The sequence below is a fragment of the Trachypithecus francoisi genome, unplaced genomic scaffold (genome assembly GCF_009764315.1).
Source record: "Trachypithecus francoisi isolate TF-2019V2 unplaced genomic scaffold, Tfra_2.0 Lachesis_group10, whole genome shotgun sequence".
Lineage (NCBI taxonomy): Eukaryota > Metazoa > Chordata > Mammalia > Primates > Cercopithecidae > Trachypithecus > Trachypithecus francoisi.
The window spans coordinates 52,966,020-53,102,196 of record NW_022681455.1 but is presented as its reverse complement, the minus strand read 5'-3'; the positions used below and the strand labels follow the sequence as shown (position 1 = coordinate 53,102,196).

The 136,177-nt window shown below is 41.0% G+C and overlaps 5 protein-coding genes across 17 annotated transcripts in view; 4 read left to right on the top strand and 1 right to left on the bottom strand.

The window, feature by feature from the left end:
• Positions 1–22,489: 22,489 nt before the first annotated feature.
• Positions 22,490–59,617, bottom strand: FBXO9 (F-box protein 9). 4 transcript variants are annotated; one of them, XM_033217454.1, is made up of 14 exons: positions 55,797–55,935; positions 55,400–55,600; positions 50,394–50,480; positions 47,885–48,043; positions 45,597–45,654; positions 43,254–43,353; positions 41,077–41,207; positions 39,558–39,672; positions 28,274–28,392; positions 27,998–28,088; positions 27,261–27,356; positions 26,846–26,939; positions 25,172–25,323; positions 22,910–23,088 (listed from the first exon to the last, which is right to left on the bottom strand). In XM_033217454.1, exons 4-14 carry the CDS (start codon positions 48,029–48,031, stop codon positions 22,980–22,982), a joined length of 1,212 nt encoding a protein of 403 aa, XP_033073345.1. In that variant the 5' UTR covers positions 48,032–48,043; positions 50,394–50,480; positions 55,400–55,600; positions 55,797–55,935; the 3' UTR covers positions 22,910–22,979. The 4 variants fall into 4 exon arrangements, with proteins under 4 accessions (XP_033073344.1, XP_033073345.1, XP_033073346.1 ...); XM_033217455.1 differs by having other exon boundaries at positions 55,439–55,600; XM_033217453.1 differs by lacking the exon at positions 55,400–55,600 and having other exon boundaries at positions 22,490–23,088; positions 55,797–55,936.
• On the top strand, positions 55,774–56,271 carry LOC117087363. Its single transcript, XM_033217457.1, has one exon. It carries the CDS (start codon positions 55,798–55,800, stop codon positions 56,254–56,256), a length of 459 nt encoding a protein of 152 aa, XP_033073348.1. The 5' UTR covers positions 55,774–55,797; the 3' UTR covers positions 56,257–56,271.
• Positions 59,618–59,722: 105 nt separating the features above from the next.
• CILK1 (ciliogenesis associated kinase 1) lies at positions 59,723–121,499 on the top strand. 9 transcript variants are annotated; one of them, XM_033217445.1, is made up of 16 exons: positions 59,723–59,974; positions 64,805–64,889; positions 68,090–68,228; positions 81,072–81,344; positions 84,502–84,556; positions 89,632–89,753; positions 91,032–91,111; positions 102,409–102,541; positions 103,267–103,438; positions 105,971–106,138; positions 108,717–109,058; positions 110,491–110,681; positions 110,801–110,949; positions 113,256–113,384; positions 116,340–116,462; positions 117,473–121,499. In XM_033217445.1, the coding sequence occupies exons 4-16, from the start codon at positions 81,244–81,246 to the stop codon at positions 117,625–117,627; spliced, it is 1,920 nt and encodes a 639-aa protein (XP_033073336.1). In that variant the 5' UTR covers positions 59,723–59,974; positions 64,805–64,889; positions 68,090–68,228; positions 81,072–81,243; the 3' UTR covers positions 117,628–121,499. The 9 variants fall into 9 exon arrangements, with proteins under 9 accessions (XP_033073336.1, XP_033073338.1, XP_033073341.1 ...); XM_033217447.1 differs by lacking the exon at positions 64,805–64,889 and adding an exon at positions 62,400–62,476; XM_033217450.1 differs by lacking the exon at positions 68,090–68,228 and adding an exon at positions 62,400–62,476.
• On the top strand, positions 106,298–106,771 carry LOC117087365 (40S ribosomal protein S26-like). Its single transcript, XM_033217458.1, has one exon. The coding sequence runs from the start codon at positions 106,338–106,340 to the stop codon at positions 106,683–106,685; it is 348 nt and encodes a 115-aa protein (XP_033073349.1). The 5' UTR covers positions 106,298–106,337; the 3' UTR covers positions 106,686–106,771.
• Positions 121,500–125,911: 4,412 nt separating the features above from the next.
• The window catches only part of LOC117087359 (glutathione S-transferase A4), a 16,254-nt gene continuing 5,988 nt past the window's right edge, over positions 125,912–136,177 (top strand). For both annotated transcript variants that reach the window (XM_033217442.1, XM_033217443.1), the window contains exons 1-5: positions 125,912–126,046; positions 127,015–127,119; positions 132,749–132,800; positions 134,584–134,716; positions 135,574–135,715. In XM_033217442.1, the coding sequence (XP_033073333.1) occupies positions 127,033–127,119; positions 132,749–132,800; positions 134,584–134,716; positions 135,574–135,715 (414 nt within the window). In that variant the 5' untranslated portion in view covers positions 125,912–126,046; positions 127,015–127,032. The remainder of the gene's footprint in view (positions 126,047–127,014; positions 127,120–132,748; positions 132,801–134,583; positions 134,717–135,573; positions 135,716–136,177) is intronic.

Genomic DNA, 136,177 nt, shown 5'->3' with positions numbered 1-136,177 from the left:
TGATCCCAAGGGCACTAATGGCCCTCCATTTAGGGGAGTGCTTTGCTGTTCACTTGTGGGTACTATTTAATTAGGAGATGGGTAAGTGGAGAGGACTAAGCTCAGCGAGGCAAGGGAGAAGATATTCCTGGCCTTGTCAATGGGGTAGGATGGGGGTGAAGGCAATTGGCTGAGGTGCTGCCAGACTGTATGTGGCCTTGACCCCAGATGACACCTTAACAGTCATTGCTTTTGTCCACCTGCCTCTGCCATGGAGTCTACCAGGAGGGATCAAAGCTAAGCTGGACTTGGACATCTGGGCTGAGTTGGTAGGTGGAAATGCTATCTTGGTGGCCAAATGGGTCCTTCCAAGCTCCTGGGATGAGTGAGAGAGAGAGACCTTCAAAAGTAGGGAGAGGGGAGGACTGGGGAAGACAGAGTGGAAGCTAAACAATTGTATGTTGCGATGAAGGGGGAAAAAATGGGACAAATTTTAAAACTAGAACCAACTCCTAAAGTTTGATTCTGATGTTCACAACAGAAAGAATAAAGTTCAAATTCTGGCTAGAATCCCTCCCTTAAATTTAGAGCATTGTCCTGGGAAGAGAGAACGTGTCAGGCCCTGGGTGATTTCAGCGGTTTATTTGCTCATTCTGCAAATATTTACATAGAGGCCACTTCCACAACAGTTTTTTTTCTGGCCAGGAGTGAAGACACATCCCCATAGCATTCTTTTCCTAGCTATTTTTTGCCTTGCCAGGAAAAAGTGATTTTGGAATCTAAACATTCCCTTTTAAGCCTTGGGATTTTTGATTTGTCACAGAGCACCTGTGTTCCTTTTGGTTTCAAATAAAATGATAATTGGATTGTAACCTAGAGACATAAGGTTTTGTGGGCTGATGGATGGTAAGATTTAAAAGCCTGGGTGTTCTTGTTTCTTCACCTTCCCTTTGTGAGACTTCATGCCAGCATTTTTCTCTTTGTGCGTACAACAAAAACAGAATTGCTATCCTCTTCTCTGAGGATAGTAAATAGCTTGTATCTAGTTCCCTGTCAGTCCAGGGTCTTCACATGTCCACATGTCCACAGGATTGTTTTTCTCCAGGCTGTTTGGACCCATTGGTATTTGCTCTGAACATAAGAGAGATGGAGAACAATAATTTGGGGAACTCAAGTCCCCGAGCTGTTGAAACTCTGTTTTGAGATGCTGAAAGCTTTCTGTGGAGGTTGGGACAGGAGGTTAAATATTCTAATACTTTTTTATTGAGAGTGTGGAGTGTGGCAGACATTGTGCCAAATGCTTTATATAATTATTTAATGCTCATCATCATGACGAAGAACACGTTGTTTTCCTCACTTAACAAACAAGGAAACTGAGCTGTGAGATACAAGGAGGTAACTTACAAGGATGCCTGAGAGATAGTATGAGTAATGGTTAGTGAAGAGTATAAGCCTTCAAACCAGGCAATACTGCCTCGTGTGTGTATGTGTTTGAGTGGGTAGATGGGGTACCCAGACACCTTTCTTTTCAATTTTGGGAAGAATGTTCAAGGCAGTCTTTGCCTGAAGAGGAAATGGCAGGGGTATTTGCTGCTGCAAGTAACTGTGCTCAAGGCTAGCCTGGAGGCCAGGCACAGTGGCTCACACCTGTAATTTCAGCACTTTGGGAGGTCAGGCAGGAGAATTGCCTGAGGACAGCAGTTAGAGACCAGCCCGGGCAACATAGGAGGACCCCTTCTCTACAAAAAATCAAAAAGTAGCCTGGTGTGGCGGCACACTAGGTGAAGGATGGCTTGAGCTCGAGAGTCCGAGGCTGCAGTGAGCTATGATTGTGTCACTGCACTTTAGCCTGGGCAATAGACCAGTACCTGGGCAATAGAGCATATATATATACATATAAAATACAGCATATAATATATATAAAGAATATATGAAAAATATATATTCTTTATATATATAAAGAATATATATAAAATAATCTTATATATAGATATACAATCTTATATAGATATAAAAGAATCTTAATGTAGTTTTCCTTTGCATTTCTGTGATTATAAGGTTGAATATCCTGAAAAGAGTTCAAAAGGGATACTGAAGTAGGATATCAAAAATAAACTTGTGTGATTCACACAAATCTATTCCAGGCTAGCCTTTTATATAGAGATATATATATTTAATATATATAATAAATATATATTTAATATACATATAAAGGGCTATATATTTTTTTATCTATCTATCTATCTATCTATCTATCTATAAAGGGCTAGCCTGGAATAGATTTGTGATTCACACAAGTTTATTTTTTGATATCCTACTTCAGTATCCTTTTTGAACTCTTTTCAGGATATTCAAGCTTATAATCACAGAAATGCAAAGGAAAGCTGCATTAAGATTCTTTTTTTTTTTTTTTTTTTTTTTTTTGAGACGGAGTCTTGCTCTGTCGGCCAGGCTGGAGTGCAGTGGCCGGATCTCAGCTCACTGCAAGCTCCGCCTCCCGGGTTTACACCATTCTCCTGCCTCAGCCTCCCGAGTAGCTGGGACTACAGGCACCCGCCACCTCGCCCGGCTAGTTTTTTGTATTTTTAGTAGAGACGGAGTTTCACCATGTTAGCCAGGATGGTCTCGAGCTCCTGACCTCGTGATCCGCCCGTCTCGGCCTCCCAAAGTGCTGGGATTACAGGCTTGAGCCACCGCGCCCGGCCTTAAGATTCTTTTTTCACCTCCCAGATTAGCAACAATCCAAGATTTTGACCATACAGCCTGGTGGCCAGGTACTCTGATATACCTTGATGGTGAGGGGATTCATTGGTACAACCACCGGTCTCCTATCTTCTTTCAAAATTTTTTTCACGGCCGGTCACGGTGGCTCACACCTGTAATCCCACCACTTTGGGAGGCTGAGGAAGGAAGATCACTCGAGGCCAGGAACTCGAAACCAGCCTGGCCAACATGGCAAAACCTCACCTCTACTAAAAAAAAAAAAAAAAAAAAAAAAAAGTAGCCAGGCATGGTGGCATGCGCCTGCAGTCCCAGCTACGGGGGAGGCTGAGGCAGAAGAATCACTTAAGGCCAGGGGGCAGAGGTTTCAGTGAGCCAAGGTCACGCCACTGCACCCCACCCTGGGTGACAGAGCAAGACTCCGTCTCAAAAAATAAATAAAAAATTCTTTTCACAAGCACAGTCCCCATCTGTGCTTCCTTGGAGCCAGTCTGGGTGTGTCCTTTCCTTAGGACCCAGGAACCTTCCCCACAGGGTTGTGTGAGAACTACCCTCCACTTCTGTGAAAACTATCCTCTTTGTTCAGTTTTCTGCCAAAGGTCATAACGAGTTACCCTTGCAAGATTTAATGACTGCATGCTAGTAGGGGCCCTTGTGGGTCAACAGTTTGGGCCTGGAGGGACTTGGATGAAAAGTCTACCTTAGCAGGATGCTGAGACATGCTAGCACCGGGGGGTGCTTTATAGATACTCCTCAAAACGCACTCCATCACGTTGGCCCTGCTTATCTTCTAACTAGTGGTTCACATTTACTAAGCATCTACCACATGCCAGGTTCTGTTTTAAGGACCGTCTATTCATTTACCCAGTTAAGATTTACAGGAACACTGTGAGGCTAGTGCAAGTATCATCACTCCCATTGTATAAGTGATAAACTGTGGCTCAGAAAGAACTAATATTCCCAGGAGCATTTAGTTCACAGTTTGACAAAGCCAGGATTTGGACCCAGGTAGTTGTGTTCAAAGCTGACGTTCCCTCAAAGCTCAGTGATGTCCAAAACCTTTGGAACAAGGAGGAATTGCTCACGGGTAAAGGAGAAGTGCATACATCCAACAATTGCTCTGACACCATTAGGGTATAAAGCATCAGCACTTGGCTACCTCACCACCTGCTCCTAGTCACCAGTACTCAGCAATCTCTCCTAGAATAGGGGCAGACCCTCTCCTTTACACACACAACTTTTCCCAGGGAAGTCCCACTGCAGAGATGCTTGGGCTGGAAGGCCCAAGTCAGTGGCGGCAGTGGTGTCTGGGGTGTGCTGCCTTCAGAGTTTCTTTGAGGATCTGGGTCTCGGTGCTGAAACTGGCCTTTCTGCCACACTCCTTAGCAGTCATGGAGTTTTCCTAGGATCCCCACTCTTCCTCCTTATAGCCTCACTTCCTGCAAGCCTCCCCCACCCTTCTCAAGTCCCTCATTCATATTTGTACACACCTTTATCCTAGCCATGGAAGGATTTTATTCCACTCTGACCACCTGCAGGGCTCCCTGGCTCAAGAAGCAGAAGAAAGATGGACTGCTACATAGCAGGTGGCGTAGACTTCAGGGTAACTACCAAGTGACCAACTGTAACTGACATTCAAGCAGGTAAGCCTGAGGCATACCTGGGTTACACCTGTCACACAGTGCTTAGGGACTCAGACACTGTGGCCAGGTGGGTGCTCACAACATCCAGTGACACTTACCTAGGTCCCACCATTAGGGCCCAGCAAAGCCCCCTCTGTAATACTTGGAAATAAGAATTCTTTACATTCCGTGGTGTCCCCAAGGTTCCAATAAATACATACATTTGCATATCAGTTGTCACTCCATCTCCCTCAGCCTGTTTAATCTACTAGTGTTGTGGTATCCCTGGCTGGATTTTATTGCTTCTGTAGTAGCAGAAGGCGCCAGGGCTTAGGATGGAGACATGGCACACTGGGCTGAGGTAAAGAATTCTGGGCCTAGATGTGGAAACATGCTTTGCATGAGCAGAGGTCAAAAGCTGACTTTAAATGATAGCTTTCATAGAAATGCTTGCCATTTCTTAGAAACCATCAAAGCTTGGCATTGTTTGTGTCATGAAGAAGTTGTAAACAAAACACAATTTGAACCTGTCTCTCTCTCTGGCTTCTGGTTTCCCTTGGCTGGGCCACACCATCACAATATTGATGAGATATGGGCTGCAGCTTGCTTTGGGCTACTGACGCTGAAAGATGCTGCCAAGAAACCTACAAAATGCTGGCCATGAAAACTGAGATCTCAAGCCTCACCTCACAAAATAAAGCCCATTTAGGAAGGCAGACAGAGTGGTGAGAAGGTCAGGTTTGGGTAAAAGGAGCACATGAGGATTAAGAATGGAACAATCTGGTAAATGTCATTCACTGCTGACTCAGGAGTGTGGTATCAACATCATGAAGTAGAAAGGGCAAAAGTGTAAGTGCCAGGAGATTTTGTAGGGGAGGGGATAAAGCTTTTTTCTCTATCCTTTTCAATTCTGCAGGTGTGGCCCTGGAAATTCAATTGACAAAAGCCATAATTACGGGAGAAAAAAAGCGTATTTCACGTGCACATAAGGTACCTCAGAGAAACGAAATGAAAATCCCAAAGACATGATCAGACTTGGAGGTATATACACCATTTTAACAAAGGGCGATCATTTTCTGGAGAACTAACAAGACAAATGAAGAGGCAGTTGAGCTTCTAGAGGCAGGAAGCTGTGAGAGGGTAAATATATGGGGAAGCTAATGGAAGGTAATTGTTATTTTAGTAGGGTTTGTGTTGTAGATTCCTTTTGGTGTCATGTTTGGGATGAAAAGAATCTAGAGTTATCTCTGGTAACGAAGACTTATTCTGCCTTTCCTGGTATGAGAGAGGGAAGGGGGACACCTTCACAAAGAAAAATACATGCCCTGCTTTTAAGCAAATAGGGGAAAGTAGAGAGCCTTTCTGCAGTCTGCTCTTCCCCAGTTGCCTTCAGCTCAAAACAATCCTTCTACAAAGGTGATACACTCTGATCCCTCTCAATTTTGTGTAATTTATTGACAGTCTCTTTCCTGCTAGGCTGGAGGCACTTTGAAGGCAGGAACTTTGTCTACTTCACTCACCTTTGTATCTGCAGAGCCTAGCACAGTGCCTGGCCCATTTATTTGACTAAAAATTAACAGATGAATGATTTTGAACATCGCTTTGAGTACAACTACCTGGGTCCAAATCCTGGCTTTGTCAAACTATGAACTAAATGCTCCTGGGAATGTTAGTTCTTTCTGAGCCGTAGTTTATCACTTGTACAATGGGAGTGATGATACCAGCACTAGCCTCATGGTGTTACTGTAAGTCTTAACTGGGTAAATAAATATACAGTCCTTAAAACAGAACCTGGCACATAGTACGTGCTTAGTTTGAGTTGCCCTGAGTCTCAGTTTCCTTATCTGTAAAATGAAGGTAATGATCTTGTCTTAGTACTTCAACAGCTGCCTTCCTCCATTGACTTACTCTTCAGCAGAGATTCCCATGATGGCACGAGAACAAACAATAATCTCTTATTTTGAAAAAGTAGTGTAAGTGTAAACTATCTTTTCTTTTTTTCTCTCTCCCTTTTTTCTTAAACCAGGCAGCCCCTGACCCAGAATAGGTTTAGAGAGGCTCCCAAAACATCTTTTCTTGACTTTCATGGCAGCTATTCCTCATTTGAATGTTCCCAGGGAAATATGGCAACTGTGGGAGACCAGAATATACCTCCTCAAATTATGGGGATTGTTGACCCGAAGATAATTAAGATGCTGGGGAGCTCTGTGTCTTCCCTTTGCTTGCCTAAAAGCAGCACAAAGATTTACAGAGACAAAAGGTCTTCTTATCCTCCCTGTCTCTTTTCTTACCTAAAGATAAGATGTACATTCTTCGTTACTGGAGACAACCTTGATCAGCTCAGAGATGGTGCCAGAGGGACCTGTGAGCAGACTTTACTCCACTAGTGTTTGCCCATATATTTACCTTCCCATAGCTTCCCATCTTTGGAAGCCCAGGACTACTTTCCTTTGCCTTGTCACTTTTCTGCAATTTACTGTTCTTTATTAGACATGCTATATACGCCAGACTTGTAAACACTGCCTTGAGTTAACTCTTCACTGAGGTTTCCCCCACGTGATGTGCCCTGTACGTGTTGATAAGCTGGACTGTTCTCTTGTTAATCTGTCCTTTGTTGCAGAAGTCTGTCCCAACTACAAACTTAGGAAGGTTGAGAAAGAGAGCAGACCAAGAGACATTGCAGCAAACTACCAGTGATTATTTTCTCATTTTGTCTACTTCTGTGACACGTTCTCCGGGGAGTTTGAAAAGTAGAGACAAGCACACAGACACATACCACGCATCTTCCTAAGCTAAGGAAATTACACTGAGATCAGAAGTGGCTGGAGCAGCAAATGTCACGCTCCAAATGCCACATTCACAGAAGCAGAAAGGGCAAAAAAGATCGGCAGCCCATTTTTGCACAGCTGTGAGATGGAGTGTCTGAAAAATGTAGTCTTGAGATATCTCACTTGTGTTTTTATCAGAACACTTCAAATGATAGCAGCAAAACTTCGGCTTAGTGGAAAAAAGTCTCCAGAGTTGGAGTTAGATGTCCTGGATCCTATCTAGAGTTCACCCTTATCTTGACCTCGGGCAAATCATGCTTCTCTGGGTTTCAGTTTCCTCCTTCAGTCTAAATGGCTATATGGCCTCTCATGGCCCTAACTCTGTGAGACGAATAGTGGTATTAATTTGGATTAGTCAAACAAGGGATAGCTCCCTCAGGGCATAACTTTCTGCTTCCAGGTGATGCTGGCATCCCTCTACCAGCACCTGGATCCACTTTCCCAGGAGGAGGAGGGTGTGATTTGTGCATCCAGCTCTCCTAGCCTGAGACCTCGAGTGACCCAGGATGCAGCTAAGAGATGCTGGCCATGCCCACGAAGAGAGCAGAGGGGCTGAGAAGGGGCTGCGGAGAGATGGGAGAGTTTTGCTCTGCTTGCAGCAAGCCCAATAACTTAATTTAAACCTAGTGAGTTAATCAGCTGCAGTCTTCCAGTTTAATCCCTTAGAGCCAAAGCTTTCAAGAAGCCTTGACAGTCTTCTGGGACCTATGAGACACTGTCCTGGATCTTGGTGGTAGTGGGAGGAGCTGGAGCGAGGAGCTGGCAGTGGGGGGGTGCTCTTCAGACAAGTTGCTTATGATTTAGTAGGAGAGAAGTGACACAAGCCAATTAGTCACAATTTTTCTCTGAAGCCTTCTGAGGTGTGGCACAGGCCAGGATGTGGTAGAAAGTAAACACAGGTGAAACAGAGCTCTTTGAGAGTGCCCTGGCGGCCCAGGGGGAGTAGATTGTGTGTAATTATTTAATCATTCATTGGCTGGAGTTAAACTGTGAAAAGCCTCCAGGAAGAATAGTAGTACTTCCAGGAGGAGCTGGAGGGTGGGGAAGGTGAGAGAAAGAGCATTCCAGATGCCAGCAGAGCAAAGGGGCAGGGGTAGGGAGGGGCCGTGGGTGTCCTGGGAACCAGAACCACTCTTGGCTAGCAGCAGACCTGAAGGAGGAGCAGGAGGTGAGCTGGAAAGGTAAGTCAGTGTCAAACCCGTACAGACCTAGAATGCAAAGTTTATGATTTGGGCTTTAACCTGCATACAAAGGGTCAAACATTGGCCGATTCCACTCATCCTGCAGATGGCTTTTGTTTGATCTGTATGGTGTTTTGTTTTGTTTTGTTTTTTAATTTGAGTTTGCTTAAACATACAACGTTTCTCATACAACACAGATTTCCAGCTTCTCTTTAAAAATGGGAAGGCCAGGCCTTATAGAGAATCTTTGAACGAAAGCTGAGTAGCTGCTTCCCTTTCAGATGAGAGACACAGGGTCTGGCTTGCCACTGTCTGCATATCTGGTCCACCTCACTCACTTGTGGTGCCCTCTGGACCTTCACAGCTGTTTCAGTTCATCACCCTTGCCAGAGAGAGCAGGTTGTAGAAAGAGTGGAAGGTCACAACTTGCGGATAACAGAGGAAGGTTGTGCCTCAGTTAGACTAACCTGAGGTCAGCGTTTTGACTGGGCAATGGCGAGAGTAGAGGCAGAATATCTGATAGGAAACTGTTTTATAGGTTCAAGCCAGAGGTGGTGAGGTCCTGACCGAGGCAGTGGCAGTGAATGAAAATACAGAGGTGGCCTTATATGCAGAAGGAACAGGGGCTGCCCAGTGCTGTGCTTTCAGGGCCAACAAGTTCTGTCTCAGATTCATGCTCAACAAGCTTGAAGCCCATGCTCTAATAAGAATACTACCTCAGCTAGATCAAGGCTACAGTGAGATATGATCGCACCACTGCACTCCAGACTAGGTGACAGAGTGAGACCCTGTCTCAACAAAAAGAAAACAAATGACCTTAGCTCTAGGTAGTGAATAACACTTTAACACTTTTATCTAATGAGATCAGGAATGTCATTCCCCACCAGAACCTTGTGAGCGTGGTATTGTGACTGTCATCTTCGTCCTGCAGATAAAGAAATTGAGACTCAGAGATGATCTATTATTTGTCTACGACCATTCAGCCAGCAAAATGGCAGAACCAGAACAAACCTTCACTCCCAGTCTGAATCCATCTCCCTTGGGCAGGGTGTACTCCTCTGCATGACACAAAGCATCACTCTTTGTGCTCTTTAAAACTGCAAATACATCTAGGAAGGTAGGAGAAAGCACTTCACCTCCCAGCGATGGTCTGAATATTATCACTGGATCTGTATTTGTCTAGAGGCACGCTAGCATTGGGGACAGAGTGTAGGCTCTGGAGCCAGCACATCTAGATGTGAATCCCATCATAACCACTCATTGGGAAAGTTACTAAATATCTCTGTGCCTTAGTTTCCTCACTTTTAAGAAAAGGTGATAACACCCACTTTACAGGGATGCTGCAAGGATTCAATGAGTTAACGTGAATAATGCATTTAGCACATAGAGAATGCTATGTGAGTGTTTGCACATTATTTATTTTATTTTTGAGACAGAATCTTGCTCTGTCACTCAAAGGCTGGAGTGTAATGGTGTGATCATTACTCACTGCCGCCTCAACCTCCTGGGCTCAAGTGATCCTCTCACCTTGACCTCCTGAGTAGCTGGGACTACAGGTGGGCATCACCGCGGCCAGCTAATTTTTGCATTTTTTGTACAGTGTTTCACTATGTTGCCCAGGCTGGTTTCGAACTCCTAGGCTCCAGTGATCCGCCCACCTCGACCTCCCAGAGTGCTGGGATTATAGGCATAAGCCACCACCCATCTGTTTGCACATTATTATCCACATTTTTCATAAGCCAGTCTGCAGTCCCAGGTGTCTTGTGATGAGGAGAGAATTGGAGGGAGTTGCAGAGGAGTTAGGAGAGACATAGCATGGATGTGGCAAGAGAATTGGCACAACTCACTCCCCATGGTGTTTGCCAACAGCAAGACACACCACTGCATCCACCTGGGTTGTTATCTGTGGTGGAAAGTGAGGGGAAGGGATAAAATGGGGGTGGACCTTTCTTTAGCCCTCCCTACCAGAGGGTCAAGCACAGTGCTATGTAGTTCTGAGCCAGCCAGAGGAAAGGGATTGGGAGCTGATGGAAGTGCCAAAATGCAAATGTCTACAGGTGCCTGAAGGAAAACTAGATATCAGCCAAACTGCTGGTATTGTGCTAAGGCTAATATTAATACCTATTCTAGTGACACCATCTTCTAAAAACTCTGAGCTCATGACCTGTGTCCAGATCCCTAGAAGTGGAGGCATAGAGTGTGAGCAGTGTTGCTATATATAGCCCAGGAAGTCATGGCTATGGTAGGCAGAATGAAGGTCCCTCAAAGATGTCCACATCCCAACCCCTGGAACCTGTGACAAAACCTTACGTGGCAGAAAGGACTTTATAGATGTGATTACGTTGAGGACCTTCAGATGGGAAGGCTAGCCCAGATGATCCAGGTGGGCCCAATCTCATCACATAGGTCCTACTGTTCCTGGTGAGTCCTGAGGAAGACACCCTGCTCCTCTGACTCCTCATTGAGAGGCAGCGACCCCTCAATTCAGTCCTCTGAGTCCTGAAAGTCTTGTGGTCAGTTTTTCTGCACACAGGTAGATGCAACCACAACTCAGGCATTTGTGAATGGCAGTTACCTGGGTAACTGAAAGGAGATAGTTTTAATTTTGAATAGTCACTAATTGCAAAGGGGCCATCTTTCTAGAAAACACCTCCTTATCTTTTTGGTGAGTGTATCTACTGTTTCTCCCACAGTGTTTGCACCATTCTGGCAATTATCCCCTTGACGACATCTTCCTAGGACTGAGCAGAGAATTCCAAAGACTGTTCCAATGATCAGGAACTAGAGCTAATCTTAGAACAGCATCTAATGAGTCTTTCTCCCTCTGTATTCCCCCATCACCTCTACCAATCCAGGTAAATCGGGCAGTTACTGCCTAACTAGAGAAACGTGGCCTGGTAGAGGGGTGGGACCCAAGGTTGAGATTTAAAGGCACTATCGGCAAAATCTCATTGCGTCTTCTGTGTCCCATAAACGGATTTGAAATAATTACTTCATTTCCAGGTTGCAGGGAACTTTGCACAATTGATCTGGTGTAAACAAAGGTCTTGAGGAGTGAAGAAATTAGGCCTTGAAAGATGTTTCTCAAACTGTGAAATACTTCTTCACCTGCCAGAACACATCAGAGAAGACTAATTGTCACCAAATTATTCCTCCGTTCAACCATTTGTGTTGCCACATCTATAAGCATAATGCGTTAAATTTACACCATGCTCACAAATACTTTCCATTCCGCCCCCCAACTTTTCAGCATTGTAGTGATCACTGTTTTTGTCCGCTGCTTCTGCCTCCCCCATCCTGAACCCTGCCAGTACTGCTCCTGGTGAGAAAATGGCCAGGAGACACTAAGAACCCCTTCCTAACATACCAACATCCCACAGCACGTAAGGAGAAGGATGACCCGGGTACCCATTAGTCAATGATATATACTAAGCCAGTGAAAGTAAACAGTGGTTATCTCTGATGGTAAGTTTATGGGCAATTCCTAATTTCTTTTAATGCCTCTCTGCATTTGCCAGAATTGATATATTAATGTTTGCCAAAAAGTTTGAAAATGTCACAGATACTTCCCAGTCTGCTGTGTCACTGGAAAATGTAGGAAGAAAAGACAAAAGAATATTGGCTGTCTCAGAACTACTTCAGTAGGAATGGTACCAAAATTAAAAAGATTTACAAAAAAAAAAAAAAAAAAGAAAGATTGGGGGAGAGATGTACCACGCCCCTCCATGCAGCTCACCCTCAGGGTACAAGCAACAAAGTGGCCACATGAGCAGCTGTCCTCACGTCAAGAGAAACCTGCTTAATGACAGTCTTGGTAGGAGAAGAAGAGCCTGTTCCAAAACTTGTTCTTTCTTAAAGTTAAGGCTCTTGATCTTTACTTTTCTCCTGACTCTTCAAGTTCTTCAGGATTATTTTTCCTAACTCAGAAGGTCTGCTTCAAATGCTGCTATTTCTTGTTGAGTTGGGGCAGGGGGCACCCAGGGCTAGGAATAGGAATTTGCTATTTATAATCTCCATGACCTCTATAAAGGTCATCTTTTCTACTCTGTCATTAAGAAAGAAACAGGCTGTACTTTTTCTTACTCAATTCTGCTCAAGATTAGAGCTCTCAAAACAGATGTATTGAGACGTCATTAAGCAATTACAGGAAGGCCATTAGATTTTTGGAAGGAGCATTACTTTGTGGGGCATTTAAGGCTTTCTTGCGACCATTTTGGTTGTTTCCAAGCTAGTGCTTTTTTTTTTTTTTTTGAAATGGAGTTTCGTTCTTGTTGCCCAGGTATGATCTCGGCTCACTGCAACCTCTGCCTTCCAGGTTCAAGCCATTCTCCTGCCTTAGCCTCCCACGTTGTTGGGATTACAAGCATGTGCCACCACACCAGCTAATTTTTTTATTTTTTAGTAGAGACGGGGTTTCACCAGGTTGGCCAGGCCGGTTTCGAACTCTTGGCCTCAGGTGATCCACCAGTCTCGGCCTAACATGCTGGGATTATAGGCGTGAGCCACTGCTCCCAGCCCCAGCTACTGCTTCTTAATTGAATGTTTCCAAAGACAAGGTTGGGCATTTGCTTTAATTTTACCTTATACTCTGTTGCTCTTCCCATCTCCTCCTGCACTTTAACTCACGCTCTGTGGACTGACTTAGGGTTTCCCAATATTCAGAATTTTCTCTTGGCTCTCAGAGGCAATTGCTCAGGCCCTTTTGACTACCCTTGTGGGGCTGCCCCTGGGTAGAGTTAGGAAATCACTGAACTTTGCCTACATACTATCAAGATTTCCCATGATCTTCCAAACCTTCCTATTTGCATCAGTCTTTGGTGCATCACTACCTTTCATTTATTTCCCCTAAGCTACCCAAAGCTTGAGTGCTGTTCTAGACTTGCAAATTCTTCCCTGTATTAAGAGCAGTCTCATCTGCTGGTGGGTGAGGAACACAGGGTAACTATGTGGTATGCTTACTTCTGCTTCCCAATCCTGTGCCCAGAGCAGGCATTGCTGATCAGTCAGCCACGGCACGCGTCCCCACTGAGCTGACTCAGCAGCAGAATATTTCTTAACCAGCACTTCAGACAACCACTACCAATGAATCAAGCCCAGCCATTGATTTAAGTTGAAGCTTAACTTGCTGTAGTGTAAAGGGATTTCTCCTATAAACTACATAGTTGAAATGGCTCACAAGTACAGTCTTAGGGTTGTTGTTTTGAGATTTATGATTTTAGAGTCTTCTTTCTGGCATCTCCCAGTCATTGGTTCCTTTTTAGTACAGAGCTATTTTCTCAAGTGACCCTAAGTGTTACTGTCCTTTCAAATAATAATAGATTCCGTATGGAGAGTCTATTATGTGCTGGAACCTAACATCTGTAGTATTTTGTTGCCATAGCAACCCTGCAGGTAGTTTTCATTATCCCCAGTTTACAAATGAGGCTCCAGGTGTTAAGTGACTTTGATTAAGTAGATGCTGGTAAGGGTAGGTGTTCAAACTCAGGGCTGGCCGGGCATAGTGGCTCATGCCTGTAATCCCAGCACTTTGGGAGGCTGAGACAGGCAGATTACCTGAGGTCAGGAGTTCAAGACCAGCCTGGCCAATATGGTGAAACTGCGTCTCTACTAAAAACACACAAAAAAATTAGCTGGGCATGGTGTCCCTGTAGTCCCAGCTACTCAGGAGGCTGAGGCAGGAGAGTCCCTTCAATTCAGGAGGTCACACCACTGCATTACAGCCTGGGCGACAGGGCAAGACTACATCTCCAAAAAAAACAAACAAAAACAACAACTAAAAACTCAGGGCTATCTAACCCCAAAGTCCTGATTCTGTCCACTGTTTTATGATACTTCCTTACTTCTCCTGTCAAATTCTGAGTTAGAGGAAGGCCTAACTTTTTCATGTCTGGGTAGAATATGATCCTTTCTTATTCAGGTCCCCAGGGACCTAAAGGACTCATGTTTAAGATTTAAAGGATCCATAGCTGAAAGATCCTTGATCTGTAGAGGCCTCAGTGTTGGTAGTTCTCACTTGCTCTGGATGGTCCTAGCATCTACTAGGTTTGAACTGGGGGGCACCCAGGCAAAGAACTCTTCTGACACAGTGTTGGTAGAGGCCACAGAAGTCTCCCCTCCACTGCAATGGTTAACTATAATGATCTGATTGGGAATCAGCTCACATTTACTGAGTATCTACTAGGAACAGGATCTGTACTAGGTTCACTGATCTCATGTCTTCTGATCCAGTTTGTGGTCTTCGCACCACACCATGCAGCTGGCTCCTTATATTGCAGTGCTCAAAATAAATCCACTCCTCTAGGAGATCATGCAGAGGTACACACCCCTGTTGGGGATGAAGGAACAAGCAAGGAGAGGAGACTTTGCTTTTAGCCATATGCTTCAAGGACATACAAACTATAAGGCAAAGAAGATATCTCTCTGCAACTGTCCACATTAATTTGGGATTATAGGTCTAGGCCTGGAGGAAATTAGCTAGTCTTTAAAGAAATCAGAAGGAAATAAAGAACAGATCATGAGAAAAGTAGAAACTGATATCTGATATGGATTCACTTTTTTAAGCTGTTGGGAATTCCTGGTACCAAAACCTCTGTTAGCCAAATGCAGAAGTCACTGAGCATTCCGAGGGCTGTCAGAATCCACTACAGGGCAACAGATACGTTGGACCCTTCTGCAAAGTGGTTTTCCTGGTAAAATTATGGAAATTAGTGAGGTCTAATTGCAGTCACTCTGCTCATCATACACTAGGAAACACCGCTGGTATTTCCTTCTGTTGAGGAGGAAAAATAGCCAGAACAGAATGGATAACCTTCATTCTGAGTTATATCTGATAACAAGTTGAATGTAGGGCACTTGCCACGCCTGTATATAGAGTGACCATCCATCCCAGTTTACTCAGGAGCCTCCCAATTTTTGCTTGCTGTTCCAGTGCAATTACAAAAAAACACTACTCTTTCCTCTGAAAAGTGTCCTGATTTTGACAGTAAATTGACTATTTGACCATCCTACTTATATAGCAGGTTTCAACTTACTGCTCCTTTGGCCTGAATACAATAAATTGGGCTGGATATATTTCCAGGACTCGAAGAATAGTCTGCACAGAAAAGCCATTTCAGCAGAAAGAAGCCTGTGTTGCTTATGCAATCTCCACACTATCCTTCAGTCTACCATACACACACATGCACACCATGTCCAGAATTGGCCAGCATTCTTAGGATAGTCTTGCACAGTTTTCTGAATCTCAATTCTGTTGCTAGATATTTACTGGATTCATAAGACGAAGGTGCAAATATGGAAGCCTTGAGTGGATTTAACAGTGGTCCCCCCAAAACTCTGCACTGAGCATTAGACCCCAGCAAGAGGGGCTGTGGGCCTCCCAAGAGAGGCACAAATCAGGCCACTTCCTTGTCAGATGGGGACAGGTTGGCCCCTCTTCTGGCTCTCAACAACCCCAACCCCAGATATTAATCCCAGGATCCCTTTCCTATTTGTTCCAAATCAGGATATTCAATTTCCTCACGCAGCCAGGACAAACCGGCCAGATTTAAAAATACAAAACAAAACAAAAACAAGAAAACAGATTTCTGGACTGCTTGCTGAAGAGCTGGCATGACAGGAGTTAGGGCACTGTCACCAATATGGCATTTCCCTTTGAATATACACCTTAAATCTTAGATCCTGTCACTTGGAGCTTTGAAGTTCAGCCAGAAAGATCTGGGATGCTTCTGTTTTCTTGTGAATGTGAAAATCAGCTCCCCCTAACACTATGAAGAATAAGAGCAAAAACAAAAAGCCTAGGACAAGAGTGTCACCTAGTGACAAAGGCATGCTTTTGTTCGTTTCTTCCAATAGAGCATCAAGAGCCCATGAAATGTATCCAGTGCTTTATAGGGATTCTTTTATCTCATGTTCACAACAGAGAGGTGCTTTGGAATCAGAGATTTAAAAGAAATGGGCCCTGTCCTCAACCCACAGTTTGATGGAGGCCATTAGCATGTAAAAACAGAATTAGCATGGAGTGTGATAACTGCTGCGATAGAGGCAATGTGGAATATTTTGGAGACAGACAAGGGACACCTTCTGGTGGAATCAGGAAAAGTATACGTAGGCACTGAGCCTAACAATTAATTGGGAATTAGCTCCCTGCTCAGCTTACCTATCCCTAGGCCAATTACACGAGGAGAGAAACTGAGGTTGAACTTGGCACAAACCATCCTCTGACTCTTTCTTATGATGCACCCCTTGGTTGATGGCTGCGCTGTCCATTACAGTAGTCATTGGTCACATGTGGCTAGGAGCACTTGAAACATGGCTAAGCCAATTGAAGTGTGCTGGAAGTGTAAATTATACTCCAGATTCCAAAGATTGAGAATTTTTTAAAGTGTAAAAAAATCCCATTAGTAATTTTTATATTGAGTACGTGTCAAAATGATACTGTTTTGGATAGTACTGGATTAAAATAAATTATTAAAATTAACTTCACTTTTCCAATAAAAAATGGCTCTAGAAACTTAAAAATTACATATGTGGTTCAAATTATATTTCTACTGGGCAGCACTGGTCCAAGCTTCCGTGGGAATTGTAACATATTGGAGTTTTGATATTATTTCTTTAGAACTGGACTCTATTCCTGGCTTTGGCTATGAGAAAGCATTCTGGAGTTAGCCTTGCTTCACTATTCAGTAATCAGGATGAGCTTGACAGGTTTATTTAAACTATCTTAATCTGAAATTTCTTATTTATAAAATAGGAACAATAATACCTGTGTGTTGTGAGCACAAATGAGATAATCCATATAAAAGAAGGCCTTCTGTCCCATACTTAACACATAATCTCTCAACGTTTTTAAATGACTTTATTATTACTTGCATACAAGTTCTTTCTTTATTTTGAAAATGGCGTTTACTCTGTCGCCCAGGCTAGAGTGCAGTGGCATGATCTTGGCTCGCTGCAGCCTCTACTTCTCGGGCTCCCGAACAGCTGGGACTCAATTTTGTTTTTCTTTTTTCTAGAGATGAGGTCTGTGTTGCCCAGGTTGAACATGTAAGTTCTTGATTCTCTGCATTGTTAAATTAGCAAATAATGGTACATATTCGTGGGGTACAATGTGATGTTTTGATACATGTACACATTGCAAAATGAGCGAATCAGATTAACATATCTATCACCTCATATACTCATCCTTTCTTTGTGGTGAGAACACTTAAAATATACTCTTCTGGCCATTTAAACATATGCATTGTTAATAACTACAGTGACCATGTTGTGCCATAGATCACTAGAATGTATTCCTCCTAGCTGAAACTTTACATACCCTTGGACTAAAATCTCTGCTTTCCCCATCCACCCTTCCCTCCAGCCCCTGGTAACCACCACTCTACTGTCTTCTATCAGCTTGACTTTTTTAGATTTTACAAATAAGTAAGATCATGCAGTAACATCTAAGTTCTTAATAAACATTATTAAGACTAGAATTTACTGAGTGCTTACAACTGCCAGGCCCTCTGCATGAACACATGCCTTTAATTTGTGAGGGTCCTGGTTTTACCACCTGAGGCAAACAACTTCACCCTTCGTGAGCCCCCATTTCCTCACCTCCACATGGGGATAGTTGGTCAGTAAATGACCTCTAGGGAAACTTCCAGCTTTGACATTCTATGTGTCATCTGACACTTAAAAATATTTGGCTATCGCATATATATTATTCAAAGGATCTGACTTCCAATGTTTTCTAATAGCCTTTTGTTCTTATTTCTTCTTCCATGTCTCTGAAGAAATAGAATTTTGTCTTTCAGATTTCTTCTACTACCTGTATTTTTTGATTTCCATCAAATCCCCTTTCTCTGCTGACTTAAAAAGTCTGATTCTTTGTCACTCATTTAGACTTTCTCTTCAAATGCCTGGTGTTCCCTGCTTGTCCATTGATAGCCAAGAAGCAGCCACTATGATGTTGACTAGAAACTACGTGGGTAGGTGGTACTTGCTGACTGAGAGGCATAGGAGAAGATCTATTTTGTTGATTACTAAATGTCAGTATCTGCAGGTTTTTTTGGGGGGGGAGGGATCTTTTCCTAGAGGGGAAGGCTCCACTTTCCTGCCTGATGGTGTGAGCCTGACAACTTGAGTTCTGGGAATTGGCTGGGGATCCTTCCCGCAGGGTCTTGCTGTTTCCATGTGGTGCTTTACCTTCCGTGGGAGGCTACTTGAGTTGAGTTGCCCTTTTTAGCTTCCCCTGCTCCTGGCTGACGTCTCAGATCTCTCTGGAACAGCAACAGTTATAATACATATAATGGCTATTTATTGAGCACCAACTCAATCAGGCATTGTCCTAAGCAATTAACATGGAGTGTTATCCGTTACTGCTTTCACCTCTGTGGGTAGATACTATGACAATATTTCCTGTAATTTATTGTGACATGGAGAGTTAACCAACTTGCTCAAACTCAGTCGTGGATCTAGCACTTCAACACAGAGCCCATTCTTAATACCAGTTTACCACTTGTCCACCTGCTTTCTATTTTCCACATCCTAACCTGTCTTGTCTGCTTTCAGCACCTCTCTTCTCCCTGTCTTGAAGGACTTAAGCCTTTTCTTTTTTTTTTTTTGAAAGACGGGGGTCTCCCTATGTTACCCTCAAACTCGCTATGTTGCCCTCACTCAAGTGATGCCCTGGCCTCAGCCTCCCAAAGTGCTGGGATTATAGGCATGAGCCACCACACCCAGCCCTTTCTATTTCTTTACTACCATTTTAGCGGAATTTCAGGAGACAGTGGAGATAAAGGTGCAGGTGTTGTTCACTACACATAACCAAAGACTGAAATCACTTTTTGGATGTGGAGGCTATCATGACTGGTCATAGTGACTGATGGATGGTCACTGTGAAACTGGGATCCCACTGCCTCACCTTGGCTTCTGTTTCTGCTCTGACTGCAGTTAGATTCTCTGTAGAGAGAGAAGCCTTGCGAGCCTTAGCCCATATATGTCATGGTTGCCAACTTACCTAGAGCTGTTGCTGACACTCAGCATACATTACTGGGGAAATGATTGGCTGGGTTTTAAGATCCAGAGCATGAAAGCATCAGATAAAGGAGACAGAACTGGAAGTGTTTCAATGTATGACTGAAAAATCACACATACATGTGAAAGGCCAGGATGATTAAAATCAAAAAGTGACTACAGGTGATTTATATTTTCTTCTGTCTGCTCATCTATTTTCCAGTTTTTCTAGAGTGTATATATTATTTACCAAAAATGTATATTTTAAGGTATTTTAAAATGTTCACTCTTTGATTCAGTCATTCTACTTCTTGGAAACATCTTAAGGTAATAATTCAAGAAGTATGCAAAGATTTAGCCACAGGAATGTTTATTCCAAAAACATTTACACTAGCATTAAATTAGAAAATCAAAATGCATAAAGAGGAGTATAAAGTTGGACTCTAAAGTCATTAAAAATATTTAACAAAATGCTTACGTGGCATTCTTATGTGGGGAGAGAAAGCTTACAAAGCATTATTTACAATATAGTCCCATTTTTAATAGATGCACAGAATAATCCAAAGATAAACACCATAGGTTGAGGGCCTGGGATTGAGGATTCAAAGTTAACACTTTTCCCTGGGGGTTGGGGGTGTAATTGAAGTCTACACCCACAGCTCCTATGGGCTCCAAGCACTCTTACCTGGCCCTCTGCTAAGGGGTAGGAAGGGGGCTAGGAAGAAAATGCAAGACAGGAGGAGGCGATTAGACATGATGGTGCTCAGGCCAGATTCCCTCTGAGAGTATCTCCTGAACACAGACAGTTCCAGCACTATCTGAAATGAAATTTCTGTAAAATGCTTTCGTTGTTTTTAAAAAGTTAATCCAGATACTGCTGCCAGCTTTCCATAGTATTGGTTTCTGTAACGTCCTAATAGAGCAAAGGAAGGACACTCCTGAAGTTAAAAAAAAAAAAAAAAAAAAAAAAACTTCTATGGCAGGATTTGCAGAGACCAGAAGAAAAAGGTTACATAGCAAAAATTTTCTTCTGGTTATCTTTGGGTGTTAATTTTATTTTTAAATTATCTGTGTATTCTAATTTTCTCGCAACAAATATATATTGCTTTTGTATTTTAAAAAAAGACATTTAAAAAATATGCAGAAAATGTAATCTGGAAAAAAGCTCCTTTTTCCAGTTCCAAGTTAAATAAGTGAAAGTCACTTTACTGCTTACAAAGAAATCTTTAAATTTGAACTTGGTATGCATCATCTGCAACAGATCATTGAGTCTAGGGATGCTGCAGAACAAAGGGACTCCTCAAATTTCACTTTCCTTAGGAATGTATTTTTCTAGCTATATTTATGTCCTAATCATGTTCTATTTATTTGTACATCAAAAATAAGTCATATCATGAAGAGCTACCTTATCTTAGGCAAGTTGCTTTTCTCCCTCTTTTCCAACTTGAAAAACATACTTCTCAGATTGCTACAAAAGGTCAAACTAAGAACTCTTTTTTTTTTGAGACAGGGTCTTGCTCCTTCACCCAAGCTGGTGCACAGTGGTGTAATCTTGGCTCACTGTAGCCTCAACCTCCTGGCTAAGAACTAGCTGGGACCACAGGTGTACACCACCATGCTTTTTTGTTTGTTTGTTTGTTTGTTTTTTTTTTGAGACGGAGTCTCACTCCTTCGCCCAGACTGGAGTGCAGTGGCCGGATCTCTGCTCACTGCAAGCTCCGCCTCCCGGGTCCATGCCATTCTCCTGCCTCAGCCTCCCGAGTAGCTGGGATTACAGGCGCCCGCCACCACGCCCGGCTAATTTTTTGTATTTTTTTAGTAGAGACGGGGTGTCACCGTGTTAGCCAGGATGGTCTCGATCTCCTGACCTCGTGATCTGCCCGTCTCAGCCTCCCAAAGTGCTGGGATTACAGGCTTGAGCCACCGCGCCCGGCTTTTTTTTTTTTTTTTTTAAGTTTTTAGAAGAGATGAGGTCTTGCTATGTTGTCCAGGCTGGTCTCAAACTCCTGACCTCAAGCAATCCTCCTGCCTTGGCCTCCCAAAGTGTTGGGATTATAGGTGTGAGTCACCACACCTGGCCAATTCTCTTCCTTCTGTATGCACACTTGATGTATGGTTTTCACCTTTAACATAACATGTACTATCATTTTTTTGAGATAAGGTCTCACTGTGTTGCCCAAGCTAGTGGAATGGCATGATCTTGGCTCACTGCAACTTCTACTTCCCAGGCTCAGGCAATTCTCCTGCCTCAGCCTCCCAAGTAGCTGCGACTACAGGTATGCACCACTGTACTTGGCTATTTTTTTTTTTTTTTGTAGAGACGGTGTTTTGCCATGTTGCCCAGGCTGGTCTTGAACTCCTGAGCTCAGGTGATCTGCCTGTCTCCACCTCCCAAAGTGCTGGGATTACAGGCATGAGCCACCACGCCTGGTCTGTATTTGCTTTTTAAAAAGCCTAACCCATACTGAATTGTGGGAACCTACGAAGCGTCTTTTAATGTCAATTAAAAGTAACAGTGGCTGCAGATATTGATTTCTGAAAGTACATGAGAAATTATCTCTAACTATGGTTGAAACATCAAAACCAAATCTGAATCAGGTAGAGGTCTACCAGACACAAACTCTGAAATTAAACACTAATAGGACTGTTACGGGGAAGGCGGACTCCTTTGAGTAAAAAGGTAAGATACAATTTTCCTAGGTGGGCTGGTGCTCTCCCCCAAGTTTCATACTGGAACAAGAGTCAGGCTCAGGTTTACATGATCCTCTACTATTCTTTTGTGAAGAATGACAACTGAGTCAGTTGGTTGAGCTTGAAGTGTTCCAGTCCTAAGGGATTCCACTCTCACTTAATGTCATATATTGGTAAGGTGCCTATATGAGGTCAGTGTTTGTGGCTACATATAAAGACCAATGATGAAATGAGAAAATTATTTTTTTTCTTTTAATAAGAGACAGGGTCTTGCTATGTTGCCCATGCTGGACTCAAACTCCCAGACTCAAACTCCTGGGCTTAAGTTATCCTCCTGCATCAGCCTCCCAAATAGCTGGGACCACAGGTGTAAGTCACCACACCTGGCTAGGGGCAATGATTCTTTAAGTCTCTGCTGGCTATCTAGGACTCTTATTAAATATCCTGTTATTTTTAAAAGGCCATCCAAATATATTTTCTTGAAAGAAACATTTATTTATGATCTTTATTGGTGAAACAATTCAAACAAATCCAGAACAGGTTCTCACACTTTGAGCCTTTAGTGCAAAAACATTATGCCATGCGGGAAATAAAATGCTTATCCAGTGGAGCTCTCCCCTGATGTATTTAAATATTAGGATGCTCAAGTAGAAGATGACTTATGTGACAGAAATCTGCTCATAAATCTGCTTGAAAAAGGGCATGATAAACTTCATATTAAGGTTTCTCACAACATAAATATGCTTAAGCAAATTAATTCCAACTTAATTTCAAAACACCCCAAGAATCAACTATCCCTTTAAATAAAAAAAATAATCAATTTATACTCTTCTTAAAAGAACTCCAACAATTTAAAATAAGTTCCAATTCCATATATATATATACACATTTATAACTTAGGTGCTCTTTTGCGCTATATACTTTAATTCATGCAAAAGTGATAGTGGACTGGACTTGAGGCTCTACAGAGGCCTTTCTGAGAAAGCTGTGTAGCTCCTTACTCTGGCGAAGAACAAGGGGGTGTACATTTTGTCAATCTCAAAAGCACTCACTGCAGTCTCACCAGTTGATCTGTAAAAAAAAAAAAAAAAAGCACAAAATTACTAATATGAGGAAATCTCAAGTCATTTAAAATCCTGTGTTTGGGGAAGGTTATTCTATGCTTTAGCCTTTTTTATTTTAATTCATCTTAGGAAATTCTATATAATATAGGCATACTGTAGAAAACTCAAAAAATTTAGAAATGTATACAGAAACATCACTCATAATTCCAACACCCAGATAGAGCCATATGAGGGATATTTTCTAGTGTTTCTTGAGATCAAAGTTAGTAATTCTGCTTTTTATTTCATTTAATTATTTGCATTTTCCCATACCATTATTTTTCAGAAAACATTTTTAGTGAGGATGATATTTCACTGTTGGCTTGTACCACAGTTTACTTAACTGGATATTTAGATTGTGTCTACTATTTCTCAATTTAAAATTAGGTGATTTTGATGTCCTTCAGAGATTCCTAAGAGTAGAATTTTTAAGTCAGAAGCTATAGACATTAGGTTCTTGTTAAAATATTTCAGAAAGAATTATATTCCTAGAATATAATTTGATTATTTAATAATTGCATGATCAACAGCATAATTATAGGCACGGGGGAGGGAAAGTAGGTGGTAAGTTATGCTACCACTGCCTTTTATTCTTCTCCTTCTGAAAGAAAGAGAAACAAAAGCAGAGAATTCAAGTGATTTTATAAATATTACAGGAAGTCAATGTGATAATTAGCAGCTACAAATAATGCCTGTTGTGATGTCCTTTTTTCTCCTAAATAAAAAATGTTTTTCTAATGGGTCAATATAAATTATAACCATCCATTGTTCATTGCTTGGTTCTACTTCAGGGTTTGGTTTCTTTTTTTCTTTTTTGAGACAGGGTCTTGCTCTATCACCCAGGCTGGAGTACAGTGGTATGATCATAGCTCATTGCAGCCTTGAACTCCTGGGCTCAAATGATCTTCCCACTTCAACCTCCAAATTAGCCGGGACTTCAAGGTGCATACCACCATGCCTGGCAAATATTTTTATTTTTTGTAGAGATGGGGTCACCCAGTTTTGCCCAGGCTGGTCTCAAACTCCTGGCCTCAAGTGATCCTCTTGCCTTGGCCTCCAAAAGTCCTGGAATTACAGGCATAAACCTTCACACCTGCCCAGGTTTCTTTCTTTGAAAAGTAGAAAAAAATTCCACAGCATTATAGAGAGAAGCAAAAAGGAGATATAGTAGAATTGGTAGGCAAAAGTGAGAAAGAAAAATGTTCTGTTGTCAGGACCTTCCAAATGAGCGGGGAAAAGTTATTTGTAAAGTGGAAATGTGACACAGTTTTCAACAATGTGGTTAAGGTTGCAAAGAGGCTAATGAAAGCTGACCTCAAAACTTCTCTCTCAAAATTTTGGAATCAAGCAGAACGAAGAGCCTTCAGTCACGTACCAATATTCTTTCAAATCGAACAAGAGTTAATTAACCTTAATAGCCACAGGACTTGATATTTCACTTTCTTTTTAAGTTTTATGTACTTCTGTATGGCTCCTTTCTCACACCTCCCCTCTTCAGTTCACTGATTATGATGTACAGGTAAATGCTACTGCATAGAACAAAGAGTTTTAAATAGGAATCACCTAACAGATTTGGCTTTGGAATACCTGCAATCTTATTTTTTTAGTAGACTTACTTTCCTAACTACAATTTTATTAAATCAGTGTATAAGCCCTGAGGATAAAACAAAGGAAATAAAGCAAAAAATGGTAACTGAACTGTGGGAAAAGAAAAATGATGTGGTATTTTAAAACGGCTTTAAGTCATGCATGGACAGCTCACAGCTGACTAAGTACCATCCTCCCCATGGAATGCTACTTTTATTTCCAAAGTGGTGGTACCAATTCACATTCCAATAGGCACTATATGAGTGTTCCAGATGCTCTGCTTCCTCAAGCATGCTTAGTCTTTTTCATTTGGGCCATTTTCTTGGTTTGTAGTAGTTTGTAGTAGTATTGGTTTTAGTTTGTAATGTAACTCAGAGAAATTAGAAACACATCTGAAATTCTTAAGCTGGATATGAAGTATACATTTATAGTGTAACCTTGTTATTTTTATTGCATTCACCTACTTGTAAGTAATGTGACAAGAATGATGTATCCAGATGAGTTTGTTGAACCTCTGGTGGCCACTGGAACATAGCTGTAGCCCCACATGAAAACTCTGATCTGCTTCTTGTACAGGGACACGACGAAAATATCTGTATTTATAGTCGAGTGGTTTCTGCAAAAAAAAAAGATGCACAACCTATAATGAAACCTTACCTCACTGCTATGTTTATAGAAATATTACGCAACAGTGACACTAAAAGTAACATAATACTTGCATGCAGTAAAGAGTTGTTTTGAATATTACCAGAACATATGAGTGCTTTAAAAATTGCTAAATACTCTAAAAATATCAGGTTTTCCCCCATCATCATCATCATCTCAGTTAATCATCACAATAACCTCATGTGTTAAATATGATTGCATTATTTCTATTTACTAGCTAAAAAAATAAAGATCCAGGGAGGTAAAACTACTATGTAACCAACGTTACATAGATGGGATGTAAAATTATTACCTCCTACCTTTAAGCCTAGTATTTCCTTCTACTGGAAAACACTTGGACATTTTTTAAGAGGGAAAGTGATAAATTGGTGAAGGATGTAGAAAAAGCACAGAGTATAACTTATCTTTTGCAATAACAGTAAAATAAGTGAGCAAACAGCCGTGATGTTTCATTAGAATTACACTTCTGCAAATACTGCTGCTAAACAAAACAAAACAAAACAAACAAAAACAAAACACTATGAATGTTTCATCATATTCTGAAGAGAAAATTGACATTCTACATGGGAGTTCCTAAACTCTTTTATTAGGTAAAACCTAAGCAACTAAGGCCTTCCAAATTCCCAATTTTGACCTCAGGAAACCTGCAGTCACAGTCAAAGCCACTCTGTCTCTCAGGCTGCTGCTGCCCAGGCTCCAGGAACCCATCAGAGGGAACTGGAGATGCCAGCAACACGCAGCCACAAGGTTATAGGACTCGCAGATGAAATTCTGTCCTGTCTTGACATATGATGTTAGAGAAGGGGGGATTTCATACAAAAGAAATATCCTTCAAAAGCTGTATTAATTATAAAGACAACAAGTAAATATTAATATTTATTTCAAATACCATACAACTGGCTTCTTGGGTACATATAACAATTTTTAACCAGGATTGAAAACATGCATATGGAGAAAGGTTGTGAAAAAATTAGGCTACCAATCTGTTAAGAGAATTTAAAGCACTCTAGAATGTCAGTAATCATATTTGCTTGGCATTTTTTTCCTTTTATAAGAGCAGGAAGAAAATTATCTGAAGTTATGTTATTTCCAGTAGAAACTGAAGTTCTAACAGTATCCTTATGGAAAGAATTAACTGTATGAGCTAATTTAGGAAGAAAAAACCCCTGTGATTCGAAATGAGCAGAGCCAAAAACATATTCAGGTATAATTTTACTAGTTATTTCACAAGAGATTTCAGCTTTACATTTTCATATATAAAAAACAAACTATCTGGTAAAAAAAACAAACAAGCTGATCCAATAAAAAATAACCACATTTTAGAAAACTCTCCAGCTTTCTTCAGTGATTGCTAGAAGTTAATATATATTTTATAATAATCAGAGAGGGTTTCTTTGTCATTCTAATCGAGAATGCTTGGATGAATAGGCTATTAAGGTAAGAAAACTATTAATTCCACCTAGTATACTCACTTCTTCTTTTTTCTTAGTTATTACAGCAAATACTTTGGTCTGATTGTCTGTGTCTTGTGACAAGCGATAGTGACCCAGTAGAATTGCATCAGTCCTTAAAAAAACCACAAATTGAATCTAAATCAGTTATTAAGCGGATTTAAGTAATCTAAGAAGTAACAAATTACAACAGTGTTTATTCTTGTTTGAAAAGAATCAGCTAAGATTGAGTAAACCTCAATTCCAAGGCTCCAAAGACCTACTGAAGTAGATTTTCTAAGGAAAAGCTCAGAAACTGGTATTTTTCCTAAGCCCCCGAATGACTGCTTTTAAAATCATCCAGTATTAAGTGAAGGAAGCACTGGGTTACTTTAACCTGCAAGCAACCATATAAAACGTAGACTGGATGGAGAGCCATTAAAAAAAAAAATACTACCTGGTATTCCTAGTTCTTAAACGGGGAACAATAGACTGAGGCTCTTCAGGGGTTGTCAACATCATCACATGGCCGTCAGGAAAGAATCTTATGTACCTATGTAATAAGAAAAAGAAGACCAAAACACAACCCACACACGAAGTATAAAATATGTCCTTACCTATCAGTACCTACACCTATTCATAGCTATGAAACCAACACTGAAATACCATGGGCTAAAGAACTGCTAAAACATTAAAACAAATATGACTGACTACCTGTTAGTCCAGTAACAAAGAACCAAAGATACTTTATCACCTTCCTCAGGGAAAACTGTTGAACTTTTAAGTTTTACTCATTGAATAAAAGTCAAATATTGTCTTATCAAAGTTCTGTGCTTTTTCCAAAGCACAATTTCAAACAAAGTGAGATCCACACACAACGGTTAACATGTCTATTTTTTTTCTAAATGCCGGTAATATTTGGCAAGCAATAAAATGGAATAAAAGCACAAGCTATTTGAAAAGGCAAATATACCCAGGGCAAAAGACAAGGAGAAATCTAAAAGAGGCCAGAAGAAATTCTGTAATTTATATTAGCCTATTGGTTTTTTGAGTGCAATTCTTATATTGTATTACTAGATAAAAATACTGAGGGCCATTTTGTGGGTAAATTAAAAGCAACAAAGAACAGATGTCCATTTAACTAATACATGGAGAGAGAGAATTTTCCACTCACTCAGTGTACTACAGTGGTACCTGTAATATTCCACTTGGTGCCAGGCTCTATAGAAACCATCAAGAGACTGTTCCCCTTGACGAATATATGTGGTTTTACTGATATACACTCCTATGAAAATAATTTTAAAAAGTTAAAAATTATCATATTAAGACATTTCCAGCATTATTTTACTGTGGTTTCCTTTAAACATGCTTACAGTACTCACATTCATCACGGAAAACTGAAATGGCATATTTATCAAAATCAGCATTACAGATCACTATTTCTGCTGAGTTCTACAGAATCCAACCTACCATCAAACCGAACACGAGGCCGTTCTAAAAACATCTCTCTCCAGGATGTGTATGGAACAAGTTTAATACAGCTTCTGCCCCAAACTTTCAAGCAGGCCAGACGCCATATTTCAGGGTCTCTAGGGAATAAAAGCACAATGTCAATAAAGACCAAGTCCCTACACATAGACATAAATCTTTTTGCTGTCAGCCATCTTCTATTTAGCAAGCATTTGTTGAACACCTGGGAGGCACTGTTCTGAGGAGAAACTAATGGACAAGACAAAGGCCCTGCTCTTTTACTGTGGAAAAGCAAATTGAGAGAAAAGCTTCTGGTAGTATGCTTAGTGCAAAAATCAACCAACAGACAAAGTAGAGTCAGCAGACAGAAATGATGCTGATGAGGAAATAGAGGCTATCTCAAGATAGGGAAGCCAGGAAATGCCTCTCTTGGAAGGTGATCATAGTGATGGGGATAAGTATCTCAGGCAGCAGTCAGAGCATGTGCAAGGCCCTCAGGCAGAAGTGTGACTGGTGGGCTCGCCCAAGGGTCAGCAGGAGCACACAGCTGTGGCAAAGTGGGCATTGTGCAGAGGGAACTATACGATGAGGCAGTTGGGGCAAGTGAGGTGGCATCATGTAGGCAGGAGTGGTTATTTACATGAGATGGATGCCATTGGAGGGTTCTGAACATAATTTATGCTTTTATTTTAAAAGATCACTCTGGTGGTTTATGGAGAATATGCTCTAGGGGTATAAGAGTGGAAACAGGAAGACCAAGTAGGATGCCACTATGTAACCCAAACCAAACAGAAGAGTGGCTGAGTCGGAAGGGTTGTTGCAGCAGTGGTAGAATGGTCAGACTGGAGATAAATTTTGAAGGGAGCACCAACAGGACTTTGTTTAAAAAATTAATGCAGGGACTGGTCACGGTGGCTCATGCCTGTAATCCCAGCACTTTAGGAGGCCGAGGCAGATGGATCACGAGGTCAGGAGGTCGAGACCAGCCTGGCCAGCATAGTGAAACCCCTTCTCTACTAAAAATACAAAAATTAGCCAGGCATGGTGGCAGGTGCCTATAGTCCCAGCTACTCAGGAGGCCGAGGCAGGAGAATTGCTCAAACCTGGGAGACGGAGGTTGCAGTGAGCCACGACTGCACCACTGCACTCCAGCCTAGGTGACAGGGTGAGACCCCATCTCAAAACAAACAACCCCCCCCCCAAATTGACATAATTCTGCTTAACTAAAAATATTTTTAACTCCATCTCTAACTTAAAATATTCAGGGTCTGTTCGCTTTGTTTTTTTAAAGTGATGAGGTCTCACTATGTTGTCCATGCTGGAGTGCAGAGACTATTCACAGGTATGATCCCACTACTGATCAGCGTGGGAGTTCTGACCTGCTCCATTTCTAACCTGGGCTAGTTCACCCCTCCTTAGGTAACCTCGGGGTTCCCCGCTCCTGGGATTTTACTACACTGATGCTGAACTTAATGTGGACACCCAGTCAGCATAGTGCACTAGAGCCCAGAACTCCTAGGCTCAAATAATCCTCCTGCCTTAACCTTTTGAACAGCTAGGACTATAGGCACGTGCACCACCATACCCAGCTAAGTATTCAGTTTTAAAGATGCAAAAACTAGCCCGGGCAATGTAGCAAGACCCTGCCTCTTAAAAAAATTGTTTTTAAATGAACCAGGGAAAAATACAAAATGAAAAAAAAAAATTAAACAGGTATGGTGACACATGGCTGTAATTCCAGTTACTCAGGAGGCTGAGGCAGGAGGGTGGCTTGAGGCCAGGAGTTTGAGGCTGCGGTGAGCCATGACGGCACCACTGCACTCCAGCCTGGGCGACAGAACAAGACTTTGTCCTGTTCATTCATTCATAAATAAGTAAATGAAGCAAAAACTACTTATCAGTGTCAGATTGAAAACAATAAGTCCTCTCAAATTTGTTAAAATGTATATTTAAAATGTTTTGCTTTTAAACAATTACTTTTATGATGACACATGAAGTTTTACTTCTGAATATTTGCTTAACCAATTCTTTTTTTGTTTTTGTTTTTAGGCTAGGCAAATTAAGCAGTGGGGAAGGAACAAACAAATCTGTAACTGGTTGTGATCAATCAGATGTAAACGACCACTGCACTCAGACCAACCCAATTCCTTCTTTATAGTATTTTCTCACATACAATTACAAGTTAATGGAATAACTATGAAAGTTGTCAAAATCAAAATGAAATCACTAATGTGAAGAAAATCCTGATAAGAGCTGGGAAAGGCCATGAAAATAAGGTTCTCATGCTTGTATGCCTGATAACAAAAAAAGACTACAAAAAATACAACCCTGCACAAAGGCCATTAAACCTTATACAAAAAATACTTCTACAAGGACATCTGCCCAGCCAACTGCCTGTGCAAACTTGAACTGGCATTACCCTTGTTAATGATCTTTGTAGCCAAGGATAATTATTTCCAAAACAATTATGTAATCCTTCTCATTTTTTCCTTTAAAAACCTGCCTGCCTTTACCTCCCTGAATAAGCACATGGTTTACCATGGCATGTGTATTCCCATTGTGATGCTCTAATCCCAAATAATTTTTGGGAATTTGTTATTTAGGTTGACATACGAAAGTGTCAGAAGTGGGATCTGAAAAGAGTATTACCTGAAGGAATCAGAGATTCTTAGAACCAGTGTGCAGTACTGACTTGAGTGCTCTGAGCACTCTACTTCCATGGCTTGCCTTTTCTGCCCTGGTGAATTTTCTTTCAGGCTGAGCCTCCTTCCTTTTGGTAGAGGCTTCTTGATATAATCTGGGATCTGGTTTGGATAAGGTCACCTTAATAAAGGACCATACACCCCTTTTTGAGATGATAAACTTTATGTATTTCCTGGTAAGTCCTTTCTGGTGTAAAGAAAAATGTCTTTTTAGATTGGGTATTCTTGGTTTCTACAGAATTTACATTCTGTTCACGTCTTCTGGTGAATTTACTTTTGATTTTGTCTGTGCACTCAGTTTAATATTTTGTTTGATCTGCAATGCCTGGGCTAAAATATTTGTAAACATTCTTATTTTGGCTTTTGATTTGGTTTGACTCTTTTCCCTTGCTTCTTCTGAAAATCTTCCACGAGCAAAAATAAAGATTCTGAATGGTGGGCACAAGATGGCTAATTAAAAACCACTAGGGCCAGGCACAGTGGCTCACACCTGTAATTCCTGCACTTTGGGAGACTGAGGTGGGCGGATCACCTGGGGTTGGGAGTTAGAGATGAGCCTGGCCAAAATGGTGAAATCCTGTCTCTACTAGAAATACATAAATTAGCCAGGCGTGGTGGTGCATGCCTGTAATCTCAGCTTCTTGGGAGACTGAGGCAGGAGAATCGCCTGAACCCGGGAGGTAGAAGTTGCAATTAGCCAAGATCGTGCCACTGTACTGCAGCCTGGGTGACAGAGTAGACTGCCTCAAAAGAAAAAAGAAAAAAAAAAAAAAAAAAAGACAAACCACTCGGGCAGTCACCACCATCTAAAACACAGGTCTAAACTCCTGACTTTCCCTGACAGGATTTGCAGAATTTTCTTTCCTCTCAAGAGAGTAATAAGAACAGAATGGGATTCTCAAATGTTAAAACATGCCAGGTTTTCTGGGATTCCAGCAGACTACATCTTATAGCCTATTCTTGTGCACATTTTTAAACTGATGAGCAAAATTACATCAAGAAAAATTTACGGCTCAAATTATCATCATTCAAAAACCTGCAACTATAGAATATAGATAGTCTAAGTTCTTTTTTTCTTTATACTTTGAAATCTGCTGACTTTTCCATTCATGTTGAGATAAAACTCACTGCCTATGACATGTTAGCCAAGATTAAATAAAGAAGAATTTTGTGTAATTTAAAGGTTATTTAAAGCCTATTTCAAAATATGGAATAAGAAACAAATCAGTAAGTAGGAGAGAGAGATGTGAAGAAAGTTACAAAGATATATTTTTGATTAAAAAAAAAGTGAAAGAGAATAATTTTGTACAAAAAAGAATCTTGTATGGTTGATTTTTGTCCTAAAGTAAAATGACTAAAACGTCCTAAAGTAAAATGGTTAAAAAAGAGGAAGGTATACAACAGAGCAGAAAGTCCAAGCATATCATCAATGTAAGCTGTGATAATGTTCATAAAAGATTTTGTGTGTGGTGAAGTTGGCTATAATTGAAGAGAATTGTTTATAAGTCTTTCTAAAGATTGAGCTTTGCTATTATAAATACACTAATACAAAACTAAAAAACTTGGTCCTCTGTTAGAACAATGAGGTTTTCTTAAAGTATTAATTTGCTCTTAGTATTAATAAAACTGAAAGAGGTTTTGCTTTTAAATTCTAAAATCTGTTGAACAGCCATCTGCAAAACTACAGTTTCTATTTCTTCCTGGAATCTAATTAATTTCCCTAGTTCCAGGTTGGAAATGCTGTCTTTTTCACTCAGAATGGTAATTTCACTTCTCAAGGTAAAATTGTTCTTTCTGAAACTTCTCAGATTTATATCAGAAGTTCAACTTTTGCTGTACCCCTCCTGCACATGATTTGCAGGTCATACACCATTGCCTTCTGTTCTTTCTACCCTTGAAAAAGTGTATCTTTTTGCTTGGCTAGGGTGATAACTCTCTCCTTCAACCTTTTTGTCAACTCCTCTTAATTTTTTCCCTCCAGTTCTCACTCTGCTGTTAATAGCCTGACACTGAAATGTTTATTTATTTATTTATTTATTTTTTGAAATACGATCTCACACTCTGTCACCTTGGCTGGAGTGCAGTGGCATGATCATGGTTTATTGTGGTCTTGAACTCCTAGGCTTGGGTGATCCTCCAGCTTCAGCCTCCTGAGCAGCTGGGACCGCAGGTACACAAACCACGTCCAGCTAATTTTTCTATTTTATTGTAGAGATGGGGTTTCACCTCGCTGCTAAGGCTGGTCTTGAACTCCTGGGACCAACCCATCAATCCACATCAGCCTCCCAAATTACTAGGATTATAAGTGTGAGCCACTGCACCTATTTTTTTTTTTTTTTGAGACAGGGTCTCACTCCATCACTCAGGCTGTTGTGGCGTGATTATAGCTCACTGCAGCCAGGCTCCAGCCATCTTCCTGCCTCAGCCTCCCAAGTAGCTAGGTGTGCACCATCACACCCGGGTAATTTTTTTGCTTTTTTAGTAGAGATATTGTCTAGGTTGGTCTTGAACTCCTGAGCTGAAGCAATCCTCCTACCTTGGCCTCCCAAAGTGCTGGGATTACAGGCATGTGTGACCATGTCCGGCCTGAAATGTTTAGTTTAAAGGTCTAGAAGAGCAATGTTTTCCTCCAATATAACTTGATTCTGTACTTTCGGCTTTACATGGTATATGAATTATTCCATGTAACCAGGAAACTTCCTATGCTATTTAAGAGCCACGCATTCTCCTGCTCAAGTTACTAGTTTTCTTGTTTATATTCCTTTCTAATGTAGACACGTAACCCTGGACACTTCCTGTTCCTAATTAAATTCAAGTACCCTTTTTATCAGGTTTAACTTCCAAGTTACCTAAATAGGTTTCCCACAAGGAGAAGCAAATACCCTACAAAAGGTATTTCTTTATCTTTTTGGCAACTGGCCTAAAAAAAAATTTAATGTTTTATCAATATAATGCCTGTGTTTTCTTTATTAGGTTTTTGGTTACTTAGGAAAACTGAGCTTTAAAAGGATTAAGGCTTTTACATCCATGTAACTTTCTGCACTGCTTTTAAGATCTTTTGATTATCAGTATGGTTAAATGAGTAACTTTGCAGTAGCCAGCAATTTCGTTTTGATCAAATGTTTTGAACCTTTGACATCTCTGACAGGTTTCCCCAGAATCAAGATCCTAAATTAAGGCCTTCCAATTTAAAAATAACTTTGAGATTTTCTTTTTTTTTTTTTAGATGGATTTTCGCTCTTGTTGCTCAGGCTGGAGTGCAATGGGGCGGTCTCAGCTCACCACATCCTCCGCCAGGTTCAAGCAATTCTCCTGCCTCAGCCTCCCGAGTAGCTGGGATTACAGGCATGCACCACCACGCCCAGCTAATTTTGTATTTTTAGTAGAGAAGGGGTTTCTCCATGTTCGTCAGGCTCATCTCGAACTCCCGACCTCAGGTAATCCACCTGCCTTGTCCTCCCAAAGTGCTGGGATGACAGGTGTGAGCCACCACACCCAGCCAACTTTGGGATTTTCTAGTTGGGCTCCTGGAAAGCCTCAAAGAACGTATCTCTCATCCTGTAGATATATCAAATGATTAACCTCACTTGGTAAATTGTATAGGAGGCACTGCTAAATAATAAGTATTAGATCTTCTTTCAGTTACATTTATGGGTATGTTATTGATATAAATGTTTCAAAAACTATGTAAACTCATAAAAATCTAGTATGCTATTAGTTATAAATTTCTATTATATTAAATATTTTCTAAAGCTGTATTTGTATAGATGTTATTAATGTATTCTAAAGATTTGATGAAATTTATATAAAAGTCTGATAGTCCTGATGTGACACTGTCGGTCATGATTCTGGTTGTTATCTTAAAATGCTACATGTACTAAAAATAACTAAATTTCCTTGTCAACTGAGAACTTTCACCAGATTTTACATGGCTATTCTAAGTTTTTGTCATCACAATTATTATTCTGAATTCTCTAAAAACATTTGCAATCAGCTATAGTCCAAAGCTGCTGTTCATGGAAAAGACTCTAGCAGTACTCTTGAACAAAGATTTCTGGTAACTTTAAGATCAATGGACTAAATAAAAATTTCCAGAACTCTAATAAATTCATGAGTTCATAGAACTACTAATAAAGATCAAGCAGCAAAACAAAAAATTACAAAAAATTGATGTAAATTATGAAGAGAATGTCTTTATGATGTTAGTAGACTTTTGTGAACAAAGGTGGAACCATTTGCTTTTTCTCCCTACTTGATTTCTCCAAAATTCAGAAACTATTCATATTATTTTTATTTATATAAGTTCAATAAAAATCTACTCTCTTTATATGAGGATACAATTAGAAACATTAGTTATATTACCAAGGCTTTGACTGAAAATGTCATATTTAAGAATGTGCATAAAACATCTGGCTTCAAGAGTTCTCAGCCTTATCCTGAGTAAAACCTGTCACTTCCCAGCAGGCCCAAGAACCTTAAGACCCTAAGTGAAGTCTAAAGTCTACCTGTCTTTGACTTCCTAACCTCAAGAGATTTTTAAATCTGAAATTCCTATATGATCAATGTAGGAAAAAAAATTTCTTAAAAAAAAACAATACACCTGTTGTTATCCACACGTACACTGGACTGTTTCATGAATTCTCCTAGTTTCCTTCAGGATTGGACCACAACACTCCAACTAAAAACAAAAACTTCTGTTCCTAAAGCCCTATAAGCTGAAACTATTCAAAGTTTAAGAAATAAGTCTCATGCCTGATCTATGAGTCACACAACAATATCATGACCAGAGACATTCAAACATAAATTAGGAGAAGCTGATGTTTTTGTGAAAGCTGTAGACAGCTTTTCCCATGACACCAGAACCATTTCATAATGAGACTTTTACCCCCATTTAATGCTACTTTTTTCACTTGACAGGATAATCGTGTAACTGAAATTTCATAATCAATAGCTTCTGCTGGTAACTTAACAGAACCTAACCCAAGAAATCCTTTAGTATTCATTGGTTAAAGAAGAAAATATCTGTGCTATCACTAGTACTACATGCTGTACCTAGATAAATCCCTCTGATAAAGCTGAGACCCATGTACACAAAATAAGAAAACAGATCACATGATTACATGGTCTCAGCTAATCCCCTGTGGTCACTGATCTACTCAATTAGTCATTTTTAAGCCTAGGTTCATGGCTCAAAACCATTATGCAAATTGGAATTATCATATTACTATTAACTTTGTATCTGTTACTTGTTAAATTTCTGCAGAAGTACCACACCTAACAATAATGCTGGCCCAGCATTTTGAGTAAAAAAGACTATGGAACAGACAAAAATCAAACTTAATAATGGAATCCAGGTAGACACAGCCTGAGAGTCATTCCCTTCAAACGTCCCTTCTTGCCCAAATGCGACTTAAAAGGGTTTTGACACGGACTCCTAGTCGTTAATCTTTCTCCCCAACATGGGATGAGACTAGCAACCAGGATCCATCTATCCTGGTACTATGGGATGTCAAAACCTAACTACAGGATGACTGATCAGAGAAAGATACTGATCAAAAGGGGAAAATGTGAAAGTTGTTAAAATAAAAATGGAGTCACTAATGTTAAGAAAACCCTTACAAAGAGAGCTGCAGAAGGCCATGAAGAGAAGGTTCTCAGGCTTCTATAATAAGTACGGTTAACAAAAAAGACTATAAAAAACACAACTTTGCACAAAGACCATCACAACCTTACACAAAAAAATATTTTTGCTGCAAGGACATCTGCCCAAGAAACTGCCTGTCCAATCTCAGACTGGCGTCACCCTTGTTACTGATCTGTGTAGTCAAGGATTATTTCAAAACAATTATGTAATCCTCATTTTTTCCTTTAAAAACCTTTGTTTCCCTGAATAGTCTAATATGGCATGTGTATTCCCATTGCAATGTATTATTCTCAAATAAATTTCTTTTAGAGAGTCTCTCTGCTTGTTATTTAGGTTGACACAACAGTGCTACAGACCCTAGTGGCAATCCACTAGGTGTTTAATAGGTACTTGTTAAATAGCACACAGAATTGTGAAAAAGAGTCTTCAAGAAATTCAAACATTTTATGAAAACTACAAGATTCCAAATGGAATTAATTTAAAAATAAGCAACTGAATTTTAACAAAAGTTATTTTTAAAAATTCTATATAAAGACTAAGTATATATTTTTATATAAGATGCCCATGACAGACTAGTCTCAAATGACCTTATATTAAACTAGAATTATTCTTTGCATAGCAAAAAAAAATTTTTTTAACTTTTTAGTTTCAGGAGTACATGTGCAGGTTGGTTCTATGGATCAATTGTGTGTCATGGGGGTTTAGTGTATATGTTATTTTGTCATCCAGGCAATAAGCATAGTACCCAATAGGTATTTCTGATCCTCACACTCCTCTCACCCTCCACCCTCAAGTAGGCCCTGGCATCTATTGTTCCCTTCTTTGTGTCAATGTGTGCCTAGACATTTAGCTCCCACTTACAAGTGAGAACATGCGGTGTTTGGTTTTCTATCCCTATGTTAATTCACTTAGGATAATGGCCTCTAGCTTCATCCATGTTGCTGCAAAGAATATTATCTCTTTTTTTGAGACAAAGTCTCACTTTGACAGGTTGGAATGCAGTGGCATGAACATGGCTCAACTCACTGCAGCCTCGACCTCCTGGCTCAAGCAATCCTCCCACCTCAGTCCCCCAAGTAACTGGGACTATAGGCGCACACCCCCATGCCCAGCTAACTTTCATATTTTTTGTACAGACGGGGTTTTACCATGTTGCCCAGGCTGGTCTCAAACTCCTGAGCTCAACTGATCCTCCCACCTTGGCTTCCCAAAGCGCTGGGATTACACGTGAGCCACCACATCTGGCCTGCAAAAGTTATTATCTCATTCTTTTTTATGGGTTTGTATTATTCCCTGGCATGTATGTACCACATTTTCTTTATCCTGTCTACTGTTGATGGGCGTTTAGGCTGAGTCCAGGTCAGCCTATTGTGAATAGTGCTGCAACGAACATATGTGTGCATGTGTCTTTATGGCAGAATGATTTATATTTCTTTGGGTATATACCCAATAATGGGATCGCTGGGGTCAAATGGTAGTTTCTCTCCTTTTTTTTTTTTTTTTTTTTTTTTTTGAGACGGAGTCTCGCTCTGTCGCCCAGGCTGGAGTGCAGTGGCGCGATCTCGGCTCAATGCAAGCTCCGCCTCCCGGGTTCATGCCTCAGCTTCATCAGCCGCTGGGACTACAGGCGTATGCTGCCATGCCTGGCTATTTTTTTGTATTTTTAGTAGAGACGGCGTTTCACCGTGTTAGCCAGGATGGTCTTGATCTCCTGACCTCATGATCCGCCTACCTTGGCCTCCCAAAGTGCTGGGATTACAGGTTTTAGCTACCGTGGCTGGCCGGTAGTTTCTCTTTTAAGTTCTTTGAGGAATCGCCAAACTTGCTTTTACAGTGACTGAACTAGTTTACATTCCCACCAACAGCACAGAAGCGTTCCCTTCTCTCAGGAGCCTCACCAGCATCCTTTTTATTTTTAATAATAGCCATTCTGACTGATGCGAGATGATATCTAATTGTGATTTTGATTTGCATTTCTCTAATGATTAGTGATGCTGAGAATTCCTTCATATGCTTGTCACATATATATCTTTTGAAAAGTGTTCACGTCCTTTGCCCACTTTTTAATGGGGTTGTTTTTTGCTTGTGAATTTAGGTTCCTTATAAATTCTATTTATTCTTTTTTTTTTTGAGACAGAGTCTTGCTCTGTCCCCCAGGCTGGACACACCCACTTGCTGGCACAACTGCAACCTCCGCCTCCTGGGTTCAAGCAACTCTCCTACCTTAGCCTCCCAAGTAGCAGGAACTACAGCCCCTTGCCACTATGCCCGGCTAATTTTTGTATTTTTAGTAGAGATGGGGTTTCACCATGTTGGCCAGGCTGATCTCAAACTCCTGACCTCAGCTGATCTGTCCGCCTTGGCCTAAGGGTTTTTATAGTTTTAGGTTTTACATTTAAGTCTTTAATCCAACTTGATTTGATTTCTGTGTATTGTGTAAGGAAAGGATCCAGTTTCCATCTTCTGCACATGGCTAGCCAGTTATCTCAGCACCATTTATTGAATAGAGTCCTTTCCCACACATAGAAAAATTTTCAAAATATAGAATAACTTTTAATGAGCCACAAGAAAATTCGAGTGCTGTTTTATTCTAAACCATTACCACAATGGATTTACAGTTACTATAAAGATGACTTGAATATATTTTTCTAATATAATTCTTTTTCCCATATCAGTTAAGCTGGCATGCAAACCCTATGGAAGCAGTATGGGTTACTACATCTGTCCTATATATTATTCTATACCCTATAAACCCAGCATATTCTAGCCTTTAAATTCTAAGTTATTTGAGAAAATTAAGTACAGCTTAGCAAAACTTGTTTATTCTAAGCTTTAACTCAGAATACTAATCAAGTAATTTTATCAAAATTGGCAAAGGAGCATCTTTCTTTTCACCGTTGTCTGAGTTGTTTAAAAAACAAAAACAAAAACTTAGTACCTGGCACAGATGTAGAATCCTCTGCATACCAGCGACAACTGCTCCAATGATCTGAGGTCCAAGTCACTAGACACCACCCATCGGAAGATGTACATCAAGACCTCCATTGGCAGCACTGCAAAAGAAAATCAGCCTTCAGTGACTCTTCTGTATGTCATTCTGTTGTCACAACCACATTCCCAGTACATTTATATCTTCCTAGAAATTTATAAATGACACCCTCTGTATTGCTCAGAGCTGAAGCCTGAATGTATTTAGCTACTCAATAATAATGAATGGTTCTTAACATCAAGACATAAATATTTTTGTTTTTTCAGTATAGATCTGAAGCTACTTTTTATAAAACACTATTTTCCCTCATATCAGATATATTAAATGTTTTAGAAAAATAATCTACTATGTATGTGTGTGATCCATATTGCATCTATTAACACTAAAGTTACTTTTATCTCCTTGAAAACTTTCAATTGTCCTCCTCTGAAAAAGCCCTGAGCCAAACAATATTTAACATATTAAAAATACATTAATTTCTTTCTTTTTGCTTTGAGACAGGGTCTTGCTCTCTTGCCCAGGCTGGACTGCAGTGGTGCAATCTCAGGTCACTGCAGCCTCTGCCTCCCGGGTTTAAGTAATTCTCGGCCTCAGCCCCCCAAGTAGCTGGGACTACCAGTATGTGCCACCACGCCCAGCTAATTTTTGTATTTTTAGTAGAGGTGGGGTTTCACTATGTTGGCCAGGCTTGTCTTGAACTCTTGGCCTCAAGTGATCCTCCCACGTCAGCCTACCAAAGTGCTGAGATTACAGGCGAGGAATGAGTCACCATGCCCAGCCAAAAATACATTAATTTCTAAACATTCAGCCTGTCTCAGGACAATTGTCCAGCATGGTTGAAATGCTTCATGATACCAGTATTCCTCCAGTTTTCTTAGGGCTATCTCAACAACTCAGACTTACCCTGTTAGATCTTTATTACTGAAAAAGGTATGGCATCCTTAAACAACAGCACTACAAACTGTTCTGCTTTAGATTTTAAAACAGCTTACTACTGGGTTGGGTGCAGTGCCTCATGCCTGTAATCCCAGCACTTTCAGAGGCCGAGGCAGGTGGATCATGAAGTCAGGAGTTCGAGACCAGCCTGGCCAACATAGTGAAACCCTGTCTTTATAAAGATACAAAAAATTAGCAGGGCGTGGTGGCACACACCTGTAATCCCAGCTACTTGGGAGGCTGAGGCAGGAGAATCACTTGAACCCGGAAGGCAGAGGTTGCAGTGAGCCAAGATTGCACCACCGCACTCCAGCGTGGGTGACAGGGTGAGACTATCTCAAAAAAACAAAACAAAACAAAACCACAAAACAGCTTAATAGTATATGCAAATGATAATTATAACTAGATCTTCCATCATATTCTGAACTAAAGCAGCAGTTATCTGGCAAATTATCTGACCTTATAAATTTGGAAATCTTTAATCTAAGGTTAAGATATTTCTCACTGGGTTATAAAAAACAAGTATTCACACCTGATATATGAGTCTGACTGCTCTCAAGCTCAGGCTGACACAGTTTGAGCACAGACTCCTGAAATGTGAGTTGCTGCTGGAAGTAGGACAAGAGATCTGCCATTTTGCTATCATCATCATTATCTTCAATGCTGAAAAAAAGAAGGTGAATAAATTAAGTGCCTCAGTCTATAAGCGTACAGTTTAGAACTGATTTTTCATAGCATTTTCAAATTTGCTTTACAAAAAGTCATCTAAAGCTTATTCAATATATGATACATTTTAAAATGTGATGAATTTCTCCTGCCTTACAAAGGAATACCATACCAGTTTTTCAAAGAAAAAAGCTTCAGTAATTATCATCCAGAAAGAATTAGAATTTTTGGATACAGGTGTTGAGATTTAACTAATTTTATTGTAAAGTAGAGATTTTATGAGTTAGTGAAAACTTTCAAATGATTTCAAAAATCTTAACGTAGTATGTTCTTTAACCTTAATTTATTCTAACTGGATAAAAACCAAATCTACAGATGTCATCTGAGGTACTTACTTGCCAAGCGTTTTCTATCAGATTTGCCTTATCAACCTACCTTCAGAGAGGAAAATACCTACTTTCAAAACATCTTAGGGTTCACAAATCATCTATCAATATATGCAAATGTGTAGTGAAGGGTGCTAGAAAAATGTCTGAGCTTTCTATTTTTACTGAGGGTAAACCTTAAAGATGATCAGACTTACAAAGAGGATTGGATGAAGGCAAAGTTAGAAAACCAGGAAGTTTCAAGTGATGCAGACTTAAAAAAAAAAACAAAAAACAGGAAGGGCATTTTATAATACAACAAAATATAAGTGTGGTTGAGGCTAGATGGACTCAATGGCTATTCTACAAACATGTTACAGGAAAGAAAAAAAAGGCAAACTTTTAGGGCTTATCAGATTTTATTTAAAAAAAAAAAAAAGATGAATCCTTAAGGAACTTTCATAGCATCTGGGTTTGTATAAAAAATGGGAAAGAAAAGAAATGCCTCTTTAATATTTTAATACAATCTTTCTTAACAGCATCTGGCACATATTTATAAAACTGGCGAAGAGCTGAGTCTAAACAACTCTACTCAAATATAAAGAAGGTTTAGAAAAAACCCAAGTGATTCATTTTAAGTATGAACTACCTCACACTGTTAACTCTAATTTGGTGAACAATATTATTAGCTGAAAATTTAAACACTTCTATTAATATTGACCTCGTTGAGATGTTTTTAATATGACTTATTCAAAGCTTAAGTGTTAATACCATATGCAGTTAAAAAAGCATTGGCAATAAGCATATGTTATCAATAAAGGTGACAATTATTTCATGACAGAGGAAATATATTAATATAATAGCTAATTACCAAAACTTTTTTCTCTGTACTGCCTATGTTTAACCTGACATTCTCTCATGGGTACAGACCCCCTTCCCTTCTAATATCAGCAAATTGAGTTTTGGGAGACAGTGGAATTATACCAAAACAATGTTATAATTGTCTCGCAAATAGTTTCAAAAGTATTGCCTTAAAAATAAGTTTTCTTGATCTTTATCCACATAAAACCAACGCTACTTCATGGCTTTGATGCAAGTGGCAACTATATAATTCAAATACGATTTCTTTTAGGAATATATTAGCACCTGTGTTTTTAATGTTAGAGTTTTAATGTTCTACTAAAAAAAAATTAAGAGAATAATAACGTCTTTTATAGTTCAGCATTTTCCTAATTAGAAGCCTTTTTTAAAATGTAAAATTTCAAACATATACAAAAGGAAACTAGTGTAATAAAATTCCATGTACCCATCACTCAATTTTAACCATTATTAACATTTTGCCAAATTTAGCCTAATTACATTTTAAAACTTTCTACTTAAAATAGGTTTCAGAAAGTTGAAATGTGTCCTTTAATTTACTCTTTTCAGTAACTACTGCTTTTATTTTTTTAAACCGTTTTCATTTTATTATTTTTGTATCTGTTTAAAAGGTGCATTTCCATGTCTTAATCTTTCAATTTCCCTAAGTAAAAAATTTCTACAACTTTATAAACAAAGATATACTAAAGAGTATAGAGCTTAACAGAATTAGCACCATCTTACGTTAAGAGTCAACAGGACAAAGATGCTTAACTTTAACAAACTCTATGCATTACTGTCTATCAAATTATATACGCACTAGCTGTTTCCAACGCCATCACCATCTGGAGACCGGGTATAAGTAATCTTGAACTCTATATCAGGTACAAGTTGCATAGCCCTACGATAAAACTTGATGGCTAAAAGAAGAAATAAAGCTAAATTAGCTATCACCACACATTTTTGTCATTTCCTTTGATTACCCTTAACTGTGGTTTAATATGGTAACTTTCTCTACAATCAGCCAAATTCTGTTTTTCTACATGCAACAGTAGTTCAGTGACACAAAACTATTTCCAAACCTTACTGCTCAGAAAGAAACTTTTCCCTAAACTTTAGATGTTGTATTTTACTCTTATGTATTAGCCCTTCCCATCTTTTTCCTCATCCTCTTATGTATCATGATTTTTAAATAGTTGTCTTTCTTTGGGCTCTGAAGATGCAATTGCTATAGCCAACAAAAATACGTCTTTTTTTTTTTTTAAGACAGGGTCTCACTCTGTTGTCCAGGCTGGAGTGCAGTTGGCACAATCTCGGATCACTGCAGACTCCACCTCCCAGGCTCAAGTGATTCTCCCACCTCAGTCTCCTGAGTAGCTAGGGCTACAGGCATGCATCAGTCAGCACACTCAGCTAATTTTTTTTTTTTTTTTTTTTTTTTTCTTGAGACGGAGTCTCGCTCTGTCGCCCAGGCTGGAGTGCAGTGGCCGGATCTCAGCTCACTGCAAGCTCCGCCTCCCGGGTTTATGCCATTCTCCTGCCTCAGCCTCCCGAGTAGCTGGGACTACAGGCGCCCGCCACCTCGCCCGGCTAGTTTTTTGTACTTTTTAGTAGAGACGGGGTTTCACCGTGTTGGCCAGGATGGTCTCGATCTCCTGACCTTGTGATCCGCCCGTCTCGGCCTCCCAAAGTGCTGGGATTACAGGCTTGAGCCACCGCGCCCGGCCCACTCAGCTAATTTTTAAATTTTTTGTAGAGACAACGTCTTGCCATGTTGCCCAGGCTGGTCTTGAACTCCTGGATTCAAGCGATCCTCCTGCCTCAGCCTGCCAAAGTGCTGAGATTAGAGGCGTCAGCTACCATGCTTGGCCAAAAACACTTCTAAGCAAACTTTTCTAAGACACAAAGTTGAGGAAAATTAAACGCTTCCTACTGGGTGGAATAAATAATAGTTTTTTTGTTTGTTTAATTATCCTTTAAATTTAACTTCCTTTAGCCCAGCTGCCTCTTATTTACATAAGCAATCTTCAAAACTTATTTTTTACAAATCTAGACAAGCAGTTTAGAGCTGTAATATTCACTAACTCTCCCCCCAGAGATACACCAGTAGAACTTGGAGCTGTAGAGGCTGACTAGTTCTTTTTCCCTACAAAGAAGTTTATAATTTAATATATTCTGCCATGTTCTATTATTCTGGATGAATTACCATACACTAAGTGGAGATGCGAATTTCACAAACCAATGAAGGCTGCACAGGGACTTGACCAACTGGGCCTTTCTAAAAATCTAAAGAAAATTATCACTAGAAGAAATTTGCACATAAATGCAGTAACTCTGAATGATGTTACTTCTGGGGCATTTTCAAATGATTCAAGCACAAGGATTTTTCCTATGCCTCAATTATCTTTACTATCACAAAATGAAAGCATAGTTACAAACTTAATATGGTAAATAGTCCTATCACTTTATTTACACATTTCTATTGGGTTAATAAAAGACACAAAGCTGACACGTATATTACCACATATTTCTGTTAGTAATATGTAAATTGGAACTTAGAAAGAAAAACATGTATTTTTTCCTCAATTTATCCTTTATATTCCCATCCTCTGAAGTAATTTTCACCCATAAAAAGAGCATATTGTAAAATGAACAATTTTAAATACTGTATTAATGAAGAATAACTAAAGCTAAATGTAAAAAAAAAGTTATTTTGCTTATCCTACCAATATGATGATGTTTCTCAGCAATATTTTTTTGCAAAAAGACAGGTTATATAGAAAAACAATTTCTATTTTTCATTTTTTAAAAAACAATTTCAAATACAGTTGGCTCTCTGTATTCATGGGTTTCACATTCTCTGATTCAACCAACTGCAGATCAAAAATATTTAAAATAAAACAAATTAAAAAATACAGTATAACAACTATTTACATAATAAGTAAGTTATATGTAAATATTAGACTATTCATATAAGGGACTTGAGCATTTTGGTAGCTACAAAGGCTCCTGGAACCAATTTCCAATTGAGTACTGAAGGAAGAATGTATTAAGAAAACTGATGTTCTATACCAAATATGTTATAGTAAAAAAAATATGGTTAATAACAGAGTCATTATTCAGAAATGTTATGATGATATGAACCTGGGCTCTGAATTTTTACCTTCATAGAGAGCTCCATTTTGTTCTTCTTCTACTGCTTTTAGGAAGAGTTCTCGAGCCTATAAAAATATAAAGTAAAAATTTTTGAAAACCTGCATTAAAAATTAGTACAGATGGCAGAAGGAAGGCCTTTTTAATAAATTGTGTCAAATAACTGGACATTCATAGGCAAAATAAAGAACCTTGGCCTAAACCTCATACTTTACATAAAAATTAACTTGAATGGATCATGAACTTAAATGTAAAACCCATAAAACTTTTAGAAGAAAAGAAAACAAAGAAAATCTTGGAGACCTAGGACTCAGCAAAGAGTTCTTATATTTGACACCAAAAGCACCTTCATAAAAGGAAAAATTGATAAACTGGACCTCATCAAAATTAAAAATTTTTGCTCTGTGAAATGCCGTTAAGAGGATGAAAATATTTACAAGCCACATATTCTACAAAAGACTTGTATCTAGAATACAAAAAGAACTTCCAAAACATAACATTGAAAATATTAGCAATCTGGCTGGCCATGGTGGCTTACGCCTGTAATCCTAGCACTTTTGGAGGCTGAAGCAGGTGGATTGCTTGAGGTCAGGCGTTCGAGACAAGCCTGATCAACATGGTGAAACCCCGTCTCTACTAAAAATACAAAAATTAGGCCAGCATTACTGGCGGGGCCTGTAATCCCAGCTACTCAGGAGGCTAAGGCACGAGAATCATTTGAACCCGGGAGGCAAAGGTTGCAGTGAGCTGAGATCACGCCACTGTACTCCAGCCTTGATGACAAAGCGAGACACTGCCTTAAAATAAATAAATAAATAATAAAAACAAAATTAAAAAGTAGCAACACTAAATGCTGATGAGGAGGAACTGGATCACTCACACATTGCTGGTGGGAACTTAATATAAGATACTCTAGAAAACACTTTGGCAGTTTCTTTTAAAATCAAACATGCACTTACTATAGAACTTAGCAACCGCACTATTGGGGTTTCATCCCAGAGAAATGAAAATTATGTTCATGCAAAAACCTACACATATATTTCCATAGCTCCATTCATAATAGCCAAATATTAGAAACAACTCGAATGTCCTTCAACCAATAAATGTTAAACTGGGGGTACATCCATACCATGCAATACTATTCTGCAATAAAAAGGAACAAACTACTGATATATAATAACTTGGACTGATCTTGAGGGAATTATACTTAGTGAAAAAAGCCAATCTCAAAAGGTTACATACCGGATGATTCCACTTATACAACATTCTTGGAATATCAAAACTACAAAATGGAGAACAGACCAGTGGTTGTCAGTTGTTACGAATGACTAGGGAAAGGGAGTATATAACTATAAAACAGTTCTGTATCTTGATTGTGGTGGCGGTTACATGAGGCTACCTTCTGCAAACAACTATTTATACACATACACACAGACAAGTGTTTATAAACCCAGGAAATCTAAGTAAACTGTGGATTGTTCCAATGTCTATTTCCTCATTTTTGATATTGTACTATAGTTATGCAAGTTGTTACTATCAGAGAAGGCTGAAGGGTACACCGGACTTCCCTATACCTGTGGACTTGTAATTATTTCAAAATAAAAATTAAGAGGAGATAGAAGGTAAGTCATTATGATAATGCCAATTATTTAATGACTAATTGTAAACATAAACTTGGATCTGATGGTAAAAAGATGGCAGCCTCTATGGAAGAAGAATAATAAGAAATGAAATGGTATGCTGTGCCTGCTCTGTGTAAGTACCAGAAGAGATATGAATATTAGACAGCATTCAAAATATTATCAATGTGAAAGTATTCCAAAATTTTCCAGAATAAGAAAAAGATTAATGCATTATTGTAAGCTGATCAACTCAAAATACAACAAAATACTGCATGAAATCAAGACCTCTGGAAAGACATTAACATGTGAGCAATCTTTTCAGTTCTATTAATAAATTCAGAAAATTCTGTTTTTTGTTTTTGGTTCTGTTAATAAATTCAAAGACATCAATCTTTTAGAAACCACATGAATCCCAGAGGTCTATAAATTAGCAAAAGACAGCTCAATGAAGATAGTGTACCTACAGAGAAAAAAGCCATGCAGGAGTAGTGGTACCATCCAAAGTACCTAGAAGAAATTGTGAGAAATAGTATACTAGTCAAAATTTTTATTTTACAAGATACGTGTTTATGTCCCAAAAGTCTGGTTTTAATGACTATTTTGTCAGTGAAAATGTCCATGTGCCAAAATAAAATTTTAAAAAAAGGTAATTTGTTACAACATCTATAATACTTAACTTTTCTTCTTTTGCCTGTTCTTGTTTTCCTTTGGTATCTGCTGCTGTTTTCTGGAGAGAGCCTCTTGCTGCTCTGCAAGGTCGATTTTCTAAATTGCTAGAGCTTACACCTGGAGCAAGTTCAAACATCCACTGAGCTCGGAACATCTGGAGTTGTGCCTACCGGGAGAACAGCATTTTAGGACCCATCAAGGAAGGGTAGGTCAACTCTGCAACAATGTATCAGTATGTCCAATATGTCCAATACCTACTTCCATGTATATACTTATTACTCTAAGTCCACTGCCTTCTAAATTATTAAATATCCATTAAACACATGTTATCCTTTAAAATAATTTTCTGCTCAAAACTTAAAGAATCAAGAAATTAGCATAAAATACATGTCAATACAGCAAAAGTCGAATTACATTAAAGAACCGAATTTTAATTAAGATGAAAATATAAGCCTTCACTTACAGGCTGAAGTTATAAGCTTCTAATAATTTTTTAATGACTATATCATCTAGTAGATATTAAGAATGCTGCCAAAAATTCTATAGGTAAGCCTGAAGTCTTTCTCTTAATTAACATTCTGTATTTCAAAAAGAAAATATTTTTTCAAATATTTATTATTTAAAAAATTTAAAGGCCAGGCACAGTGGCTCATACCTATAATCCCAGCACTTTGGGAGGCCAAGGCAGGTGGGCCACCTGAGGTCAGGAGTTCAAGAACAGCCTGGCCAACATGGCAAAATCCTATCTCTACTAAAAACGCAAAAAAAATTAGCCAGGTGTGGTGGCAGGCACCTGTAATCCCAGCTACTCAGGAGGCTGAGGCATGAGAATTGCTTGAACTTGGGTAGCAGAGGTTGGCAGTGAGCTGAGATCGCACCACTGAACTCCAGCCTGGGTGACGGAGCGAGACTCCATTTCAAAAAAAAAAAAAAAATTTAAAGCACATAAAAAGTAAACCCTATAAGGTAGACTCTGGTGTGTTGCCCAAATTCCCTTTTAGAAATAAAGAACTTGTTACCCAAACTGCTGAGAGTTTTATCTGAAAACACTTGACTAGTCAGCCCTTTTGGGTACTGCCTCAGCAAAATCACACTGTCCTCTCAATCCCCACCCAATGACTGATCAATGGCTAATAAAGGCTTGGCTCTCTGCACCTCAGGTCAGCCCTGAAAGGGTATTTCATCTTCAGAACTCCCTCGAGGATGGCTAAGCAGTCCATTAAGACTGCATTGCAGCTAGTCTTCTCCCTACCCATTTGTTTCCCTCTTTCCCTTCCATAGGTGTTGATTCCAAGAGTACTCCTTAATGAACTTCCTGCACAGTAGTCTTCATCTAGTCTGCTTCCTGGGGAACCCAAACTGGGTTACACACTCTGCCCAAAGGCAGCCATTGCTAACAGGGTTGCATATGTTATTCCTGGCTTCCTTTTTTTTTTTTTTTTTTTTTTAAGAAGACATATCTAGAAGGTTTTAAATTAATTTTTCTCTATATTCTGTACACTGCTTTGTTGCTACGCTTTTAACATGTTACAGATTTCTGACCTGCAGAATCTTTAGTAGCATTCAATGTCTACTAGACGATCCATTCCAATTATTAACCTTACAAGTGCAGTGAGACACACTTAACTAGTTATAGCAACTTTTTTTCTCTTTTAATGCATATTTATTTCATCCTTTTAAACGGCTGTAGTGTTTTCACTGTATGGATGCACCATTACTTAATAACAGGTAATGAATATTTAAGTTGTATGATGTTTTTCCAGATAAACAATGTTATACTAAACATCTTTATACTTGCATATTTACTTACTTTCCCCACTATTTCCTTAAAATTAATTTCCTGGAGTAGAATTGCTGTATCAAGGGAATGCATGTTTTTCATTTTGATACATATTACCGGTCTGCCCTCCAGAAAGCTGTAGCAATTTACATTTTCATGTACACTGCATGAGTGTTCTCACAGCCTGGACAGCAACACACATTATTCACCAATCTGATTAAATTATTAATGAGGCTAATTATCGCTTCAACTATTTAATGGCCATTTGTATTATTTTGCCATTAACAGTCCATTCATATCCTTTTATCCTCTGTTCCTCCAAATATATGAGTGCTGTATGTAATGAGAAGATGAACCCTCTGCCCATATATGGTAAACAGTTTTTCCAGTTGGCTATTTCTCTTAACTTTATTTATGATGCCTTGCCTTTTCTTATACACAGGTTTTAAACTTTTAGGTGGTCAAACCCATCAATCTTTTTAAGATTATGGGTTCTGAGTCATGTGTAAGCCTTAGTTTGAATACTTTAAACCCATATGTTAAACTACAAGCATCCATTATTGATACTTCTTTTCACAAAGCCATAACATAGTTTGAGTATTCTACAAACCAGTAAGAAAACAGTTAAATTCAATGCAAACAGTAATAACCTACAACTACCCATGATTATGATCAATTTCTGCATAGGTATGGGAACAATGGAATAAAAATCAAAGACACAATTGAAGAAACATGCCTGCAGATCTGTTTCAGCAGGACTTTCATTTTCTTCATCATCATCTGCTCTGACAGTATCAGAATGACAATCTTCCTCAGCTTCTGCCTGAGGGGGAAAAAACCCAAATAACATCAGAAATATACACACACCAGTTGCCCTCTGTAACCTACATTTCCCATTCAGCTACTTGCTATTTAGTACCATACTGTCAACACTTTGTGGAATCCACTTAGAGTAGCAAGGCTGTAGGGTGCACTTGAGACCTGACTATTAATTTCCAAAGGAAAATGAGTCTGAAAAGCATATTCTCTAATCCAAACCACAGCACTCACATTATCGTGAATCCTAACATTCCCCTCCTCGCCGCCCCTGCCAAATTTAACATCAGTTGCATCCATCCAAAAATCAATTTAATTACAGTTGTCCCTCAGTATCTACAGGGGATTAGTTCTAGGAGCCCCCAGGACACCAAAATCCCTGGGTGTTCCAGTCCCTCATATGGCATATTTGCATATGACCTATGCACATCTTCTCATATACTTTAAGTCATCTCTAGGTTACTAATAATACCTAACACAATGTAAATGCCATGTAAATAGTTCTTGTAGTACATTGTTTCCTAATTTATATTATTTTTTATTGTTGTATTGCTTTTTTTCCCCCCAAATATTTTTGATCCACAGTTGAATCCCAGGATGCAGAACGTGCAGGTACAGAGGGCCAACTGTGTTATAAAAAGTAACAATTCAAGTTTATTACCATTCATAAATGATTTATGATTAATCTAATTAGGTAAATGAAGCCAAATCCTTCATTAATATACATAACTACTGATAATCTATAATAAAAATTATTTTCTCTTCTTCTGGCCAGGTGTGGTGGCTCACACCTGTAATCCCAGCACTTTGGGAGGCTGAGGCAGGAGCATCACTTGAGGTCAGTTCAAGATCAGCCTGGTCAACATAGTGAAAACTCATCTCTACTAAAAATACAAAAAATCAGCCGGGCGTGGTGGTGCATGCCTGTGGTCCCAGCTAATTGGAAGGCTGAGGAGGGAGGGGTGCTTCAGCCTGGGAGATGGAGGTTGCAGTGAGCAGAGATAGAGCCACTGTGCTCCAGCCTGGATGACAGAGACCCCATCTCAAAAAAAAAGAAAGAAAAAAAAAGAAAAAGAAAAAAAGAAAAGAAAAATTATTTTCACTTTTTCTTCTTAGAAAAAAATGAAATAAAACAGGAACATCTTTGGTATTCTTTTAGTTCTACAAGATTTTTAAAGTTTTTATGAGAAAAATATTTAAAGAGAATTAATCCCTAAGTACTCATGACCCAACTTCAATAATTATCAATGTCATTCCTTATATCAAATACCAAGTCACAGTATTCATATTTCTCAAGATGTCATATGTAAATTACATATATTTCAGTTTGTGAAATCAAGATTCAAATCAAGTCCACATTGTAATTGACTGATATGTCTCAAGTCTTTTATAATCCTCACTCTTTTTTCTTGTAATTTATTTGGGATGAAACTGGGTCGTTTTTCTGTAGAAGCTAGATTTTGCTGAAGTTTCAATAAACATGTTCCTTTGACCTCTTACTCTTATTTTCTGTAAATTGTGGCTGGATCTTGAGAGGCTAGATTAGATTTTGCCAAGATTTTTTTTTTTCTTTTGCAAGACTACCTCATAGGTCATGTTGTATTTTCCATCAGGAGGAGAAATGTTCTGGAATGCAGTTGACAAGGTGCTGTGACAGATGTTCTAAACATAATTGAGTCTAAGGCAAAAAGCCCAAATAATTTTAGTGTCCATAAACTTCTACAAGTACTAAAACAGAAAATACTATAATGTTTCATGCTAATGAAATACAACATTGCTTCTTTGTAGATATCTTCTTCACAGGTAAGTTTAACAATGCCAATCAGATGTAACTTGATACTTGAATTTTTTTTGATACTGTAGAATAAATAAATTCACTGGGCTCTAGTTTAAAATGTATTGTTAGGTGGCTAAAAATAACAACTTTGTTTCAGAAAACAGTAACATTTAGCTGTCCTATGGAGTTCAGCAAATAGTTTGTTTTCTTGTGACAGAGTCTCCTAAGGATGGCCCAGGCCCTCCTGGGCTCCAAAGATCCTTCTGCTCTACCTCTTGAGTAGCTGAGACTACAGGCTTGTGCAGTCATGCCTGGCTGTAGCAGATAGTTTTTGTTTCATGGATCACTTAAGAAAATATAGTTCATCACTTAAGAAAATATAGTTCAGGCAGGGTATGGTGGCTCATGCCTATAATCCCAACACTTTGGAAGGCTGCAGTGGGAGGATTGGTTGAGCCCAGGAGTTTGAGACAAGCCTGGGCAACACGGCAAGACCCTGTCTCTACAAAAATTACCAGGGCATGGTGGTGCACGCCAGTAGTCTCAGCTAATTGGGAGGCTGAGGTGAGAGGATCACTTGAGCCTGGGAGATGGAGGTTGCAGTGAGCCGAGATTGCATCACTGCTCTCCAACCCGGGAAACAGAGTGAGACCTGTCTCAAAAAAAAAAAAAAAAAAAGAATATAGTCCATAAGATGATGTCACTTTTTTTATACAGCTAGCATGTTATTAAATGTGTTCTATGCAAATAAGACTTCTGTGTATTTTATATGTACTAGGAAAGCTTCTTAGTCAGACTTTTAATAGTAAATGCTTTTGTAAAGAAACCCCTTCTATTTTATCTGTCTATAAATCAAATTTTTATATATTGGATTGGCTTCAGTGGAATAAAGCTAGACTGGAATTACTGTGTGTGACTCGGGACTTAATAGAGGTTTCAGTCAGATGACTTTCATTTTATCCTTTTGTTCTCCATAAATGTTTGCTAAATTAAACTAAACCCTACCTTCCAGTGAAAATGGCATGTTGCCTCAGCTCAGTCTGTTAGCTAATAGACTTATTAGCAAATGAAACTTGCTCCACACTTACTGTAAAGAAACGTGGCAATCAGGGAAATGACCTTAAAGCTTAGCTAGACAATAATAAAACCCATTTAATTTTACTAGTTCCAAAGATGGTAAGCTTTACAATTGCAAATTTTAGTCATACGTTATTTTGGGGCAGGACGGGGTGGGGGGGCGGTATTTATATTAACACACGTCTTTAACACAGCTACCAGATATACTTGCACTATATTACAGAACATAAATTAGCCTTGCCTCCTATCTTATCTCTGGCAAGCAGACTCAAAGCAGAGGTGCCTTTCATACTTGAACCAGTCAGTATATGGTAAAATGCTAGGCACACTGTAAAGCATATATCTGTGAAGAAATAAATGAGATCGAGAACTCAGATGAATTTCTAGAAAAATGGAAAATTTAAGGATTAATGTATTATCAAATACATTGCTTTTTAGTCTCTTCAAGTCGGGAGATTTTCCTACTAAGACCACCACCAGCAGGAAAGTATGTAATGAAAGACTGAATGTATAAATCCCACTGAGAAGTGTATTTTTCTCTCTTCTCAAGTAAGAGTCTGCTTTATTATTGTAAACTCTAAGTAGAGGTAATGGGAGGGGACCTGAGTTCTGTGGGGTATCTTTTGTAATTTAGTTTCCTAACTCTTGCCTAGTAGTCATTCTAAACTGACTTCAAGAGCTTCCCCTGCTCTGTCCAGTTGGCTTGCATAAGCTGCTTGCTCTATCTGGAATGCTTTCTTCCTCACTTAGCTATTTCTACTCATGCTTCAAGATTCAGCTCAGGGTTCATCTTAGAAGCATTTTTCAGCCTTTCTAATCGCCTCTTTTGTGTTCCCGTAACAATTGTGCTTATTTTTCTGACAACAATTGTACTGAGGTTGGTTGTTTCATTTACTAGAGTTAAGGCATCGAGGACAGGAACACATCTCAGTTACCTCTGTAACCATAAGGCCAAACACATTGTTTGATTTGTAGTAAAGGCCTGTCTAGGCCTCAGCTGTCATGTCTGTGGGACATCAATAAAGAGATATGGTGATCTACTGAGGTCCCTTTTCATATGTGACATTCTCTGATGAAAAGTTTATCATAAATCACCTTGCACGTTTGGTTCTACTGAAGATCTAGTATTCTACCAGAGTCTCACACTATGCCAGGCTGATAATAGGTACTCAAAAATATTGGTTGAATTGACAAAATGTCATGTGGATAATGTGTAGCTGAAGGATGAGGAAAGGAAATGGGAGAAGTGTAATATAGACAGTACCCTTCTCCTGTGTTATAGTGGAACTCTAAACCACTCTTACTTTGATTTTGACAGTATGATCACAAAAACAAACTATTATATCTGGGATCTGGCTGAGTTGACATTTGGTCAATTCAACTACTACTTGAAATAAGTAGGGCCTCAGTTACCACTTGGAAGTTTTTCTTTTATTTTTCATAATCGAGTTTGACCTAAATATCACCTTCAATTTAGTTCATGTGTATGAGTAGCCCATGTCTTCATCATGTTACTCCCGTTTCACAGGTGGGATTAATAAACTCATAAAGGCTAAGTGCTTAATCCTGGTCAAAGAACTACTTCTGAGAGTTTAGGAGCAGGGGCAATTGACGCCTTTTCTATCCTCCAGATTAATTTAATAAAAATAAATTCAGCCATTCATTTATGCAATAAATATGTGAGTCTACTATAAATTAATTCGTTTGGAATTATTTCATCCCTGATTCTTTAAGCCCAGGTCAGAGATTAGTTTCTCAGATGAACAATGTATTCTAAACCAAAGGAAGGTATAGGGCAGAGAAGACGTATTCCAGTAGGGAACAGTCCCATGGAATCTGCGCTGTCAAACTCTGCAACTTATCTCTGTCTCTCCATTTGGACCGCACCGACGCCGGAGAGACGAACCCTCCAATCCCACTCCGCCAGGACCACCTGCCAACATACTACCCAGGGAACTGACGCCTCGCGGGGTAAATGCGTCCTCCACCCAGGGCTCTTCAAGGAGCCGGCAGGGCCTGTCGGTGGGCCTGGCTTTTCGGCAGAAGGACAATCAACAAGTGTCTCCGCTTACCAGAGCTCCCTTCCGAATTCAGGCGCTGTGACAGCTCACCTCAATCTATGCTCAATGCTTCTGATAAAATCCCTCCAGAGGACCGAGACTGGTTCAACATACTCAGCGAGCCGAGAAGGGGCATTTTCCCCGGTTGTCCTGCAAACCCTCCTCCTCACATAGAGCCCGGCGGGGGTTGGGGAGGCTCAGCAGGAAGGAACCCTGGGGAGAAGCCAGGGTTAGCAACCCCCGCCCCCCGACGCACTCCCTGTCAGGCCAGGGCCCTCTAACGGGTGGTGACCGTGAAGCTCCCACTCCTCCCAGAGGCCCCGCCGACCCCCAGCCCTAGGCCCGGCCCCTCCTGCACACCGCGCTCCCGCCCCGCGGCGTCCACCCTCGAGCCCCCTGGCCAGGTTACCATGCTGGCGGGGCGGCCTGCTGCGCTCGAGGGGCTCTCCGTGCCCCCACTGCACCGCCCCCCGGAGGAGGGGTGCTGGGTGTCTGGGTGTCTACTCCTGCCTGTCTCTGCAGCAGAGCTTAGCAGAGTTCTCGGTCGGAGAAGCGCACCAGGCAGCGGCAATAACTGCGGGCCCGGCGTACGGCAGCCATCTTCGCGGGGCAGGGGGCCAGATCGGGGCGCGCTGGGGTGGCGGCGGCGGCCGGGGACTCGGGGAGTGGAGGGACGCCCGTTGCCAGCCGAAGCAGGGTATTATGCGAACACCGGAGCTTCAGCCCTACTGGAGACCCCGGACGCCGCTGCGGTGCTGCCCCCTCAGCTGCGCAAACCTGCGCCGACGCGCCGAGCATGCGCAGTGTCGGTGCTGCCCGTGTGCGCTGCCCGGCCACCCAGCCCCGCGGGCTGCCTCGTGGTAGGCTAGGGGTCGCGGACCTACTGTATGCGCGCGCCTGACGCTGGGTGAGGCTGCCCGGGTGCCGAACCTCAAGCTCAACCCGCGTGTTGGGCTAAGTGAACACTTAAGCGAACTTGAACAAGCACTACCTCAAAAATGTTTACAACCCAAATTTAGGGGTGGGCCCCTAAGGCAAGCCGCCCTGAGAAGCATCGAACTGGACGCTTGGGACTGTCGCAACAAAGTCCTCGGAGCCTCTGGCTAGAGTCCCGCGCCAGGAATGCGGGAATACAAACTTCTCAACAGTCACAGTCGTTACAACGACTGAAGTTTTTGAGAGCACAGACAGACTGGAGGTTAAGGAAAAGACGCGCTTTGGTGCCCAGCAGGAGGAAAGAGCCAACGCAAGGCACGTCTCACTACAGATCCCATAATGCAGTGAGAGAAGGTCTTGCGACTCCATGGCCCTGAAACCCAAGTGCCGTGGAGACGGCGCCCGCGAGGCACTCTGGGATTTGTAGTCGGCCTCTCAGGTTTGAGCACCGGAACTTACACTTGGTCCTCCGCCCCACCTCTTAAAGCCCAAACTACCTTATTTCTTCTCAAGTGAATGTACTTGTTTATCAGGTGATATTTTGTTTTTACACAATTTAAATCTTTTTAACTACGAGTTTGCCTGTGAAAACTGACAGGCTTCATATTACCTTCATTTAGCAACATATACTGAGTTTTTAAAGTTTTTACTGGTGCCAGGAACTAATAGAGTTCCAAACATTCAACGAGTTTACAGAGTTTAAATTTCTAACCCATTCTATTCTGGAGAGATTAAAAATGCGGTACATCGGCTGGGCGCGGCGGCTCACGCCTGTAATCCCAGTACTTTGGGAGGCCGAGGCGGGTGGATCACGAGATCAAGAGTTCGAGATCAGCCTCACCAACATGGTGACACCCCCGTCTCTACTAAAAATAGAAAACTTAGCCGGGCGTGGTGGCACGCGCCTGTAATCCCAGTTACTCAGGAGGCTGAGGCAGGAGAATCGCTTGAACCCAGGAGGCGGAGGTGGCAGTGTTCGCGCCACTGCACTACAGCATGGGCGACAGAGTGAGACTCCGTCTAAAAAAAAATTGTAGTACATCCTTGGCACAGAAATGGACGTGAAAGTGCTGGGGGAGAGGGGAGAGAGAGAGAGTGAAGGGGAGGGAGAACGAGCTACAATAAGGTAGTCCAAATGCTATGTTTTGTTTTGTTTGGAACGGAGTGTCGCTGTCGCCTAGGCTGGATTGCAGTGGCGCCATCTGGGCTCACTGTAACCTCCGCCTCCCGGGTTCAAGGGATTCTCTTGCTTCAGCCTCCTAAGTAACTGGGATTACAGCGCACGGCACCAAGCCCAGCTAATTTTTGTATTTTTAGTAGAGACGGGGTTTCACCATGTTGGGAGGCTGGTCTCGAACTCCTGATCCACCAGCCTCGGCCTCCCAAAGTGCTGGGATTACAGGCGTGAGCCACCGCGCCCGACCTGCCATGTTAATATTGGGATCCACCCTTCGGATGCGTGTGTTTTTATTTGCACGGTAAGTCAGGTACCTATAAAAGATGCCTTAGTGTTTAAAAGAAGCCAAAAATGTAAGTTTTTAGTTTTAAAGGAGACTCTAGGGCTTAAATCTTTTTAGGGATAAATTTCCTCCCAAAGAACTCCTTAAATTTGGACTTTGAAATTAAATTGGGGGGAAAGGTTAAATCTAAAGATTTACAATAGAATAAAATGATAAATATGATTCTTTTACAAACTGAGAATGAAGTATTGAAATAGTTTCAGAACAAATCTGTTTCATTTAAAATGTTGAGTGCTAGTTTAAAATAGCCTGGTCAATTACACAGATGGTTTCTTTTATTCTAGCAAGTAGTTAAAGCTTAATAAAATAATATTTGTAAAGATAAATTGAGCATTAAAACACTATTATGCTTCATAGCTACTAATTTTCTATTTTCAGTCAATTCCACAGTATACACTAGACCTCATTACAAGATTATATTCTCATATTATATTTACAGGATTATAATTTCCTGAGGCCAAAACTACTGATCTAAGCTACTTAGTAGCCTAGCAGACTCTTGCTAAAAGGTAGACCTCTGTTTGCCAGGTAGACCTGCTTGGACAATTTGACTAAAACTGATCATTTTACTTTAGAAATTGCTTTTCATGGCAGTAGTATATGACTTGTTAGATTCCTTGTCATGTCTCTTTATCTTTTCGCTGATAATGATGTTCAGTTTTCATTTGCCATATGGGCTGGCTGTTAAATAGGTAAGCACAAAGGTAGATATCAATGTTATACATATGTTAAGTGACCAGAATACCTTTTTCCATTTGGGAGAGGAAATCTAAAGGTTGACTATCTTATGCCTTGCATGCTTCTTCCACAAGATCAAGAGGAGAGAGGGATTCAGGCCTTGGTATAGATTTCTTCAGTAAAAAACAATCTTCAGTCTGTAGAATTAAAAAATAAAAATAGTGAGAAAAAAACTGATATGATGATCAGCTGGGAATTGTAAACTCAGCGAACAGTCCACGAAGTGTTAAAGAGTTACTGCTTTATTAATTAAATTTGTGTTGCTTATGACCATGTGACCCAGCAACATTAGCACCAGAATTTGAGAGTGCAGCCCAGATATTTGTTTTAACAAGTCCTCCAGGTGGTTCTGATGCTTCCCGCTAATGTTTAACAACTGTTGGCTTAGAACAATTATGCAAATTTAAAAAGCAGGGACCTGGAAGCAACTTCTTTATTCAAAGCCCTGTAGCCTCATAAAGATGATTTTAGGTAATGTCTACAATATCACTTATGACATAAATGAATTTGTTATAAAATTACATGTTAGTGTTAGATTAGTTAACTAGTTAGATTGTTAACTAGTTATAGGGAATCTAACATGTTGTGTAGAGGATATCTGACTAGAGTCAGTTTCCCATCTGGAGAAGAGTCTAGTCTTTACAACTACTTGCTAACAACATAAAAACTGTTAAGAGTTCAAAGGAATGCTAACAATCAGTTGGGTTTTCATTTTATTTTTCTATAAAGGTAACATGAAATTTGCTGTTTAACCACTTTGAATACAATTCAGTGACATTGATTACTTAATTAGGTGGCATTAATGACGTGCCACCTCAGCTACGTTTTTTCAAATAAAAATGTTTTCACAACGATTACCTTTCATTAAATGTGCTCAGAACGTCCATCGACAGCCTCCATATTTCTAAGTCTTGATGGTTGATCGAGCCGATCTGCAATGAGGCGTTCGTTTGGAGTCGGAGATAGCCTTGTGGTCAGCAGGCGTTAGGGGTCCCTGGGCGCTGTGCCGCCCTTGGCCCAGAGCTGCGCCGCGCGGCTCGGCCGGGCGAGCCGAGGCGAACGGGACGCGGTGCAGGGACGCGCAGGGCCAGCGAGGGGAGCTGCAGGGTAACTTTTCCCAGGGAAAGCAGCCGGTCGTCCCCAGTAGAAGCCACCCAGCCTTTTGTTTGTTTTCCTGCCGGAGGCTGGAAAACGGCCGGGTTCCTGCTGCACTACCATGCGCCGTGCGGCCCGTGCGACTCGGCGGACCTCGCGGGCGTCCCTGCACGGAGCCCTCGGCCGGTCTTAGCAGGGATTGTCCCCATTTCCAGCTCCGGAGCTGGCGGCTGTGCCCCGCTCGTCGAGGAGCTGCGCTCACCGCAGGGGCGGGCCCCCGCCTGAGTTCGCGGCGCCAGTAAGTGGGGCTCCGGGATTTGGGGGCTTATGCCGGGCGACCTGTCACTTTAGTAGCTGCTGGGCTGGGGCGGCGGGGAGACCCCTGGCCGGTGGCCCCTTGATGGATCGGAGGCGCAGGAAGAGGCTAATGGGTTATAGTTTCTTCCCGCGATCATATGGTTCTCTCCTTCCTGGTATGAAAACTCGGAGCCTAGAGGATTTTGATGGGTGTTTATCTTTTAGTCTTAAAGAGAGGGAAGACCCTAGCCCATTTGAAGCCTCGTTGCAGGGCACGTTGAGGACTTGCTCTTGGAATTTCCCTGACTAGGCCCTTGGCTGTCCCACAAGGGGTCTGAGCAAAAATCCTCGCGTACTTATTTTGCAACCATTTTTTTTACTGGATTTCTTTCTGCTCTGATTTCTTTCTTATTAATCTGAGTAGCTGTTATGAGAAGGATATTGAAGGATTTTTCAGAACAACTGATTCTTTTGTAATGTTAACCTTTTAAAGTTTGACTTTGACACTAACATTAAGGACTTATATGTAAGGTAGCTAATGCATCATTCTGCAGAGAAGAGTATTCATTTCCACTTATAACTAAATAAGACCTGCTTTTGCTGGAGCTGGGCTAGGCTGAGGGATTTCCATACTGAATTTTGCAAAGCGGGACTGGATTTCTCTAAGGTATTGGCGCTTGTGGTTTTTTTTTTTTTTAAACCGGGAGAACTCTTTGTAGTAACAGAAGTTTGATAGTTACAGTTTTCATTTCTCACATTTCCCAGCGAGTGGGGTTTCAGGGTGTGCTTCAATAGTGAATGGCACCATTGCCGAATATAAAGTTTAAATGAGCTTTAAATTTCTGTAGTCAACATATAAATTATTAAGAAGAATTTGTGTCTCAATCATATGCTGAACTGTGCTGGGAGTTAATATATGCATAAATATGCACATTTAAAATAGTTTCTGAACAATGCGCTACAATTTGGTAAAGACTCTTTAAGGCTTTCCTATCTACTTGAGATCAGGACTTGTAAAACACTAGGAAGTAAGCATAGAAAGGAAAGCAGTCCTGGGATCCTTTATTTAAAATGACATCCCGTACCATTCCCCATTCTCTAAATGACCCTGCCGCTTTTTATTTCTCCGTTTCCACTTTGCCTTGTCCCCTTCTCCAAAGTCAAAACTGGCGGCCAGGCAGCGGCGAGGCCGCCACATTTCCTAATGAAACCAGTCTAGGTTCAGATGGTGGAGGGGGTTGCTGGAGGGTTGATGGAGTCTGTCTGATTAGGCAGACCCCTGCTGTCCTTGCCAAGGGAACTCAGCATTTGATCACAAAAAAAAGGTCTTTTCACTGAAGTTTCTTCTCCACAGACTAAGTGTAAATGAGCTACTAGGATGTCAAGCCATTTAGGAGTTTTATTTATTGACTGTTCAATATCATCAGAGCCCTTTTTATACTTTATTGTTTGTTATTCTCATTGCTTTTTGAAGTTCCTAGTACAGTGGAAATTACATTAATCTTGAAACGTTGGAATTATCTTTAACCATCTTTTCCTTCATTTCCTTCATCCTCTGTATCAATGAGTCATCAAGACCTTTGAAATATGTTTTATATAGATCCCTCCTTCTATATTCTAATCTAGTCCTCACTCTTCCTCTCCTGCAGTACTGCAACAGCCTCCCAAGCCTGACTCTTAGTAAGCTCTCATTAAATGTTTGCTGAATGAATGAATGAGAAGCTTCCCTCTGGTCTTTTCAGTGTTCTGTTGCCTGTCTAATCTTTAAAATGACCACTTCATCTTGTCTATTCTGGACGTGCAACCTTCAGTTTCTCTCCATTATGTACTATCTCAAGTCTAAAATATTATGCCTGACTTCTCAAGGCCTATCAGCCTTGCCCTTCCCGTCTAAAATCCTCTTTTCATTTCAGCATGCATCTTTGCACTCTAAACAGTCTGGTTTTCTCGCTGTCCTGCTAATGTCCCGCAGTGCCACTGCTCATAGTGCTTTCCCTAGAGACCCCCTCCCTTCTCTTCACTCTCCTGTGTGACTCCTACCTGTCCTCAGAGGAGCCTAAGTCTACTTCTCTTACAATATTTTCTCTTTCTGTTTCTCAGGATACTTGTTTGTTAGCCCTTCATTATACTGGCTGTATTGATCTCCAATTGGTTTAGGTTAATTTAAGCCTCTTTAGGGCTGGAACCGTATTTTATGCATGGTAATGTGGTATCATGGGCTTTGAAGTACGGCAGAATTGGGGCAAGGGCCTGACTCCACTTATTAGTTGTGTGGCCTTCTGTAAATCTCCTAGTATTAATCTCACATGCAAAATAGGGAAAATGCTTCCCCCCAGTTTCACCCCCGGGTTGTAGTGTGAAGATGGTCTATAGTGCCTACCCATAACTAGCATATACCTGATAAAGGTCTGCTTGTCCCTTGACAGTAACTTAACAGAGTCCAATTCCTGAACACTCAGCCTGGAGGCCTAGAGAACCAGGGTAACCATGCAGTGAATCCTTAGTAAGTATTATCCTGCCCTTACTTAAAATGGCTTGAGCTTAGGTTATTCCTGGCTGCAGCTCTGCTTCTGGGATCTGTTGCTGTTTTTCCATCTGAACCTTGCCAGGAGCACTACTGCTTAATTTTTATTTTTATTTTTATTTTTTTTTTGTACTGCTGCTCTTGCAGCAGTCTCCTCGGTTTCATTTTGTAGGATCTTGCAGAGCTAGAGTGGTCCCTAACCCTTCTATTGATGTTTGCCCTGATAAAATGCATTTTTCTGCTTGTGGGATCTGTGTGAGTGTGTGTATTTGCCTGGCGGTTCCTTGGGAGAATTCTGGGTCTAATGACTCCTCTGTATGTTGATCTGAAAGCCTGTGAATAGTATCTCACTTAACTGTTGAGTCTTTTACCTGTGGTCTTTGATAACTGTCGCTTTCTGAGAAGGGCCTATGTTTAGAGTATTAGAAATCTCCTATCTATGGACCTCAGTGTTTATGGCTGACGTGGTTGACAGAGAGAATGTGCAAACAGAGGTATGTGCCAGATGACTTATACACGTGTTTTGGGATTATAGTATAATTGTATCTTAGTTTGTGGTTGTGCTTACCTTTGAAATACAGTTTTAACTTCCTCATAAAAACACATATGTTCTAGAAAATTACCTAGTAAAAAGAATTTAGTGAAACAGATCATTTTCTGGGGTGAATTGCATTAAAATGCTAAGGAAATGTTGTGGCAGAAAGAGAAATGTTGTGGCAGAAAGAAAATCAGAGATGCCTTTGATTGCAACCAAAGAAGTAAAAGCAGCAGCTCATCAGGTCTATGTCAAGATGGTAACCAAGGTTGATGTGGGCATCCTCATTCAATCTGTCTGCACCTAGTGAACTGCTGTCCAATATTAGGAAAAACTACTACTCAACAGGTTTTAGGGAAACGCTCAACCCAAACAGTGGGCTTCTATTCCTGATTTTCTTCCAAGGAAACCGAACTATCCTTGCACATTAATTACCTGACTCACTGTGCTTTGAAAGTCTTCCTGGGTAGGAAGAGTGTCTTGTCGTGGCACTCATCTGAGCAGGCTGAAATCAAATCCAGCATATGTTGACATGTGAAGTCATGTTTGAGTTTGAGGATAGCACATCTTCAAAGATCTGCTCCCCTTTTTTTTTTAAAACTATATGGGCTCAAGATTAGCAAAATATTCATATGCTTTTTACTAAAGGGAATGTGGGGAACATTTGATACATCTTTAGTTGGCTAGAAAACGTGTATTATACAAAAAAAAAAAACTAGCCGGGCGAGGTGGCGGGCGCCTGTAGTCCCAGCTACTCAGGAGGCTGAGGCAGGAGAATGGCGTAAACCTGGGAGGTGGAGCTTGCAGTGAGCTGAGATCTGGCCACTGCACTCCAGCCTGGGCCACAGAGCGAAACTCCGTCTCAAAAAAAAAAAAAAAAAAAAAAGAAAACGTGTATTATATTCACACATTTAAAAAATATGCTACTCGGGGCGGGGCGAGGCGGCTCATGCCTGTAATCCCAGCATGTTGGGAGACCGAGGCGGGCAGATCACAAGGTCAGGAGATCAAGACCATCCTGGCTAACACAGTGAAACTCTGTCTCTACTAAAAATACAAAAAATTAGCCAGGTGTGGTGGCGGGCGCCTGTAGTCCCAGCTACTCAGGAGGCTGAGGCAGGAGAATGGCGTGAACCTGGGAGGCGAGCTTGCAGTGAGCCGAGATTGCGTCACTGCACTCCAGTCTGGGCGACAGAGCGAGACTCCGTCTCAAAAAAAAAAAAAAAAAGTTAGAAGATAACAAGGATTCTGTTCTTCTTAGTTGGGTCTCTGGATCTCATCTGTAAAGTGAGGATGTTGAATAAGCATTAAGGTCCTTTACAGAAAAAAAAAATTATAACTCTATTGTTTGAAGTTTCTTCAACATTAGGCTTTGAACATAGGTCCTAATGAATTTAGCATTCAAATCTATATTAATTAGCATTCAGTTATATTTTATCTTTAAATAAGCTAATCATGGCTGTATAAAAAATAATGCCTCAGAACCAAACAATAAAGTATTGTAGTGTAATGTCCAACTGTATTTGACAATATCATGAAAGTAACTATCTGCTTGAACTTGTAGTTCCTAGCAAATGATTATCATCCTCACTCACTTTTTTTGAAATGAAAGGGTCAAAATGGTGCCTGACTTTTCATTTGATGCTTTTCCCACCATGTCAAGAACGCTTAGTAGCCACTTGATAAATGTACAACGATGGCCCAGAGCTTATGAGAACCACACGTTTTTTTTAGGAGAGATCAGTGTGAGTTATTTTTTTACCTTTCTATAGGTGAAGCATGACCTGTGATAAAGTATTGATAACATGTAACTGCCCTTGTGACTACCATAAAAGATGATGCCTGAGAACCGGAAAGGTAAAGTACTATTGTATAATGCCCAGCTACATGTTTGGCAATATCATGAAAGTTACTAGCTGCATGAACTTGTGGTTCCCCGAAGATAGTTATTAATGGTTTTGCCCTCTTGGACATTGCCTTTGCTTTAAAGGAGAATTTACTAGAGAATGATTTAACTAAGACAAAGGTGAGTGAGAAAAATGTAAGATATACATGCCTTCATGTTATCTTAGCTGTTGAAAAGCAAATTTTTTCCTAAATAAGTGTAAAAGTTTTTAGAAGGAGTCATAATTTTGGTACCGTAGTCTCAATACAGTTGTCCAGTTTGCAAAGAAGTGGGGCGTGACAGGATGGCAGTGAGGGTGGACATGGTAGTATAGGAAAATCACCTATGGTCAGGATTGCCTTTTGAAGCTCCATAAGTTGTTCATTCATTAGTTAATTCATTCAACATGTCTTTATTGTGAGTCCGTACTTGTGCCAACTATGCCAGTTCTCTGGGAACTGAGTACTGGGAATACAGTTGTGAACACAGCAATGTTTCTGCCCTCACAGAGCTTATATTCTAAGGTTAAACACAGCTTGTATGTAACCCTGTAACCTACGGGTAAATGAGGGTTCTGTGGAGAGTACTAAAGTGCTTCTGCTTATTTGGGAGGTTTCCTCATTTTCAAGGCTTGACAAACTATGGCTTGTGTGCCAATCCTTCCTGCTGCCTGTTTTTGTAAATAAATTTGTACTGGAACACAGCCATGCCCATGTATTTACATATTGTCTTTGACTCCTTTCATGCTACAATGGCAGAGTGAAGTTGTGATGGAGATGGAGAGCCTGCAAAGCCTTACCTGTTTACTGACCCTTCACAGAAAAAGTGTGCTGATCCCTGCCCTATTTTATTTTTACATTTAGCCTTTACTTCCTTTACATTAATTCATTTTGATTTTTTGTACACATGCCAGGAAAGCATCTTACCCTGAGATCAGCTCCTCTGTCAAATGTGTTGTAATAGGTATATAGATACTGATAATATGTGGCTGACTTCGTAACTACCATAAAAGATAATGCTTTAGAACCAGAAAGATAAAGTATTATTGTGTAATGTCCAGCTACTTATTTGCCAATATCATGAAAGTTATTATCTACATGAACTTGTATGTGATATGCTCTTAGTCACTCCCCTATCTTCACTATCCCTTATCTTGCCCACCCCTGAAACACAGGCAAGGAGGACTGTTGCCACCCTCAGCAGTTTTCATTAAGCTGGGGACTCTCATTCTAGCTCATCTACAGTTTCACACATGGCAGGGTAAAGGTTTGTTTTTCTGGCTGTTTTATTTTTTATTTTTTTAACATTTCACCTTTACATCAGTTCTTTACAGTCCACCAAAGCCAACTGTGTGTCCTAGTTTAAAAATCATCTGCAAGCGATTGAAGAATTTTTTTAAGGTTCAAGGCATGAGCACCTTTGATATTGTAAGAGAAGCGACAGGGAGTTGTGGAAGCTTCTCGTAGGATTAAGGACCTAGTGCAGGATGAGTTCTTTTTTCAGAAGTTGGGATTGAAAGAGGAGAGGGATGGTAAAGGTATGAAGCAGTTTCTGGGGCACAGAAGAGGGCACATCACGTAACGGATTATCTTCTCTTGTTAGCATCCAGTTGATGCAATAGCTGAATGCATCTTTAATTCACTCCTCTGTCAAGGTAAAGACAAAGCAAGATCCATGTAAAGAAGGTCCTTTTGGCTTTGTAGCTACTATCCTTATGCAGAAAAAAAGCAGTAGTCCAAGAGGCAAAATGCTTTAAATATTCGCTTGCTAAAATGTACAGAGGCAGAAGAATTAGGTCCAGATGTACTATTTCTAGTACCTTTTTAAAAGAAATTAACAATGTTCACTGACTTTTGTAAAGTTAGGACACATTCAAACCTAGAATACAAAGTGTAATTATAAATCGATAAAGGTAAAAATGGAACTCGGAAGTACCATGAGAAGGATAATCTAATGATTTTGCATATAATCCACTTTTCCCAGGAGGATAAATGAAAGTAACAGAATCTTTTCCATGTAAGATAATTAATGCAAAGGGAGACAAGCTTCTTCTAAGGAACTGAATGGTGTCAATGGGCCTGGTAAACCACAACTCCCAGAGAACGCCAAGTTTGTTGTAATTTTTTGTCTTCTGTCTTAGAAAATGTGTAATGATGGCATTAATTCATTGATTAAGGTTTCAAAATAAAGAATGAACTACAATTTTCCCTGCCCCTCGCCTCCATTTTTTAGGCTGTGAATGAGCAAGGCACCTGATGCGAGCTGCTGGCCTTGAGCAGATGTTCTTTGCCTGCACTGAGGATTGAAGCTGAGGGGAGGGAATTGGGGCAAATCACAGGAAGGTTTTCCCCAATGTCACCTAGCCAGGAACATCCTAACATTGACTTCAGAGGTTTGCTGGAACTCTTTGAAAGAGAGATAAAGCTGTCTTTCTTTGTTAGTTGGGTACAGCCTTACCCAAAGGCCAGAGGCCTGATCTGACCGCATGGAGGGGCCTTTCTGTGACTCTCTGAGACTCAGTCGTCCTGGCATTGTTGTGGGAGGGCCCAGGCTGCCTCCCTGCCCCAGCTATTCTATGGTATTCACTGTTCTTCCACTTCAGAACTTCCAAACTTTTAGTTGGGCCCAACAGTTTATCTTTATTTTGCGTATGACAAAATAGAAGCACTGAGAATTTTGAGGTACTTAGCCAAGGTGGTACAGAAAATAAATAGCAAAGACTAAAACTCAAATTTGGGCCCTTCAAACAATCATTGAGGACTTGCTACTGCAAGTGGAGTGAGAACACGAAGATAAAGGAATCTTGGAGAGTGTCGAGGATGAAGCAGAGGGTGCACCTGCGGGTCACTGCCACAGGGAAGGGGCCAGCAGTGAGGTGAGGACAAGGCACTATGGCATCAAGGGAGAGGGGCCATTCTCTGGATCTATATGTGTGGGTTGGGGCAGGAGGCTTGGAAGATGTGATGTGTGAGCTCGGAAGAGAAGGAATTGATGTTTAATGTTCACTGGGGCCTGACTGAGGCACTGGGGCCTGACTGAGGCACTGGGGCACTTGTGCGTCTCTTGAAAGAAAGGTGTGTAGCATACGGGGTCCTTCGGTGGCACTGTCTTCTCCGCTAACCTTTGTTCATGTGATGCAAAAAGCAGAAACATTGATCCGTTTTTTTCTTAGACAAATGCTAGCTCAATTCCTGATACAGAGTCACAGAATCACGCAGCTTTAGAGGAAGAAACCACCTTAGAGCAAGTCCAATGCCCTGATTCCACCGAAAGTAAACCCAAGGACCAAGAGATGCCCCGAGGCACAGCAGGTCAGTGCTGAGTGAAAACTGGGACCGGCCGGGCGCGGTGGCTCAAGCCTGTAATCCCAGCACTTTGGGAGGCCGAGACGGGCGGATCACGAGGTCAGGAGATCGAGACCATCCTGGCTAACATGGTGAAACCCCGTCTCTACTAAAAATACAAAAAACTAGCCGGCGAGGTGGCGGGCGCCTGTAGTCCCAGCTACTTGGGAGGCTGAGGCAGGAGAATGGCGTGAACCCGGAGGCGGAGCTTGCAGTGAGCCGAGATTGCGCCACTGCACTCCAGCCTGGGCGACAGAGCGAGACTCCGCCTCAAAAAAAAAAAAAAAAAAAAAAAAAGAAAACTGGGACCAGTCCTCACTTTGCCTCCACCGTGGGCATGTTGGTGCTGCTGATGGCTCCAGTGGATTCGCTGATGTTTAATTGTAGAATGAAGCCAACAAGAGCATAGCCATATCACTGGTTTCCATATTTGGGCTTTGAGATACAAAATACTACTTCTGTTCCTCTCATTTTCAGATCCTCCAAAGATTTCATGATCTTTTGAAACCTTTTCCTTAAGTTTGGTACAGTCAGCCTGGGCTCCTATCTCATTTCTGCCATATTAGTCGTATAACCTAGACATGTAACTTGTGTCTCAGTTTCCTTCTCTGTAAAATAGGGATAATAGTAGTAGTACCTACCTGGTAGAGTTATGAGGGTTAAATATACTAATAATATATGCATAAGCACTTATAATAGTACTATGTACATACTACTAAAATTACTATGTTTTGGGCGTATTTGATATATTAGGGTGCTAAGTGTAGATTTGTTATAGTGAATGATTTATCCAAGTGAATTTCTTAGAGTCAAAGTAGAATTTAGAAATACTGCGAGTTAGAAATACATGCTAATTCTCAAGGTAATGGACAGGCTGCTACATTCCATTCATTTCTCAAGCAGTGTTAACTGTCTGTACCAGAAGCTGAATTTAAATGCTGTCAGGGCAGAGGAGGAAAATAAAAGACTCAAGGAAGCTGGGTGTGTGCTTGTCAAACAGTAAGAAATTGCTCTTCTCTTCTAAAAAAGAACAATTTTTATTCCCTTCCAATTTTTCTTTAAGCATAAGGTGTTTTGTTTTGTTTTTTTCAGGCTTTTACTTTGTCACTTTTGATATAGGCTTAGGAACAGAAAAATATTTTTCATCCAGTAAAACAAGTGGCTATGAAGGCACACACAAAAAAGGACAGCTTTAAAAAAAAAAAATGGCAAGTGACAACAAGGAAAAAATGGGGACTGTGGGGAGCTGCAGAGCACACACCCAGCCTGAAGAGGTGGGGACATTTCTTCCATTTCTTATTACCATGAAGGGCTAAGGACCCCAGGTGGCTCCAAATCGGGATTTATATAGGACATTCCGGTTTTTCTTTTGAGATGGAGTCTCACTCTGTCCCAGGCTGGAGCGCAGTGGCGTGATCTCGGCTCACTGCAACCTCTGCCTCCCTGGTTCAAGCAATTCTCCTGCCTCAGCCTTGCGAGTAGCTGGGTTTACAGGTGCACACCACCATGTCCGGCTAATTTTTGTGTTTTTAGTAGAGACAGGGTTTCACCATTTTGGCCAGGCTGGTCTCGAACTCCTGACCTAGTGATCTGCCACCCTTGGCCTCCCAGAGTGTTGGGATTACAGGTGTGAGCCACTGCACCAGGCTGAAATTCCTTATTTTTAAATCTGGGATTCAGCCCCCAGAGTGCCAGGGTGCCATCTCTGGTCCACACAGCATGGAATCTCCATATGCTAATGTCGTATACTCAGAGATTTCAGGCTAGAATTGTCAAGTCTTGTTCACTGTGCAAAGTTAAAGAGAAGTACGCTTCAATAAAGAAAATGTGGTACGTACACACCATGGAATACTTCGCCGCCATAAAAAGATATGAGATCATGTCCTCTGCAGGGACATAGATGAAGCTGGAAGCCATCATCCTCAGCAAACTAACACAGGAACAGAAAACCAAACACCACATGTTCTCACTCGTAAGCAGGAGTTGAACAATGAGAATACATGGACACAGGTAGGGGAACAGCACACACCAGGGCCTGTTGTGGAGTAGGGGGTCAAGGGGAGGGAACTTAGAGGACGGGTCAATAGGTGCAGCAAACCTCCATGGCACACGTATAGCTATGTAACAAACCTGCACATTCTGCACATGAATTCTGGAACTTAAAGTGAAATCAAAAAGATGAGTACATTCTATATTTTAAAATGGAATGTCCTTGTTCACTGGGTAAGTAAGCACAGATTTCTGATTTCATTTCTAAAACACCCAACTTTGAATGAATGAAAATCACTGCTGTGCAATTTAGATGACTGTGTAAAAGTCTTTGGGATGTTTTGCTGGGGAGCAATAGGCAAAATAATAACCTGCAAAGATACCAAGTTCTAATCCTTGGAACCTGTGAGTGTTACTTTATATGACACAATGGGCTTTGCAGATGTGATTGAATCAAAGAATCGGAAATGGAGAGATTATCCTCCAGTATCTTGGTGGCCTTAAATGAAAACACAAGTCCTTATAAGCGAGAGACAGAGGAAGATTTAAAAACAGAAGACAAGAAAATGTGATCATAGGGCAGAGATTGGAGTGATGTGGTCATAAGCCAAGGAGTGCTTGCAACCACCAGAAGCTGGAAGAGACAAAGAATGGATTCCCTCTAGAGCCTCTGAAGGAAGTGCCAGTACCTTTACTTCAATGCAGGAATGTTAGTTTCGGACTTCGGACCTCCAGAAACCTGGAAGAATAAATTTCTGCTCTTTTCAGCCACCAACTTTGTGAACGTTTGTTGGAGCAGCTGTGGGAAATTAATATAACTGACAAGGAAAACTGTATAGTTTAAAAAAATTAATTTTTGTTATCTATACCTGTATCAGAATATGGATAAGTGACATGTCCTTAACAAGAAAAATTAGCTGTAGTTTAGAAATTGGTGGCCCAGAGCCTTCCTTGAGATTCCTAGCCAGTGATCCACAAAGTGACTCCTTCCTTGTGCACCAGTAGCACTCTCATCTCCACTCCACGTAGGAACTTAACCCAGCGTCCATGTCTCCTGGTCATTTGTGTATTTCCTACCTCTCCAACTGCATGAGAAGTCCCCAGAGGCCAGATCTGTCATTCGCAGATCTGTGGATCTTCTATCTCAATACTGAACATAGGGCCTTATACTTAATTTTTCACTTGAGTGATGCTTTGTTGATACTTTAGTGTCTTGAGCATATTTCACATACTGCTATATATCAAAAACGTATATTTATATGCTTTTTTAAATTAAAAAAAAATTTTTTGGGGGGACGGTCTTGCTCTATTGCCCAGGCTGGAGTGCGGTGGTGTGACCTAGGCCCACTGCAACCTCCACCCCCCAGGCTCCAGCAATCCTCCCACCTCAGCCCCATAAGTAGCTAGGACTACAGGAATGCACCATCACGCCCAACTAATTTTTGTATTTTGTAGAGATGGGGTTTTGCCATGTTGCCCAGGCTGATCTTGAACTCCTGGATAAGCAGTATGCTCACCTGGGCCTCCCAAAGTGCTAGGATTACAGGTGTGAGCTACCATGCCCAGCCTATATAATTTTATAAAATAAACAACATATTTACATATATATATAATATATTTATAATATATGAATATTATATGTATGTGAATATGTATATAGATACACACACACACACACAAATGTGAGTAAACCTCACAACCATAGAAAACACAATAGTTGGCTTTTTTTTTTTTTTTTTTGAGACGGAGTCTCGCTCTGTCGCCCAGGCTGGAGTGCAGTGGCCGGATCTCAGCTCACTGCAAGCTCTGCCTCCCAGGTTTATGCCATTCTCCTGCCTCAGCCTCCCGAGTAGCTGGGACTACAGGCGCCCGCCACCTTGCCCGGCTAGTTTTTTGTATTTTTTTAGTAGAGACGGGGTTTCACCATGTTAGCCAGGATGGTCTCGATCTCCTGACCTCGTGATCCGCCCGTCTCAGCCTCCCAAAGTGCTGGGATTACAGGCTTGAGCCACCGCACCGGCCAATAGTTGGCTTTTTTAACAAATTGTAAAGAATCCAACAGTAGAAACAGCCTTCTACTTATGGACTGAGGTCTCAATGGAGTGACTTATGGGTAAAATATTATGCTGCCAGTGTGTGGTGTCTGGTCTACACAGTGTGAAATCTTTGTATGCTAATGTCATATACTCAGAGATTTCAGGCTGGAATTGTGATGTCTTGTCAGGTATCAAAGTTTTGATATTTGCCTGCTTCTTTGAAGCACTCACTCTGTAGATGTAGGTGTCTCCCATTAAGTATCAAAGAAGGATGTATTAATATTATTACACTAAAAATAGTCATTAGAGTGCTGAAACCTTTTTTCCTGTTAGAACTCCAATTGAGGCTGGGCACAGTGGCTCCCACCTATAACCCCAACACTTTGGGAGGCTGAGGTGGGCAGAGTGCTTGAACTCAGGAGTTCAAGACCAACCTGGGCAACAGAGCAAGTCCCCGTCTCTACAAAAAATACAAAAGTTAACCAGGCATGGTGGTGTGTGCCTGTAGTCCCAGCCAATCAGGAGGCTGAGGTGGGAGGATTGTCTGAGCCTATGAGGCTGCAGTGAGCCATGATCACACCATTGCATTCATCTGGGAGACAGAGCAAAACCCTGTCTCACAAAAAGAAAAAGGAACTCAGCTTGAGAGTTCTGTGTTTGCCTTGGTTGCCTTTGACTGAAGCTCTGTGGCTGTCTATAGTAAATGTCACTATCGATGACATGCAGAGTGGTCCCCACGTTGTGCCCCACTTGTCATGCAAAGTGGAATCCTTTCATGTTTCCCACCTGCCGTGTTACAGGCACATGACTGGATTCCACAAGGTCACAAAGCTTCAGCTAGCTAGCTGTCCAAGCAACCTGGAGTGATACCGAGTGCCATTTTTGGACTTTCTTTTACCACAATAGGTTTGTATCTTATTTGCATCATATTTTCTTTCAAAATGGAAGCAGATAATGGAAAGGAAATGAACATTAGGCTGACAGTTACTTCTAATTTGTCTCCAGCTGTACACCTCTTTCAGTCTTCAAAACTATGCTAACCATAAAGGTCTATCTGTCACCTCCTGTAGAGAATTTTGTATTTTGTCACCTAAGTTAGCATAACCCACTGTATCAGGAATGCCTTCAGCTGTACTGGATAGATTAACAGTGACTTCTTCAACAGAGACCTTCAGTTAGGTTGCAAAACAATAAACCCAAAGGCATATATTTTCAGGGTTCAAGCAGCAGCCCACTGATGTCATCAAGGACTCAGCCTCTTTCTATGAATACATCCTTCACAGATGGGATTCTCATCTTTAGGGTTGATGTCTTGTAGTCGTCTCTGCTTCAGCCCTAAATGTCACAACTTTACACAGCCATGTTCAATGCAGCTTCTTTGTCAACTGTCTTTAATAGGGAGTAGATTCCTTCGCAGAAGCTCTTCTCCTTCCTCATCAGCTCACTTCACTTTTATTCTCATAAGTCCGAGCCATGGCACCACTCCTAAACATATTTTAGTAAGGAAGTAGAATTCCTTTGCTTGGCTTAGATCTATCATAGTACATGCCCTGGGGTGGCTGCCATGCCTGAGTATGTCGAATCCTGAGTAAAATCAGGGTCCTGTAAACTAAGCAAGAAGGGGAGCATTGCTATGGAGTAGAGCAGCGAAGGTGCCTGCCATGGCTCCCTTCTTTTTTCTAGTGCATTGTCCATCGCCCTATTTTCCCAGAGCAACAGTAAGTTTTTGTTCTTTACTTTCAGATTATGACATGAGTCATCATATTTGGACAACCACAAAAAGGATGAATAACAATAACACCATTCTCAAGTGTATTTAACCACATCCTGCTAGGATATGCTCAGATTTGACTATGAGCTGACTGGTGCTTCTTGTCTAATGCTAGTTTGGCTAATACCATTCACTTTTTTTCAGTATGGGAAAATTCACTAATGTGAATAATAGAAAGCTCAAAGAGTGCTCATGGTTTTGTCCTCTGGATCCATACCTAGTGTAACTAACCCTTCTCTCTGATGTCCCTTTGTACACTTGGGACAATTATCATGGCTTTCCAAGTCTCCTTTGCTTCCAGCATCCGGTGTTTCTTCATCTACCCTTCTTGTACTTCCATTTAGATGCCACACTATGTTCTTCAATGTTTATCTTGAAGCATCTGGAGCAGTAAACCAAGGGTATGATGGGACTATTGCATTCCTTATTCTGAACACAGGCTGCCTTATCGAACAACTCCAGTGGGCACCTTTCACGTTGTGTTCTATGTGAATAGAGTACCCTGGAGTGATATGGTGTATCAGCCTTGTCTGAATGCTGTGTTCCCAATAAGAGCTCCAATAATACTCTATCTTTGGGGAAAAATAAAACAACCTTAGAGCTATTTGCTTATTGAGCATCTCCAGTGAGAGGTTTGGTACATACCTCAAATTCAGCGCCCCAGAAAACAGAACCCATATCTCTGTACATTGTCCAAATAACACAAGCACACACATTCGCTATCTCAAACCCACAGTCTCCTGTTGTATCTAAGACTCACCCAGTCCAGTGCCTTTGTTCGGGCCTTCATCATATTTCACCTGGGCTACTGGAGTAACCTAATTAGTCTCTGCGTCTGATCTCGGTATGCTGACACCTATGTCGTCTCCAGAGGGATTTTATTCATGCTGTTTCTCTGCTTTAAAAACTCTGAGAAACTCCCTTCTGTCGGACAAAAATCAGACTCCTGCGTGAGGCCAGGTGCACTCACACCTATAATCCTAGCACTTTGGGAAGCCAAAGTGGGAGGATTGCTTGAGCCCAAAAGTTCGAGACCAACCTGGGCCAAAAAAAAAAAAAAAGAGAGAGACCTCATCTCTTAAAAAAAAAAAAAAAAAAAAATCATGCCTCGTAGTGTACACTAAGTACCCCCAGCTACTTGGGAGGCTGAGGTGGGAGGATTACTTGGGCTTAGGAGGTTGAGGCTGCAGTGAGCTGTGATTTTGTGCCACTGTACTTCAGCCTGGGTGACAGAGTGAGACCCTGTCTCAAAAAAATAACAAAACAAAAGCAAAAACAAAAAACTCCTGCATGATACACATACACATTCATAATTGGGCCCATCCTAACTTTCTAGCTATTTCCTGCAGTTTCCCCCACTGCCCTCCGTTGGATTGATTTTATACCCTAGCCTTGTACTTATCCCTGGTTGCACATCAGACCTGGAAAACTTTCAGAACTCTCAAAGCTCAGCCCCCATCTTGACCTGCTTCTTGGGGCTGGGGCTAGGCGTGAGTAAATGTTAAAGGTTCTCTAGGTGATTCTGTATTCAACCAGGGTGAGAACCACTAGGTTGTGCCTGCCCTCTTGTGAACACACCAAGCTCTTGTATTCACCAACATTTTTACAGTTTCCTCCACTTATAATTTCTTTCTCTCCTTTTCTGCGTAAGAAAACCTTTTTCATTTTTTAATATCTTGATACTACCTCTTCTCTGAAGGACTGTCAGATCTCTCTCCTCCTCCCAAGAGTTGGTTGCTGTCTACTGCATTCTCATAGCAGTTTCTACATTTTTTGTGTATTTGTCAGTTGTGTGTGATTTAAAGGAGAGACCCTAGCCTTATCCATAGTGTGCCCAAGAACCTTGCATAATGCTTAGCATCTCATTAAAGTTTAAATAAAATTATACCATCTGCCATCAATGCTTGAAGAGACACTAGTCTGATCTATTGTATAGTTGTTAGGTAATTAGCTGAAGTAGCATAAGAAATTAGAAAGTAACTACCATGGTGTGGTGAGAGTCATATCTTGCCAGAGTACTTAGATTTTGTTCCTTGATAATATGACAGACTATAACAAGGAGGAATTGTTGGGGTGACTGTGCATTGAATGAATCCAATCTATCTGGATTTCCATGAAGTTCTTAATTCTTTCATAAATAGCTTTCTCAGTGATAATCTAGGAAACCATTGTTCCCATTGTACAATTTAAGTGGATGATGAAGGGACATTAACTATCCAAAAAAGACTTTATTATTAATAACGGATATAAATCAGTAGTATAATGCCATTGCAAAAAGCATGAGGGAAGCCCACATGCTACTGTAATATAGGTTACTATTAAGTTTTGGTCACCATAGTTCATCAAGGAGATGGAGAAATGAGAAATGTGTGAGGATTCAGAGATGAATGCCAAAGGTAATTAAAGGAGTGGAAAATGCTTTCTCTAAGAAAAGGTCGTGTAATTAAGGCAGGAGAAAGCTGAGAGACACATGCTTGATTTCTAATTTCATGTGCATAGACATTTTTATCACATGGCTTCTTTATATCCACAGAAAAGTAGGCATGAAGAAATTTGCTTAAATTAGAATATGCAAGTGTTGGTTGGACATGAAGAAAAATATTCTAACTGGATTACAAAATGCAGATCTGATCATGTTAGCCCCTAGTTACAAAACTTGAGGTGACTTCCCATTGTCTCTAGGGCAAAGCCTCCTTTAAACAAAACATTGTTTATCAGTTGGCTGATTCTTTTGATAAATCAAGCTTCCAGTGATTTTTTTTTTCTAGGAAGATGACATACAACAATGGTTTGGGAGTCTTAATTTGTTAGAAAGTGAAATAATGAATGATAGAGAATTCATACACAGATGTGTCTCAACTGAGAGTGGGGTTACATCGTAAGTTAAAAAATCATTGTAAAAAATACATTTAATTCACCTAACCTACTGAGCATCATTGTAAGCCTCCCCTGTCTTAAACATGTTCAGAACACTTACATTGGCCTATAGTTGGGCAAAATTATCTAACACAAAGCCCATTTTATAATAATGCATTGAATAGTTCATGGATATATTGACTACTGCACTGAAAGTGAAAAACAAAATAGTTGTATAGGCACTCGAAATATGATGTCTACTAAATGCATGTAGCTTTGGTGCCATTGTAAAGTCAAAATATCATAAGTCAAACCATCATAAGTTGAGGACTGTGTATATGCTACATGAAAAAAATAGTTGAAGATAAATATTAAGAAGAAAAAGGGGAAAACAAATGCAGAGCCAAAACTGCTTGTGCTGTGGTCCAAATGTACTTTTTGGGTTAAAGCACAGCCTGAATCCAATCTATTCCATAATACAGTAATCATGAAGTGAAGGAACCATGGTATATCACAGTGTTCTGTCCTCTCAACAAGTTGTATTAAATAAGTCTGCATTTGTATATTTTGATCTAAAATAAAACATTTAAGATGCCTGTATCTTTTAAAAATTTCCCTTCTACCATTTTAGGGATAATTGAAATTTTTAATCTGTAATAATTTTAAATTTACATAAATTGCAAGAATACTAAAAGAATACCCATACATCCTATCTTAGTCTGCTTGGGCTACCATATATAACATAATATCAAAGACTGGGTATCTTAACAGAAATTTATTTTTTTCACAGTTCTGGAGGCTGGAGAGACTAAGATCAAATGGTTTAGTTTCTGGTGAGGGCTGTCTTCCTGGCTTTTAGATGGCTGCCTTTTTCCTGTGTCCTCGTGGTAGGGGGTGTGGGGGAAATTTGGAGGAGGGATATCATTCAGTCCATAGCATACCCTTTACCCAGATTTACCTGTTGTTAACATGTTACCCCATTTGTTCTCCCCGCAATGCACATAAAAATTTTGTTCTACCCACTTGAGAATAAATTGCATACGTCATGGTCCTTTAACTGTAAAACCCTCAGAGTGTATTTCCTAAGAATGAAACTACATTCTTTCTGAATCACAGGACAGTAACTACAGCTACAGTAACTTTAACACAGATAAATATTTTTATCTAATATACTGCCCATGGTTTCAGGATGAAACTGTTCCACCTCAGATCATCAGGCGTTAGTGTCCTAAGGAGCATGCAACCTAGATCCCTTCCATGGGCAGTTCACGATAGGGTTCCTGCTTTTGTGAGAATCTAATGCCGCCGCCGCTGATCTGACAGGAGGTGGAGCTCAGGCAATAATGCTCACTCACCCATGGCTCTCCTCCTGCTGTGTGACCTAGCTCCTAACAGGCCACAGACTGGTTCACAGCCCTGGGTTTGGGGACCCCTGCTTTATAGCATTTTCTTCTCCAGTGCAGATTCCAGTCAAAACCTGTATTTGAAAAAATGGCATCTGGGTTCCTCCATAAACAAAACTCTGCCAACTCTTTCTACAAGCTCCCCGTTTCCCACCCCCCAATTTCAAGCCTCTGTCTCTTAGTTTCTGCTTCTTGGAGTACTAGAATCCCATTTGCCCTACAAAACACCTGCTTTTCTCTTTTTTAAGATAATCTTTTACGAAGATTTTTTCTGCCCTCCCTAAGCCCAGATGGAATTGACCCAGCTGGAAACCAAGAGGGCTTTCTCCTTAATTCCCCTCCACATCTTGTACCCTAAGCGTACTGGAAATATCTTAGTTTGTATTCATGAGTGGTACATATCTGCTTCCCCCTTCCCATCCACACCCCATCCCCTGCCAGGAGACTCTAAGCTCTTTAAAAGAAGGGACCATATTTTATTGGTCTTTGTATCCTCAGAGCTTAAAGATAGGATCTGTCACACAGAATGTACTTTATAAATATTTATTAGTCATCAATGGAATACATCACCCTAAAGAGCTGCTGAAGGAGGTTGTAGGGAGTCTGATCCTGAAGAGTTTCAAGAAGGAAAATGCCCCTCCAACCAGTGATTCTAGGGGAAAGGGAATGAGCACAGGGTGGGTAGAGTGGGGCTTGATCTCTAAGCTTGTTTGATTCTGTGATAAAGCATGGTGAAATCAGGCAGGACCTTTATATTTCTTAAGATTTTTCAAGCTCACACAGCTTTCAGGAGAACGTAGTCTAGATTTATTTATTTATTTATTTTATTTAAGAAAATTTTTTTGAGACCAAGTCTCACTCTGTTACCCAGGCTGGTGTGCAGTGGTGTGATCTTGGCTTACTGCAGTCTGTGCCTCCTGTGTTCAAGCGATTCTCCTGCCCCAGCCTCCCGAGTAGTTGGGACTACAGGCACATGCCACCATGCCTGGCTAATTTTTGTGTTTTTAGCAGAGACGGGGTTTCACCATGTTGACCAGGCTGGTCTCAAATTCCTGACCTCAGCCTCCCAAAGTGCTAGGATTACAGTCATGAGCCACCGCGCCCGGCCTATTTTTAAATTTTTAATCTTGAACTAATTTTAGACTTACAGAAAACTTGCAAAAATAGTACAGAGTTCCTAGAAACCCTTCACCCCACTTTCCCTAATATTAATAGCTTACATAACCATAGAACAATGATCAAAACCAGGAAATTAGCATTGGCACAATGCTACTAACAACAGATCTTACCTACTTTTTCACTAGTGTCCTTTTCTATTCCAGGGTCCTGTCATGGATCCCACATTGCATTTAGTTGGCATGTCTGCTTAATTGCCTCCAATCTCTGACAAATCTTTAGTCTGTCCTTGTCTTTTGTGATCTGGACACTTTGTAGGAGTAGTAGTCACTTTACATTATTACTACAGTTTCTTTATTATAGGCAGCCTGAATTATATAAATGAAAAATCAGTGACATTATTTTTAAGACACAAACTGAATGACTTTAAAAGGAGCACACCCTGCACATAGGCCTTGAATTCCTAGTTCTTTGTTTGGCTTCTGAATGTCTAGTAGTGATAATAATACCATTGATGCTGGGCCACACGTAGTTCATGGAGCACACATAAGTTCTCTATCAGGAGAACTTTAGCATTTCTTAGCTTTTGTATGTTTACATTGTTAATTGTAGCTCAAGTGTATAGAACACAGTATATTTAGCAGAAATTTTCATAGCTTGACAATTTTCATCGACCACAGTTATCTCTCAGTGTTTGCCCAGAATGGTTAGTCAGCAGAAAAGCATTGAATTAGAGCTGATTCATTTCTGAGTCAGTGACAAATTTACTTTCCAAGCATAATATCTCTAGTTGTATAAGAAATTATAAAAGAGCATTATTTAGACCAAGGGTTAGTGAACTGTGTAAAGGGCAACGTAGTCAATACACTAGGTCCTCATTTAACCTATCAGTAGGTTCTTTGGAAACTGCAACTTTATGCCAAACAACATATAACAAAACCAATTTTGCCATAGGCTAATTGATATAAACAAGAGTTAAGTTCCTACAGCATATTTCTGGTCATAAAAACATCACCAAACTTTTAAATAAAGACTAAAACACTTTGAATATTAAACATTGGAATAAATGTAAGTTATAAATACTTTTAAGAAAGATTAAAAAAAAAAAGGTAAGGTAATTATTACCTGCTTATTCCAGTTTACAGTTGTGGGTGGTAAACCTAAGCCTATCCCAGCAGCTTAGGGCCCAGAGTGGGAACCAACCCTAGACAGACACCATTTGCAGGGCACATTCACACACACACCCCCTACACTCACTCAGGCCTGGGACAGTATAGACATACCAGTTCACCTAGTGTGCACCTCTTTGGAATGTGGAATGTGGAGCACCTGGAGAAAACCCACACAGACACAGGGAGAATGTGGAAGCTCCACATGGATAGCAGCCCCAGCTGGGAATCAAGTTTTTTTCCCTCATCAACATTATAATGAAACAACACTGTTCCAAAACCTGCTGTACTTTGGGCTTTGCAGGCTATACAGCATCACACAACTATTCAGCTCTGCTGTTGTAGTCATGAATGGTATGCAAGTATGTGGGTATGACTGTTCAATAAAACACAGATTTAGACTTATAAAAATACATATACTCAAAATGTATATATTAGCATTTATCCTTGTCTCTCATTTTTCTCTGCAGGCAGAAGACTGATTTTTGAAAATATGTATTTGGGAGATAGTCACGTCCTATTGAATACCTTGTGCTGGTGCTGCCATCGAAAAATCTGGTTACATTCTGGGGAGGACTGCTACCACTGCAGGACTGAACCGCTTCGGCCGTGAGATGAGTGTCTGGCCTGAGCAGGCACACCATGAATAGATACACAACAATCAGGCAGCTCGGGGATGGAACCTATGGTTCCGTGCTGCTGGGAAGAAGCATTGAGTCTGGGGAGCTGATTGCTATTAAAAAGTAAGTTTGATCCTTCACTACTGTGATAATTTTATCTCTACCCTCACCATTTCCCATCTTTGAAACAGTTCTAAAGGGGAGTGGGTGGAATGCCTGGAGAAGAACCTTAGATAATGATTGCCGTGGGTTAGATGATTATTGATTCTGTAACACTCATGTTAGAGGTATTAAAAACATTTCCACTTTAGATTTACTACTTTGCACATAGTAAAAGTACTTGTTATCAAAGTGTTTTCTCATATTGTGAGGTAGTAACAAGCAGGTTAATAAACATCATTTTACATGAGAGGAAACTGAAACTCCAAGAAATTAAGTGACTTCATTTGGGCCATCTACATGTGTGTGGTGGTCTGGTGACTGCTGTCGCGTTCCCTCTGCCCCCTTTGCCTTTCACAGCCTGAGTCCAGACACACTGTATTAGTTATCTGTTGTTGTGTAACAATTTACTCCAAGACTTGGTTGTTTAAAACAACACACATTCATTATCTCAGTTTCTCTGGGTCAGGAGTCTGAACACAGCTTAGCTAAGTTCTTTGCCTCAGTATCTCTCATGAGGCTGTAGTCAAGGTGTTGGCCAAGGCTGGGGTCTCATCCAAAGGTTGGACTGGGGAAGAATCCACTTCTGAGCTCATTTTGTGATTGTGGGTTGATCTGTGGGTTGTTGGCCTGAGGGCCTCAGTTCCCTGCTGGTTGTTAGCAGGAGGCTGCCCTCAGTTCCTTGCCATGTGGGCCTCTAAAGAGCAGCTTACAACATGGCAATTTGCTGCATCAAGACATGGGGGTCAAGAAGGCAATGAGAGACTTGTAGTAAGATGGAAGTCGTATCTTGCTTTTGTAAATTAATCACAGAAGTGACATCCTTGTCAAATTGCTATATTTTGTTGGTTAGAAGCAAGTTGTCGAAGGAGAGGGGGTTCTAAAAGGCTCTGGGTAGCAGGAGGTGGGAGTCTCTGGGAATCACATTGGAGACTGCCACAACCATCTCTATCCAGTTGCCTTGTCAGCATCTATATTTGGATGCCCAGCAGACATTTCAAACTCACCATGCCCAAAACTACACTCATATTTAGCATATTCTCTCACTCATACGCCAAATTTGTTTCTTCTTCAGTGTTCCCTATTTCAATAATTGGCACTATACCCTCAAAACCTGGGAGTCCTCCTGCCTTCCCTCCCCATTATGCCTCACCTTTAGTCATCTAGTCCTGTGAATTCTACATAATATTTATGTGACCCACCTAATTCTGTATATTCCCACTGCTAACCTCCATTCAACCCATTACCATTTGCCTCCTCCACCATGAGGTCCTCCGCCACTAGGGCTCCTGGCCTTTTTTCCCCCTATTCATATCAGACCAAAGGGATTATTTTAAACATACAACTTCAATCATCTAAAACTACTTGACCAAGTGTTCTTTGTGTTCCATGAACATATCCCTTGCTCCCACCTGATGTCAGTGCAGTTGTAGTGCACAGCTCTATGCCTATGCCAGCACCCCACCCCAAGTGCATGTGGGAGACTTTCAACCAACGTGCATTCTGTCCAGCTCCTTAAAAGGTTCCCAGCAGGCCTGAGCCAGTTGCCAACCTTGTTACTGACTTACTCATATACCCGTTATTGGGTTCCCTACCTCTCTTTTCTCAGTTTCCTGCTCCTTGCCCTGCTTCCTGGAATCACCTCCCAAATAAACTATCTGCACCCAAGTTCTTGCCCAGGCCCTGCTTTTGGAGGAATCCAAACTAAGACAGCTTCCAATGTCTTCCTGTCCGTTTTAGGATGAAGCCCCAAATGTTTAATGTGACCTACAAATTGCTGCATCATTTGGCTGAGCCACTGCTCCCTTCAGGTTCACTTTTATAAGCTCTTTTCCTTTCTTCACAGCACTTGGTGCAGAAAATTATTGTCTACCTTCCTGCCATGACGTCAGTTTCATGAGGGATGTCTTTCTCATCATTGTCTCTCCAGTGCCTGACAAAGCACCCACTGTACCACATAGCAGGGGCTAAATAATATTTGGGGCATGAATAAAGGATTTGATCACTCTACCAGGAGACAGTGTGGCAAGGGACAGAGTGAGCTGGAGAGATGGGAAGTTTGTTACTGGCCAGCAGTGAGACCTCGGGAAAGTCCTGTACCTTCTCTATTTCTCAGTTTCCTCAGCTGTCCTGTCTGTTTCACAGGGCTGCTATAAGACAAATGAGACAATGTGACTGAAATGCACTGAAAAATATAACCTTGAAACCTGGATTTCTGATTAACTCATGGAGTTTTCTTTTCTCCACTCAGGCTCTAGACCAGGGGTTGGCAAACTTTCTCTATGAAGGGCCAGGCTGTAAATATTTTAAGCTTCACAGGCCATATGGTCTCTTGCAGCTACTCAGTTCTGCCATTGTAGTTCGAAAGCAGCCACAGGCAGTATATAAATGAATGAGTACGGTTGTGTTCCAATAAAATTTCACTTATAGAGACTGGAATTTGAATTTCACACAATTTTCACATCGTGAAATATTATTCTTCTTTTGACTTGTCCCCCAATTTAAAAAGGTAAATGTCGTTCTTAGCTCATGGCTGTACAGAAACAGATGGAGAGGTTTTGGCCCATGGGTCATAGTTTGCTGACTCCTGCACTAGAGGGTCTAGAACTCTGCTGTCTAGTGTGATAGCAAGTAGCCATATGTGACATTTAAATTTAAATTTAATTAAAATTAAAATTGAGTTCCCACATTGTGCTAGCCACATGCCAAGTGCTCGGTAGCCACATTTATCTGGTGGCTACCATCCTGGACAGCACAGAACAGTTTCATCAATATAGAAAGTTCTACTGAACAGCTCTGGTCTAGATAGAATAAGCCTGAGCAAGTTCCTTCCAGGGCAAGGTTAGCTGGTTAGTGTAGAGCAAGACACTAGTCCAGGCCCCTCTGGACTGCACCACACCACTGCTACTGGCAAAGTTTGTGACTTAAGATTGATTATTGCATTGCCATTTGAAAATAAATGCTAGTTTGGGATAGTATAATACTGGGTAGAAATTTAAACCCACTTTAAGTCCTGTTAATTAGGTTCAGAAGGAAAGCATTTTTCTAAAAGCAAAGTTTAATCTATTACTGAGAGTAAGTAATAGATTTTTGTGCTGTTTGTCCCTTTCTTCTCTTCTAGAATGAAAAGAAAGTTTTATTCCTGGGAGGAATGCATGAACCTTCGGGAGGTTAAGGTATTTATTAATATACCAAGGAATAATTTATGGATGATTAAAATAGCTTTGTACATGCTTAGATTTATAGTTGATATAGTCATTTCGTTTGAATTTTTTCACTAATGCTGGAAAGGGAGGCAAATGATAACATTACAGCTGAAGCAGAAGATTATGATGTAATTGTATATACTGTTATTAGAAAGCTTTCATCTTTAATGGATCTCTTATATCAATATATTTCAATATAAAGAAGTTGAATATGTTGATTTAGTGAATTATTATTGCCTAATTATTTTCTTAATTATTAACATAAAGGAAAATCTATTTGTTGAGTGTTTTTCCCTAAACATAATAGCAGTACTTACTTCAGTTTCTTGCTCTAATAATTTGCACTCCACTTTCTGTGAGGAAATTCATTGATCAAGGTACACCCATGTCAAGCATTGTGGAGCACAGATCTTTACTTTTATTCAGCCTTCTGACTGGATTCACTATTCTCCTTTCCCCCTGTACCTTATTCTATTGATTTGGTTCCAATTTTTCTCTCTGTCAGAGTAGATTGACCACATTGAGTTTTACATGCATAATTCTCTTCCTTGTGCAGTGGAGTGGCGCTTCATCTAATTTTAGTCCTCTCACCCAGCCCTGTTTGAAATACCTAACAGAATATTGAAAAACACCCTTTCTTTTTCTCCAAAGGAGTCCTGTACATGGAAGTGGGGTTACAAGTCTAAAGCAGGGATCGGCAAATGTTTTCTGTAAAGGGCCAGGTAGTCAGTATTTTATGCTTCTAGGACCAAAAGGTCACATTGAAGATGTTGTATAGATAAGTGTGTAACAAGAGCAAAAACAAATTTCCATAAAATTTTTATTCATAAAATATAAAATTTAATAATAATTTAGTATAATTTTCTGTATTAGAGGTCTTCCAATGAGAAGAATGATATTCTTTTTGAGAGGACATAATATTTAACTTAATTGGAGTTCAAAGTTAGTGTTCCCTATCATCAAACTGATGACAACCGTTCATTTATAAAAGTATTCTTTTTTATCTTTTTTGGGCTGGGTGTGGTGGCTCACACCTGTAATCCCAGCACTTTGGGAGGCTGAAGCAGGTGGATCACTTGAGGTCAGGAGTTCAAGACCAGCCTAGCCAACACGGTGAAACCCCATCTCTACTAAAAATACAAAAATTAGCCAGGCGTTATGGTGGGCACCTGTAATTCCAGCTACTCAGGAAGCTGAGGCTTGAACCCGGGAGGTGGAGGTTGCAGTGAGCTGAGATTGTGCTACTGCTCTAGCCTGGGTGACAGAGCAAGACTCAGTCTCAAAAAAACAAAAACAAAAATATTCTTAGCTTGTGGACCATACAAAAACATGTGGTGGGCTGGATTTCACCCATGGGACATGGTTTGCCAACCTCTGTTCTAGAGAATAAAAGTTCAAGATGATCCAAAAACATCAGATATAAAAAAAACAAACATCAGAGATAAAAAAACAAAGATAATCCAAGGACATTTTCTCTGTGACATGAAGTTCTGAGAGGTATCCATGGCTTGGATGTTAAACCTTTATTTTTCCATACAGCTAATTGTATATTAGTTCTATTGCAAAAGAGATTACTCATATAAACAGTTTAGAAAAACTGTGGGCACATAGCATCTTAGGAAGCAAGTGACTGCCTCAGCAAAGTAGTTGAAGAAACTGCTCCTCTAGCTGATGACCACCAGACATCACTCTTTTTCCTTGCCTGCACAGATGCCACATCGGCTGCCAACTGGGATCCTCCCCACCCCCACACCCCCGCGCTTGTTGAGCCTCACACAGACTTACCAGCACTGGGCCACAACCTAACCCTGAATACAGGGGAGGGAAGGTGGAAGCGGGTAGAAAGGAGGCACCTTACAAGATTCCTCATCCCTTCCTCCTTGCTGAGGTCCTTCTTTTGTGCCTACTGACTCAGAAGGGGAAGGGAAAGGAAGGTCACTGAAGGCCTCTTGTCACTATCATTTCTCATTTCCTGCCAGCTGCTTCATTCCAGCAGCAGAGGGAACTGAAGGGAAATCCTGGGTACTCACCGCATCACTGTTCCTTCTTCATTTCCTTTCTCCTTGCTTCTGCCTGTCTGTACATTTCCATGTCTGCTCGTGAAGACCCTGTGGACTTCAGGGAGATTCTGCACCTGACGGCCCCGGCAGGGAGAGGAATCCCTGCTCCCGTGATGTCATGCGGGAATGGCACCTGGTGCTATTTTTCTTAGAAGGATAGCCTTACATGGCACTATGCTATTCTAGACACCATCTTGAAACCATAGGCTGCCTATATTCTGCCTACTGTGTTCCTTTGCTGTTTCGGTTTTTTTTAACCATCTTAATTTTTTATGTCGGTAGGTTCTTGCTCCAACAATTTCCCCCTCCTTCCCATATCTTTAAACTCTTTTTTTTCCACCCGCTCATTCTCTTTAGTCTATAAATGTGCCCACCATTCTCTCTAACCCAAAAAAGTCCCAAGCCCCTCTCCCCTTGAGTTTCTACCTCTTTCCTTTTCTTACATTACCTTCCAAACTTCTTTCTTCAGTGAAGCTTTCCCACACCCGAGTTACTTTTCAGCCTCATGGAGTCAGGCATCTCCCTCTGCAACTCTACTTAGGGCAGCAGATTCACCAGAAGAACTCAGCAGGTATATACCCTGTGTCCAAATGGTTTGCCCCCTGCCCACTTCTCCAGCCAAAGTCTTACAGATGAGTCTCCCTCAGAACCAAATTAGGTTGATTCTCATCCTTCATCCCCCAGACAGAGTCCTCCACTCAGTTTCCATGCCTCAGCTGCAGTGGGCTTCCCTCCTGACATGCCCGCTTCCTCCCAGCAAGCTCATCCAGGTGTCACTCTTCCTTCAAGTCACATCTCGGTTATGCTCCCACTGACCACTCAGGGTTTGCTGATTACTCCTTGACACATCTCTGATGGCCCTTGTTTCTGTCATTCCCTTGGCACTTAATATGATCTTTCTTATTTTATTAGATGTATTTTGTATCCATGTCCTGACTTTACAATTAGGTTGTTTGCCTCTTAAGAGCAAGCACTGCATCTTAAGCCTCAGTATACCTGGGTGCCTAGTACATTGTTGTTTTAATAGTTAGAAACTGTTGATCAGTCCCTGATGTGGACAACACTGGTAATATCCAACTGAAAGCTTCATCCATGAGGATAAACAGTCCCCATTTGGACTGTTGATCAGGCTTAATTTCCTACTTCTGCTTCTCCACTCTGACACAACTGACGTGCCTCTATCTCTGCTTTGGAATCCTTTCCTAGCCAAAATAAGATGCTTCTTTGGAAATACGTCTTCATAGAGCCAGTCACATGACATCCCCCACACAAAATTACTTCTTCTTCTTTTAATCTACTATGGACTTTCTTGTTCATGAGCCTCACCTAGAAACAAGAGCTGTGAGCTGCTGTAGAGTTGGGCCAGTAATTCATGGCTCCAAACACACTTCAGGCCAGGAGCTGGAGGCATCCCACTCCTTGCCTAGAATTCTCTCCCAGAAAAGCTTTAAAACCACTTCATTTTCCACTGAATGAATTTTCCCCAAGGCTGCTCATCCACTAACTACCTCAGGCATGCTTGTGATGCGTTTTAAGCAAACAGGCATAAAAGATAGTTGCGATCACTGAGAGTTTAGTGAATACTTACAAGTTAAGCAATGTTTATATTTGTTACTCATGGAGAACCAGGAATCCAACTCAACTAAAAGAAGTAATCAGCCCCTTTGGTCCATACTAGAAGGATCTAGCAAAACAATTGACCAAAACAGCTGAGGATTCCCTGCCAGAGAAGTATCTTGGCAGGAACTATTCTTCTGGCAAGGAAGCTCCAGAGAGTCTTATTTTGTTCTCTTTTACCGACCATATTTCATCTCTCTTGCCAGCTGCTTGAAGTAACTGATCATATTACACATTCCCAAGCTTTGAACCCTGGGTACTTTATCACTGAGTGTTCTTCTAGATGAGAATATTCGTTTTAACACTTTCCTCTTCACGTTTTCTTTGTTTTATAAAAAAGGATGTTCTTTTTAGTGAAATTCAAAGATAGCAACTTAATATTGGACTCCCTTCTCTATGTATGAGGAAAGGGCTATTTTAATTAAAGGACTCACCTCACTGGCCAAAGTGACACTTGGAGGCTTTCATGAAGGAGACAGTCGATCAGATTCTGACTATCCAAACCAATAGTTTTTAGGTATGTCTGCTGTACAAGAACAGGGATGCTGCTCACTAATACAGAAGTGATTGGTTCACTATCAACAGAACTAAGGATACATACAGAAAACAGTGTGCACATGGCTATACTCACATGTATGCATGTGTTCAGGAAGACGAAAGGTACATATGTGTGAAGATGAGTAATCAGAAGGCCATGCACCATTTTCTGAGCCACCCTCTAATTCCTCATCCACTGCCTGACTTGTTGCCTTTGTTCTTGGAAGCAGAGGGATTTCTCTTGTCTTACTTCAGGGTCCTTCCGTCTCCTTCTGGTCCTCTGTAACTCAAACTCACATTGTAAGAAGAAGTGCTCTATGCCTCGTGGACACACACATGAGTCCGACAAAAGTCAAGAGAAGCAGGCCATCAACCCTTCGTCATTTTGAACAATTTCCTATTCAAAGTGTCTGCAGCCTATTAGCTGGTGATCTCAGCCCAACACAGCTGCATTCTCCAGTGCTAGAAAAATCTAAGCTTCTTTTATTGATTCCCCTCTGGCTACTTCCACAGCCTAAATTCTATCATCTGGAGGGGGTGGGCCCAAAATAGCCCTGATACATTGCCTGGTGCTGGGGGCAGCTAGAAATACCAGTTACGGGTCGAATATGTACTTTTTGTCAGTTCATTGAAGTAGTTTTTCTATATAAGGTTACTATCAATTTCAGAGATATACTGTTTATTAAATTGTCAATAAAATATAATTTAGGACATTTCTGTGGTTCTAAAATTAGATGTTTCTTTCCAAGTATACATAGGATTACTTTTCTATTTCAACAACAGATTTTCTCTAATATTTGTTTTGTTTTGTTTTTCTTCCTTGCCTTTTAGTCTTTAAAGAAGCTCAACCATGCCAACGTAGTCAAATTAAAAGAAGTTATCAGGGAAAATGATCATCTTTATTTTATCTTCGAGTACATGAAGGAAAATCTTTACCAGCTCATTAAAGAAAGGTACAGTTTGGTCATCATTATCTTATTATAGAAATAAATAGGCAAAGCAAATGTGTTTTCTTTCTGCTTTTGTGTTTTCTTTCTCTGTCTCTTCTTTTCTTATTGCATTATTCTGATTCTTTCTCCAATCCTTTAACATTCATGCTACTGGGCTTTAATATTGAAAGCTGCCAGTTAGGTTTGGGGCCCACCCATATTTCTACTTTAGAGGTCCTCTGTTAGATTCAGGGAAACTGTTCTCAATGCAGTCGTTTTCTTGTTTTAAAGAGTTATTCATCCAGGCTGGGCGCAGTGGCTGGTGCCTGTAATCCCAGCACTTTGGGAGGCTGAGGTGGGCGGATCACCTGAGGTTGGGAGGTCAAGACCGGCCTGGCCAACATGGAGAAACCCCGTCTCTACTAAAAATACAAAATTAGCTGGGATGGTGGGGCATGCCTGTAATCCCAGCTACTAGGGAGACTGAGGCAGGAGAATTGCTTGAACATGGGAGGTGGAGGTTGGGGTGAGCCGAGATCGCACCATTGCACTCCAGCCTGGGCAACAAGAGTGAAACTCTATCTCAAAAAAATAATAATAATAATAAGAGTTATTCATCCAAAGAAGCTCAGATTTAATAGACATTGCAGTTTTCCATTCCCACTAGGACATATGGGCAGAGCAACTAGAAGTCAAGGGTAGACACAGCTTCTTGGATTTTGAGACCTCTGTTGAAAAGTCCTAGGTTTATTTCAGTTCCTCTCTTGCTGCAGTACTCAGTTGCTTGCATGCTGGCAAAAGGAGGCTAATAAGAAATTTACCTGTGACAGTAATTTTGAACTTTAAAGGTGAACCATGTGGAACCTCTTGGGCACATTTTTTGTGGCAAAATGAATGCCATTCTCAGTACCCCTCTGAGTGATCTGAGTGAACAAATATCATCTTTATTGACAATGACAGCAGTGTGCTGTGTGTTTTGCTCAGCCAGGAGGAAAATATTAGCCATTGCATTACATAAGGGCTTCATCTGGAAGACCTCAAATTTTCCCCACCAAATTATTTTAAAGTTTTAGTTTATATCATGGAGAGAGGAGATTTTTTGATTTGTATATGCTATGTTGGAGGAAAACTTTTTTTTTTTGGCTTACTATCGAATGTTTACTCTTTTCGTTTTTGTAATATGTGAATATATTTGGTGTTTATAAGGTAGCCCCCCTGTATAGACAAATGGTATTCTTTAGTATTTATTTCCAAAAGATCTGGCCTTTGATTTATAACTTTGTTTTCCTCTGCCTCATACAGAAATAAGTTGTTTCCTGAGTCTGCTATAAGGAATATCATGTATCAGATATTACAAGGACTTGCATTTATTCACAAACATGGTAGGTGATTCGGAGTGTTGTGCTTTTGAAGAGCAGTGAAATGTTGTTATCAAGTAGAAGTTGTAGGAAACATTAATATTTTTTGTAACTGACTGCCAGAAAAGGTTAAAGAGGTAAGAGGCTGACAATGGATTTTAAAATATATTAACTTTTATAACTTGATCTCTGAATTTCCCTCATTACTTATTGTGTCTGTATGTTTTTATTCTGTAGGCTTTAACATTAAGCTTGTTGGTTATAGATCTAAATATTATTCCTGACCATTGACTAGTATGTTAAATGAAAAACTTACAATTAGAATTCTGAGAAGTTTCACATACTATGTTTGGTCCACTAACAGTGCTTCACTGTTATTTCTCATTTTTCTAATGTATTTATATTTCAACTTGTTTCAAACGAGTTTCAAAGTAGTCTAACAAAATGTATGTGACATAGGAAAATAGAATAAATTTAAAATTAGCAAACTAAAAAAAGAGACAAAGGCAAAACACGGTGTGGATATAGCCAGAGGTGAGGTTAGTCCTCAAAATACATGCCAGCAAGTTTTATTTCAGTAGAAGAAGCAGGCTAAGATTTGATTGTGAGCTCGTTGTCAGACCATGCAAAATGTGAAATAGTACCAGTTACAACACACATAGGTAAAAACAGACCAGTTGCCCAAGAAAAGCAGAACTATTCTTGATGCCAAGACCAGGGAGAAGCTTTTTTCATGGACCCTTTAGAAAGGATGGTATGTAACATGACTTTATCATAAACACAGTGACGGGTTTTAGAGGGCAGTTTGATATCAGTCATATCCCTCAATGGAGACCAATTACATCACCTAATCAGAGAAAACATTTCTACAGGGGCCAGAATTACATCACCTAATCAAAGAAAACATCTTACAGGGGCCAGTCTGAGTTGTTCTACAGATGGTCTGGTTAGGCTGGGGAGAAATTTAGAATATCCGAATGAACGATGACCACATACCATTCTGGAAATCCCCCATCACTGTTGTTCTTAGCTGAGCTTTTGAAAGGTATTAAGAAGCAATGAGTTGGAGGTTCTGTTTTCCAGCAACTATCTGGAGTATTGCTGTTTGTCGTTACTAATTAGACACAGACCCAGCTGGGGTTGGATCAGTACTTGTGAGCACAGAGCCACCAGATGGATGTATCCACAGGTGGGTCAGAAGTCTTCGCAGGAGGTCATTTGAGGTCATTGTAGTATACAGACAGATGGGCCAAGCTGATTTTGCATAGGTAGAAATCCATTTACTCTCAGTCCAAGGATGTTGTTGCCATTGTCAATATTGTACCAAATGAGTTTTATTACTCAATAAGGAGACTGGGCTGAAGCCCTTTGATAATATAGTCAGTTCAGATTTTTAAACTTTTTTTAAGAGATGGTCTCTTTATGCTGCCCAGGCTGGCCTTGGACTCCTGGGCTGTAGCGATCCTCCTGCCTCAGCCTCCTGAGTAGCTAGTTTAGATTTGATGTAAATTGACAGTGAGTAGAAAAGACCTTGTGCTGAAGAAGGTGGCATAGTACATCTGGGATCATTACCAGCCTGTCCTTTACTTCCGAGGTAGCCCCTTACAATTAGAGACTAAATGAAACATAGACAAACTTAGGCTATCTACAAATCCTAGTCTGCCTTAGGCACATACTGAGTAATCAGCGTGTCATGCGCAAGACTGAGTCAAATTGTGAACCAGTTCTAGTCAAAAGTTTCTAGTACAAGTTTTCTCTGATTCCACTGACATTTGTAGAACTAGCACTTGGGCCTTTATTCACAAGAATTCACAAGAGATAGTGTGAATTTGCAAAACATTAAAAACTTCTGGCATGGTATCTTAGGGACAAATAGGAGAAAGGTCACTTATTAGATTAAGAGCTCAGGAAAAAAAAATAATGAGAACTCAGTGGGATTCTGAAAAGAGACGGCATATTTTCAGATAGAGATCAGTCATTGTGTCTCAGTTATTCAGGCTATTTTCTCAGTACTGGGAACTGAATGGTAGACTTAAACAAAAGTTAATATTCTTTGGTTTTCTTTTCTTTCTCATTTTTGTTGCTGTTCTTTAGACCCAGATACTTGTTGCCAGAAAGTAGCCTTTTGTCCAGGCTTCTACCTAATCAAATGTATGCATATATATATATATACACACATACACACACAAACACATAGACCACACATAAGCACCCCAAGCCCCAAGACACGTGCATACACATGCAAACATCTACATGTACACATACCCACATGCATATATACCTACATATACATTCATCTTACACACACACACACACTCATCTGTAGTACATAATTTAGCATCCATATATTACTGTGTCAAAACAGTCTGTGGAACTGCACTGTGTTTCCCTCTATGCACTAGACACTCAGACCACAAGGTACCAGGGAAGGCTCAGTTTATGGAGAAGGTTGGACCTCGGCTTTTATAACCTCAACACCATTGCCATTACCAGAGATTCTTGTTGACACTTTTCCTCAGCAATTAAGTGCCCAGTTCCAGTTTGAGCTTAACATTTTATCTGTTATCTTATTTCCTTGCCAATTTATCAGGTAGAACGAATAGGTGATATCTAGTCTTTACAAAAAAGAGGAAACTAAGGTTCAGAGAGGTTCAAAAACCTGTGAAAGTTCCCATTACAATAAAGTGGTTGAGTAGAGATTAGTTCACATAGCCTATGCCTGTTTGCCACGCTTGATTAGAAAAACCTGTCTGTGCTCAGCGAGAACAAGAGAATAAGAGGTGAAGAAAATAATAATCATTGTAAGTGGTATAGATACTAATTTCAGTCTTGCTCTGTCACCCAGGCTGGAGTGCAGTCATGCAGTCTCGGCTCACTGCAGCCTCTGCCTCCCAGCTTCTAGTGATTCTAATGCCTCAGCCACTGGAGTAGCTGGGACTACAGGTGCGTGCCACCACGCCCGGCTAATTTTTATGTTTTTAGTAGAGATGGGGTTTCACCATGTTGGCCAACCTGGTCTCGAACTCCTGCTGTCAAGTGATCCACCCATCTTGGCCTCCCAAAGTGCCAGGATTATAGGAGTGAGCCACTGCACCCAGCCCCTATCCTATTTTCACTGATAATGATTTTTAGAAACTGTTTAATGGTTTTCGTGTGGTATTGACTTTGGTTAAGTGCACATGTACCTCTATATTCCTTTCCTTCAGCAATGGAAAAAAAGCATTTAAAGCACTTCAAAGTCACATGAATTTCCGGCTTGTCTCTGGTAGCCCATTCTCACTGTGAGGGGGTACATTCTGCCCCTGGGGAGTAGACTCCTCTGAGAGGGGAGAACAGTGCTGCAGTTAGTTGCTATGGCCATACTTCGTGTCACTGAGTATTTTCCTCCCACAGGGAATGAAAATGCAGCTCTACTTGGTGCTGATTGAGCAATGCCAAAGCATATGTCCTTTGCAGGAATTAAATAATTAATGCAAATAGTCTGTTTCAACTCTGACTTGACCTTACAGATATCCAGGTCACACTTATCCGTGCCAGAAATAGAAATGCATTGGGCAGTCTGAAGGACAATGTTTTGCACCAAGAGATGGTTCTCTGCCTCTGTGTTTCCTCACTGTCTTGCTGTGCATGACCTTGAGACAGCCCATCGCCTTTCTATGCATTGCTGTCCTTGTAGCCTTCTTGATAAAAACATTGTAGGTTTGAATTTAATAATATCTGGGAAATTAAAGTTTCCATAGCAGGAAAGTATCCTATATAAATTCATAGTGTTTGAAGATTCTCTGGTTATTTCCATATATTCATATCCGATTCATCAATAACAAAATGTGGTAGAGGGGAGAAAGCCTTCTTTGTAGCTTGATGTTTTCCTTGCCCAAGGGTTATTAATGAAAAAGTAAGCACACACATTTTCTGCCAGGATGAAAGAAAATCCCTCTGTTATTCAACTGGCATATAGGACTCTGAAATTAAATTGAAGGTCTGTTCCTGTCTTCTGGAAGTCAAACAGTTTTCAACAGGAAAGTTCTTATCATAACAGCATTTTGCTGTTGCGTGATCTCTGAATGACCCCAACTAAAAGGGTTTCCATTGTGAATCAGAAGCCCAGGGGAAGAAGTAGGCTTATTGTTATAGGTCATGTTGCACACATCAGCAGAACTGGAACCCTGCTACGAATCAGCTTTAGTACCACCTCCTCACCGATGGGGCGTGTCAGATGTAATTCTTATTGGCAAAAAATGGAGCCATGTCTGCCTCCCTACTTTATCAGGTTGTGGGAGGGTAAAATGAGAGAATGTGTTAATAGTAGTACTGTTAATGACCAGCTCTTGCTGGTCATTATTAATGTGCAAGCACTGCTCAAAAAGCTTTACATGCCGGGCACGGTGGTTCATGCCTGTAATCCCAGCACTTTGGGAAACCAAGGTGGACGGATCATCTGAGGTCAGGAGTTCAAGACCAGCCTGACCAACATGGCGAAACCCCATCTCTACTGAAAATACAAAAATTAGCTGGTCATAATCCCAGCTACTCTGGAGGCTGAGGCAGGAGAATAGCTTGAACCCAGGAGGCAAAGTTTGCAGTGACCCGAGATGGCACCACTGTACTCTAGCCTGGGTGACAGAGCGAGACTCTGTCTCAAAAAAAAAAAAAAAAAAAAAAAGCTTTATAAATATAACATATTTAATCCTGCAGAACAACCCCATTAGGTGCTATTATTTCCCCATTTTACAGATAAGAAAACTAAGGCACAGAAAGGATAAGTACTTTCCAGCCAGTGAGTAATGGAATTATGATTTGAAATCAGGCAACTTGGCTGGTCTGCACACCAACCCACTATGTGACATTGCTACTCATAAGGAAATACTAATATCATGTTAAAATAGACATGAAAAATACCTGTATGTGATGTAAGCATCTTATACTTTTAATTACCGGGAATAGATCTTGTAAGGCTGATAATAAGGCTGATAATAGCCCATTGCTATATTATTCAGAACTTAACAGAGGGCTAGATAGTCTACAGATATATGCACAAATTTGTTATAAAGGCTTCTACTTGAAGACAGTATAACAAATACAGCATATATCAACCTACAGATACAGTCTTTCATCAGTCATTTTTATAGTCTGTTAGCAATTAATTTTCTTTCCCAGCCATTTTCCGTCGCTTGCTTGGAGCCTAAAGTACAGCCCATAAAAAGAGAAGCTGCTTAAAGAGATATGTGGGGAATTGGAATCTTCCTTCCCCTCATTTCATTAGTGTGCATGTCCTCTGTGGAAGTAGGATTAAAGAAGAGTTAGCAGTGAGGGAGAGGATAAAGCTTGGCTGATGGGAGGGGTGGCCAGTGTTTACAGGAGCATGACTATGGTGGAAACAAAGAACGAATCTGGAGTATGAGCATGATACTTGCATCTGAGTACGAATTGATGATAAGATGAACTGAGCAGAGAGAAGACACAAGTTTGTTGTGGTGGGTGTTCTAGATGATGCCAGAGGAAGTTGCCGTAGTGGGTAGGGACTGCAGAACAGAGGACTCATTATAAGGAAACTGCCACATAAGTTTGGAAATAATAATTACCCCAACTAAATGAGAAAAAGGGAGTCTACGAGGAGAAACAGCATTAATCTTAGGCTTGATCAAAACAACAAATCAAGATTTAGCTATATGGGCCAGGCACAGTGGCTCATACCTGTAATCCTAGCACTATGGGAGGCTGAAGCGGGTGGATCACTTGAGGCCAGGAGTTGGAGACCAGCCTGACCAACATGGCGAAATCCTGTCTCAACTAAAAATACAAAAATTAGCCGGGCATGGTGGTGCAGGCCTGTAATCCCAGCTACTTGGGAGTCTGAGGCACGAGAATTGCTTGAACCTGGGAGGTGGAGGTTGCATTCAGCTGAGATGGCGCCACTTCACTCCAGCCTGGGCGACAGAGCAAGACTCTGTCTTACAAAGGAAAAAAAAAGGATTTAGCTACATGCATTGAAAGGGAGAGTAGAGCTGGACACTATAACAGCTATGACACATTTCTTGGTGGAATTGGGAGTAATTCATCTACCGCCCCCTGCCACCATGACTCAGTTTTCCCATCTGTTCAGTAAGAAAATGATGCCTGCCATTCGTTTTTTTCACTGGAATGTTTTGAACGCTCTGAGTTTTTAGGAAGACAAACCATGGTCTCACAATTCATCTATTTTCAGAGGTCGCAGGTGCATTGACAAAAGATCACTGTAATCACTGCTTGTATCCTTACACATTCTTAAGCCAATTCCAAAATGGAAACACACAATCAGGCCTTCTGCAAGCTGGAGGGTGCTCTGAAGAACGGAGGGTCTAAACACAATGACTCAGTTATACTAAGTCTTAGAGATGTCACCCACTGTGGTAGGCATGAATAAATCTTCATTTAATTAGGCTGATCATAAGCATCCAAATGTGTCCATATCAGAAATCTTTTCTTTCATTTTAAAGGCCATTCTTGACTGATACTGAATGCTCTTTACATTTATTGAGTTGACAACCTCAAGTTTGGTTCTTATTATAATTTTGGTTTAATTTACTATTAAGTTCACTAGGATATTTCAAGGAATTGTATGAGGATTGCCATTAGGTATGTACCAGTACAATGGCAGGATAAAGAATGAGCAGTGGAATATATATATTCATAAATATTTCACAATATACCTATAAACCTGTGTATGCATGTGCTGTAAAATAGCAAACTTGCTGTGCCTGTCTCTGGTTTAACCCATGTCTAACTTTTTTGAACTCGTCAATGCCTTGGATTGTGGAAAATAGAAGCAACCCCATGATTGGAAGGAAGTACTTCCTCCTCTCACTTATGCCCTCTTGAATGTATCTGATCACTTCTATACCTTCATCCCCTTCTGTGTTTACTGGGTTCTAGGCTCTGTAATTACATTCACTTTGTCCATCTTAGCCAGCTACTTCTCCTACAGATCTGCCATTATGCCATAGTATAATACTGTCCATTTGGAACTTGACCCAGTATTAAGTACTGTTGTCTTTAGAATGATGAACAGAGAGGATTGTCCTTTTACTAAAATATTGTTCCTTTCCATGATAATGGCAATTAGTGTATTTTCACATATAACCACATCACAATCACCCTCCCTTTGCTCTAGGGCAGAGACAGAAAACAACCTTGACCAATAGATTTAGTCCTACTAGAGTTCCTGCCTTCATTCATTCATTCAACTAATACTAATACAACTCCCTCTGTCACAAGGACAACAAGTTCTGAGCCCTCATTGTCCCCCGCACTACTGGGTTACTGTTCTCTCTCAGTTCTCAGTGCTGTCTCATGGATTTCCTCCCTCCTATCCTCACAGCTCTGGTCTGCTCTCTGGTTGACCCTGGCATTTGGCTCAGGTAGATGTGTTGACATTAAGCTGTTTATGTTCCCTACAGATGAAAGTCCTTTGTTCAGCGAACAAGAATATATTATGAGACCACTGTGTTCCTGCCACTGTGCCAGGCGTTCACAAGAAATATAAATGTGGCCTCTGCCCTTAAAGTGCTTCCATCTAATTCATAAAAAATAGTTAACATACCTGAAGTTGATAGAGCTCAACTGGAGTTAGAGAGGAGGGCCTATTATGTCCATGAGGGCAAGAGTCATGTCCTTTGCATTGTTTCTGAAACCTTAGAACCTAATCTGTTGCCTGGCATGGAGTAGATGCTCAGCAAAAATTTGTTGGTAGAATGAATGAATGAATGAAGGCTAGCATGTTAGAATGGTATCATGCTGTGGTCCCAGCTACTTGGGAGGCTGAGGCAGAAGAATGGCATGAACCCGGGAGGTGGGGCTTGCAGTGAGCCGAGTGGCGCCACTGCACTCCAGCCTGGGTGAGGAGTGAGACTCTGTCTCAAAAAAAAAAAAAAAAAAAAGAATGGCATCATGGAAGAAGCAAAACTCAAAACAGGTGTTGGAGGATAGCAAAAGTTGAGATTGATATAGACAAAAAGGAGCAAAGGGCAATTATTAATGGAAATAAATACAGTATGCATAACTTGATGACTGGATATGTTCTGAGAAATGTGTGGTTAGACGATTTTGTTGTTGTGCAAACATCATAGAGTGTATACTTACTTAGACACAGCTAGATGGTATAGTCTACTATGTAGCTAGACTATATGGTATAACCTATTGTTCCTAGACTGTAAGCCTCTACAGCATGTTACTGTACTGAATACTATAGGCAATTGTAACACAATGGTAAGTATTTGTGTATCTAAACATAGAAAAGGTATAGTAAAAATATAGTATAAAATATTTTTTTAAATGGTACACCTGTATAGGGCACTTACCATGAATGGAGCTTGTAGGAAATGGCTCTGGGTGAATCAGTGAGTGAGTATGAAGGCCTAGGACACTTTATAAACATTGTACACTGAAGCTACACTAATTTTTTTAAATTTCTTTCTTTAATAATTAATCTTAGCTTGCTGAAACTTTTTGTTTCATAAACTTATACATTTTTTAACTTTTTGACTCTTTTGAAATAACATTTGGCTTAACACACATACACATTATATGGCTGTACACAAATATTTTCTTTATATCCTTATTCTATAAGCTTTTTCTGTTCTTAAATTATTATTATTACTTTTTAAACTTTTTTGCTAAAAACTAAAACACAAATACACACATTAGCCTAGGCTTACACAGGGTTAGGATCATGAGTATCATTGCCTTCCACCTCCACATCTTGTCCCACTGGAATGTTTTGAGGTGCAGTAATACACAGGGAGCTGTCCTCTCCCAAGATAACAATGCCTTCTAGGTACCTCCTGAAGGACCTGCCTCAGGCCATTTTACAGTTAACTTTTGTTTTTTGTTTTGTTTTGTTTTGTTTTTTAGTAAGTAGAAGGAGTACAATTCTAAAATAATGATTAAAAGTATAGTATAGTAAATACCAGATAAGTATTTTTCAGCTTCATTATAATATTATAAGACCACCATTATACATGCAGTCCATCATTAACTGAAACTTCGTTATGTAGTGCATGACTGTACAGTGAACTTAAAAGGAATGAGGAGTTGTACCTGATTGGAGCACACTTTACATGTATTAATAAGTGTTGGAAAATAAGTTTCTCTCTTTAGGTAGAGTGAAAGGAGTTCAGCCCTGTTAAATATAAAAAGGAGTCATGGATGGCTTTTGTGGGTGAATGAGAGAGTGACAAGGGAAAGATAGTGTTTAAATGATCAGGATTATAGGAGAGAAACTGGAGCAAGGAAGATCTGCAAGAAAGTAGTGGCAATGCAGGCATAGGCAGTGAGAAAGTAGAAAGAGACAGATATGAGATTCCCGCTCCCCCAAACCCCCTGCGCCGCTCCAAAATGAAGTCTTGCTTTGTTGCCCAGGCTGGAGTGCAGTGGTGTGATCTCAGCTCACTGCAACCTCTACCTCGCAGGTTCAAGCAATTCTCCCACCTCAGCCTCCTGAGTAGCTGGGATTACAGGCCTGTGCCACCACACCCGGCTAATTTTTAAAATACTTTTAGTAGAGACGGCGTTTCACCATATTAGCCAGGCTGGTCTCAAACTCCTGACCTTCAAATGAACCACCTGCCTCAGCCTCCTAAAGTGCTGGGATTACAGGCGTGAGCCACCACACCTGGCTGATATGAGATGTTTTGATAGAAAATACAACACAATCTCATAACTGGGTAAGGATGGGTCCAACATAACTACAAGGTACCTAGAAATCTTATCCAAAGTTTAGGAAGGAGAGATGATTTGGGAGAGGACAAAAGTGGTTTTGGATAAGTTAACACAGGGATGATAGTGACATCCAGTTGCTATCCAAACAGAGATTTAGGTCTTCAGAAGGGTAGAGAAGGCACATTAGAAATGTAGACTTGAGCATTGTCAACATACAGGTTGTCAGGGAATCGTGTAGATCTTCAGTGATCGCTTTTAATTTCTCCCATAATGTGCTAGTTAGAATCCAACTTTCACAACATTGATACAGATTGAGTATCTCTTATATGAAATGCTTGGGTCCAGAAGTGTTTCTGAATTTGGGGTTTTTTCAGATTTTGGAATATTTGCATTATATTTTACCAGCTGAACATCCCTAACCCAAAAATCCTAAATCCAGAATGCTGCAATAAGCAATTTCTTTAAGTGTCAGGTTGGTGCTCAAAAAGTTTCAGGTTTTAGAGCATCTCAGATTTTGGATTTTCAGAGTAGGAAATACTCAGCCTGTAATGATAGCAATGATAACGTGTAACAAATAATAGCAGCCGCAGCAGGTGAGTTATATTTCCAGTGTTGGTGTCCCATTAAGATTTGGAACCACATTGAATGATGTCTAGGTTGGTGATACTCTCAGGAAGTGGGAGGTTTGGGGTTTTCAGTGACATATATTGCAATTCATTGGGTGTTTGAGTGAACTTGGAAGATTGCCACGTTGACTATCTCCTGCCTGTACCTCCAGAGCTCTGCTATAGCTGAGACGGGCTTCCCACATGATGAGTTATCTTTGCCTTTCATGTCAGCTGTAGATGTACCATTGTACTTCCTCATTAGGCAAAGTAATAAGTACTTAACATTTAAACATATGTTGCAACATACTCCACAATCTCAGATATGAGTAGGTCATATTCATAAATTCTTTCTTAAACAAAAATTATAATTGTGTTTCTGCTGTGGTATAAACTCTCAATTCCCATCAGACAGTTATCTGGGCTGGGCATGGTGGCTCACACTTATAATCCCAGCACTTTGGGAGGCTGAGGCAGCAGGATAACTTGAAGCCACGAGTTCAAGATAAGCCTGGGCAACAGAGCAAGACTCTGTGTTTACAGAAAAAAAAAAAAAACTAGCCGGGCACCATGGTTTGTGCCTGTAGTCCCAGCTACTTGGAAGGCTGAGACAGGAGGATCGCTTGAGCTGACACTGCAGTGAACTATGGTTGTGCCACTGCACTCCCACCTAGGCAACAGAATGAGATGCCATCCGTGATATTTTTACCTTGAGTGACAGTTTATTTTTGCAAAGTTATCTCAGCCTGTGATCCAGTTTGATATTTTAAAAGAAATTTTCTGTCTTGTAAAAAAAAATTATGAAGATCACCTTTGAATGATTTGCAAAGGGAAATGAATGTAATCCTATGAGAAGTTCAAAGGACTCTACATTATCTGTGGGAAGAACGAATAAAGCCTTTGGTGCCATGCCAGACTACTTTTTAAATTATAAGTATTTTGCAGAGAGCAATACAATTGCAAAGAATAATATGGAAGCAAACCTGCATTTGGATTTCTTCTCCTCTACTGTCTCTATAGGCTTCTTTCATCGAGACTTAAAGCCTGAGAACCTCCTCTGCATGGGACCAGAACTTGTGAAAATCGCAGACTTTGGTTTGGCCCGAGAAATCCGATCAAAACCTCCATATACAGATTATGTATCTACCAGATGGTGAATACTATTTTTCTCAAAATTATTTAATTGCACTTCTTTAAAAAGATATCATTATGCTAAGGATAATGTTAAAGTCACAAACGTTAACTTTTCACTAAGAGAAATAGTGCAGTCTGAAACACATATTTATAGATATGTTGGTAGTGTATAAGGTTAAAAATCTTGTGTTCTAAATCATGGTAAAAGAAAACCTATTATGCTTTTCTATAATGTACGTAAAAATTTATATATAGGCCTTCCTGAGGACAGCTTCCCAAAAGAATTGTGTAAAATATTTTGCAAAGACCTGTCTGAGAACCATCTAATTGCTATTGTGAAAACTTCGAGACACTGGGAATTTGATTTAAGCAGTTTGCCGTGACCAAGTAGCCTACACACAAGTTGTAGGTTTTTTTCCTCCCTCTCCCTTTCTCTCTTAGTTTTCCCTTCCTCTTTCTCTTTTCTCTCTTTTTTCCTAATTCTTACTTCCTCAGTGTTTCTCAAAGATGCCATAGAGAAGTCTCCTGTAGATGAATGCTCAATAGAAAATATTGTGAACTAGAGAGGCACTACTTGTCAACAGCAGCCCACGGCAATTGCCAAGTTCTCACAATTCCATTACACCACAGTGAACTAGAGAGAAAATAGGAACATATTCACCCCCTCACTGAGAACTGATTGTTATTTAATTTAATGTCTGAGCAGTGGAAGCAATAGCTAGCAGTTAAACTTTGTTCCTCCAGGTACAGGGCTCCAGAAGTACTCCTGAGATCTACCAACTACAGCTCCCCCATTGACGTCTGGGCCGTGGGCTGCATCATGGCAGAAGTTTACACCCTCAGGCCACTCTTCCCTGGAGCCAGTGAAATTGACACAATATTCAAAATTTGCCAAGTGCTGGGGACACCAAAAAAGGTAATGATACAGAACAAAGGCCGATGGGCCAAAGCCAACAGCCTGCCATGCTCCCTCCGCTCAGCCCTGTTCAGCACTGGCACGATTGAGCACCTGCCCATTCTAGACTTTCTCTTGACCTCAGTCATTCTCCACTGCCCACATTCTCAGACATGGCTGACTTCTCTTCTTCCTCCTGTTCTTAAGTATGACATCTGTCATGGCTCCCCCTGTCTTCCTCTCTATATCATCTCGCCTCCCTTGCAGAACTTCTCAGTTCTCATTGCTACAACTCTTATGCCTATTCAGAAGTCTCCTGAATGTAATCCTTAGCCCCTGCCTCCCTCCATTATTACTCCACTCACATGTTTACAACTCTCTATGGGATTTTCTCCTGACTCCTCACCATCAACTCAAACTCATCATTGCCTTTTGTTTACCACCCTACTAGCTTCCTTCTTTCATTCTCCATGTTCATTTGTGGTCTGATCATAATCCCAGAGCCCCCACCTTGAAGCTGAATTTCAGCTTTGCCTTCTATCTTTCTCCTGCTCCCCGTGCCCTTCATCCAAGCGGCTGGTGGGTAAATCCTGTTGAATATTGCCACATTACATGTCTCACGTGGCTCTTGTTCCTTCAAGTCCACTGCTGCCATCACAGACTGGACCGCAGTCACCTGCCTGTGTCTAATGGCATCTTCCCCATCTTTCTGCCTTCAAGTATTTTCACTCTGGCTTCTTGTCCAGTCTGTGGCCAGATTCAACCTCCTAAAGAACAGCTCTGGTACTGACTTGCCCTCATAAAAGTATTGGTTGACTCCCCATTGCCCAGCCTCGTAACTCCTATTCCTATCGCTCACTTCATTCATTCGTGTGTGTGACTTGGTTGGCGGCTGGGCAGGAGGGATTGGCTTAATATGAGGAGGTGGGCCTGCCTTTTCCAGGGATGCCTTCTGTGGTTTTTCTGAATCCTGAAGGTTCTCTGTGGTGCTGCCTAATGGGTGTCCAACTTGGAAGTAAGGATATCGAAGTGCCTGGAATGACAAATAAGGCTGGACTTGAAGCCAAGAGTTCAAGACAAGCCTGGGCAACAAAGCAAGACCCTGTCTTTACAAAAAAACAAAAACAAAACTGCGATCCTCCCGTCTCGGCCTTCCAAGTAGCTGGGACTACAGGCACAAACCATGGTGCCCAGCTAGTTTTTTGTGTTTTTTTTTGGTAAAGACAGGGTCTTGCTCTGTTGCCCAGGCTTGTCTTGAACTCTTGGCTTCAAGTCCAGCCTTATTTGTTGAAGTGCCTAGAATGACAAATGTACCCCTAACAGCTGCATGCCCTGAAATTTCCCTGCTTCTGTGCTCTGCATGTAACACCCTCTGCCTGAGTGATATCTGTCACATGGGCATCAGTAATCCCCCTCCTCACTGTTTCTCTAATCTCCTCCCCATCTTCATCTGTGTCCTATGTTATTAATATAATTATTTGTGTACATAGTTGTTTCTTAGACCATAAGCTCACTCAGGACAAGGATTTGTTGCACGTTTATTTTCCCAGGTCCCAGCACTATTGCTGGTACAAACTAGATCCTCAAAAAATTTTTTTAATCATTTGAATGAATTACTAATGCCACCTCTTCAAGAAAATTTCCTGAGTCCAATGCTGGAATCTTTCTCCTCTGCATGTCTGTACCTTTACCTCTCTTGCAGCTTCTGTCACTTTTTACTGTGCATTATTACTTTGTTTTTAAATAAATGCTCTTTTCTCTTTTAAGAACAGTAATACTCTTAAGCCCAGGATTTATATTGGATCATTTTTGGATCTCCAACAACACTAAGCATATAGTGGGCATTCTAGAACTGTCAAGTGAATGAATGATAAAAGCTATATGTATTGCCACTTGGCTTTAAAAAAGAGTGGAGGAACAATTACCTTAGGCTGTATGTTATAAAATAGTAGAGTGTTAGAACTAGAATGAACCTTAAAGACCATTTATTTAGCATTTTCCATCATTCACTCCAGCAGTTAGTGTCCCATAGAAATGATGCATGAAAAAGTGGAAAGCTTGAGACTGGGTGAAACACCTTTCTTTGCTGCTGATCTTCACATGTATACTCTGAATTATCAAGTTGAAGATAGCGTAGGTAGAGTTTCACAAATTTATTTATCCAGGAACGGGATTTTGTTTTGTTTTCTCCAAAAGAATATCTCGTTTGCAGTTTCAGAAACCTCTGTCTCATGGAACACAGTTGGGGAAATATTAATTTGTTTCAATCCCAAAATCTCAAGAGATGGACTATCTTACTTAAAGATTATTAAACAAGTTGGCAAATCCAGTGTCTTTTCCGCTATTCCCCCAATTTCATGATCTTGATAGTCTCTCTATTAATCCATATCTATGTCTCATTCCACACAGTGCCATGGTAGTGAATGTGGGTGGTTAATGAATATGGGTGGGTAATGGCACGGTTGCCTTTCCATTTGAGGCACACGTGCCAGAATACAAACTTATATCACAACAATTGGCTGAGCAAGATTTTCTATCTTTTCCTTCTTTCAGACTGACTGGCCTGAAGGCTATCAACTTTCAAGTGCAATGAACTTCCGTTGGCCACAGTGTGTACCCAATAACTTAAAGACCTTGATTCCCAATGCTAGCAGTGAAGCAATCCAGCTCCTGAGAGACATGCTTCAGTGGGATCCCAAGAAACGACCAACAGCTAGTCAGGTTTTCTTCCATTTTCTTCTGTTATGGAGTTCATATCTAACTCTGAATAATTTCTATAAATTGCATGGGAAATATTTAGTATTTAGTATTATGGGTGAGAAATAGTACAGAATACCACTAATGGTGTACTATACAAGGTATGAGAACTTAAAATAGTTTGAAACTTACTGGGTATAGCTCTTTGGTCCGTACGTCCAAAATGACAAAGAAAAGAAGGAACAACGGTCGTGCCAAAAAGGGCCGCGGCCATGTGCAGCCTATTCGCTGCACTAACTGTGCCCGATGCGTGCCCAAGGACAAGGCCATTAAGAAATTCGTCATTCGAAACATAGTGGAGGCCGCAGCGGTTAGGGACATTTCTGAAGCGAGCGTCTTTGATGCCCATGTGCTTCCCAAGCTGTATGTGAAGCTACATTACTGTGTGAGTTGTGCAATTCACAGCAAAGTAGTCAGGAATCGATCTCGTGAAGCCCGCAAGGACCGAACACCCCCTCCCCGATTTAGACCTGCGGGTGCTGCCCCACGTCCCCCACCAAAGCCCATGTAAGGAGCTGAGTCCTTAAAGACTGAGACAGACTATTCTCTGGAGAAAAATAAAATGGAAATTGTACTTAAAAAAAAAAAAAAAAAAAAGAAACTTACTGGGTATAAAGTAGTTATGATGTAAACAATACAGTTGCTTTGAAAATGGGCATATAATTCACATGATACATCACCATTTATATGAAAATGGAAATAAACAAATATCTGTCTTTGGAGAATATTTTCAAATCTATTCTCTAAGAGTTTAAATTATATAATAGTTGGTTTATAAGCCGGTACTGGTTGTTGAAAGGCAACTTCTTGTTATGTAAAGTCCAACTGACTCATGACCTAAAGAGATTGACAGATGAGACAGAGCTAGGATAGTAACTGCACTTAGCATTTCATAGCACTTTATAGAGTGCAAATGCTTGAGTATATTTTATATGATTTTTAATCCAATGAAGACTCCATGAGACAGGCATTACTGTTTTCAATTCTGTAAGTGAGAAAACTCAATCTTGGAAAGTTTAAGCAATTTGCTGTAATAACTCATCCGCTAATTAGTTCAAACAGTGCAACTAACTACAATTAAACCACCTGACCTGAAGTATGAAGTCAGGTCCACTGATTTCATTGCTCCTGCTTTCCCAATCCATCTTCCCATGGGCCACTTAGACTTAAATAATGAAGTATACCCAAAAGAGGTGTAGTAATGCTGTGGTCTCTTATCACTCACAGGCCTCTTGCAAGCCTCCTTTTGTGCTAGTTACATCTGGCTCCTTCTCAACTTGTCTCACTGACAGTTACTTTGCTCAGAGGATCAAATAAGTGACCAATTCTAATCAGAGAAGATGATTCATAAGAAGAAGAGTGATGAGGGTATTTGAAGAAAGTGCCAATGTGGTGGTAGAATTTGTGATAGCTGGAGAGATGATAGTTGGAAGAATAATTAAGGAGTGTAGAAAAGCAATTTTTCTGAAAGCTGAAGGAAAAAAGAACTACAGTTTGGTGTCGTAAGGCTTTGGATGGCTCAAGGGTTGGAAAGCTCTCAGGAATGCACTTCTGGTGGTGAAATTCACAGCTGGCTACAGGGCAGAGAAGAAGCTTTTCGATGAACCCAGTTTTTTAATGGATGCATATAAGAAATGAAAAGAAAAAGATTCTGTAACAAGGAACCAAGAGAGGAATATATGCTTTTAAGAATAGTGTGAAAAGCTAAAAATACCCCCCAAATCAGTTAAGACTTGCAAAAATGTCTGCGACTACAGAGAAGGCTCTCAAGTTATAATAGGTGCTAGAGTCTGGGACCTCTACCAGGCTATTCCCATTAATTGCCTCTGTATCTACACTTGCATATAATCATTACAGATGTTTTTAACTGTCCCAGGCCTACTCAGAAAGATTATGTTATGCTTAATAACTTTCATTCAAAAAGACAAGAGAATACAGGGAATATTTCAGAAAGAATTGTAAACCCCTAAACTTTAAGTTATCTCTTGGCCATCCAGAGAACTCAGTTATCCAGAGCAACTGACACGGTTTTGTTCTTGATAGGGAAGGGTTAACTATATCATGTGTTACACTCCTGGCACTTTTGGGATAAAAGCATATGTGCCTGCTTATTTTGTACTCAATTCTTCAGAATCTTCCAGGATCATTATGTTTGGCTCTTTCAGTTTTATATTATTTTTTTCTTCTTCTGTGGAATGAGGAAATAGGCTTGGAAGGATGAAATACCCTATTTAAGACACATAGCAAATAAGTTACAAAACCAGGATCTGTGTTGATCCAGAATGCTTTTTAGAAGTAGCCAGGGTAACAGCAGTGTAACTGACTACTATATATAAATAACTTTGTGTTGCAATCATTACATATATTTTATGGTATCTTAGATAAGAAAAATCACAAGAGGTGTTAAAAATTCAAGATGCTGTTTTCTAGTTGGGCTAAGAAACAGTAGTAAACTGGTCACAATGAAATATAGCCCAGTAATCAAGACAGTGGTAACTTTCCTGGCTAGATATTTCTCCTAAAGCCTTTTTTGTCATTCCAGGCACTTCGATATCCTTACTTCCAAGTTGGACACCCACTAGGCAGCACCACACAGAACCTTCAGGATTCAGAAAAACCACAGAAAAGCATCCTGGAAAAGGCAGGCCCACCTCCTCATATTAAGCCAATCCCTCCTGCCCAGCCGCCAAGCAAGCCACACACACGAATTTCTTCACGACAGCATCAAGCCAGCCAGCCCCCTCTGCATCTCACATACCCCTACAAAGCAGAGGTCTCCAGGACAGATCACCCAAGCCATCTCCAGGAGGACAAGCCAAGCCCGTTGCTTTTCCCATCCCTTCACAACAAGAATCCCCAGTCGGTGAGCAGCCCAGATTCACCAGTGAGCTTCGTGTCTGTTTATTCCTCTTCTGACCCCATTATTGGGTGAAATATTTTCTTTTTCAGTATACAGAGTGTAATCATGATAGATTTATGTTTGCAACAGCATGGAATTGTGGAAAGATCCTTGGCTTTGGAGTGAAAGATCTAAATTCAAGTTCTGGCTGTGCCTGTTAATAACGTTGTCACTAATGGGGGCAGTATAGGGTAGTGGCTGAGAGCTGGCTTCTGCAGCCAGACTGCGAGGGGCTCAAATCTCAGCTCTGCTGTTTAGTAGCTTGATACTTGTGCAAGTGATCTGGCCGCTCTGCTCCTCATTTTCCTCATCTGTAAAATAAGGATAATAATAGTACTTACCTGATACAATTGCTTTGAGGGCTAATGAGTTGATACTTGAAAAGAATGTAGAATAATACCTGGCACCTAGTTACAACTCTGTAAAGGTTAGTAATTGTTATTAATCCCTATGGACTCAGTTTCCTCATTTATAAAAGGAAGATTATAGTACATGTCTTATCTACCAGACAGGGTTGTTCATGAGGATCAAAGGTCATGATGTTTTTGAGATGTTTTGAAAAGCATGAAGTGCCATATTAAAATTTTTAGATTGTTATCTACATTATTGCTGTTAATCGATACTGTTAATGCTGGGCTATTAACTGAGCCCAGATCTTTCTGCTCCTCTTGGGCTGATTTTCAAAAGAAAACAGTGAGTGTTAGATTTAATAAAATAATAACTTGTCAGGGGGTTCTATTTTTCATTAACTTTGCAGTGCTGTCTGAAGAGGCCAACTGTCTATCCTTTATGAAAAAGTGGCACTTTCTGTGTCAGTTAGTATTGGTGAGTGCTGGCTCCCAACCACTGTGATGTGAGACACTGCCAGAAGCTGCAAGGGTGGTATCTCTGGCCTGCTTACTTTATTGCAGCACACAGTTTAGAAGTGGTGTGTGTATGGAAATATCCTGTTATAACTAATTCTTTGTGGCTAAGAGATAGTAACCATATCTAATGAGAAGGCAAAAAAAAGCATTATTTGCACTGATTTCTATAAAAGGACAAGCTAACTGACATCTTAACCTTAATTTCTTACATCCATATTTATAACAGTGGAGATTGTATTAACTCATCTAGGATGAGACTGAGTATGAATTTAGCCATCTTCCTGGTGTGTGAGAAGTATCTTAAAATTTTTTTTATCATTATTTTTTACAACTTTAACATTCTCCATGGATGGCAGCCGATGTGATCCGTGAAGGATGAGTGAGACAGAAAGACTGGGAATGTGTTTTCCACAGTTGCCCCTTCAAATAAGTCATGTTATGCCCCAGGAGCCTCCTTTGCATAGCAGAGGAAGTTCAGAATGGATATTACTCATGGATGAGTTCTGTTAATGCCATATATTGCTTCCCCCCAACCCAATTTGTTTACACAGAAAATCACAGCTGGCCTGGAGCACAAAAATGGTGAGATAAAGCCAAAGAGTAGGAGAAGGTGGGGTCTTATTTCCAGGTCAACAAAGGATTCAGATGATTGGGCTGACTTGGATGACTTGGATTTCAGTCCATCCCTCAGCAGGATTGACCTGAAAAACAAGAAAAGACAGAGTGATGACACTCTCTGCAGGCAAGTGTGCTGCTCACATTTGTAAACAGACTGATTCTGGGATTTGTGAGATTATCGGTATGTATCTGAGGATACACACTGTCTCTCATGCTGACCCATGCCATGGTGTCTTCATTCAGGTTTGAGAGTGTTTTGGACCTGAAGCCCTCTGAGCCTGTGGGCACAGGAAACAGCGTCCTCACCCAGATGTCATATCAGCGGCGAGACACACCCACCCTGAGATCTGCAGCCAAGCAACACTATTTGAAGCACTCTCGATACTTGCCTGGTAATATAAATGACTTGGCTTTACTTTGATTATTAATAAGAAACCCTGTCCTTGCAATCACATATTCACGAAGGTTCTGTTTTAGAAGGCAGATACTAGGGAGCTTCCCTTCAGAACTGAGGGGAACATCATAAATATTTGCTGAAGCCCAAGCCTCACTTTTTTTTTTTTTTTTTTTTTTGAGATAGAGTCTCTCTGTCGCCCAGGCTGGAATGCAATGGCGCCATCTCGGCTCACTGTAGCCTCTGCCTCCTGGGTTCAAGCGATTCTCCTGACTCAGCCTCCTGATTAGGTGGGACTACAGGTGCCCACCACCATGCCCGGCTAATTTTTGTATTTTTTAGTAGAGACAGGGTTTCACCATGTTGACCAGGCTGGTCTTGAACTCCTGACCTCAAGTGATCCACCCGCCTCCGCCTCCCAAAGTGCTGGAATTACAGGCATTAGCCACCGTGCCTGGGCCCAGGCCTCACATTTTTATCTTTTATAGTCACCCAAGATAAGAAATACGGTATAGGAAACTGGGTCCAGCCTTCAGGGAGGGAGGAACTGGCAAAAGCTGGGCAGCATGTCTGAGGCTCCTCTACCAGACCAGGTTTAGGGGAAATGGCCACTAGGGAAACCAGGGTGGGAGCTTAGTCACAGCATCCTGGCAGTACTACAGGGGTTAAATGTCAATGCTATAGTTTGGTGGGTACCCAAGCCTGTCTCCTGATTTTCTATATTCCAAACTTACTGCATTAGTGAATCATTCATTCAGTACATACGTATTAAGCATCTACTGCATGCCAAGCACTGCGAATATTATTGTAAACAAAACAGCCAGGCAGGGCCACTGGGTCACACAACTCTGGGGAATTCCTTCACTCTGTAGTCTACACAGTGGCTTTATACAGCAGCTTTGCAGACAATATCCTCACCCTCACACAGCTTATATGCTAGTGGTGGGAGAGAGACTTTAACAAATAGACAAACAGTAATCACAGATTGTTAAAGAATGGTCTCAATAAGCAACTTGGCTGGGCCCGCAAAGAATGAGAAGGAACCAAATGTGCAGAGAGCTGAGGGCAGAGCACACCAGGGAGAGAGTAAACAGTGAGTGCAATGGTCTGGAGGCAGGAGAGGGCTTGTCCTGTGAGAGGAATGGCAGAGGCCAATGTGGCCAGAGTGTAGTGAGAAAGGATGTGACGTAATGTGTAGTATGAGGCATCTTTTGGGGCCTTGTAAGAAATTTGGATTTTGCTTCATGAGCGATGAGAAGTCCTTGAAGGGTTTTAACTGAAGGAGTGATGTGGTTGTATCAACACCTGTATGCTGAATAGGGGAGGAGCCAGCAAGCTGGAGCTGTTGTCCAGGTGAGAGGGGGTGGTGGCACAGGCTGGGTGGGGTGCAATCAGAAGGGAGGAATGGGGTGAGAATGGCAGGCCCTCTTGATGCATGAAATTCCTACCCTCTGATTGGGAATGTGGTTTCTAAAGATTGCTAGACTTCATCAGGATTGACATTTTGTTCTTAGAAGACTGGCCTGACAGGCCCCAGGGTGAGCTGGAAGAAGAGAAATCCAGATGACAGGTATAGAGTGATCCAGTATGAGGGGCCAAGCCTTGAATTACAGTGACCACAGGCAAAAAGGAGCAGGGAGTGAATCAGAGAGCTATTTTATTTCTTTTTGGTTGTAGGGGAAGAAGAAGAAGGATAAAGGGGGAATTTAAACTTTCAGTTCTGGAAAAAAGCCGCAGTGCCTGTGGGAATGGGAGTGATCTGGATGAAAAGTGGCTTTTGTCTTGAGGTCAGGGTGAAGGCAACCCTGTTCTGGGAGAGACAACAGTTGGTGAGGGTTCCTTGTACATATCAGAGTCATCAGCATGTGATGACAGTAATGGTCCAGGTCGGGTGAGAAGATGGAACCCTGGGGACGAGACAGAAAGAGGAGAGCACAGAGCTGCAGAGTTGGAAGCTGGGGTTGGGGGATGGAGAAGAAACTGAAAAGGTGACTGAAAGGAAGTGGTCTGTGAAGGGGAAGAACAGCATGTCCAGTAGCAGTGAAGCCCAGGATGGCACCAGAGGGTCAAGACGTGGGACAGATCCATTGGTAGAAGCATAAGAGGCCTCTCTTGGGCCACCCACCAGTGAGATATCTTTCCTCGGACATCTGTCAGATGACATCATCACAGTCAGTTTTTGCTTTGATTATTGCATCATACAGAGGTTTTTGACAAATTGAGTTCTACATTAATTTTATCTTTGTCGTCTGGTGTAAGATTCATTGTGTGTTTTGCATTTTAAAATCATTTCTTCTCTATTAGGCATCAGTATAAGAAACGGTATACTCTCGAATCCAGGCAAGGACTTTATTCCACCTAATCCATGGTCTAGTTCTGGCTTGTCTGGAAAATCTTCAGGGACAGTGTCAGTAATCAGCAAAGTAAATTCAGGTGAGTAATGATCATTAACCCCTAAATGGCAAAAAGCAAATTCCCTGGATGCAGCAAGGTGGGCAAAAGGAGCCATGGGACGAGCTTTGGAAGCACAGGGGCCTTTGTGGTCTGAAAGCTCAGGCCTCTTTTCCAGCCCTATCCTCCTCTCTTTCTTGGTAGTGGTCCCTCGGGACTCAGCCAGCTCCCATGGGAGTCTGCCTTCAAGGGTAGCTGGAGAGTAGAGCATAGTCTTTGCTGGCTCAAGGGAAAAACAAAAATACCTTTACAGACTCCTACTAGGCCTGACAGCTAAGGCCCTGGCTGCAGCAAACACCCTCCTCCTGAGGTAGAAGTCACCCTTGGCTGTGTCTGCCTTGTTCCAGCCCGTCCCCTCCTGATGACCGAGCCGCAGGCCCAGAGTATCAAGATCCCTTCTAGTTGGAAGGTGGACAGTTTGGAAGACCCTCCCCACTTTTTTTGTTAAATAGATGAATGAATTTCCTGAGTCCCAAGGCTGACCAACCCTGTTCACAGTAGAGGCATTTCCTGCATCATTTTTCCCTCAGGCAGGCAGCCCCTGCTATGTGCTGCTTCCCCTCTGCACTTCCAAGTGCACTGCCCTCATCCATTAGGTGTTTGTTTACTTTAAGGAATACAAAAAAGAAGGAGATAATATAGCAACACCTGTGTAGCCACCACCCAGCTTAAGAAGTCAAACTTTGGCCAGGTGTGGTGGCTCATGCCTGTAATCCCAGCACTTTGCTCGGCTGAGGCTGAGGCAGGCATATCACTTGAGGTCAGGAGTTTGAGACCAGCCTGGCCAACATGGCAAAACCCTGTCTCTACCTAAAATACAAAAATTAGCCAGCCATAGTGGCAGCAGGCCTGTGATCCCAGCTACTGAGGAGGCTGAAGCAGGAGATCACTTGGACCTGAGAGGCGGAGGTTGCAGTGAGCCAAGATCGCGCCACTGCACTCCAACCTGGGTGATAGAGATTCTGTCTCAAAAAAAAAAAAAAAAATGTTCAACCTGGCAAACACACATGAAGCCCAGTGTCTGTGCCTTTCCCGCCTCCCTGCTTCCCCTTACCTCCCCCCATGCCAGCCTGATCGAGTGTTTATTTAGGTTTGTATAAACTTCATAGTGTGGTTTTGCAGGTTTTAAAATTTATTTGAACATAATCTTGGATTACTGCTACATGTATTTAAATAGATATATGTGTAGCAATTATAGAGATATATGTCATATATTATATAACATATACAATATACATCTATACAACACCATAACATTATATATCTAGACGATAATTTATGTATGCCTTCTCTTCTTGATAAATACATAAGTTGATTGTAATTTTTGCTATTAGAAAGAGTGCTGAAATGATTATTGTACCCCTATTGTTATGCACATGTGTGAGGCATCCTCTGGGTACGAGAACTAGGAGTCAACATTTTATTTTATTTTATTTTATTTATTTATTTTTATGTATTTGTGTATTTTAAGATGAAGTCTTGCTCTGTTGCCTAGGCTGGAGTGCAGTGGCGCGATCTAGGCTCACTGCAACCTCTGCCTCCCTGATTCAAGCAATTCTCCTGCCTCAGCCTCCTGAGTAGCTAGGATTACAGGTGTGTGCCACCACACCCAGCTAATTTTTTTTTTTTTTTTTTTTTTTTTTGTATTTTTAGTAGAAACAGGTTTCACCATGTTGGCCAGGCTGGTCTCGAACTCCTGACCTCAGGTGATCCACCCATCTCGGTCTCGCATCGTGCTGGGATTACAGGTGTGAGCCACCATGCCCAGCCAGAGTCAACATTTTAGGTTAAAGGGTGTGCTCATCTTCAGGTTCACAGATATTGCCAAACTGCTCTCCAGAGGGATATGGAAGTTGCTCTACATCCTTGATGACACTTGGTACTGTCAAGACTAAAATTTGTGCTAATCTGATGAGTGTGAAATGGTATCCTATTGTGGTTTAAACTTGCATGTCCTGTTTACTAATGAGGTTCATCACCTTTTCTTGTGTTTATTGACTATAAGTTTTTTCTCTTTTGTGACTTACCTGTTCAAATTCTCTTCCCATTTTTCTTCATATTTCTTCATTCACCAGAGTGCAAAATACACCCCAGCTGACCAACACAACTCCTCACACAGGCATTCTGAACTGTGTTTCCTACTCTGCCTTAAGCAATTGCTGAAAAGGCTCTGTGTTGTGGAAACAGAGCAACTCTACCACTTACTGACTTCTTAATGGTTAGAACTTGCGTTTCTATAATGAGCAATAATAGCAGTCTTCATTATTTCATGTGTACCTTTAAGCCTAAATAATAAGAATTATATTCATTCACTATCCAATCTTAATTGATTACCTGTTATATGCAAGGCATTCCGTTATCCTCCCCAGAATACAAAGATGAGTAGCATACAGTCCCTGCCCTTAAAGCAATCTCATGTGGAAATGACATAAAAAGTGAAGGTATTTACTATTTTAAAACATGGTTAATTTTTCTGATGTGGATAAGAATATTTAGTGTGTAATTACTTGTCACAGCTAAATAATTGAATATAACCTGTGTTATTTATATGTACTGTTATTTATATGTACTGACATGGAAGGACAACTATTCTATATTATGGAGTGAAAAAAGCAAATTTTAGAACAATCTAAATCTACTTTTACAAAAGAAAATAAAGAACAAATGTCACCTTTCCCTTTTTAAAAAAATTTCACAACCAACCCACCCTCTATTTGGTTGCCCCCACGGGAGCAACACTGTCTTTGACCCTTGCAGTCTTTCTGACAGGGTGGTATGGTGGGATGCTTGGCTCTGAACTCATTTTCATCATGATTTGCTCTTTTCCCTAAAAGTAAAAACTTAGTTTGTTATTGCTTTGCAGTGCTGTCATTTAACCTTGTTGGTGTCCTGGGTACATGTCTTTGTAGTAAAGAGCTTTTTGCTTTTGCAAATCAGTTGGTTCCAGCTCTACAAGTTCTAGTGGACTGACTGGAAACTATGTCCCTTCCTTTCTGAAAAAAGAAATCGGTTCTGCTATGCAGAGGGTACACCTGGCACCTATTCCAGACCCTTCCCCTGGTGAGTTGTATTTTAAATTATTCATGAATTGACTCAACAAATGGTTACTCAACAACATGTGCCAGACATGTTTTAGGCCTGGGATCCACCAATAAATGAAACTTGCACTCTACAGACAGTAAGTAAGCGAAATAAGTGCTGTATAACGTATAGTAAGTCAGATGCTTACTGACTTAGTGCTAAGGAGAAAAATACAGCAGACAGGAGGTAGAAATTGTGGGGGCTGGAGTGTGGGGTACAGGTTGCAATTTTAGACAGAGTAGCTAAAGAAGAGCTCACTGCAAAGGAGTTGTTGAGTAAAGACCTGGAGGAGGTGATTGAGCAAGCGTGCATTATGAGTGAGGCTTTTCCAGACAGGAGATTCTTCTGTGCTTGAGCTTTGAGGCAGAACTGGCCTGGCAAATTCAAGGAGCATCAAGGAGGCCAGAGTGCAGGAGTGACAGGAGTGAGAAGGGGAGTAGCAAGATGAGGTCAGGGGCGATATGATGCCTGTAAGCACATTGTCATGGATTCTGAGTGACATGGAGTCCCTGGAGGGCTTTGAGTCCATAAGTGAGGTGATCTGACAGCCATCTCCACAGGCTCCCTCAAGCTGCTGTTGTCATGAGACTGAAGCAGGGACAAGGTAGGAAGCAGGGAATCCAATTAGGAGGTGTTGAAATTATCCAGGTAAGAAATGATGCTAGCTTGGGCCAGCGTGGTAATAGTTCAGTTGGTAAAAAGTTACCAGGTTCTGTAAATATTTGGAAGGTAGAACTTATAGGATATCCTGACAAATTATATGTGGGATATGAAAAAAAGAGAGGTCAAGAATGATGCCATTACTTTTGGCCTGACAACTTTAAAATGTTATCTTTAACTGCAGTAGAGAAGATTGTAAGTAGGAGACAAGATGCTCGTCTTGAATGAACTCCTTATTTTCTCATGTTTTTGTCACCAAAATGCATTTATTTGCACTTTGCTTGCATTGGCCCCATATCAGTCATGCTGGCCTTTTTCTTTCATTGCAGGTTATTCCTCCCTGAAGGCCCTGAGACCTCATCCTGGGCGACCATTCTTCCACACCCAGCCTAGAAGCACTCCTGGGTTGATACCACGGCCTCCAGCCGCCCAGCCAGTGCATGGCCGGACAGACTGGGCTTCCAAGTACGCATCTCGGCGATGACTATCTGCCTTGGTGATGAATCTCTTCATAGGGAGAAGCAGGACACTTTCCCTTAGCTGACTGGTGTTCTTCCTGCAAGATGTGCAGAGGGCATAAAAGCAAATCAACACTTTATAGTTATTCTTCTGAACTAAGACATGTCAATATTCTTTTTTAAAGTTTTTTTTAAAATATTGATTTGAATGCAGTACGCTTTTTTGTATAAAATTATTTTATTCTAAAACTGGGTCCCATTATTTTCTTAAACAACAGCATTTTGTATATATGGATTATGTTTTAGCATTTTATACAGTCAACTTTGTAATGAACTTTTTAAAGATTAATTGATTTTCCTTTGGGGTTCCAGATAATATTTTCTACAGACTTTGAAAAATGTAATAATATTAATGCAGTATTGCAACAGGGGTGCAATTTAAGGCTATGTGATAGAGGGTTATTTACTCGGTGTGTGCAGATATTTATGAAGTGGTTAAATTTTAAGTGTGGCTCACGAGGTGCTTCAGGCCTTCTTGGACTGTTGTTAGAAAAGTGATCCTCTGCTTTTCTTAATAGGTCATTGGTTTGATTTTTGGATACCACTCTGCTGTTCTGAAAGGACTATTATATAATTCACTTTGTTTTACTTTTGTTCCCCAGATGAAAGAACTCTAAGTAAATACATTTTAAAAAACTTTTTCAGCACCCTTTAATGTGGTCGCAGATATCAGATGAAACCAAGCTTAATCATTCTATGCCATTGTATTCTAATGTATTCCACTTTTGAAATCAAGTTGTATGTGTATCAATAAAAGGAGAGCTTTTTGTTTCAAAAGGCTCTCAACATGAAGGTTAACACAGTCAGTCAAACTTACATTCCTGCCAAGATGCATGGCCAAAAAACTAAGTATCAAAGCAGCAGAACGTTTTTGATTATAGTAACTGAGATGGAATTTTGCACCTAGCTCAGTTCTCCAGATCTGGCTAGGAGCAGTCAATGACTAATCTTCGGTCCTAGCCAAATTCTCAGGACAATTTGGGGAGCAGAAAGAGTTATAGCAGAGGTTCCACTCATCTAGGAAGTCGCAGTCACGTGCCACATTTGATCTCCTAACCCTGGTGTAGTTTCTTTCAAGAATGAGAGCTCTATTTGTTGGGCAGAGGCTGTTCCATTGAGAGGAATGTTTACAGCAATTTTGAAAATGACAAAGCCAGTTTGGAGACAGAAAAAGACAAAAGGTCCAGTCTCATCCATCTCTATATGGTACATTTGCCTCACTTATGGTTGCCTTAAAGGCAAGAGGGAAGGTCACCATCAGTGAACGCAATGCAGTCTGAACAGTGTATTGACTCGTATTCTCCTAGGGCTCAGACTACTCTCTATTGGTTCCAGGATAATGACAAGTTTAACCGTATGTAAGTCATTTTTTTTTTTTTTTTTTTTTTTTTTTGAGACGGAGTCTCGCTCTGTCACCCAGGCCAGAGTGCAGTGGCGTGATCTTGGCTCTCTGCAACCTCCACCTCCCAGGTTCAAGCGATTCTGCTTCCTTAGCCTCCTGAGTAACTGGGACTACAGGCGCCTGCCACCACACCCAGCTAATTTTTGTATTTTTATTAGAGATGGTGTTTCACCACGTTAGCCAGGATGGCCGCCTCGATCTCCTGGCCTCGTGATCCACCCTACTCCCCCTCCCAAAGTGCTGGGATTACAGTCATGAGCCACCACATCCAGCCAAGTGATCATTTTCATAGGTTAAAATGATAGGTGAAATGAATCTAGACACTTTTATATGCTTCAACCTAATGACTTGGTAAATTATTGCTTTGGTGTATTAATAATATGTTGCATTCTGAACAAATTACCGTGGCTTCCAAAGAGCCTTAACCTAAAATCAGAGAGTAATTTATGCTTTGGAGAATCTGACTCAAAAATATACTTGACCAAGCACCATGATCCCTAGGGGCATGAGAAAAGCACATAATGGATGTGGATGTGATAGGTGGTCTTTTCCTGTTAACAAGCTGGCAGCAAAGCTTCAGAAAATATATATGCAAGCACAACTTGAAGCTGAACTCATTTCTGTATTATATTCTCAACTCATTATCTAAAGCATCAGAAAATGTGTTTTCAGAGATGAGTCCTTTACTATAAGGTTAATATTTATTTTCATTTTCTGTATTATATATGAAAAATAAATTAATGTGAAACCTTGCCCAGCTTGCTGGAAAGCAGGTTTTAAATTGTAAATATTCCTTAGAGGAGCAAATGGATTGTTTAATACCATAGTCTTGGTAATCTAGCTTATATAAGGTCATTACATTTTTTAATTGAAAAACCTAGTTACCTGATTATTACACATTATAAAATTGTTTTTCTTCTAATACTTTATAGGGCCCAACTTCAGAAAATACTTTGCTTTCTTCCTTTTACACTTTCCTTTGTTTACCAGCAAAACAACTTCGCTGGGGAAGCCAAACATATTCATAAAAAAATCAAGTAGCTGATGTACAGTTGAGAAAAACTAAAGGACGGAGAAAACAAATTCTAACTAGCAAATGCTGTGAAGTACTCTTCCTCCCCCTCTCTGAAATGGGTAAAGGACCAATTGTGTAAAAAACCTATGCGCTATAGAAGGGAATGGTAACCATTTCTTTTGTCTCTGTTTTTGTTCTGACTGAGAATCTGTGCAGCCATTTCTTGTTACATGAAAATAAAATGCTACTTGTGACCTCTATTTTTTGTTACTGTAGAATTATAAAATGTAGTGTAAGACACCAACAGAAATGATATACCTGTAACTGTACTTATCAGGACTATACCTCATTTACAGTCAGAAAGCTTACTGGGACGTCAGGAAATGATACAGGGTTGGTTCTCATTTCGTGCTGAAATGAGACAGATGTTCAGTGACAAAGGTGCGCTGTGGGGGTATCGATGTCCCCCAGGTAAAGCCAGCAGAGCAGGGAAAACTGCATTTGCATAAAAACTACTCTTGACATGATTGTTCATTTTACAATAAAATTCCATTAATTACCAAGCCCTCACCCAGCTCATGTATGATAAAATTTATGTTGGAAGAAACTTGATTTTCAGATAATTTTTTAAATGTATCTCTTGCCTAAAGGACTATATACATCTAATATAGTAACACTGTGTCATCTTCTGGAGTTATCAAAAATTGTATGCAATCAAGACAACACAAAATAAGAATTATTTTATTTTTAAGTGCACATACAGGTACTGTTGGAGTTGATGGGCACCATGCTTTCTCATGAAGTAGCATTTCCCTACCATCAAGCCATTGTTTTGTGCCATTCAGGAGAGGAAAAAAAGGAATTTATGCTGTACATTTCATTTCAGTGTATGACCAAAAGCAATATGTTTATAAGAAGATGTTTGACATACTAATTATTTTATGTCATTTAAACCATAGTGTAGCAACATAATATATGTAGCTAATTTTTAGAATTATTTTTACGATTTCCAACCAAATGTACTGTACTGTTATATAATTTATTGTGAGGATCTTCTCATGGAAACCATTAGGAAGACAAACTGGAGGTAAATATCACATTAATCTGTATTATCAATTTCTCATAGACACTGTGCTAATATGAATTTTAAATGACCTGCATCAAGTCTTCTGATATCAGATAACAGTACAGATAGCAATTAGTCACCTGATTTTATTACAGTGGAGTAACTGACAATATATTTATTTATAAAGCAAATATTCATAATAATGAGAAAAATTCAGAGTAACCACTTAAGCAAGACCCTTCTGAAATAAAAATGTTGCTTTTTAAATAGTTTGTCCTAAGGTGTTTAAAAATGTCAACCTTATGTAAGGAAAAATTTCCTGCTCCAAATAAAGTTGAAGTTTAAGAAAAATTGATTTGAGTGTTCTGTTTTTGTTGTCATGTTCTTCCATTAGTATTTTCTAATTTTGGTCCTTTGTTAGTTCATTTGCAACTTTGATGTTTTATAACTTCTCCTGAATGCTTAGTATCATGTTACTGCTATGAAATTAGATGCATACACTTTGAGTAGCAGAATGAAGAGTTATCCTGCAATGTGGAGGTTTTTTTAAAATTCAGCTTTTAGAAAGTTAGGCGTCTGGAAGTGGTGGCTCATACCTCTAATCCCAGCACTTTGGGAGGCGGAGGCAGGAGGATCCCTGGAACCTAGGCGTTGGAGACCAGCCTGGGCAACATGGCAAGACCCTCTACTACCAAAATCACAAAATTTAGCCGGTGTGGTGGTGTGCACCTGTGGTCCCATTTACTTGAGGGGCTGAGGAAGGGGAATCGCTTGAGCCTGGGAGACAGAGGTTACAGGGAGCCCAGATCACCCCCCTCCACCCCAGCCTGGGCAACAGAGCGAGGCCATGTCTCAAAAACAAAAACAACAACAACAAAAAGCAAAAGCAGGTGAAAACAGTTTCTTGTTCCTGATTGCATCATTTTAACCTGCCTTGTATGTCTTTTAACTTTTCACAGCACATTCTCGTATACAATATAAACCTTCAAAAGAAGTTCATAACTTCATGAACTACAGAAAGAATGTCACAAGAAATTCATTTTCTAAACGTTCTTTGACTCCTTGACAGGATTTTCTAGGAACATGATCTACCAATCAAACTTGCATTGGGGAATCCCTAACTGTGCCTCTTGCCATCAGAACACAGTGACTTTACTGTGTAATCGTGGGCATTTGTCTTTTTGGCATCACGCTGGGCCCATGGCTGCCCCTTCAGAAACCCTGAAGAAGCCATTTCAAGCTCTCAACCATCTTTCCTGATAAGAAAACCCACTTGTTAGAATAGGGTCTTACACCAATCGCTTATAGCTAAGGCTGAATTTAAGTCAAGTGTTGCCCTCTTCTGGGAGTATACAAAGCTCTTAAACTGAGATTTGAAGCTCTTGACTTTTGTGCAAGCGGTTTTACCTACTACTGAGCAGATGAGTGAAGGCTTGAGGCTAAGAAGATTTCTCAGGGCCTCTGAAAATGTATCAGGTAGGTAGGTGGATAGGTAGGTAGGTAGAATAGATAGATAAAATGAGTAAGACTGTCTCAGGATGAGGGCAACTCTAAGGGTCTTCAAGAATAAGCAGGTTGACGATGTCAGGGGCTTCAAAGGAATAAAACGCCTTTGGGATATCTGTCATAGAGTGCAGAACTATTATAACAGGATTTTTCATTTCTCCCCAAGCCTGTGTAATAACAGAGTCATGCTGCTACCTTAGTTACACTTTCAGGTGAACAAGGCTGAGTGTTGCCAGAAAAAGGTGTCCTGATCCAGATCCTAAAAGAGGGTTCTTGGATCTCGCACAGGAAGGAATGTAAGGCGAGTCACAGAGTGCCATGAGAAGCAAGAGTTTATTGAAAGCTACTCAGTTACAGAGTAGAGCGTCCTCAGAAAGCAAGAAGAGGAATGCCTTGTCTTTGTTTTTTATTCGATAGGGGTCTTATCTATGTAAAAGGTAAGCTAAGTAATGTCTACGTGCGAGTAGGCTAACAGAATGAAAAAAATTAGCACTTTGTTAATTTAAAGAAAGGTATCCTTGGCATTTCCATGCGTAAGCACGTGAAAGCATGACTATAATTACCTTAAAGGCGTTTAGCATTATGCAATATTGGAACATCTGGATATTCTACTGTCATAGGAATTTGTCCTTCCAGGTATCATTAAGCTATTTCTTCAGCTATAGACATCTTAAGATGGAGGTGATTTTTTTTTTTTTTAATTTTACTTTAAGTTCCGGGATACAAGTGTAGAACAAACAGACAAGAAGTGTGTGTGTGTGTGTGTGTGTGTGTGTGTGTGTGTGTGTGTTGGACAGGGCATCATTCTAGACTTTTCTTCCTCCTCCCTTCCCTTTGACCTGATTAGTAAATCCTTTACCACCTACCTCTTTACTATTCCACCTTTTCTTACCCATTTTCTTCAAACTCATGGTGCTACTTTAATTTACACAGACACAGCAGGTTTCTTTCTCTACCCCTACTACCCCAATTCATTCGCCTCACTTTGGCCAGAGAAACCTACTGAAAATAAAATCTGATCATGTTAGCGGCTGCAATTGTTCAGCACCCAGGCTTGTCAAGCAAGGTACTCTCGAGCACCCCCGTGGGTGAAGAAAATAACATCTATAGCCTGAGAAATAGCAGAAGCTGCCTCTATAAACAAGATGTATTTTCGAAGGCATGTATTTCAAACTTTGAAATCCATGTGAATTTTGCAATTGTTCCATAATATAGCCCTGATAGTTTTAAAATATTTTTAACGTTTTAACTAGCTTGCCAGCCAAATTAGTTTTTTTTTTTAGCACCATCCCCAACCCCAAAGACCCCCTCCCTTCCAAGCAGGTGCTGACTTGAGGCCATGGCTATAGAGCACGTGACTCTAAAATGTACAAAATGAAGAAAAATCTCAAGATGTCCCACTGAGATGAAGAAAGAAAGAAGTTAGGGTCTACTGCTTAAATTAAATAAGGGTTTAAATTAAAGAAGGGCGCTTTCGATTTTAATCTGTATGTGGTACTTTGCCTACTTAACACCCATATGTGGATTTCCTGATGAACTTGACATTCCTGTCAGGAAAGCATTGTGTACTTGCTGTTTAAAACGCATCCAGGCCGGGCGCGGTGGCTCAAGCCTGTAATCCCAGCACTTGGGAGGCTGAGACGGGCGGATCACGAGGTCAGGAGATCGAGACCATCCTGGCTAACACTGTGAAACCCCGTCTCTACTAAAAAATACAAAAAACTAGCCGGGCGAGGTGGCGGGTGCCTGTAGTCCCAGCTACTCGGGAGGCTGAGGCAGGAGAATGGCGTGAACCCGGGAGGCGGAGCTTGCAGTGAGCTGAGATCCGGCCACTGCACTCCAGCCTGGGCGACAGAGTGAGACTCCGTCTCAAAAAAATATATATATAATAAAATAAAACGCATCCAAGGGCCGGGAGCGGTGGCTCACGCCTGTAATCCCAGCACTTTGGGAGGACGAGGCAGGGGGATCACCTGACGTCAGGAGTTCAAGACCACCCTGGTCAACAAGGCGAAACCCCGTCTTTACTACAAAAACAAAAATTAGCCGGGAATGGTAGCGCGCACCTGTAATCCCAGAGTCAGGAGAATCGCTTGAACCCGAGAGGTGGAGGTTACCGTGAGCCAAGATTACAGCCTGGGCAGAGGTGGGCCTGTTGGCTGGAGCTGGGGTCCTTCTTGGAGTGCGCGTATTTTTTTTTTTTTTTTTTTTTTTTTTTTTTTGTCTGTCGCCCAAGCTGGAGTGCAGTGGCCGGATCTCAGCTCACTGCAAGCTCCGCCTCCCGGGTTCACGCCATTCTCCTGCCTCAGCCTCCCGAGTAGCTGGGACTACAGGCGCCCGCCACCTCGCCCGGCTAGTTTTTTGTACTTTTTAGTAGAGACGGGGGTTTCACTGTGTTAGCCAGGATGGTCTCGATCTCCTGACCTTGTGATCCGCCCGCCTCGGCCTCCCAAAGTGCTGGGATTACAGGCTTGAGCCACCGCGCCCGGCCGCGTATTTTTTTTAAACCCCTCCTGAGGAGTCTGAATGCATTGGTGGAAGGTGGGCCCGGATGGTCCCCAGGGCCTGACTGGGCGGCCGCTACGCCCCTGCGTGGGCTGGGCTGGGCAGCCGAGCACGGGAGAGTGCAGTCTCAGATGTGAGACTCCGTCTCAAATAAAGAAAGAAAGAAAAAGGGTCATTCATGGAGCAAAAGAAAGGCAGACTGCCACATGCAGCGCCTCATTTGGATGTGTCTGGAGTCTTGGAAGCTTGACTACCCTACGTTCTCCTACAAATGGACCTTGAGAGCTTGTTTGGAGGTTCTAGCAGGGGAGCGCAGCTACTCGTATACCCTTGACCGAAGACCGGTCCTCCTCTAGCGGGGATGGTCGTCCTCTTCGACCGAGCGCGCAGCTTCGGGAGGGACGCACATGGAGCGGTGAGGGAGGAAGGGGACACCCGCCTAGCCAGCCAGATCAGCCGAATCAACCCTGGCGATCAATGGGGTGACAGATGTCGCAGCCAGATCGCCCTCACATCCGAGGCTTCCTGGCGGCGCACAAGCTATATAAACCTGAAGGAAATTCCAACTTTTCACTTAGGCCACGTTATTTATCACACCAGAGCTTCAGCAGGTAATTTTAACTAAAATCAAACTTAACTAGCATAGCAAATATCATTTATTCCCCAAATGCTAAAGTTTGAGTAGAAACGTACTTGATTTCGGGCTGTTTTGATACTATCCAGAATGCCTTGCAGATGGGTGGGGCATGCTAAATACTGCAGTCTCTATTGGTGAGGTCGTTCCGGAGCCTCGCCCAGCTCCCGCGCGCTAGAGCCGCCTGCTGGTCTCGCCTAGCCGCGAACTGCTGGTCTTGCGCTTTGTGCGGCTCCAGGTCTCCGAGCGGACTCCAGGTCTGTCTCTCTCCTGCGGTCACCCCTTTCCCCGCTCTTTCTCTCTTCTTTTTTTTCCCTCCCCTCTACTCTCCGAGTCTCACTCTCACATTCTTCCTTCATCCCCCCAATTCAGTCCTTCTCTTTTCTCCCTCTTGTCCTTTGCCCTCCATCTCCAGTCTGGGCAGAGGTGGGCCGGTTGGCTGGAGCTGGGGTCCTTTTTGGAGTGTGCGTATTTTTTTTAACCCCTTCTGCGGAGTCTGAATGCATTGGTGGAAGCTGGGCCCGGATGGTCCCTAGGGCCTGGCGGGGCGGCCGCTACGCCCCTGCGTGGGCTGAGCGGGGAAGCCGAGCATGGGAGAGTGCAGTGTCAGATGGCCAAACCCTGGCCCGGTTCATTTTACAAGGCCGGGGACTCATCTCCCAGTAGGGGTGGGGGACACGTGGGACCTGGGGGGCAGCCCCCGCATGCGTGACGGTGGATGCACATTTTGCAGACAATCGTAGTACTCGGCCTGTTCACCTTCCAGTTGCCGTGATAATAAAATATGATGTATATAAAAGCATGAATACTTGAAGAGGTTCCAGTGGCTGTGCGATTTTCCTTCGCGACCCTCTTCAACGCTTGCCAGCCCCTATCCCCAAGCTGAATCTGGAAAATCTGAGATTCTCAAGGTCAAAATATATAATGTTCTGAATTTGTGAAATCCCGTACTGCTAGCACATGTTTTTACAACAAATGGCCCCAGCTTCCCAGGATCCAGGATAAGAAGTCATAAATAGAAATCATATAAAAGCCAAGGTTTTTTTTTGTCCATGTTTTAAAATGGTGGTATGTTTTTTCTTGAGTGAGGGAAAATGCAAAAACAAAAATAAAGAACAGTTTCCCGTGCCAACATCCTGAATATTCATTTCGCCCCTGAGCACTGGGTTGAAGACGCGAAATTGGGACTGTTGGTGTGCGAGGAGCTGCTGCATTTGTTTTTCAGAAAGCCTGAAAAGCTATCATGGCAGCAAGGCCCAAGCTCTACTATCCCAACGGAAGAGGCCGGATGGAGTCCGTGAGATGGGTTTTAGCCGCCGCCGGAGTCGAGGTACCTTATATGCTGTTTCTTCGCAGATTTGTTATACAGTTTTTGAGACCTCTGAAAGAAAAATGGGTTTTGAAGTACCATTCAGTTCTAGTGCTCGTCCACCAAAATCACAGGCATGCTTCACTGAGTCAGATTCCATCCCTGAAGGGACTTTTCTTTATAACTAGAATGTAGTTGATGGAATTCAATTTTCCTTTTGACTTTTACTTAATTATTGGCTTCTGATCTAGCACCAATGAATATTTATTAATAAGAAGAAAGGAAATGTACCTGGAAATTGTCAGTTACTCTGAGCTCTTATTATGCATTCTTAGGGTAAATTTCGTGTTTTCTTCAGTGGCTTCAAACTGGCAGCCTTGGTATCTTGCTTGCATATTGATTTTATACTTTAGATTATAGTCCAATGACTAAAATTGCCTAAATTGTTTCAGCTTTGGCCACGGTGCTCTTTCAGGTTTACATTTTTTTATTTCACATTGGCCTCTTTTTTGTTCTCAGCACTTTCTGACACTATAAAATGCTCTGTGCTCATCTTGTATTAATATTTTCCCTGCCCTAGCCCTAGAATCAGGAATTTCTTAGATAGAAAAACGGTATTAACAGGCCGGCACGGTGGCTCACACCTGTAATCCCAGCACTTTGGGAGGTCGAGGTGGGCAGATCATGAGGTCAGGAGTTCGAGACCAGCCTGACCAACATGGTGAAACCCCGTGTCTCCCCAAAATACAAAAACTAGCCAGGTGTGGTGGCACGCGCCTGTCGTCCCAGCTACTCAGGAGGCTGAAGCGGGAGAATAGCTTGAACTGGGAGGCGGAGGTTGCAGTGAACCGAGAGCGCGCCACTGCACTGTAGCCTGGACCGCAGAACGAGACTCCGTCACAAATAAAAAATAAAAAAAAAAAAGGAAAAGAAAAGGTATTAAAGTCAAGATCTGGGTGCTAGATGTCTACGTTTGTTTTTAGTGCCATTTGTTTGTGGAAGAAACTGCCCTGTAAAATTTTCCCTCTTCTGGATTTGGTTTGCTTACCTTCCAGGTGTTGCCTTGAGGTAACATGGTAAAGTGAGGCTACCCTTATTTGAACATGCTCCTCTATTATCTGTACTTCCCATAAATTACTAGCTGGACCCAGAGGCATGATCACTTCAGGCTCCTTTTTTCTTTCTCTTTATTTTTTTTTTTTTTCCTGCCAGACTATGTCAGAGGAGATACTGTGAACACACTTCTGTTGTACCACGTCAGGGGCTGTCTGGTGTCTGGTTGTCTCGTTTTCAGTGATGCTGAGTTTCATCGGTGTGTTCCGGTGATGTCAACCCCAATCCACACATTATAGTTTCTCCCAGTTTCTTTTCAACTTGTGGTTTTAGCAGCTATGGATCATCATCACTGTTAGGGTTTACAAAATGGCAATTCTTTTCATTTCCATCATTTCACCTATGTTTATGAACTGTGATTCTCTTCTAAGACAGTACTTGTCACTCATTAACTTTAAAGTGTGTAAAAATGTTATGTTTAAATCATAAACTTTAAAACTCAGTTACTTTAAAATGTGCTTCATATAGAAAAGGCAAGGTAAATGCTTGATTATAAATTTTCACAATAATGTGTTGTTACCCTAGCAACCTCCAAAGATGGCAAATGTGAGTTGTTGGCTTATGGGTTTTGTGTTTGTTTTTTGTTTTTACTTTTTGCATATGATAACTTGCCACATGGTGTTTTACAATTTTCTAAATGAGTTGACATTATGTTCATATGCAAATTCTGATTTCTGACTTGTCTTTAGAAATTGGAAGATGTGGTGATCCTGAGTCCTTATTTTCACAGGGCAGCAATTGTTGGATCTGAATAAAGACTGCCCCACCTCGCCCTCTTGTCTCAGGGTGTATTTGCTAACTGTTAAGAGGAAAGTGAAAAGCATTCATGGTCTCAGGACCTGAACCTGCCCAACTTCACTTGTGTCTGTCATATGTCTAACCCCATAGGCTTCTGAGTTTGTAATTCTTGATTCAATTCATAGGCTTTGAATGGATATAACCCTTCGTCAAATCTTCTCTCTTTCTTCATTCTACCCTGCCCCTCCTACTCACCTATGAGTCAACATTTTTGGTTACAGTAATAAAAACCCAACCTTAAATAAGTTAAACAAAAAAAGAACATGAGTTATCTGACCCACCTACCCCAGTCCAATCTGTGACAGGAACAGGCTGATCTGGTAGAGTAATGAGCCCGCTCCTCAGACCAGAGTGGAGGAAGCTGCATTGGTCTCTCTCCCAGGGCAACCACATGGTTTACAAGGTGGTGGAGAGGGGGCCCCTCCCCATCTCTTTGCCAGTTAAGTTTGTGCTCACATAGATCTGAGACAGTCAGGAGGGACCAGCTGGCAGCCACCAGACAAGTCCATGATTCTCAATATCCCATGATTGAGTTGAACCTAAAGTTGAAGCACATACATCTGAGTTACTAGGTCACTAAAACCCACTGAAAAACAGCCTGTTCTCATTCAGGGAGTCCTCAATGTTGGTCAGTCACTTAATTTGAGTCATCATTGACATGGCTCTATGTTGGTTGTTTCTTCCATGGTTGGAACTTTATTTGCCTGAAGACCCCTTAAAACCCAGGCAAATCCCCATTGAGACGTGGGAGATTTACACCATTTCTACCATTAACTAGGAGCATCAGTTGAGCACCTTGTCCCTGCATATATCGTATAAACTTTCTGAGCCAAATGTGGTGGCTTGAGCCTATAATCTCAGCTTCTTGGGAGGCTGAGGGTGGCAGGATCCCTTGAGCCCAGGAGTTTGAGGCTGCAGTGAACTGTGATTGAGCCACTGCACTCCAGCCTGGGTGACAGACCTCTAAGAAAAAATAAATAACCCTTTCTGTTAACTAATATGATGTTTTAACTTTTGATTTTAGTATGTTGTAGTACAAATATCCAGGGACAAATTCCTCAACTGAATCTATCTGAGAGACATTGTCAATTGATCCAGGAGTACTGCCTGCACCACATCTGACCATCTAGGCTTCGAGCATTGTTGCCCCAAGGATACTGTTCATGAGCATTAGATGAAGATCCTCTGGGAGCACTGAGTCTCCTTTCCTCACACCATGAGCACCCATCCTGGCAAGTAGCAGAAGCCAAGCCTCCACCCTATGATCCCGATTCTCCCCCACCCCTCCAAGTTGAATGTTTTTCAACTAAATTCACCAATTCTTAACATTTTGCTACGTTTGCTTTCTCCCTTCCTTTTTTTTCTGAATCGTTTCAAAGTAGTTGCAGACATCAGCATGTGTCTTCCTCCCAGTGTTACAGGAAAGCAGTCCTGATCCAGACCCCAAGCGGGGGTTCTTGGATCTCGCACAAGAAAGAATTTCAGGCGAATCTGCAGTGCAAAGCAAAATCAAGTTTATTAGGAAAGTAAAGGAATAAAAGAATGGCTACTCCATAGAGCAGCCCCAAGGGCTGCTGGTTTCCCATTTTGATAGTTATTTCTTGATAATATGCTAAACAATGGGGTGATTTATTCATGCCTCCCCCCTTTCTAGATCATATAAGGTAACTTCCTGACATTGCCATGGCCTTTGTAAACTGCCATGGTGCTGGTGGGAGTGTGGCAATGAGGACGACCAGAGGTCACTCTCATCACCATCTTGGTTTTGGTGGGATTTAGCTGGCTTCTTTAATGCAACCTGTTTTATCAGCAAGGTCTTTATGACCTGCATCTTGTGCTGACCTCCTGTCTCATCCAGTGGGCTTACAATGCCTTAGCCGTCTGGGAATGCAGCCCCCCAGTAGGCCTCAGCCTCATTTTACCCACCTCCTATTCAAGATGGAGTTGCTCTGGTTCGCATGCCTCTGACACCAAGGCAAAATAAATAATTGTCCTAATAACCACAATACCATTGTCACCACCAAGAAAATTAACACTGCCTTCACAACATCTAATATGCAATCCATATTCAAATTTTCCCTATTTTCCCCCAAATGTCTATATAACTGTTACACATCTGTTTAGCAGTTTTAACAGTTTCCTCTCCTCCGAGATCTACTTCCAATTTGGTTGTTAAGTATCTTTAGTTGATTTTCATCAACAGGACCTGACTTTTTTTCATGCCCTTGACTCTTGAGAAGTCCAGGCCATTATGTTTATAAGGTCCCACATCCTGAATATACCTGATTTTCACCTTTTGTGTAGATTCAGGGTAAATATTTTTAGTGCTGTTTTAGCAGGTGTGACTGTGCCTTTCTCACTGTGTTACAACAGAAGGCTCAGGATGTCAGTATTCTCCACTGACTGGGGAGCCAAGTTTGATTGTTTGGTTAGACCGAGGGTGAGAGATCTCCCGATCTCTCCATTATAAATTGATACTTTCCCTTTATCACAATTAAGTAACTTAATTAAGTCTTCTGTAAAAAAGAGCTTTTTCTTCTCCCTAGCTTTTTTTTTTTTTTAGCATCATCATTTATGGACATAGATATTTTGTTGTTGTATGTTATAATCCATAATCGACATCATTCTTTTTGATGCTTAAATTTTCCCAAATTTGTTAGGGAATTCCCCTCACAGGGCCCTCCATGCCTTTCTCTTTCACCTTTGAGTACTTCCTTGCTTTCTGGCATAACAAAATCAACCTTCTCTTATAGGAGCCCTAGTTCCTTTTAGGGAGCAGTGATATTTAGAAACCAAGATGTGGATGCTAAGTCTGTTCTTTCTCTCTGCTTCTTAAGACTGTTTAACTTGGTATTTTTAGTCCTGAGTCTGTATGATGTTTACCTCCTTTTGGAGGGTGAGGATATCTTTTTTTTTTTTTTTTTTTTTTTGAGGCGGAGTCTCGCTCTGTCGCCCGTACTGGAGTGCAGTGGCCGGATCTCAGCTCACTGCAAGCTCCGCCTCCCGGGTTTACGCCATTCTCCTGCCTCAGCCTCCAGAGTAGCTGGGACTTACAGGCGCCCGCCACCTCGCCCGGTTAGTTTTTGTATTTTTAGTAGAGACGGGGTTTCACCGTGTTAACCAGGATGGTCTCGATCTCCTGACCTTGTGATCCGCCTGTCTCGGCCTCCCAAAGTGCTGGGATTACAGGCTTGAGCCACCGCGCCCGGCCAGAGGATATCTTTTTTTAAAAATTGATACACAATGTACATATTTGGGGGATACATTTGATATTTTGATACATGCATATCATGTGTAGTGATCAAATCAGGTACCCACCTCAAACATTTATCTTTCCTTTATGGTGAAACATTCCAATTCTTCTCTTCTAGCCATTTTGAACTGTGTAATACATTATTGTTAACTATAGCCTACTATACTATGAACACTAGATTTTATTTCTTCTGTCTAGCTGTATTTATGTACCATTAACCAGCGTCTTTTTCACATCCTCTTCCTCTCTATACACTTCCCAGCCTCTAGTAAGCACCAATAACTTTCTATTTCTATGAGATCCACTTTTTTAGCTCCCACATATGAATCAGAACATGCAGTCTTTGTCTTCTTGTGTCTGGCTTATTTCACTTAACGTAATGACCTCTGTTTCTGTCCGTGTTGCTGAAAATGACAGGATTTTGGTTTTTTAATGGCTGAATAATATTCCACTATGTATATATGCATTTCTTTTTTTAAAATTTAGTTTGATGAAGAATTTCTGGAAACAAAAGAACAGTTACACAAGTTGCAGGATGGTGAGTATGAAAATGAAACAACTGCCTCTAATACTGATTTTCCTTTAAGAACTGCTGTTTATGTGGAAGGGCAAAAATATTCAATGACATTGAACATTCAGAACAGTATCCTAAAACGAAAAAAAGCAAGAGGGAATAAATAGTTGAAATTGCCAGGAAATCACTTCTTATTCAATAGTTCCATGAAAGCTGGCTGAAGGGGGTGAGCAGTTCCTTCCCCATCCAAGTGAACAGCTCTCCTCCATCCCTTTCTTCTCCCCTCTCTCGCCTCTAATCTCTTCCTCCCCCTTTCTTTCTCTCCCTTGCCCCTTCCCTCCTTCTCATCTTTCCCTACTTCCTTCATACTATCTGAGGCATCCTGGCCTGTTTGAAGTATGCAAATAAATACACACAATGGGGATACTTTCGGAAGTGAATACCACACAGAAGCGAAATCAACAAACTGCCCCCTCCCTTCACCTTTAATTCCTGGTCAGCCCTGCTCCCTCCTTGCCCATCCATTATAGCAGGAGCCACCAGTAGACCCATAAAGAATGCACCCATCAACCTGTGAGCAGCCTCCCTCCCAGCCAACAGCAGGGTCCTCAGGCCCAGCTGGAGGCTGCCTTGTATGGCACCAGCACTCCAGGGCTGTAAGGCCCCCTTTTGTGTGCGTTGGTGGCTGGAAGCCACTAGGCATGTGCTAAGTACTCCTTTCCCCTCTACCCTCACCTGTTCCGAATGCCCAAACCCTCAAGGGCCAAGCTGTACCCTATACAGGCATCTCTCCCCAGGGTTTGGTATGTGGAAAGTGTTGGATTCAGGTTTGTTAAAGAAAACAATGGGTTGTTTTTTTAACTAGTGACAGCGAACTTGGTAGTAAACAATCTGTTCTGTGGCTACAGAGTAGCCACAGAGTATACATGAGCCAAAGAGTATACATGAGTCTCAGCTAGTTACTTAGGTTTCATGATCAGATTCTCTAAAAACAGTGCTGTCCAGCAGAACATTCTACAGTGAAGGAAACATTGTATTCTGCACTGTCCAATATGGTAGCCACTAGGCACGTGTGACTATTGAGTACATGAAATATGTCTAGTGCAACTGAGGAACTGAATTTTAAGTTTTAAAGATTGTAATTAATTTAAATTTAGATTTATATAGCTGCATGTAGCTTTGACTGCTGTATTGGCCTGTGTAGCACTGAAGAAATATCTTCACTACATTCCCCTCAATCCCTTATCACTTTGGATAGGTATTTTTCCTGAGGTGAAAATGAAAAGGGAACGTTTATAACAATGCTAGTTTTCAGGCTTCTTTTTTCTTTTTTTTTTTTCTGAGACAGAGTCTTGATCTGTCGCTCAGGCTGGAGTATAATGGCATGATCTCGGCTCATTGCAACCTCCACCTCCTGGGTTCAAGCAATTCTCCTGCCTCAACCTCCCAAGTAGCTGGGATAACAGGCATCTGCTACCACTCCCGGCTAATTTCTGTGTTTTTAATAGAGGCAGGGTTTCACGATGTTGGCCAGGCTGGTCTCAAACTTGTGACCTCGTGATCCACCTGCCTTGGCCTCCCAAAATGCTGGGATTACAGGCTTGAGCCACCGTGCCTGACCCCTTCAGGTTTCTTTTGTGGCTAAATCTGCTCTCCTGAATGAAGTTAAAGTTATCTGTCATCTGGAAGCTTTACACTATTTCCTAAGGCCATGATTCCACGTTTCTTTTCATTCAACAGAGCATTTTTTAGGGGTTGGGGGACAGAGAAGAAGAGATCACTTCTAACTCTGGGCTTCCATTCTCAGGTAACCACCTGCTGTTCCAACAAGTGCCCATGGTTGAAATTGACGGGATGAAGTTGGTACAGACCCGAAGCATTCTCCACTACATAGCAGACAAGCACAATCTCTTTGGCAAGGACCTCAAGGAGAGAACCCTGTACTGTGGCCCCTCTTGAGTGTTGTCACTTGTCAGCTTACTGATGCCTTAGCTGATTAGCATTCCTCTGCAGCACACCACATTTACTTTATGTCTTACATAGTTATGAGATCAGGGAACAAAAACCCAAGAAGATCACGAAGACCAGTTGGAACTTCAATAGAGAGAGTCTGAGTAAAACAAAAGAAAATAATTGGATTCAGATATTGAATACTATATCTAGGGTGTCATTGTTTCAGATTTCAACATTTTTAAATGCTTTGATACCGCTTTTTACCTTTCTTACACATTCACTATTGTTAGTATTAGGAATGAGGAGCTGCTGTGACATTCAAGGCCTGGGAGAGTGACCATTAGAGACCATTAGATTATAATTTGAATTCAAAGCCAGGTCCTTGCACCCCTTAGATGTATGACCCTGGGCAACGTGGGTATAAGAATAGTACAGTTCTCATAGTGTCATGTGATTTAATGAGATAATGAATAGAGAGTGTTTAGCACCATGCCTGGTACACTCTAAGCACTCAGTAAATGGTATTCACTACTTTCATGAAGATGAAGTTTGACCCATACTAAGAGACCAAAACACAGATGCTGGGGTGAAGGTGGAGGAGTAGGATGCCAGGAAGAGAGCATTCGTGACTCTCAAGCTGTCTGATCTGTGACAGATTTTTGTGAGTTACAACTAGAATTGACCTTACCTCTTTGCTCTTAAGAGACAGGTATAGGTAAATGCTTCTAGGGACTTACGTTGCCAGCATCTTAAAAAAAAAAAAAAGGCACTCTGAATTCTTAGTTGTGGAAACCAATGGCTTCAAAAAGAGGAGAAACTGAGACAACTGCTTTTTTGTTTTAAGGATTGACATGTATGTGGAGGGGACGCTGGATCTGCTAGAACTGCTTATCATGCATCCTTTCTTAAAACCAGATGATCAACAAAAGGAAGTGGTTAACATGGCCCAGAAGGCTATAATTAGATACTTTCCTGTGTTTGAAAAGGTAAGTGGCAGAGATGCCTGTGTACACAGAGTAACCAAACCACAAAGAAGCTGCCACAAACACCCTTTTCTGTCCAAGCATTTTAAAACTGAGCCCAGTTGGACTAACCTAAGAGCTAATGGACTCCTAAGAGCTAATAGTAGCCTAGCACAAAGCTGGTGTCTTAGAGCCCCTCAGACTCTGTTAGGACCACATGATTCAGAAGTCTAGAAAAAGTATGGGCTCCCTGCCTTTGTCCCTTATTGTTCCTTGCATTCACCAAGTTCCCACCTTGTGTGGATACAGCAGAAATTTCAGAAGATACAGAAAACAGAAACTGCCTCATTCATTCATTCAACAAACAGTTGTTGAACAGCTATCTCATAGCTGACATCCTCCCTGATAATTTGATATGAGGAGAAGAACATTTCCATTTTATTTGTCTTCCCTTTGCTCTTTTTGTTTTTGGTTTTGTTGTTTTTC

What these genes read in the sequence shown, in the direction of transcription:
- LOC117087363 (XM_033217457.1), top strand. Translation starts at nt 55,798, where the DNA reads ATGCTGGCGGGGCGGCCTGCTGCGCTCGAGGGGCTCTCCGTGCCCCCA.
- FBXO9 (XM_033217453.1), bottom strand. An exon ending in CAGTCAGACTCATATATCAG is followed by an intron (nt 39,673 to 41,076) that starts GTGTGAATACTT and finishes TTTCTTTTGCAG; the next exon opens with TGCTGCCAATGGAGGTCTTG. An exon ending in GCCTCGTGTTCGGTTTGATG is followed by an intron (nt 28,089 to 28,273) that starts GTAGGTTGGATT and finishes TTATTTTCATAG; the next exon opens with GAGTGTATATCAGTAAAACC.
- CILK1 (XM_033217444.1), top strand. Translation starts at nt 81,244, where the DNA reads ATGAATAGATACACAACAATCAGGCAGCTCGGGGATGGAACCTATGGT. An exon ending in AGTGATGACACTCTCTGCAG is followed by an intron (nt 110,682 to 110,800) that starts GCAAGTGTGCTG and finishes GTCTTCATTCAG; the next exon opens with GTTTGAGAGTGTTTTGGACC. An exon ending in AATCAGCAAAGTAAATTCAG is followed by an intron (nt 113,385 to 116,339) that starts GTGAGTAATGAT and finishes TTTGCAAATCAG; the next exon opens with TTGGTTCCAGCTCTACAAGT.
- LOC117087365 (XM_033217458.1), top strand. Translation starts at nt 106,338, where the DNA reads ATGACAAAGAAAAGAAGGAACAACGGTCGTGCCAAAAAGGGCCGCGGC.